This window comes from Camelus dromedarius, chromosome 11 (genome assembly GCF_036321535.1).
Source record: "Camelus dromedarius isolate mCamDro1 chromosome 11, mCamDro1.pat, whole genome shotgun sequence".
In the NCBI taxonomy this organism is placed as follows: Eukaryota; Metazoa; Chordata; class Mammalia; order Artiodactyla; family Camelidae; genus Camelus; species Camelus dromedarius.
The window spans coordinates 39,634,288-39,778,466 of NC_087446.1; the positions used below are offsets into that span (position 1 = coordinate 39,634,288).

A 144,179-nucleotide genomic window follows, 5' to 3' on the forward strand; every position below is an offset into this window, starting at 1 on the left:
ACAATTTCAGGAATTGAGGACTATTATTAGTCCATATTTTAGAAATCGGAGAATAGAAGCACAGACAAATAACCTGAGCAAAGTAGCAGAATCATGATTAAAACCCCTGTCTGGTTACAGCACCTGGACTTAATTCACCATATTGTATTGCCTACTCACATCACCTTGAAACTCAGGTTTAAGCTATACGAGGCTCCAGGAATCTTCAGGGAAAGGGGGAGGGGCATAAGGTATCCCTTAATATCCAGGAGAGGTGCTGCATCTCCTGGTTTCTCTGTCTATATAGTACAATGCCAAGAGTTTTCACTTTTGGCAGGTAAATCTGAGCTCCCTGGAGCAAAGAGCGGTCAAGCTCTTCTTGATTTTTCTTTTTTTAATGAAAAGTGTTATTTTCAGGCTACATGAAACAGTGGATTGTATAAACCAGTATTTCATCCCTTTCTTGATTCTGCGAGAGAGAGGTGTCCTCAGTTTTGTTTATCTTTCTATTTCAAAAAGCAATTCTTTGGGGTTTTTTTGTTTTTAAAGAAAAAGACAAACCCTGTGTTGATCTTGACCAAATGCATTTTGAAAAAAATCAGCACACAGGCAGGGGTGTGGTGAGAGCATCCCCATCCCACACCTTTTTTAGGAACATAACGCTTTTATTGTCCAGCACCTGTGACAGTTTCATGTCTCTTTAAAGGAGATGAGAAGTTTGGAGCATTATGGGCTCTTTCAATGGAAAAGAGGAGTGGGTAGACACATTGGAGGTAAGTGAATATATTAACATGTGGAACTGTGCTGCTGGAACAACCAAGCCCACACCCGGCATGCTCCTCATCACAGTCTGCTTTATTGTTCCTTTAAAAAAAAATCTGGAACATACGTAGCAGAACAAATAAATTACTCTCCATCTCTCAGAAAGTAAGTTCAAAAGTTGTTGAAGCTGCTTAGGAGGCTTCTGGACAGATGCCTCCAAAGAACTGAGCAAAGGGAGTTGGGGGTCACATCTTTCACAAGCATAAAGGCACCAACAGACACATATTGCTCAAATTCTGCCTCTCCTATAATTGGTCCTCCTAAGAAGCAATGGGCGGTGGGACTAGTGGTCTATTCTGGGACTATTAACTAGCACAGAAGCTCTGAAAAGCTAATTAATCTCTTGGCAAATAAATGATTAGGCCCCATGTAAGAATGTGCCCTCAAACCAAGGAAGGAAAGTAGGTCAGGCAGTCAGTGATGACAAATTTTAGCAGTTTTAGATCTAGGAAGTGATTAATGTTGGCTCCTTTACACTTTGATGAAAGATTTGCGATTATTTCCCTCACATTCAATGTGAGTATAAAGGACTGATTTTAAAAGGTGTCCTAAAACAGGTTTTCCCCTCCAAGAACTCATTTTCCTTTGCATATTGTTTGATATCAGAATTTCACATGAGGAGAAATCCACCTACCCTGGTTACAGAGGACTTGATTTAAGATGCTTGATATCCTCAGGCTTTTTCTTTATTATACAAGAGGGATCATATCCCACAGAATGCACACAGCATTGTTTAAACCATAGGGGGGCAACTGTTCCCAAACACAGGCCAAACTGAGAGGCTCTCCTATGGTAGTTCACACAAATCCCAGACAAACCATACTGTGCTCTGAGGTCCTGTGAAAAAAGTTAACTCAGTACGTCTCCCATCTCATGGTAAAAATACATGTTCTTTAAACCTGACTATTCCAGATGAGATAAGGACTCTATGATTCAACTTTGGGTTCTCCTTTATATATATATTTTAAAGCTCCATCTTGTCTATCTTCACCAATCCCCATTTAACTCTACCATTCGAAAAGGCTTTTGCTGGGTGAGCTATGCTACCATTTAGCCTCCATTAGGCTTTGCCCCAAGGTGAAGTAGTTTAAGTTCTTTATTAGTCCCCTCCATAGGTCTAGTACCTACCCTAGAAGTGGGTGAAAAATAGTAATCATTCTGCTCTGCCTATTTATAAGTATCCAGCCCAAGTCCTTACAAAAGTAGGCACTTACTACTTATTTAAAAGGGGAGGGAATACTTCAAGTGGTAGAGTGCATGCTTAGCATGCATAAGGTCATGGGTTCAACCCCCAGTACATCCTCTAAGAATAAGTAAATACTAAATACACCTAATTACCCCCCCCACCAAAATAAATAAGTTAAATAAACTTAAAAAAAAAAAAGATAACTCCCTCCCGTCTCCCTGTCCCAGAAGTTCTCTGCAGCCTATATCCGTATCTATCCTTCCTGCATTCATTCACTCCTCATTTTCTGACCACTCATTTTGGCATTTACTTATTTTATCCTTTAATGATGTATAAGTGCTTAATGTGCTTATGTCTTTCTTGAGTGTAAACTCCTTAAGGATAAGATTCATGTCATCTATCTTCTGGTGTTAGACATATGAATGGTGTATAAGAAATGCCCAGTGTTTTCATTAGACTCTCCTGGCTACAAGAAACAAAGGCTACAATTCCCACAAGTAATGAGGGAGACTACTGAAAGAGAAACCAGACAAAACCAAATAGCCCATAGGAAGAGCAGGACCTGTAGCAGAATCAGGCAATAGGATATCTAGTGTTGTACCACTCTAAGGTACAGCCAGGTAGAACCAAGGTTCAAATTGGTGTACTTACGTTATTTTCCCCAGGCATACAGATTGAGTTCCAATGATTTTAGCAGGAAAGCTGGTTTGAAGCTGATCTGTTAAGTGATATAGAAAGATAATTAAAGTGGGAATGAGAGAACTCTTAAAAGAGAAGACAGGAATAAGAGTGAGAAAAGCAGGGGCAGCTTTCTTGATCACTGAATGCCTACCAGTTCGTTTTAGACTCCCATAAGGTCTGGTTGCACTTAGTGCCCTTGCCTTCAAAGAGATGTCTACACAATCATCCTCCCAATTCCACTTCCTTTTTGACTCTAGTTCAAGTGGGTTTCTCCTTAAAGCAAAATGATCCCTTTCTATAAACCAATTTCTTACTATAAAATGGCTCCTCATTTATACACAATATAGCACCCAAATTATTTCAACCCAATCATGGATTTTATTAAAATCGGTTAATTGTTTGTTTCATAACTGAAGTCCTTCCTTCTGGGAATTATTGGGAAGAAAGAACATCACCTTCAGTGTATACATTGCAGTCTGCACTGTCTCTTCAGACCATGGAGGAGATAGAGGAGGGAATGCAAAAATGAAGACTAAACTGGGCTTGAGAAAATTCTAAGTCATAGGGAGAGATGAGCCAGACAAATTTTTAATGACTGAAATAAGAAAAGGAGACCAAGTTTAGCAACTGAGAGAAAGTATAAGAGACAATCTTTCAACAGTTATAGACTGTTGCAGGTCCAGGTTAGCAGACTTGGAGAGAATTACAAAGCTGGAAATAGAACTAATGCCAAAGATGAACTTTAACTCAGGGCTGAAAAATGGAGGGTGGTGGGGTAGGGTAAGTCAGATGCAGTTTCTTCTTTACAATTCACTGTGGCTGATCAGGAGGAAGAGACGTTAGGGAAGTCTAGTGATATGGAGTCCCTGACTAGAAATACACAAATTAAAGATGACTGTATAAAAAAGATGATAGTACAAATGAACTTATTTACAAAACAGAAACAGCTCACAGACATGGAAAACAAACTTACAGATAGCAAGGAGGAAGGGATAAATTGGGAGTATGGGATTAACAGATGCACACTACCATATATAAAATAGACAACAAGGATTTAGTGCATAGCACAGCATCTATATTCAGTATCTTGTAATAAACTATAATGGAAAAGAATTATATATATATATATACACGTATATATATATATATACGTATATATATATGTGTATATATATATGTATATATATATATATCTGAATCACTCTGAAACTAACACAATATTGCAAATCAACTATACTGCAACTTTTTTTAAAAAAATAAAAATATGAAAATGCAACAGGTTGACCCCTAAAGCCATCCCAGATATGAAATGCCTGACTCCAAAGTTTTACTCCTTCAGGAAAAAGTTACCTTGACAGAGTCCTTAAGAAACTTCAGGAAAACAAAGACAACAGTAGCTACTGATGCTGCAAGAGTTGGTAGATAAACCAACTTGGTTCACTGAGACCCTTCAGTCAGAAAGACAGCTTTCCAGCAGTCTGATGAAGTTTTGTATTTACCCAGGGAATTATGAGAGAGACTGAATCCTCTAAGTGAAACTGGAAGATTTCCAGGTACTATGCAGTTTTCTCCAAGGTCCTCTTAGAATGGGTCTGGAACACTTTAACAGAATGAAGACTGGCTACCACTGCCACCTGAGAAACAGGAAATTAGAAAGTCTTTCTAAAACAAGCCTTCTGGGTGAGGCCCAGGATGAACGTTTGTTTCTGCTAGCCAGACAGAACTTTGTCTACTGTGACAGAGATTACTATAGACTTCTAATAGCAGAATTATAGCATGAATTGTGAAGTTAATCTCAAATTAATACTTCTGTATCTCTGCTAGATCTCTAAATCACATGATAGGGGTTTCAAAATATATTTGCACATTTTAAATCATTCTAGTTTATTCCCTCTCATCTTCATTCTCTTTCCCTAGGTATAAAGCAGAGCAGCCATTTAGGCTCCTAAAGGGCAGCACTTCACGGCAATAACCTAAATTTGAAGTTGCTCAATTTGCTCTTATGTTTTTGCCCAATTGCTCACCACAACTGACCACTGTTAGCTACTTTCTGCTCTCAAATACCTTTACCTCTACAAAACAGTATAGAAACCTCATTTGTGCAATAAACAAATTCCTGGAAAACTGTCAAGAGTTTTTGAAATGCAATTATATTTTCCCACAGTTCTGACAGTTTCAGAGGTGCTTTTATCTTCATCTGTGGTTGATCATCAGCTGACAGTGACTTTCAACTTCAGTTTTAACTTATTCCATTATAGTAGTTCCTCATTTGTTAAAAAAAAATCAATGCATTGTGAACTCTGCTACTCTACAAAAAGGAAAGAACAAGATCTTTCATAATGTGGATTACCCACTCATAATTTATTTTCCTTTTTTTTAGATTTAGAATTTAATATCAAGTGGGCTACTATTACTGTCTTCATATTCCTGATACTGGGTGGCCCCGCCTCTTCCCAACATTTTTTCCATTTCAACATCTTTCTAAGTCAGGCTTATTGAGATATCATTCACATACAATAAAATTGATCTTTTTAGTGTGCAGTTCTATGAGTTTTGAAAGATGCACACATTGTATAACCCACATCACACTCAAGATATTGAACAGTTCCATCATCTCCCAAAATTCCCTTAAGCCCCACTGCAGTCCACCTCTCCCAACTTTCAAACATCGACTGATCTGGTACTTTTTCCCCTATATTTTTGGCTTTTCCAGAATGTCATATAAATGGAAGCTTCAGTATGCAGACTTCTGAGTTTACATCTCTCACTTAAAATAGTACTTCTGAGATTCATTTATGTTGTTGAGTAGATTCCATTGTATATATGTACCCAATTTGCTTATCCATTCACCAATTTAAGGGCACTTAGATTGTTTCCAGTTTGGGCTACTATAAAATGTGTGTCCAGGTTTTTGTGTGAACATGTTTTTATTTTTCTTGGGCAAATATCTAGGAGTGGGATTTCTGGCTCATATGTTAAGTGTATGTTTAATTTTATGAGAAACTGCCAAACCATTTTTCCAAGTGTTTCTATCATTCCACATTCCCACCTGCAATGTCTGAAAGTACTAGTTGCTCCACATCTTTAATAACATTTGGTATTATTTTTATTTTAACCAAGTAATGATACTTCATTGTGCCTCTGATTTGCATTTCCCTAATGACTAATGATACTAAGCATCATTTCTTGTGCTATCCATATATCTTCTATGGTGATTGTTCAATTATGCCAATGTTTAAAAAACTGGTTTGTCTTCTCACTGAGTTGTAGTTCTTTATGCAGTCTGGACACATTTAGCAGATAGCTGTTTTCCAAATATTTTCTCCCAGTCTGTTGCTTGTCCTTTCATTTCTTTTTTAAAAAAATTTTTATTGGAAGATTCTTTATCAATTCTATAGTTTTCTAATTTTCAGAAGTTTCACACACATGATTTCATATAATCCATAACTCCTTTTTAATCCCCTCCTTGCTTTTCCTCTCCCCACTGGTAACCACTAATTTGTTCTCTACATCTGAGTTTGCTTCTTTTGTTTAATTCACTAGTTTGCTGTATTTTTTAGATTCCACAAATAAGCAACATCATACAGTATTTCTTTCTCTGACTTATTTCACTTACCATAATGCCCTCCAAGTCCATCCATGTTGCTGCAAAAGGCAAAATGTTGTTCCTTTTTATGACCAAGTAGTATTCCACTGTGTGTGTATCTATATATGACATCTTCTTTATCCATTCATCTGTTGATGGACACTTAGGTTGCTTCCATATCTTGGCAATTGTAAATAATGCTGCCATTAACATTGGGGAGCTGTCCTTTCATTTTCTTAAGTGTCATCTAAAACAGAAATTTTATAAATTAAAAAAATTTTTTTTCTTTTAGGATTGTACTTTGGGTGTTGTATCTAAGAAATTTTTTTTGTCTAATCAGAGATGACAAAGATTTCTCCTATGTTTTCTCCTCAAAATTTTATAATTTTACACTTAAATTTATGATCTATTTTGAGTTATTCTGCATGTGGTGCAAGGTATGGGTTGACCGGTTGCAGTTATTTTTTCTTGCGAAGTGATGTCCAATTATTCCAGCATCATTTGTTTCTCTTCACTATCTTTTGCTAAGGTTCTGTTTAGCAGAGAATCTCTGCAGAATCTACAAAAAGAAAGGCAACCCCCCCGCTTTGGTGTGACAATCGTATGGCCAGAGATGAGAGCAGTTTCCAATTTATGTGAGTGGCAAGAAATGGCTAAATGGTATGCTTTCCACTCCATAGACATACATAGTATAGGGCAGTCCAGAAAGAACTGTCAATGATTTCTAGCAAAGATAACCTGGAACACACCTGTGGTTGAACAATTTAAGTTTATTACTCATCGCAGCAAGGGAGAACACACATTATGGGGAGCCATGAGGCATCTCAGTAGGACGGTGTTAAAAAGGACTTATATTATAAGATTTGGGTTTGTTGGGTGATCTGGGGGACTTCGCTCTAAATCAAATGCGGTCAGAAAGCAGGGGTAATTCTATAATTGGGTACCTTAATAAATCTTATGCAGAAAGATAGAAGACTAGAATGAGGATCAAGCTGTAATTGGCAAAGAAGTAACAGCCACTCAAATTAGTTTGATATTTTCAGTTTGTGTATTCACTGTTTGCATTTAGTGGCTTAGATAAGGTTCATGCTTTTCCTGGTGTTCAGAGATGATTATGGAGTAGTCTTATTTTTGTCCTGATCCATCATGGTTATGAAACGGCCTTTTCTGATGTTGATGTTCTCTGAAATTGTTTATATTGATCAGAAGACACCAAAGCCTAGCTGTGCCAGGCCAGCTCCTAGCAAAACCAAGACCCACCTGATAGCACTAGACTAGCTACTCAATGCCAGGGACTGTGTTCCTCTTTCTCAGAATTTACTGGTTAAGAACTTAGGCCCTAGAGTCAGAAAAAAAACTGTTTGATTCAAGGGTCTGCTTTTCACTGGTTGTGGGCTCTTGGGTAGACTAACTTCTCTATGCCTCAGTTTCATCATATGACTGTTGGGATAATAACAGTACTTGCCTCGCTGGATTGTTGGAGTACATATCAAAAACTTGTGTCAAATAAACCTTAGTTATCATCATTATATCACAGAAAAGATTAAGGATATTGGGGAAGAGAAAGGAAAACCAAGAATAGTGCAGGTAATTGTGCCAGGAAAGTCAAAGAATAGTAAAAAAAAAAAAAAAAGCGAGGATAGACAAGCAAAATATTTTACATCCAGTGGTAATCTAGATAAAGTTATTGTCCAGCTCATTTCAAAATGCCAGGATCATGCATTACTTTCACAAAAACATGGTGAAAAATAGGCAAATTTGTGTACAAATTTGTACACCAAGTGATTTGTCATTTAAATGAGTTCACAAAGAATACACTGAGAAGAGGGGCTGACAACTCAACAATGAAAACTATTATTTTGCATGTGCTAAGAGAGATAGATTAATGTGGATTGGATCCCTTTCAACTTCAATATACTATCAGCCCATACATAATTTATTTCTTGCTTTCATGTTTCAGGTTTTCAGGTTGCTTCTTTCTGGTCCTTTACTTTTTCAACTACCCTGCATTGTTAAGTATGCAACACCACATTTAACTTCTTTAGTTTTTCAATAACGCAAAAGGTTCTCTGTGTGCAATCAACCACAGGAAAATGAAGCCACTGCAGAGATCGGATAATTGATGTAAGTTGTATTAAGAATTTCTTCCATTAAAAGGAAGTTATTGCCTGAAGGCACTAAAGACTCATTATTTTAAGACATTATACAATCTTTCAAAATAACACCCAGAAATAAAAAGTTTCATTTCCATATTCTAAGAATGGGATTTCACAGAATGGGAATCAAGAACTAAGTAGATAAAGCCTATAAAATAAATAGGGCCTGACTTCTTTGAGGCTCCTCCTACACAAAGGTAACCCATATTAAGATAGCATCTTTCTGTAGAAGCCATTCCATCAAGATATTTATTTCCATTTTCGATCTAGGGGTGGGTGAGCACTGAGTCATAGTATTCATTTTTATAGGTAAGAAAACTGAGGTAATAAGAAAAGAAATGACTAGTGTCAGACCTACAACAAATACATGACTACCTATACTTGCAGCTTCATAAGGTTCTGGTGAGCTCATAACTTCCCCAAAGAGCTCCTCTACGTCTTGGTTGGCTTGAGATCATTTCAACCACTGTTGGGAATTATGGCTTTAGTAACAGTAAAAATGCAAAATCTCCCAGGAATGGCTACAGTTTTTATCAGTCATTTATACCTTAAGGATTAAATTCTCTTGTAGAGTCAAAGAAATGCAAGAGGAAGAAGAATCAGTGTAATCGTGCACTTCATACTCCTGCCTCGCTGTAAAGGTCACATATTAAGTAGATGCTCTGATAACAGGAAAACAGAGTTGGTATCCACCTTTTCACACGCTAGGTAAAACACAACAACCCACAGATCCTGCTAACCATTCAGATCATGTTTTAAAGTGAAAAGATTATTTCTCCTTTAAGTTCTGGAACACTATAATATCTTTATAGTCCCAGAACAATGGTCTAAGTGGATTTGAATCACTGCTCTGATAAACCAATCATTAAGCTGAAACCATAAACCACATTTAGTCCAGTCTATTTAAGATCTGGCTGAAAGTTAGCTTCTGCCACGATGCTTTCCTTGGTTACCACGTCCTTTTCTAAGCGTTGTCAACAGTTATGACTCAGTTGCACCACCCTGATTATTTTGCATTAGAAGAAACATTTATTAAACATACATCAGTGTGTGTATTTTTGTCTTGCTAACCAAATTGTGAAGGAAGATTTCACACTTATACAGGAATTCAGTTTATAAAGCCCTTTCACACCCACCATCTCTTTTGATTCTCTAGGAAAAACCTACCACGGACTTACTTGGTTTTATAGGTGTGGGAAGAGAGGCAAAGAAAAGTTAATTGATACCATTTATCTAGTTCAGTAGCCTTTTCGCAACTTATCCCGTTTAGCCCTGGCAACATCCCCTGAGGCAGATGTCACAACCCTGCCACAACGTCCCTACCCTAAGCTCAGAGTGAGATGCCTCACATCGCACGGGGCTTAGGCCCAGACAATACCCTCTTACCGCTACTCTTTACAACGCCTTCCAGACTGCAAGTAGAGTCATGGCCGAGGCAGGAAGACCTGAGGAGACACCGCGCTCGGCGGGAGGGGGCCAGGGAGGGGCGCGACGTCAGGTTATCTAATTACCAACTCCTTTTTTCACTACTAAACACCCACTCTCTTCAGCAAGTTTCGAGCACCTGGCGAGCCCTCAGTACTGCGGTAAGCTACGACGAACTAGGGGAGTTCTTACTTTCAAGAAGCTCAATTCTAAGGCAGAAGGGATTAATAATAATAATAATAATAATTTAAAAAATGAGCAATGTCTCTCTCGTCACCCCTGTAAAAGCACGTAGAGAGCCCCAGAGTGAAGGGCTGAGAGAAGGCAGCTCGTCACTCCCCTGAGGAGAAGCAAGTAAGGGAATGTCGAGGCCCCGTGCGAAGAGCCGGAGAAACTGGCGACCGTCCCACCTTCCCTAAGGCGAAGGTTCTGAACTTCGAGCGACCGTTACTCGCGGCGAAACGCAGGCTCCGGGAAGCCGCCGGCGTTGATACTCGCGCTGCAGGGCAGCCGCGGCTGCGTTCCCCGGTCTCTGAGCCCCTCTCCGGATCTGATTGGACAGCGGAGGAAAGGGGGCGGGAGGCCCCAGGAGAAGGCGCGCACACCGGCCGACCGGGGGTTCTCGCGGTGGCACCCAGCCGGCGAAGGGGCGGGAGCCGGCCTGGGGAGGTGGGGGGCGGGGGCGTCGCGCGTGCGCACGTCGGGAGGCGACAGGCTAGGGGCTGCTGGGAGGGCTGGGCCGTTCAAGAAACCGGTGGGCGTATGACTGGTGGGCGCGGGAGGGGCCCGGGGTGCGCGTGCGCGGCCCGGGGTGCGCGTGCGCGTCGGAGCGCGAGCCGTGGGAGGAGGCGGGAGCTGAGGAGGCGGTGGAGGGGGCGGGTCGCGTCCGGCGCCACGTCCGCAGCCAGAGGCCGCCGTCGCCAACGGAGTCTTCTGGCTACACAGCTAGAGGAGGCGTCTCCGGAGCCCGCAACTGTCCCGCAGTGTGCCAGCCGCTCAGGCCGTCTCAGCCCTTCTCGGTGCTGCGCGCTCCCTCAGTCCGGCCCCGGTGCCGGCCCCCGACCCCGGCGGTGAGTAAGTCGGGCTGGGAGGGTAGGGGGCGCAGTCCCGGCGTCCTGCCGTCATCTCTGTTCTTTTCCCGTTAGCTGCTCTTCTGCACCTCAGCGCCTCCCTCCTCGGGCCTGGCTGCCCGGAGTCGGGCCTTCTGGGGGACTGAGCGGAAAGGGGGGAGGGGCGGGGCGATATTGCGGGCTGGTGGAGGTTCGCTGGTGGGGTTGTCCCCTTTTATGTATCTCTAACTCTGGCCATGGTTTGAGATTGGGGACCCTCCTTGGAAGCTTCTGCCTGACTCCTGAGCTCCTGAGGTGTCAGGCTCGGGGACAGAGGGTGGGAGGGCTTCAGCAGCCTGAATGAGAAGGATGCGGCAGAGGGGCTGTGTCAGGGCATCCCCGCCCCACTAACTCCTAACCTGTTGATAAACCACTCTCTTGGTTTCAGGCACACAAGGCTTGGTCCCCAGTGGACATTCCCAGTGCTCTTCCCAGGTAGCTCTACCTCAACGCCTAACCTAAACTTAAAAGTGTAGGAATAGAGAGGGGATGGCGGCTCCAGAGGGTGAGTGGGGGCTGCTAGAGCACCCATCAGTGCCATCACTGCCTTCCGAGTCTAAGTAAAAACCGTGCCTGCTATGCTCACGCAGCCTCAAGACTAGTCCCCAAGCTCCCACTTCCGAGCAGATCTCTTCTTAACAGATTGCCTCTTGTGTGTTGGAAGAGAGGAATTCTGGAACCCTATTCTGGGAGTGGGGGTGTGCTCGGTGTACAACGTGGAGGTTGTACAAGAGGGAGGAGGTGCTGAGCTCAGCCCTAGCCAGGGCTCCTCCAGGGTCATTTTCTGCCTCTCCTGCCACGTCACTCCCTCTGCTAAAGAAAAAAAAAAAAAGGACTTGCTCGTGCCCAAAGGGATCAGTGGGGGGAGAAACGGCCGCCGGGAAAGGTTTAGAAACACCTAGAGAAAGAGTAGAGGTTTTTTTTGATTTATTGTGCCCTTGTGAACACTTGTGCTAATTCTAAATGAAAATACTTTATTTACTGTCTCTGATTATTTGCTATATGCTATTGTTTAACCTTTAAAACTTCCAACTGGTGTGGGTGCTCTAAGAAGCTCCCCAGGAATACTGATACCACATCAACAGGTACATATATATGCTTGTATGTGTCCTTGTCTGCTTTTTTAAAGAAAGAGGGTCAGTAAAAAAAGTTATAAAAATTAATTTAAAATGTTATAAAAAAATAAAGAGGGAAGTAACCTTTAATAAACCGATATGCGTCCTATTTTGATTTTTACCACTTTCGTTTCTATAGTCTTTGTTATAACAGATGTACTAGAAACCAAGTTAAGTAAAAATATGCCCATATATAGAGAACATCATTAGAAAAGTTTAAGTAGTTCTTGTGTGTGGTTTTTGTTTTTGTAACTCCAGGAAAATCTTTACCTTTCTTTGTTTTAGTCATTGAGTATTTGCTGTTTTGCTACTTACCGAAGGTATCTTACTGGATTGTGTATAAACACTTTCAGAGTAGGGCCTTTAAATCCCTGTTCAGGCTGAAACCTCAGTGCCTAACAGTGTCTGACACATAAAAGGGACACAAATATGTGTTGAAATAATGAGGTATAATTTAGTGAAAATGGTGTACTGGTTATCTGGTTTGATAGCTTAATGTAATTCTGCTCAATGTCTCATTTAAAGGCAACACTTAGGAATTGCCATTTTAATACCGTCAGTTGTTACTTGTCACTAGATGGTCATTTTAAAGTTTTACTGGCAGAGTACTTTTTCTTTCCTGCCAGATTCAGTGCATTTCTTCTTGATTTAATGGGCTGGGTCCATTTTTAGAAGCAGGATAGTTGGTAATTAGAGAAGCCTACAAACAATAAGCTAGTGTTTTAATATATACTGTTTGTTGGTGTATGTGGGTTAATGCTCTGTATAAATATATTTTTGAAACTCCTTGTGTTTATTTGGCAAAGGAGCTAAACATGGGAGTTTGTTTATAGAATATATATAGAATATGTAGAAGAATTTAGTTAATTCATTTATAGTCTTTTTCTTATAATGAAATTGGCACTTACTGTTTAATAACAAATTTTTAAAGTGGCTTTGAGGGTAAACTGTTGTGCACTGTATTTTGTAGTTAGGCTTTATGTAAGTGTGTTAGTGCTGTTTAACTTCCTTTGGTACACAGAGGGGTGCTGAGCCATAGGCACATTTGAGTACTGCTTTCAGATTTTTTTTTATTAATGAAAACTTTGTATATAAAATGTTACAGATATCCACAATAACACTGACTCATCTGTTTTCCTTTTTTTTTTTTTTAAAAAGGGGAAGGGGTCCATAGAGGCAGTTGTTTACTTATTTCTATTATTGGAAGAAATTACCCTCTAGGGAATAGTGTTATAAATCCTGGCTCAGTATATTTGCCAGCTGCTATATCTATGATACTATTGTACTGGACAACAATTATTTCTCCCTGGCCTAAAATACTTAAAGGAACTGCTGATGAATTGCAGTCTATAGCAAAGAAGTCTTTTACAATTCACAATTTCTTAAAAAAATACTTATGACCAGTTTTAGCTGGTACTGTAATAGTTTGTTCACATCAGGACCAAATGGTAAAACTGATTTATGTCCATAGAATAAGTTAAATTATTTGTCCTGATCTAAAGGCTGTTTTTTGTCTTTACTGCCTTCCTTAAGAAAGTACATTTTTTAATAGAAATTTGTGTGCATTATGAGTTCCCATAGAGCAATTTTTTGGTTTTTGAAAGAAACTAAATTGATAAGTGCTAGAAAAGTATATCCCCACTGGGTTGTAAACTCTGAGTTAGAGTAGTGCTGTGTGTATTTAATCACACTGAAACCTTTAGTGCTTAGCAGGGTGCCTGGCATATAGCAGGGACCCAAATGTATGTTGAACTAATGACTCAGTGAGTTTAGGGCAGATGGTTGCATAGAATTTAATAATATTGTTTAAGGGTAACATTTTTAAATGGTCTTTTTGACAATTTTACTGTCAGTTGTTTGTGTTCACGTGTATACTTAAAAATTTTACTAGTGGATAGTTTACCTCTTCAACTTTTAGGAGTTTAGGGCTGTGTTTGTCTTCACAATTCCCAATTTAAGAGAAAAAAAATGTAGTGATGATAAAGAACAGGATCATAATATAAAAAGTATTTATCCTAATGATAAAGTGATAATATCCATGAAGAGGTAACATCACTAAAAGTTTGGTACATATATGTGTGTAGACATTTATGTGAGTAAAAATTATAGGTTGCATTAGAGATAGTTAAGGATTTTAGCAAAAATACGTTTATAAGGTTACTTGTTGTCTTATCAAATTAGGGATACAGAAAAATATATTCCATATACTTAATAGCTTTTAATACAGCTTTTATTACCCTAGGAGTTCTGTAGGAATTTAAATAATACTTGTTACTAATATGAGTGTTGTACAAGGAAATCAAACATTAAAACATATATATATATATATGTATATATACACACAAAACAAAAATCAATCTCTGTGGCCTCTTAGGGCCTTCTAAGCCAAGTTCGTCTGGTCTAGGTAGCCAGGCTTCTAGCATGACTCTGGATTTTCTATTTTGTCTATTGATAATCCTATTTGTAACTTGCTAACACTAGTAAATGTAACTGAATGTTTCTGTATAATAGTATCAAGATTCCTATATTTCAAACTCCTCTACCAAAAATATTCCTAATTTAAGAGCAGTATAAACTCATAAAGGAGGTGGGAGTGGAGTTGAGCTGGAAGGAGAGAGTTGGTAAATCCAAGAATATATCCTAAAGAAGCTCTAGGCAAGAATGAAATTTCTTGAAAGTCTAGTTATCTTAAAAATTCCCAAGCACTTTTCATTTAGCTTTTTAATTAGTGTATGTTTTAAGACAAAGCTGTTTTAAATTATTGTGTAGTAAAATATATCCATCTTGTCTCTCCTATGGTTCTTGAAGCCCCTACCATACCACTGGCTCTTCTTAAAGAAGTTCATTTGAAGAGCACGATTCTAGCTTAAAGTTTTTTTTTAACGAAAAATTTAGACCATATATTGGTATGCATCTTTTCTTGTGATGCTTAAAGTTAATATGGATACAAATGATATTTTTTATCCCATTTCCACAAATACTGGGTGTCAGCTTACAACCAAAACATGTACTAAAAAATGGTAAGAATATAATTACAATTTTTAGATTGCAAACCAGGGAAAATAGCTCTAAGAGTGGAGGTCTTGAGGAGGTGTGTCAGGAATGGAATGGACAGTGAGTGGAGAAACATAACCATGAATTAAAAAACTCAGTGATGTCATTTTCTTCAAGTCAGCATTTTGTGATTTAAGAACATTGTTTTTTAGGTGATCAACTTGATTTGAGGATAAAAACCTACAATAACTAGGTAGATGAACTGCATCATCTTTCAAAATATCCTTTATGCAAAAAGTAGAGTTACCATTTGATCCAGCAATCCGACTCCTGGGCATATATCCAGAGAGAACTCTAATTTGAAAAGATATATACACCCCACTGTTTATAGCAGCACTGTTTACAATAGCCAAGACATGGAAACAATGTAAATGTCCATTGACAGATGACTGGATAAAGAAGCTATGGTATATTTATACAATGGAATACTACACAGTCACAAAAAGAATAAAATAAGGCCATTTGCAGCAACATGGATGGACCTGGAGATCGTCAATTCTAAGTGAAATAAGCCAGAAAGAGAAAGAAGATACCATATGGTATCACTTATATGTAGAATCTAAAAAGAAAGACACAAATGAACTTATTTTATGAAACAGAAATAGACTCACAGACACAGAAAACAAACTTATGGTTACCAGAGGGGAAAGGAGGTGGGAAGGGATAAATTGGGAGTTTGAGATTGCAGATACTAACTACTATATATGAAATGGAAAACCATTCTCAGGACCTCAGCTCAAACTCAGACTTCATGTTGAGTTTTAGGCCCTTTAAATCCAATTGCCTGCTAACACCTACTGTGGATGCCCTGAAGGCATCTCAGATAGCTCTTCAAAAAACAAGTCCTTTCATTGAACCTATAGTCAACAATGATGTGTACACTTATTTGCTAGAGGGGAGATCTTGTGTTAAGTGTTCTTATCACAATAAAATAAGCATTTTTTAAAGTGTTCACCTTCTCTCAGAAGTGGTTTCTTCTCTACTGTCCCCTGTCTTCATCATCATCTCTAAATTTTACATCTTATATTCTCCTTTTATCTCCCATTAATATCCATTCTACTTCATACAAAAAATTCAAGTATTTGAGTGTCCACCATGTACCAGGCATTGATTAAGGCTGTGGGAATGGAGCAGTGAAGAAAATAGAGCAGGAATAGTTGAAAATGATAGGGAGAGGAGTAGGAGAGTGCTAAATCTATTTAAAGGTGATGAGGGAAGACCTCTGATAAGACATTTGCACAAAGACCTGAAGGAAGTAAGAAAGCAAGCCATGTCCATACATTGAGGAAGAGCCTTCAGGAGAGCATGAGCATGGATGTCCATGTTGCCAGGCTGGAATGAGCAAGAGGCAGAATAGTAGGAGGTTATATCAGGGTGTTAGATGTTGGGCATTCATAAGCAAAGGGAAGGACTCTAGATTTTATTCTGAGCAAAACAGGAAGCAGTTGGAGGGTTTTAAGCGGAGTATGATATGGCTAGACTGAAAGAAGAGCAAAGCTTGGCAAAGCTTGGAGGCTCTTGAAATTTTGTCCTAGTCCAGATGAGAGATTATGATGCCTTAGTCAAAAGTGGTAGCAGTAGAGGTGACGAGAAATAGTTGTATTCTGGATTTATTCAAGCGACAGAATTTACCAGTGATTAGATGGTAATGTAAAAAGGAAAACAAGAGTAATTTCTAGGCTTTAGATCTGAACATTTCTTTAGACAGAAAAAAACTGGCAGAGTTCAGACTGTTATTCCATCTCACTGTACTACTAAAGTAGCTACTTACTGTATTTAATTTCTCTGTACTTCCATCTGATCTTGCTTCAGTAAGCCTCTTAAAGCACAGATCTGACAATGTTACTCGATTGATGGCTCCTTGTTGACTACCTGCAGGAGAATAAAGTCAATTCATACTATTTAGATGAATTTGCATGTCTTTTATGCTATCATAGTACAAAGCAGCTCTAATCTTTTTAAGTGATGGTCTTTTAAGTTGCAAGATAGATGTATGTGGAAAAACTAAGTTTTTTTTTTTAAGGGATTCTGTATTAGGAGGAAAAGGTAAGACTTTTAGTAGGGATTTATGAGATATGTACAGAAGAGCAGTTTTAAAATGTGCAGTTACTATCATGTCTGTTTTTAAACTCCAGCTAAAATATGTAAGGTGTATGTGTGTATATACAATCTCATATTTCTCTATAGGGTATTATAACATCTGTTGATTAGTTGATCAGCCAGGTGATCTCCTGGTATACACATAATGGGATCACAGTGATGAAAAGCTAGACAAAGTGTCTCTCCTTTTGGAATTAAGAGTCAGTGGGGAAGAAAGTAGCTCCAAAATAGTTACTTCTCAGGAAGGGACACACACACACTCCTGGCCATTCTGCCAGGAGTTTCTGCATGTTTTGTTTTGAATTGTTAAATAGTATTCTCATCTTAGAGTTAGGCTAAAATATTTTTAATTTCTGTTTTATATTTCCTGAACAGCAAGGATCTGATGAAGTTATTTGTCCTCAGCCCTACAGTTTATAGTCAAGTTGGGATTCAAACTGAGGCTCTCTGATCCCAGAACTTTAAACACTGTGTGGTGTAATTTCTCATGATCTTACCATGATGATAAATTAAAGAAATATGTGAATGGAAATAAATTTAACTTTCTCTTTTAAGGAAGTTTTAAAATTAAGGCAAATCAATCAAGAACTCCTCAGTAATGCATCAGCTGATATTCTTTCTGGGTTTTTTTTTGGTCTGTTTTTTGTTTTTGTCAGAGATTACATATCTTCACTGTTACTTCTTAAATCTTAAGTGTGTATGGGATGATATGCTAAATTGACAAATCAGACAAGCATAAGATTAGGTGCTCTTGATAAAGTGGTCTGAGTCAGGGTTTTCACTAAAGCAACTAAAAGATGTTTCAGCACTGGACATGTGCTGCTGGGCACTGTGGATGCAGTGAAGTCCCATCTTACACAGGATTTAGGTTTTAAAGGCATTTCAAGCTGAATTACATGAAGTTAAATTATCTTTATTAGCTACTATATATAAAATAGATAAGCTGCTTCTGTGTAGCACAGGGAACTATATTCAATATCTTGTAATAACCTATAATGAAAAAGAATATGAAAATGAATATATATATATATGTATGACTGAAACATTATGCTATACACCAGAAATTGACAACATTGTAGACTGACTATACTTCAATTGCATAAATAAATAAATAAAATTTTAAAAAATTGCTTTTGAAAAATCCCACTTCTCACAACTACTACCTCTACTACTCTCATTTGCCACCAGTGTTTTTTGCCTGAATTATTGAAAGAAGGAAATATGAATGACTTTTTTCTGCTTTTTAAAAGCAATAGGAACCATAAAGGACCTTCCTTTGACAACTTAAAATTAACCACTTAAAATTTGTTCTGAAACACGTTGTAATAGGTATGAACTTTGAAAACATGTTAAGTGTCCTAACAGGTCTTCTCTCTCTCTTCTTGCTCTCCCATTACTTGCTCTCACACAGCCAGAATGACCTTTTAAAAGTGTAAATCAGAACACATCACCCCTCTGGTCAGTGCCTTTCATTGGCTCCCCATCCTCAGAGTTAAAGCTAATTGCCACCCTGGCCTATAAGGGCTTGCGGCATCCAGGCCTCACTCTTTGACCTCCTCTCCTACTACCCTTTGCTGCGGCCCCTGCCACACTTTTCTAGCTATTCTTTCTTACTTAATGGAAAGCTCTTACCTCAGGACATTTGCTCTTACTGTTTTTTCTGCCTTGAGGGCTCTTAACCCAAATATCTTATATCCTTACCTCCTTTGGGATGTCACTACAATGAGGCCTTCACAGACTCTCCTATTTAAAATATCACATCCTCTTCCCCTTCCATCCCTTTTTCTCCATAGCATTTAACACCATCAGACATGCAGTATATTCTTTATATATTTATTTATCTTCCCCAGTAGACAATATGGGATATTCAGGATGGCAGAGCTTTTTCAGTCTGTATTGATCACAGCTATATCCCATGCACCTAAAATATGACCCATAGTAGGTAGTCAGTTAATAATTTGTTAATTAACCAATGTATTAAAGTACTTTGTTAGTTTTCACAATATCCTTTTTTCCTAGCTTTATTGAGATATGATTGATATATAGCATTGTGTAAGTTAAAGGTGTATAATGTGATGGTTTGATACACATATATATTGCAGAATGTTTACCTGAGTAAAGTTAGTTAACACATCCTTCACTTCGTATAATCCTCTTTGTTGTTGTTGTTGTTATGATGAGAACATTTTAAGATCTACTCTTAGCAACTTTCAAGTATATAATACAGTACTGTAAACTGTAGTCACCATGCTGTACATTGGATCCCCAGAACTTACTCCTCTCATAACTGAAAGTTTGTACCCTTTGACCAACATCTCCACTTCCTCTACCCCACACCCCCCAGCCTCATGTAACCACCTTTCTATGAGCTTGGCTTTTTAAGATTCCAAGATTCCACAATAAGTGAGATTGTATAGTATTTGCCTTTCTCTGACTTAATTCACTTAGCATAATGTCTTCAAGTTTCATCTGTATTGTTGCAAATGGCAGGATTTAACAATATCCTTTTAAATCTCTATTGTATATGTACAGACACAATAATTTAGAATTCATGGTTTTATAACTTGGAAATACTTAGCTACTGGGTTCACAACCCTAGTTTTCTGGCCAAGCAGGAAAGCTTTTAGACCAATCTTGGCTTGTTTTAATCTTTCTTTAGTCAACTGAATATAAAAGCAAATATTTTAAGAGAGTAAAGGAGATTGGGAAAAGGAAGTTTAGTTATGTTTTCTTCATCCCAACATAGCTTATATTTTATTTCTTAGTTTTCCTTAATGCTTGTACTTAGAAGTAATCATAATGCGTGTGTGTATGTATGTATATATATGTATATATATATATTTTCATAGTAGAATTCATTGAATTCTTTTGTACCTCTGTTTATTGTAACTTTAAAAATAATAAAAAGCAATCAGAATCCTTCTGTTACTGGTTCAGATTGGTGCTGTCATCTTTGTAGGAGAAAGATGTCATGTTTTTTAGTAATTTTTCATATAGAACATGTTTAAGTCTTGTGAAATAAATTATAGTTAACTAGTATTTTGTAGGAAGAAGTACTTAAATTTTTGTGTGCTAATCCCCACCTTCTAGCTTTCTTTTCAGTTAATTTTCAATTTAAAGTGAAGCAGCAGTAAAAACATAGGAAAGCATGCACCATGCCTGTCACTTTTTGCTTAGTTTGAGATAAGATTTATATTGTCCACTAGTGTAATTAAAAGTATTTCTTAAACACCACAGAGTAGGGAGACAGACAAGATGAAGTAATCTTGTAACAGGTGTTTTAAAATGTTATCTGAATAAAGTTAATTATGTCTTAATTGAGCATATGATAAGAGGTAGTCTCACATGTTGAAGTTAAAATGAAATGTGTGTGTGTTTTAGGAGATCATGAATCAGGCAGATAAAAATCAACAGGAAATCCCATCGTACCTTAGTGATGAACCACCAGAAGGTAAGTGTGCATTTGTGGCACTAAGAATGGAAAAAATATCCTAGTGAATTAAAGTTCTGATTGTTTTTATTAAATGTAAAGTGACATAACCTGTTTACCTTGTCAGTAAATGTGTTCATAAAATAATTGAAGATAAATATTTTTAGCCTTTAATAAGAAAGCCACAGACATTGGTGATTGGGGATACAATTTAACTGTTTTATTGTATGAGGTCTATTTTTCTGCTATTCTTTTAACACAAAGAATATCCTTTCTTTTGTAAAGAGTCAGGTGGGGTGCAGAGGAAAGATGGATGTGGTTTAGTTTTGATGTCATGCATACAAAAACTCAATTCAGAAGGCACTTGAGATTTGTTGTTTAACTCCCATTTTTAATTACGTTATTATGGGTAGCTCTCCCTTTAACATGTGGTCTGAGGGTCTGCTTAATTTATCTTTTAGTTTGAAACCTATGACATTAGTAGTCATTTTACTCTTACCTTTACTTCAGAAATCCTTGAAAACACTAAATGCACACCTGAATGTCCTAACTATAAACAGAAAATGACTGTAGGCATTTTTTATTTGTGGTTTTGGTTCAGAATATTATTAAACTTAATCCAAATAGTGATCTCCTTAGACAGCTGCATATTTGTACAGAACAGTCATAATAGGTAAGAAAGAGAATCAAAATGGAGAACAAGGGGTGAAGTTGCCCACAGACCAGACCGGAGTAGTTAGACAGACTAAGATGTCTCTGCGAAGGGGCTAGGGCTAGAAGTTGTGACTCTGGGTCTTGTATTTTCTTCCCAGTTCTGTTATTACTCACTGTCCAAATTTTTTCCCTATATTTCTTATGTTGGTAGACAAAAATGAAAGTGCTAGGAAAATAAACACAATGAAAAGTTCATACTTAAGCCTAAATAAGAAGATGCAGGTAACTAGCTGCTTAGTTTTAGTTCAGTTTACTTTGGTTTGGTGGAGAAATAGCCTGGAAAATTATCAGCTCAGCTGTTTGCTTTATTTTTTAAGACTAGAATCCTAGAGTTTTAAAAGAAAAGTTAGGATTCAGTGAGAAAGTTAATAGAGACCTGTGAGAAAGAGGTCAGGAAGAGATGAAGGCTGTCCAGGAGCATGATTGTCAAGGAAGAGAATGAGCCTCAGGAATGTCTTTATATGGCAACCTGCTAAACAAAAGTTGTCTGCAGAGTGGATCATTTATATGTTAATTAAGAGTACACTGTAATTAAAGAGATCAACAGCATTAATATTTACCTGATTTGACTAAGAAAAATTAATTAAATGCATGTAAACCAAATTTAGCATAGCAGGCCAATACTAATGAGGTATTCAGCATGAGGTAGTTATCTGTTTTATCCTCAGATCAGGAATTTCCCCCTTTTTCCTAGTGTTACTAACCATGATTACAAAAGAATTACCACTTGTGTAATCCTTTCCATCATAATTTTATAATTAATATACTCACATGCTTATCTGTCTTAAGTCTTTTATTTCAGCTCTTTTAAAATTTATATTAACTATGCTTATTACTCAAATAGTTTCAGTTAAAAAATTGGTTTTATAAATTTAGCCATTGCTATCTCTTTATCAGTGAGCTATTTTGACTAATAAATGAGATTTTCCTCCTTGTGATAGGATGTAAAATCTACAATGAAAAGAAAATCTAACACAAGGTGAATTTGTGCCTTCTGTATTTAAAAAACATTGATTTTCAGAATGTTTTTATCTTTCAAACATTGGTTTCTCAGTGTTACCTTCTCTGATAACCACATTATGCTAGGTTTTAGTAGCTTTGGTGGTCTTACTTGGACCTATATACCCAAGAATTTACCCATCTTTGTGTCAAATTGTACCTTTTCAGGGGTTGTAGCCTGAATTGTATGGTTACCAAGTACTTTTCCATGAAGTTTAAAAAAATAAAAACACCATCACTTATGTGTAGTTGCTGTCTACGTCATTAGATTATGAAGGAGAAAAGATCTGTGTGTGAGCCTGGCAGAAGAAAATTTTTATGAAATCTTCCTGCTAATCAGTTAATGCCTGAGTTTGGGTTTACATGCCAATTTGAATGGCCCTACTAAAAAACAAACAAACCAAAGAGAACAAACTCATGACAAATAAATCTGAATTTTTCCTATTGATGTTACCTTTCCTGGGAGTATTTGAAGAGTTTTTACAAACTACATGCTTAAATCACATACTGCATAAAAATGACTGAGGCAGTGAAAGTATTAACCATAGCTCTAGTTTCTCAACATTACAAAAAAGATTTTATGTAGATAACATGATTTTAAGTGATATTTTTATATATAGCATTAGCTCTTTGCGTTATTAAGCAGCACATAGAATGAAACTCAAATATATTTAAGTTAGTTCTCAAATTTTTTGGTCTCAGGATGCTTTCTACTTTCAAAAATTGAGGACTCTAGGGAGCTTGTGTCTTTGTTGACATCTGCCATTTTAACAATGAAAACAGAAATTAGGTATTTTATTCATGGAAAGAACTGAGTATGCCTATTACATATTAACATGATTAACATTTTTTTGAAAAACAACTATTTTTCAAAACAAAAAATTGTGAACAGGGTGACTGTTTTAAAATGTTTGCAAATGTTTGCAAATCTCTTTAATGTTTGGTGTAATATAAGATTCTCACTGTTGCTTCTGTGTTTAGTCTGTTGTGTTACTGCACATCATTTAGCTTCTGGAAAATTCTGTTGTAGACTGGTGTCAGAATGAAAGTGAAAAGACAAATGACACGTTGGTGTTATTATGAAATCAGTCCTTACCCTGAAATGGTCTTGGGGATACCTAGGGGTTCCAGACCAGACCTTGAGAACTGCTGCTTTAAATGAGGAAGATTGTTTCAGTAATGACTGATTTACTTCTATCAAGGAAATAAAGGCTAAATATTTTAATCTTTTTGTTTTTTCATATACTTTTTAGGATATAAAATAAAGGTTTTTTTAAATAAAGGGTTTTTTTTTATTATTAACAGCAACAAAACTGTAAATCAAGAACACTTAAAATAGGATTCTATTTTATGTAGGTTGTCTAGTCTGTAAAGCATTTATTTTCATAGATACTAAGACTTAGCATCAGACCAGGATATTTTAAAAACGTGTACAACTATACCCTTGAGGGAAGAGTTCTTCATGTCTTGATCAGATTTGTATTTATGGTGTTGACCTTATCAGAACAATCTCCTGATTGTTAGGAAGTCTTAGGTTATTTAATGGTTTGTACTGCTCTTATAAAGACTTTCACTGTCTTATGATATTTTCTCTCATTAGGTTCAATGAAAGATCACCCACAGCAGCAACCAGGCATGCTGTCCCGTGTGACTGGGGGTATCTTCAGTGTTACAAAGGGAGCTGTTGGTGCCACCATTGGTGGTGTGGCTTGGATTGGTGGAAAGAGTCTGGAGGTGACCAAAACAGCTGTTACAACTGTGCCTTCCATGGGAATAGGGCTGGTGAAAGGGGGCGTGTCTGCTGTGGCTGGAGGTGTTACAGCTGTTGGGTCTGCTGTTGTAAACAAAGTGCCCTTAACAGGAAAGAAGAAAGACAAATCTGACTAAAAATACGGAGATACACTTGCTCTCCACAGCATTATGATGCCAGTGGCATTGAATTGCTAAATTATGGACTACAACCAAGTCACCTGTTTTGGACGTTTATCTTCAACTGCTGTGTTGAAAGTATTGATGACTGACTGGTTTTCGTCTAAAAAGAAGAGACCAATACTAGCACAGTGTATGAAGGTTTCTCATACTTAAATTCCAGCTTTTTATCTGGTAAAATGTTACACTTACTCAGTTGTAACTGAAGATACAGTATATTTGAGTATTTACTACATAAGTCTTTCAGTTTAACTAATGTGAAAGTTGAATTTAGTGGATGATCTTTACAGTTCCATATGTATAATGTGCCAGGTAACTCATCTGCCCCTTAAGAAGGGAACCTTGAATTACATAAACTGTACCTTTGATGTGCCTAATAGTTTCAGATGTCTTAGTTTTAATAACCATAGTTGATTAGACCAAGTGGCATTCTTATTTAAGATGGTAAAAGTAGCAGGAAATAGAGAAGTTTAAAAGAAAAGATTCATGGTTTTATGTGTTAACAATCTTTTGTTAGATATGCATTATATTAATTTAATCATTGATGCCTTACAAAAGAAAAGCATCTTTTCTAATACCCTAAATATGTGCAGTTCTTAGTATTATTATACATGGATTCTTTCAAAAGTTGGTTGTGAAATTAGTTTTCCCTCAAGAATCTCAGGAGTAGTGGGGTAAAGGCATTTCTTGCTCTTAGCAGGTTAGATAGTGTTTGTTAACTTTTTGTTAACTGTCAGTAGTTATAACCAAATTGTATGCTTCAACCTGGGTTCATGCTCCATCATTAAGAAACCTCACAGTGCCTAAGTAACATTTCTTTGCTGGTCAGAAGCTGTGTTGGAAGAGTTTCATATTAAGGAGGAACACATAAATAATTTTAAGTTCTTAAGAATTACCTAAAGCATTCAAGATATAAAATGAATTCTTCACACCTGTTTTGTCTCAAGGATAGCTTAAATTATTAGCAGTAATACCCCCTTTAAGAAAACAGTAAAAGCAACCACAAATATGTGGGGGCTGATTTTTAAATTGAATGGAATGGGCTCCATAGATTAGTTTTGAGTGTAAAATATATATAAGTGCTTTCAGTGGTTGACAGGCTTTTAAAATATGTTATCTTACAGACCTTAAAAAGCAGCTGTAAACTTTGTACTATTTTCTAAGTCAACTTTAGGCAAGGAATTGAAATTTTTGGTTATGGATGATAAGTGTCGTGTCTTATTTATGTCTCATCATGTCTCATTCATTCTCAAAGAATATGTCTTAGATGGAATTCATCTTTTTGCTTTTTGTTTCATGTTCAGTTTCATAAAAATTTCAAAAGTGGCATATATATCTGGCATTTGTCTTAACTAAGGGTTATAATCCAAGCCTGAAAAATCTTAGTTTTCCTTATACTTAAGTTTGGAAATTTGCCTCCATTCTGAAGACTTTTTTTTTTTTTTTTAAATGAGCAAGGGGAAGAAAGGAAGTGATGCTCTGGAGTAAGTCAAAATAGCACTCCTGAGAAAAAAGCAGATCAAGCTTAAATGTTTGTTTGCAAACCACTGAGAGTTTTACATTAATAATGTGGATCAACAAATGGATAAGAACAAAACTTAAAAGCTTTCATAAATACCAGAAAGGATTTTAAGCAAATCCACTAAGGTTCTTGAACCTTTGTACCATATACAAAACTGAAAAGTCATCAGGGAGTTAATCAGAAATTAAATGGTCATTTATTTCATCCATTATGATTTAAGTATATTTGTTGGTATATTTTTAAAAAAAAAAAAGCTCTAAAATTAGTGGATGAACACTAAATAATGGTATTTGAGAACTTGTTTCCTGCTATTTGAAAGAAGTTACTGCTTCGTTGCTAGCTTATATTTCTACATTATCTTCTATTGTCATAGGCTCTGCTGTGCTTTGTACCTGAATTTCTAAATATAGACTTTAGTTTACTGTATGCTTGCATATTTATTTTCAACTTTGCTTGTCTTTAAAACTACTTAAGGAAGAATGGTTGTAATTAATTTCTGCTACAGAAAAGCCACCTGGTACATTTTATCTCATCAAGTTTGTTTTAAATTTTAAAGTATAACTTTGTTCAGGAGAGGCTTTTGCAATGCTAGCAGAGAACTTGTACAAATGAATAGTTATAGAGGTTCTTGTTCAAATGAACTTGCCATTTGATATGTACAGCCGTACACTTGAGTCTTTTCCAGTTTATTTTCGTAGACTAGCAATTTGACCTGTTAAACAGTACTAGTTCACTTCAAAAAACTAAGGTTGTTGTACACACCTGGAGGCATCTGTTATTCAGCTTATCTTTTGAGTGGGTATTTGGCACAATAAGGATAAACTTGTGTGACCCACTTGAAAGACTGATCTAATGATGTTGATATTATGAATCCTGTACTTAGTGAGATGTCAGATGAAAATAACTGATGATTGAGTAATTTTTTTTTGTATTAAAAGAATGGGAAAAGAATACACAAACTGTTAATAAAGCACTTTGATCTGCAAAAGATGAGCTGTTTCATGAAGATCTAAGGAAATAAAGGAAATTTTAAAGCAGGGTAGTCTTAAAATTTTAGTTACACAGCAGTTCAGAAAGCACTGTAGCCAGTTTTTAAATTTTTTTGATACAAATGCACAAACATGACAAAACATCTCCAAATATGAATTGTGATGCCAACACAACAATGAAATACAAACATATTTTAAACAACTCTAATAAAGATTAAAAATGCAGATTTCTAGGTTTGACCCATCTTGCTATATCCCTGCATGGTGGGGCCCAGGATTACAGTTTACCAACCTCTGCAGGTAATTCTTGTGCATGCTAAAATTTGGGAACTGATGGAGGCATCATAAAGTAGAGGGCACACTTTCCTCTGTCCTAAGCAGCTGTGGAACCAGCTAAGACATCTTTTTGGCCAGAAATGACTCAAAGGGATGGGAACCATTTGGAGGAAGGCAGAAAACTGATACTCACTTGGCATTTATTTACTCACCCTGCCAGGCACTGCTCATACTTCTCTAATTTAATTAGTATGAGGACTTTATGAAGAAAGTTATCTTTATTTCCTTTTTACAAATATGGAACAAGCTAACTTTCAAAGTTAGCTGAATTTCCCGTATCACTTTTGAATTAGCGTAAGTCACAACCTCTTCAGCTTATGTCCAGAAACAAAGAGGACTATTCAGTAACTAGTCTTTCATTCTGCTGTTGGCATTAGTTGTGTATATGCTTGACTTACCAGGCTCGCTGGATATCTTCTAGGTGATCATATTTACTTTGGCAGCTAATTACATTTTGCCACAGAAGTGAATTTATACATACAATTTTTTAAAGGAAATAATGTAGTTTTGTTATTAGAGCCTTTTTTCACAGAGGAAGTGAAATTTGACTCTAGTGTTTCATGTACATATATCTCCCCCTGCTGTGCTGTTGATTTTGAATATTTAAAATTTTATTTGTAGGGAAATCTGAGTAAGAATGCAAGGATGGAAAAAGGCAGAGGTTCAAGAGCTAAAAAATGGACTAGGATTTGGTCTAAGGAGAAATAAAGTCACTATACAGCATGTTTGACCACTAATGTGGATTTTTTTGTTTAAGTTTTCCAAGTTAGAGTAAGCTACAAATATATTTCTATAACCATAACTGCCTTTATTCTCTATGCCTGGGCCTGAGCACCTAAATTTTGCTGCTGTACTGATGACGCTTTTTAAATTAATGGCCACATAGCACACGTAGCCACTCAACTCTGCCAAACTTTCTTATATACCTTCGTTTGTTCACTTTCCTGCTCCTCAAAACGACTACTTCATATCTCCTCTTCCCAGCCCTTCTGCCATACTCCCCTTCTCCCATTCTGTATCTTTCCTCCTATGTGAAAAGAGGCAACCAGATAGCAACTCTCCTGCCTCTCAGTGCCCACTCTGTCCACCTGCCTGCATCTGATCCCACACTCTGTGGACCAGGACTACTACCTCTGTTCTTATCCAAAGTCAGCCCACCCTCACTTCCGCAAGGAGATTAATCCTACAGTCTTTCCATCTCTCATCCATCCCTCTCACCTTGGGTCACACCCATCAGCATATAAACATTTTGCAGTATTTGCTTTCTTAAAAGAAAAATTACTGACTCTCACAACCTCCATTTCTCTGCTTCCTTTTGCAACAAAATTTATTTAACAGAACTATAATCCCTGCTTCATTCTTATCTCCTATTCTCTCAACCCACTCCAGCTACCTTCTTACCTTTCTCATTCCACCAGAATCACTCGGGATAGGGCCAACCAGTAAGTTCCTTTTTGCCAAATCCACTGGTCACTTCTCTGTATCTTAGTTGACCTCCCCATGGCATTCAATATTATTGAAATGCCGTCTTTTCTTGGCAGAGTTATTCTGATCCCCAGGCTTGGTCATCCACTACTCCAAATCTGTCTTCTTTCTGGGTAATCTCATTTATAGCCATTGACTTAGATACCATAGATATGCAGATAATCCCTGAATATCTATCTCCAGTCCTAATTTCTCACAACTCCAGACTTCACCATCTTCCTGTTTGAAATCTCTGCTCAGGTACTAGTAGGCATCTCAAAATTGATATCTAAAATAGAACTACCAAGGTGACCATATAATGTATAATGTATTCCAAATGGAGACACTTGAGAGTGAAAGACAGTACTGATAATTATGTCAGGACAACAAGCATAAACTAAAACCTGCCCAAGGGTTTCCCATCACACGTAGAATGAGGTCTCTTAGATGGACCTGTGATGCTCACCTTGTGCCACTCTTCCCATCACTTAACTCTGCTCCAACCATACTGGCTGTCATGCTTTCTCTTGGACAGACATTTCTGTGTGACTTTGAGTAAGTGACTTATCCTCTCTGTGCCTGAGTGTCCTCATCTGTTAAAACACTAAACAATGGTACTCAGCTCTTAGGGTTGTATAGCACAGCGTGCCTGGCACTTAGTAGGTGCTGCATAGAGTAGTCTTTCACCTTCCTAACTAAGGAACTGAATCGATTTGGATAGTGAGTGTTACTTACATTTGCTGATTGAATGGATAGAGTGAAGACATGGCCTGTTTTTCATCACTTAAGGCCATGCACAGCGCACAGATGTTTGAGCACCAGAGTCAATTGTTTAGTTATGTATTTGTTACAGTTCAAACTCCACATCTGAAAGTAAGCCACTCTTATCTGGGTAATGTTTATCTTGGAACAAAATTTAGGAATAGAAACTTGAAACCTACTAAAATCATTATCAACTGTCATACACTTTACGTTTTTATATTTTATAGTCAGGTTTGGATTTTCAGAAAGTTTTCTTAAAAGCTGCATTTACTTTGTATAAATTAGATCATTTCCAATATAAGGAATTTTATGGAGTTTTCATAAAAATCCCTACATTTGTAGTTGATACTCACTCTTCTAGCATGTCAGGTAAGAGGTGACTTTTCATGACAATTCATAAGCAGTCCTTTTTCTGTTCACAAGGTTTGAACAAAAGAGAGATCTTAGTAAATCTGGGCTCTGGCACTTGGCAGCTGAGTGGCCTCTCTAAACTTCTGTTTCCTCATCTGTAAAAAGGGATAGCAATGAATGCATGTAAATGTTTCATGAGAGATAAAATAGCTAATTTGAAACAAACGGACCACACAAATAAGCTCTAATTATTCCCTTTGATGGACAATACTTGGTTCTCAAAGATACTCATTTATTCCAACCAGGAGATAAAATCAGCTTTCTCTATAAAAATGTATTAGAAGTTTGGTAATGTTTCACTAAACACTAAGCTGTAGAATTCAGACAGCAGTAGAATGATGTTTTAGAGCTAGTGGTGAGAAAGAAGGGTGGGTCTGCATCCTGGATGAAATGTGCTATATGGATAAAAATGTATCCATACTTTGAATTAAGGGAGTGTACCTGACTGTTTCTTAGAAATTATTCACTTATAAAATATCACATTAGTGTGCCATTTAATAGTAGTTTTTTTTGAAATAGTTCAAGGTCAAAATTACAAAATTTAAAATAAGTGCAATTTATATTTTTAAATACAGCAATTGAGTCAGAGACTATGTACTTAGAGGTAATTTAAACACAATCCTGAAGCTAAGTAGATTCTTAAAATTACTGGTGCCCATAAACTGCCTGAATCACTTAAGTTTTTGCTACTCAGTTTCACTCTGCACTGTTAGAAAAAAGCAACATCAGTGAGCAAGTTATTCTTCAATATTTAATGGTGCCACAGGGTTAAATAATGGCCTTCCTTTTTTGGCCTGAATTTTACCAAAGTTGGCCTCAAACTCTTTTTTTGTTCCATTTAGGTTTGCTAAATGTCCATCCCTTATTCTATAGCCTAAGGAATTCAGTTTCCTTATCCTGTACTGTACTATATGTGGCATTAATTCAAGAACCATTGGTGTCTCTCTTATCTGAGCTATGGAAATTCCTTCTTTTAATAATCCCTGAATTCTCTCTTCCAAAACTGGAACAGAATAATATAAGAGGGCAGGACATTTCAAAATTAACTGCTTCAGGTCATGATCAGTACATTTAAAAGCATTTTTAGAGAAGGAAATACTCTTCTGTATACTTCTTGGGCAAAGCTGAAAAAAAAATCCTTTGAGTTTGGACAGAAGTTGAAGAATTTCAAAGTTTGTAAAACTTTGTTCCTGGAGAAATTCTAGTGTTTCCTTTATAGCTGCAGAAGAATTTAACAAAATAAATGGGTTTTGGCTTAACAATTTCAGTAGCCAAACTTTCATGTTGGCCTCAGAGCCACCTAAATTTAGATAACTCTCTTGAAGAATCTTTATCATTTGCTTATTCTTCTCAATAGGATTATGAAAAATATTAGATGCAGTTGTCAAAAATCTGCTAATGACCACATTTTTGAGCCCCAACTCTTTAAAGAACTGAACATTCAGCCTCTGATTTTCCTGGTCTTTAATAGTAAAGAAAGATTCTGGAAATTGTTCTATTAACCTAACTAACTCTTCCTCGTTTTTGCAAACCAACTGCCAGAGTTCTCTTTGGATGTTAATAGCAGTTGGACTGCAAATAATTGCCTCTGGGCAGCGTTCCAAGATACTGGCTATGGCAGTCTCTTCAGCACCCAGTTGTTGTAAAATATTTGCAATTTCTTCAACATAGGTTTCATCCTCCAGAAGTACCCATCCTTTTAATCTTCGAATTTTCCTGATGTCAACTGACAGTTTATAGAGCTTTTCCACTGTCCTTTCATTTTCCTTGTTTGATTGATTATCAGTTGTATAGGTGAAGGATACTAGAAAAGGTCTGTATTGTGGAGCTGACAGCATCTTTCTGAAAGAACACAGCCTGCAGGGCTGGGATCTCATCAGCAACTTCCACAACATGCCTGCAATCCACTGGCTAATTCCCACCGTCCTGGGATTCAGAATGTACTCATATCTGTAAGAAAGAAAATATAGGTTTTAACATAAAGGGTGTTGACTTTTAGAACACAAACACAAATTTGAGCTATAAGTAGCAAGCATGGAAATAAAACGAATTTAAATTAGACAAGTAAACTACTCATGTGGAGCTGACAGAATAAATAACTGACAAAGTAATGGTAATACGCTGTTTCACATTTTACACTTTATACATTGTCTACTTGAGCTTTGCAACAATCTTGTGAAGTAGTTATTTCCATTTTACAGATAAGTCGCAAGACCACAAAGAGTTCAGACTGACAAACCTTAAATGTTATTATGACACAAATTCCCTTTCTTACAACTCTGATATGTTTCTGTTTAGGAGGCATATATTATTTACACACACAGCTTTTTTTTTTATGTTTTACATTTTCAAGTTGATATTTAGTGGAAGCAAATGCTTTTTAAGGGAGGAATCAAAATCTAATTTCATATTTTAGAGTAAGTATTTTTTGTTTAATAACTATTATCCAAAGTAAAGTCAGTGAATTTATTTAAAATGTGTTAATAAATGTATGCTTGTTTTATGAGAATTATGTGAAAATCCTTTTTATAAATCCAGAATTAAAATAAGTCTTAGCCAGGTAGAATGAGGAATGCCATGTGACTGCCCCAGTGGAGCCATGGGGAATCATGTTAGCTGTGGAATGGTGATCATACTTGTAGTACAGTCTAACCGGCTGTCCCCACTTGACATCCTTAGGCTATCCTGTGCCTGATGCATTGCAGCCTTTGGCACTATTTTCTTGTATCTCTAATAATGAAAACATGCCTAGTTTGTTGTCTTAACTTTTAGTACCTGTGAGTGTTAGGTGTCTCAGTCTGTCACAAAAATGTGTACTAAGCTACAGAAGCATTTCCTTATTATTTTAGGTTTGAAGGAAAGTTAAAAAAAAAAAAAAGCCATTTCCAATCACTGACCCCAATAATGCCCTTGCAATATATATGCCATCTTCAAGCCTGTCCTAATTAATCCAAATAAATGATTACTTTTTCAGGAAAAATAACAAGTAACAATGCTCTCATTTTGGTTTACCATTTCTAATAATAGCTCATTGTTAGTGCCTATGGTATCAAAATACTTGTAGGCATAGCTTCTGTTTTTCTTCCAGTGGTTCAACCAGAAATTTCCTCAGATAATTCCTAACAGGTAAGATGTAATTATTGAAGTTTTTTTTTTTTTAATTTCTAAGAAGGAGGAAGTAGAGTATAATGAAAGGCACAGACAGATAGATCTAGGCAGGAGGCCCATACCCCACTGTTCCTGGGACTCCATAAGCTTGGGCTTCACATCTGTATCAGCTACTGGAAGGAGTGTGGGCTCTGCAGTCAAACTGCCCATGCCCAGCCCTGGCTCTAACATATGGGGTCACCTTGGAAAAGTTACTTAGCCTCAAATTAAATAAACAAGTAAGGATTAGAATAGTGCCTCACAGTAAATGTTCAATAAATATTAATGATAACACCATCTATAAAATGGAGAATAGCAGATAAATCTTACAAGGATACTACGAAGGTTAAAATGCATGTCAAGTACTTTGCAGAGCCTGGTACTTAAAAAGTACTCAGTAAATGGTAGACATTACTCAGAAATATGTGGAGCTAAAAGTCTTGCAGAGATGTGACATTAAACTGTATTTTAGACCGAAGTACGTTATTTACAAAGAGTAACTGAAAACTGTAAAAACTATTTTAAATGCTTTGGTTGTTCAAAATGATAACTGCTTATAAAAGCAATACATGCTCACTACAGAGAATCTGCCAAATTCTGAAAAGTATGAGTAGAGAAAGTCTTTCACAATCCCACCATCTATAGACAACTTCATATTTTGACATATATGTCTAATTTTTTCTATGTTGCTCACTTCACTATAATTTTTTTAGGTACATAAAAGCAAGGCTGCCCTGTACATGAGAGTTTGGTTCTAAACTTAGCCTATAAAGTGAAAATTGCAAAGACTCAGAATTTTCCTTGAAAATCTCTTGAGCAGGCACCATGCTGGATACCAACATACTGTCCTCCCAGTAAGTCCAGTGCAGCCAGGGGTTCCTCCAGGGTAGTAACAGATTCCAGCATTTGGCTAAGCAAATAATAAAGGGTGTTGACTTTTAGAACACAAACACGAATTTGAGCTGTAAGTAGTAAGCATGGAAATAAAAATAGATTTAAAGTAGACAGAAAACTGTCTAAGCACTATACGAAGTAGTTCGCTTAGTGCAGGGGTTACTATACAAAATGACAGATCATTAGGCATTAGAACTACATAGACCATGGCAAGAAGTTCCTGCCCAGTGTGGCTAACGGAAAGGCAGCCTGTCTCCCATTTCCTACTTACTCCAGAGTGAATGATCATGTGCTCAGATGAGTTGTTTGAACAATTAAAGCTGTCTGTCTTGCTCTATCTCACTCTCTGATGAGCAAACACAGTTGATGGCCAGAGTGAAAATCACAAACGTTGTGACGCCTCTGTAATCAATGCACATGATATATACAACACATTTTCTTCTTTTATTATATGCACTGTAAGTATCCAACCTTGGCATCAAAAATTCTCTGAACATTTAAAATGAGTGATACATAGAATGAAAACACTATAATTTTGTAATTCATTCCCTAATATCAAGCATTTGGGTTATTGTAATTTTGGCGATATGCTGAATTACCTATCTACATTTCTTTTTTTCCCTTTAGAATGAATTCCTAGGAGTAGAATTACTGAAAAGGAGATGTGTGAACATTTAAAAAGCTAAGTTGTTAATGTACTATCCAGAAAAACTATTTAGTTGACATTCTCACAGGCAGTATGAGTGATTTTCTCATCAGTTTCAACTTTGATATGTGAAAAATGAATAAACACTAATTTAACTTCATTTTCTTTTATTACCAGTGAGGCTGAACTTTTCTTAGTTATTTTGACAATCTTTATTTCCTTTTGTGAATTAACTATTCCTGCCTCTGCCTTTTTAAACAGCAATCTTTTTTTTTAAAACTGACTTGTACAAAGTCTTTATACATTAAGAAAAACAATCTTCTCACTTTTGAAAGTATTTTCTCCAGTTCATTTGCACTTGTTAATGGTATATTAGCATACCAAAACGACCACTTTTTTCTTTCTGTGGTAAGATATACATAACATAAAGTTTACATTTTAATCACTTTTAAATATAAGACAGCAGCATTAAGTAAATTCACAAAGTTGTACTATAAGCACTACCACTGTCTCCAGAACTTTTTCACCATCCCAAACTTTGTACCCATTAAATGGTAACTCCCCACTCCCTCCTCTCAGCCCCAGGGAACTTCTAATTTCTGTCTCTGTGAATTTGCCTATTCTTGGTACTTCATATAAGTGCAATCATGCAATATTTGTCCTGTTGTATCTGGCTTATTTCACTTAGCATCATGTCTTCAAGGTTCATACATAAGGTAGCATGTGTCAGAACAAACGGTTAATTTTAAGTTGTTAAAGGGTCAGGGAAGTGTCCCTTTATGATTCTTACTGCTTTTATGCATCAGATGATCAGGAAAAAAAATCCATCCATATTTCCTTCTATATTTTTGTTTGAATTTTAAAATTCATTCAAAATTTCTGGCTGTGAGCTGAGAATCTAAACAGATTTTATCAATAGTTCAGCTATCCCCTAAGCACCATTTTTGAACAATCCATTCCTTCCCCATGATTTGTGACACCCCCTTTGTTATATAGTATTAAATGTAGTTTCTATTTCTAGTTAGCCTCCATCCTCACTCCTCTACTATGTCTACAATTCTCTGCATGAGCCAGGAGGCTAACTTCTTTGCTGCATACTTGGCTCCCTCTGCCAGACCATCCTAGGACAGTCTCTGGTCAACTCACTCTTTCACAACCCCCAACAACTATGTCAAATATTCTCAACTCAGACCTCCAGCCTCCCACTCCCATTCTCTCCTTCACTCTCAACCAATACCCTTGCCTTTAACCTGTACAAAGAAAGGAGTGCAACTCCTCACACTAAACGTAAACCTTCTGCTATCTCCCCTTCCCCACAGTTACACTTTCATTATCCAGGAAAACCCCTGCTCCTGTGCTGATCCAGCCTCTCTGGCCTGAGATCTCTGGAGCCCTGCTTGCTCATGTATTCACTCCTTCAGCTGTGTCCTCCTCTCTGAGGTTCCCACCCTTCACCCTTCACTGCCCCTCCGCTATAATCCCATTTTCCTCTTCCTCTCAGTTATTTCTTGCAGCTCCTTCTTTCTCTCCATTTCTTCTCCTCCTATTCATATCACTCTCAAGACAATTTCCATGTGATTAAAGCCAGTAGTTTTAGTTCCTATCTCTTAACATCTGCAGCTTTCAGCAGAGTTGACCGCTTTCTCTCTGAAATCCTCTCATGTGACTTCCAAGACTTCACAATCTCCTACTTCCTACCTGCACTCCTGACCTCCCTCTATCTGTCTCCTCTGCAGGCTCATCTCCAAGGCCTGGTTTTAGACCCGCTCCTCTTCTTACCTTAGAGCGTCTCCCCAGAGGTCCTGTTCTCATCCAGAGCTTCAGTGAATCCACCTGGGCTTCTTTCCAGCTTCTTCTCAAAATGTGACCTCGTCACCTCCCTGAAATAAACCTTTCAGTGGCACTTTAGGCTAAAGACATAGAATTAAAATGCCTTACTGGGGCCTTTAGGCTCTTGCCCCACCCAAATCTCCCGTCCCCATCTGCCTATACAAGCCGCATCTACTTCCTTTCAGCCCCTGGTGCTCCACCTGTTCCCATTACACGGTCTCTGAAGCCTGAGGGCAGTTCCCCATGCCCACAATGCTCCTAACTTCTAGGTCCAAGTGTCACTTTCTCAGGAAAACTTTCCTGCCCTTCACAAATAGATGAGATCTCCTGCCCTACTGTATGTTCTCTTGACACCATGGACTGTTCCTCTGTGCCACTTGTCATAGTTGCAGCTGTTCATGTGTGGTTTCTGTCTCACTGTCCACAAAGGCAGAGACTGTTCACCACCATGTTCCAATGAATTGCTTCCCTACCTTTCACTTGGCTGGCACTGCTGACTCTAAAAGACATTCCTGGGCAGGAGACCTTAATGTGTGCTCTTCCACAGCACTCTGCTCTTTTTTATTTTCCTTTAAAAAATATTTTTAATATTTATTTATTTTATTGAAGTATAGTTTACAATATTGTGTTAGTTTCAGGTGTACAGCAAAGTGATTCAGGTTTTTTTTTTTATTGTAGTAGTCAGTTTACAATGTTGTGTCAATTTCTGATGTACAGCATAATGTTTCAGTCATACTTATACATACATATATTCGTTTTCATATTCTTTTTCATTATAGGTTACTACAAGATATTGAATATAGTTCCCTGTGCTATACAGTATAGACTTTCTGCTTATCTATTTTATATATAGTAGTATTTGCAAATCTCAAACTCCCACACCTTTTCCCGCCAGTAACCATAAGTTTGTTTTCTATGTCTGTGAGTCTATTTCTGTTTTGTAAATAAGTTCATTTGTGTCTTTTAAAAAAAAGGCCACATATGAGTGATATCATATGGTATTTATATACATATTATATAATTTTTTCCATATTATTCTCCATTATAGATTATTACAAGATACTTAATATTGTTCTGTGTCATACAGTACATCCTTATTGCTCTCTTGACCCTACTGTAGCACTTATACTCCTGTAGGTTCTTCATTCAACCAGTTTTTTGGTTTTGTTTGTTTAGCTCATGCTGTGTGTCTCGCATTATAATAGACAATAGCTCTTCTGCTAAAACCTTTCTTCATACCTTTGGATCAGACTCATCAGAGAATCTGATGAGAGCCACAGACTCCCTTTCCAAAAAAAGGACCCATACTCACAACATTTTGCAAGACTTTCACAGTTTTTGTGGGCACCTTCTAGTTTAACTATGAACAACCTGCACTAGATTAAAGCATGTGGAAGGCAGGGTCTGCATACTGTTCTACTTTATCCCCTGTACCAGCAAAGAACTTGGCCCACTGAGGAACAAAGTCAGTATCTGTAAACTGAAACTAAACGAACACCCCAAGTTCACTACAAACTGATGTATGGGTAAAGCTGTGGGCTGCCTGGGCTTAATTCCTGCTCACTAGTTGTGCTATGACTTGAGGTAGTCACTTCACCTCTCTGCCTCAGTTTGAGCACCAGGAAAATGGGTACATTATATCCTGTGTGATGTGAAGATTACATGATTAAAACCATAAATCACAGACTATTCAGAAACTCATTTAGTCAACAAAACAATCCATTTTAAAGATGGGGAAACATATGAAGGTAAAGTAACCTTCCCAAGGTTGATTAGCTAATAAAGGGCAGACCTTGGATTCAAACTCAATAGCTTGGCTCAAGTCCTGCTCTTAGCCCTCTGCTCTACACATACTAATACTCCAGGTAAATGTCTGTTAAATCACAATATGGGCTATTTTCTGATGCTTCATGTTTCTCACATTTTGGGGGCATTAAATCCACTTCTGTAATACGCACAATTTTCATAATACAGTCCTCTCCACAAACACCAGTAGCTCAATTAAGTTCTACTTTTATAACATGTACGATCTGATGACAGTTTCAAATTAACCACAACGTTTGTAAGAAAGGAAAAACGAGGGCCCTAGGGAGAGACTCTTGAGGGGCGACCAAAAGCTGCGCATCCATCATGGCAGGGCCTGCCCTTTCCCAGAGGAACTTCCGACCTGAGGCGCCCTGGCGTCCAGCCAGGCCAGCCAGGCGGGGCCAAGCAGTTGGCCGGGAGTCTGACTTCGCATTGGTCGGTCTCTGGCCCCAGCCTCTTGGCCGCGGCCCGGCCGGTGACGATCACCCCCAGGGCCGCAGATACGGCGCAACTCACCTGTTAGCACCTGCTTTGTACAAGGTGCAGCGAGTCCCGGGTGCCTGGCTCCGTCCTTCCTCCCTCCCGCGGCCGAGGCTCCCCGAAGCCTGCAGTCCTCCCGAGGCCTGGGGAAAGGGGCTAGAGTCCCAAGTCACTGGTGAATTTCCCTCAGCTGCGCCGGTGAGCCCGCAGACACGCAGCCAATCAGGGCGAGGGATACAGGCTACGTGGCCCTCCCGACGCAGCACGGCGGGACGGGGCGGGGCGGAGCAGAGAGGCGGAGTTGGGCCTGCGTGGGAAACAGCTTTCCTGGGAACACTGTCTAGCCAGCAGTTATTGCTTCTGGCATTTTCACACCCTTTTCCTCTCAGTATTTTAGAGAACCTGGAGTTTCAGTCGTTTTGTCCTTTGGGAAAAGATACTAGCCCGTGAGAAAAAAAGGGTGGAAATAACTCAGAAACCGCTATATTTTTAAGCTGTAGCCATTCAGAATTCCCCAAATAATTCGATAGGTAAATAACTAGTGTACAAAAGAAGCGTAGTTTGAAAAATCCCAAAACTTCTTTGGAACAAATGTAGCCTTCCTGCCTCCCTCCTCCCATCCAACAGTCAGCTAGTGTCTGATTCGTCTCCATCCTGCCACCTTCACCTAAATACTCATCTTTTCTGATAAACTGCTAAATGGTTTACATTCTAATTATTACTTGTGATGCCAACCTCATAAACTAATTTCTGCTTAAAGTCAGGCCAATGTCTGTCCCATTATTCTCACAATTATCCATACAAATGAATATGGTGTGACTATTAAGTGCCAAACATGTGAAACAGCCATGAAAAAAACAGAAGTGGACAAGACAAGGTGGGGATAAAGTACATTCCTGTCCTTACGGAGTTTATATTCTAGTTGAGAACAAGGACATTAACAACCAATGACATGATTAATCACAACTAGAGTCAAAATGTTTCCTAGGTCAGGGTGCCCTGACTGGCCAAGCTGTCCTATACTCAAGTGTGAAGTTGGGGTCAGGAAAGCTGTGATTTTCCCAGGCTGGAGGCCTCGCCTTTTGTATATTTGACAGTATATTGTGCACAGTTCTAACGCAGCCTTAACACACTGCACTATAATTCTTCCAGACTGCCCTCTCTCCTTGTGGAGTGAACTCCTTGTGGATACTGATGAATTTTTTATCCTATGAACAATTCTTGGAACACAGTAGGGACTCAGGAAATGCTAACTAAATCTTTGAGTGTAGCCTTAGTACCCAGCTTGTGCTCAATAGGCTTTGTTGAGAGGGACTGACACTTGCACTTTAATTCCACAGAGCAGCAAGAATTCTGACTCCTTTTCTCCAAATCAACTTTGATCTCCAGAATATGCTAGAATTAACTTTGTAGTTAATGTATATGAGGTAGGGGAGTGTTTGTCCAGTAATCCTTCTCCAAGTTACCCTTATACAAAAACCCCATTATCCATGGCTTTATTGCACTCTTCTTCCTGAAATAGAAGGATTTGGGGTCTAGACTAACCAACGTGTATCAGTGCATCTAGGAAAAGGGAATTAAAGTAGAATACAAAAAAGAGAAGGAAGTTAGGAAAGGAAACTTGGGCCTTAGAACTGCATGCTGCAGTCACTGGTCAGGAGGCAGGGAGCAGAGATGTGCACTAGGATGCTGGCAGCTTGTACCAGGGCTCCACATAACTGTATGAGGAATGACGATACATATAACCTTGTGCATTGTAATCTACACTTGAAACTGACCAACTTAGCTATGTGAACTGTCTTAAATGCTACCCAAGTTTTCTCCATCCTAAATATTTAAAGAGTTCTTTTTTGGGACCATATAATCAGAAAAAAACACCCGGAGAAATGGATGTTCAAAGAACCTAGTATTAGGCATGTTATCTAGAAGAAAATTACAAACATATGTTTGAAATTATGGGAAGATCCTGAAGTTTCTAGTACATAAGAGATGATTAAAAATAATACTGTTATCAGTTTTTTACATTCCAAATTTACTAATTTATTTTAAATAAATGTAAAAAACTTAAGAAGTTTGCATAGTTTCATTCAAAAGTATGGTTCCCTCAATTCAGTTTTTCTAGGTTGCCAGCAGTTTTTGGTAACGAGAGTTCAAGAAGTAGCTGCTGACTGAATAAAAGGTCTTAAAAATCGCTCAACCACCTCCAGGGTTTTTAGAACACCAACCCTTTTAGTTAGGGGGAGAACACTGCATTGAAATATGGTACATCTGCTGAGCTGGAGCATGCTGATTGATACCTTTCTCTTTCAGTGATTTTTTTTTTTAAAGTCACAATTTAGACCAAACTGAAAAAAGCTTTTCTAAAAACCATATTAAAAGCTCTCTACATTTAAAAGTAAAATATCAGTGTCTATGCTGAAATATTACTTGTTTTACTAAAATACTGATTTATTCACATTAAAACTGTATCATTTATTCCCCTGAACTGTGATGACAAATTCCAGGTCTATGAATTTCTCAACTCTGTACAGTACAATCAGGTGCAAAGAGTAGGATGTAAAGTACAGGTGTGAAAAACAAAATATTACTCCTTACTAATAGTAGTAAAAGAAGATAAGGCACTTTTTTTCTTTTCATAGTAATGAATTTGTTGATCAGTATTTACACATTATCCAGGATACTTTTAAAAATCCATGTCATCTAAAAATGATTGTTTCTGGATTTCTGACTCAATTTTATCTTGAGTTACCTTTAAATACAATTACCACACTGAACATCTGTCACTAAAGTTAGAAAAACAAAAGCCACTGGTTATAATTCCACATGGTAAGAACTAGCCTACTAGACAACAGTAAAGGGCTAATAATAGTGGTAACAATAATGGCAGCTAACCAGAGCTGCAGCATATAGTTATGCAGACTATGCACTGCACAATCCAGGGAGTTACACAGCAAGACAACACTGTAGCTAACATTTATCAATCATCCTACCACATGCCGGGCACTGTTATGAGTAATTCATACGTAGTATGAAGCAGATACTACTCTCACCCCATTTTATAGACAAGAAAAGAGGCACAAAAGGTTAACCATTTGCCCCAAATCTCAAAGCTAACAAGTGCCAAAGCCAGGCATTTGACTCGAGAGCCCACACTATTAACTGTTATCCCATACTGACTAACTCACAAGTTATAGGCCCAATTACTTGAAAAAAGTATATTTGGTTTTAAATCTTTCTTATAGATAATTTTATTTTTAAGAGTATAAAGTATATGGAAGATAATATTCTTATATGGAATGATTTTGAAAAATATTTTACTAAATATATAATAGCTGTTTCTTCATTCAGAATGGTGACATGTAATTTATAGAATCTGTCTCTAATTTTGTGATCACATCTCACATACCAATGCTCTCCCCCTTATGTGAAACACACAAAAAAAGAAAAAAAAAAAAAGAAAAATACAACCACCAAGTACACAAGATTCCATATATGCATATACTTTAATAACGAAGTCACATTAGCTGTAAATGAACAAAAAGGAGACAAGAACTTAACACACGATACTTCTACAAGTTTGGATCAAAACAGGCATACATGAAGCTTTAAAACATATACTGTCTGTGTTAATAGAGGCTATAACTACCAATTTTGATTACACACATTTTCTCAATCAGTATCATCAAAGAGTGCAAAGTTAGACCAAACAGTGATGTCAAGAAAAATTCTGTCCTAAAATTTTAACAAATTCTTTTAAGAAAGTCTAAAAACCTCCTATTTTCCCACACTGACTTTCAAAATTTTGATTTTTATATCAGAATATCAGTTTGCTACTTTTACCATACATGAAAAATTATCAAAAATATATTGATGGATCTATACTAATTGTGACTATTTATATTTACATTAAGCAAATTCTTTTACCAAGTTCTTTATATACAAATTACCATTTGTCCTATGTCAAATTCATTAAAAAGTTAAAAACCACAGAAATGTTATTAGAAATAATGCATTTCAAAATGTAACTGCTTTCCATCAACAAAGAACATTTTAAAATAATTTAATTGAAAAAGTATTGAACTCCCCACCAATTTCAGCTGCAACAGTATTCCTCCTGAATGTTTTCTGTGATTTAAGGGAAAAAAAAATTGATAAAGCTTGATTGCAAGGAATCAAATGATAAAAATCTGATGACTGTTTACGGATCTTCAAGAAATTTACAGTCTAATAGGCTGGCATTAAAAAACAGCAATAATTTTAAAAATGTAAACAGTTCAAGATAACTGAAGAGACATGTCTTTAAAAACTGGCAAATGTACCGTATGGACACTTTTTATATAAATTTAAATCACAAAATAGTATCCCATATCCCACTGAACTGAATACAGGCATGGCTTTTGGACACTTCCAAAAAGGGCCAGCTCTAAACAAAAGCTTAAACTGTTCCCAAACTGAAAAGAATTTAGATCTTAGAAGTAGCATAATAGGTAAAAGGAATTTATAAACACTTAAAGAGAAGATTTGGATAAAAGTTTATAAACAGATTACATTAATACCACTAAAATAAAAAGTCACTTTAACTGTTTTAGACTCATGGTCACAGAGTATGGAAATGAAAAGGATGGCTTTTTCTGAGAAAAAACTTGAGCACAACATCATAAGCTTTTCAAATCTGAAGATCATAAGTTCAGATGACCATAAAACTGACTACACTACCTCGTCCACTACAGATGCATTTCTCTTGCCTAAGAATTAACTGATTTTGGAACAATCATTGAAAAATTTATGCCTCAGATTCTCTGGTTTGAAAATAGAGATTAGCCCCATTTTGGAAATTACCTTAATTTATGTTGATTACACACTCTGCTAAAGCAGGGAATAAAGCTCTAAAATACTTACCTAATTAGTGCTCTGTCGCTGGACTTTAGAACCAATACTCTGCGTGTCCTCTTCTTGACTAGGACGTTTCCCACTGCTGAGACCAGTGCCCGTGGAGCTTTTTCCTACACATTTTTTAAAAAAATGTATGTTTAAGATAGGGAAGGTGAGAAGAGGAGTATGCTCGAATGCTTCATTCTTACCTTGCTTTAATAGGTGAGCTTGCTGACTATCTCCATGAGCATAATGTAAAATACCACTCCCTTGAGTACAACCTGTTAGTATTTAAAACACAGTAAAATTACTTACAATAAATTCCAAGTAGTATGTATTAAGATCACAAATCCAATTTTCCATATTTGTATTTAAGGTCGTTTATGCTTTTTAGGACTAACCCACAATCCTTCATGTGACCCAAAAATCACATGCCCAAATTAGGAAAACTTAAATTTAGGGTCACAGAAATGTTGACTTTTGAAAGGCAAAATCACTGATAATCATTTTCTAAACATACATTTCTTTACTGGAAGTCAACAATTAGACACTTGACCATGAAGGCAAAACATAGGGCAAAGTGAGATATACATCCTCCCTTCATCTCTTGTCCCCCTTTTCCACCCTCCTCCTCCCTCAGCACCCATCCAAACATATGTCCTTGGAGATAAAGGAATAAGGGCCAGCCACATGAGAGTTAAACAATTCAAATCACACAAGGGGGAGACATAGACAATGTGGCAGTTACCTAGCCCGAGCAATTACATCAACTCTCCTAAAAAGAAAAAAATCATGGGAAAATTGGTTGCTACAGAAAAGTAGGTTCTAGAGAAAACATTATGGAAAAATATGAGGATTCTAGTCACTAGAGCAGCACCTGATGGACCAAGCAAAACAATCAACTTATTTTTATTATAATTTCATACTCATCAAGTTCCTCTGGATAAAGAATTCAGCTTTTCAGGTACTCAAAATTGGGAAAGTAGATGCTCTGCTCAGGGATGAGGATTTCTGGAAAGGGATATCTCCATGATAAACTAATAAACTAGTGTTCCCCACTGATATTTTACTTCATATGATTTAAAAATTTCTAGTCTGTCATTCACAGAATGGTCATCTCTAATTACACTGACTTTCAGGTTTTAGGCTTGTAAGGCTGACGGTCAAATTCTGGACTATGGCAAATTCACCACTGAATGGTGCCACTACTGGTCTTACCATCAGCCAGACTTCTCCTAATGGTGATACTTGTCACTATGCATCATTGTATAACACTATTTAAAACTTCATAGAACATGAATGTACTTAATTCCATTGAATGGTACATTTTAAATGGTTAAAATATTAAGTTTTATGTTATGTATACTTTACAATTAAAAAACTTCAACAAATATATTTTCAATTATATTTATTTGATTTTTGTTGTTTTTTATTTTTCTGAATTTTCTAAATTCTCTATAATGAGTAGTTTTTTTTTTTAATTTTTAGAAAACTTACGACTGTGTAATCATCACCACAATCCAGTTTTAAAACATTTATCACCACCAAAAGATCCCTCCCTCATGTCCATCTGCATCCATTCCCCACTCCTACCTCTAAGCCTACTGATCTACTTTCTCTTTTAAAAACATAACTTTTCTAGATAGTTCATATAAATGGCATCATGCAGCATGTGGTCTTTTGGTTCTTGCTTCTTTAACTTAACATAGGATTTATGAGATTTAATCCTTGTTGCAGCATGTTTTTGCATTCTGTACCTTTCTATGAATTGATATTCCATTGTATGGATATATCAGATTTGACCATCATGAATAAAGCTATTATAAACATTCACATAAGTCTTTGTGTACACATATTTTTTCATTTTGGGGGATAGATACTTAGGAATGGAATTTCTAGGTTACATGTTAAATTTATATTTAGTTTTTAGGAAATTGCTAAAACTGTTTCCCAAAGCAGCTGTACATCCTACCTCTCAGCAATATATGAGGGTTCCAGTTCCTTCACATTCTCCACACACTTGTTACTGCCTTTTTTCATTTTAGCCACTCTAGTGGGTACAGGATTACCAACTTACCCCAGTTTGTCTGGGATGCTTCAAGTGTCAGCACTGAAAGTCCTGTGCCCTGAGAAACTCCTCAACCCCAAGGGATCACTGATAACTGGTCACTCTAAGTGGGTGTGAAGTCCTATCTTTTAAGTCCTATCAATTTGCACTTCGCCAGTGACTAATAATGCTGAATAGGTATTTTATAATAGAAAAGATTTAAACTAAAAATTAAATTAAAACTATTATTGTAGTAAACAGATTGTAGTTTGCGTCATTATAAGAACAAAAATACTTCAAGACATCTGTGTATGTTAGCTTATTCCTTTCCTGAGCACACAAAGTCTATAAAAATGAGTTAGAAAATGCAGTTTGTATTGCAGAGATTAAAAATTCTGCACAATCGTAAAAAACTTAAGAAAAGTCATAAAGAATCTTGCCCTTTGAAATGCCTTGTAAGAATGTAAAATAAAAGCCTACAAACAGGATAAGTGTAGGGCATAAAGGGATATGCTTCAGAAGTATGTAAATCCTTTCAAGCGGAATAGAAAGCTGAGGGGAGAAATACTTAACAGCATATCCTAAGGATCTTTCCATAATCACTCCCATTTCAGTCTACAATGCTCTCTCTGCCTACTTAAATACTAACCACCCTACCATCTTCCAAGAAAAGTTTCCTAGTTCCTTTAGCTCTCACTGATCTCTTCCTTTTTACCTGTTGCATGTGGAAGCAGCATCTTACAGTTGATCACTTTTTTCTTTTTTTTTCTCCCCTTCTACAACCCTACTTAAACTGTAAGCTCTGTGTAGCTTTTATGTCTTCCAGGTCTTTTGAAAGCTTCACAACATCTAGCTACAAAGTGTGTTATAGGCAAATATTCACATGATTAGATAGATTACTCTCAAAATTTATTAATCCTATCATAAAACATCATATGTTTATAAATTTGTGAAGCAAAATTATTCCAACTTAACTTGCTACCATCATTAGTTTTTGCAGATAACTCCAAATAATGAATACAGTTTTGAGTGGACTAAGAAACAGTACGTACCATCATTATCCATTAGGAAGGTATCTGGAGCCTGTTGCTTTCCATCCCTCTGCTACCTGCCTGTTATCTTAGTGCTTCACAGAACTTCTGTACCTCAAACTCATGTGTGGGCAAAAAAGGCAGTCTATGACTTGCACAAGAAATATTATCGAACTTTTGAAATTATACCTTGTTAAGGTTTACTTCAAATTGTAGGAAGCTCTGAGAAAGAACATTTCTAAAGTACACTGCCATCATTAGCAGCTATTCGAATGTGAAACACATTCCAGTAATAATATATTTTATCTTATAAGCACTACATATGGCATTACATCTTCAGGGGAGACCCAGTGATACAAGAAAGAATATGAACTTCAGGACTAGTTAGACTTGGATCTGAATCTTAGCTCAACTACAGACCAACTGTGGATCTTTGTTAAGTTACCTAACCTTTCTAGGCTTATTTCTCCAATCATAAAATGAGAATCCCACCGCCAGCTCTCCAGGTTACTGTAAGAATGTGGCAAAAATCTCCTCACATTGGGCACAGAGTAAGCAGTCAAGATATGAGTGCTTTTGTTTCTCCCTAAGCTAATTCTTGGAGGATAAAGTACATGCCCTCAAAAGTGTGCAAAAATTATTTGAGTTCAGAAAGGTTCAATTTGTCAAAGGTTTTGTTCTTAATATCAATTTTGAACATCTGACTTCACTTAGGATGCTTCCTAATCTTGGCAATTACAAATAATGTCGCTGTTAATAGTGGGGTGTATGTATCTTTTTGAGTTAATTCTCATTTTGTGGTTGGCTTTATTCCTTTGATAATTATGTAAGTTTAAAAAGCTAAAGCTCTAAACATTCTTAGAAACAATGAACAGTACATATGTGTAAATTTAAAATATATGTGCAGTAAAATTTTTTTTAAAAATTAAAAAAAAAAGATCAAGCCATAGAAGAAACTTAAAAGACATATTGAAAGAAGCTAGTCTGAAAAGGCTACAAACTGTACGATTCCAACCAAATGACATTCTGGAACAGGCACAGCTACAAAAACAATAAAAACGTGGTTTCCAGGGGCTTGGGGAGAGGGAGGGAAGGAGGAATGAATAGATGGAGCACAAGAGATTTGTAGGGCAATTAAATTATTCTGTACGATACTATAGTGGTGGCTACATGTCATTATGCATTTGTCAAAACCCATAGAATGTACAACATCAAGAGTAAATCTTAATGTAAACTATGGACTTCGGTTGATAATAAGATGCCCATGTTGGTTCATTGATTGTACCAAATATGCCACACTGATGAGGGATGTTGAGGGTAGGGGAGTATATATGTGTGGGTGGGGAGGGCTATGTGGGAGCTCTGTATTTTTTGCTCAATTCTGCTGTAAACCTGAAACTGCTCTAAAAAACATAAAGTCTATTAAAAAAAATAAGCATTCCTCAAATGCAGCCTTGTTTTAAATCAAATTAATTACCCTTATGCTATTTTTGGTTAGAACCTTTGAAAACCGATACAATGATTCAAATTTCCAATACATACTGACTTCTTAACATTATTAATGTCACGTGTATTAAGAATATATGTGGCAAATAAACATATATCATAAAGAAAGTGATTAAAGATTAGGGTTTGTAAGGAAAAACCCATCTACAAAAGGACTAGAGGCCCTATGCGTGTATATGACAAATCTTTTGGCCATATTCATAGGGTCACTGACCTTCTTAACGAATTACATTATAGCTGATACATATCTAAAGAGAATAAATAATAATGAGCACTCTGAAAATATAATATTTGATTTTCATTTTATCCTTAAAATTTTATTCTCCTCATTCAGTTTGCAAGATCATTACCTTGACCCAAATTCTACTACATGTAATGATGTTTCCCATCTTTAAAATGTCACTAATGGAGCCTGTGTGTGTGTGTGTGTGTGTGTGTGTGTGTGTGTGTACATGTATGCACGTGTACAAGAAACCTATCACACAAATTTTAATGACAGAATTTTTAAAACATATTATGGTGAAGTTCAATAAACAATATATTTGATTATTAATCTCTTTATGTTACTAAGTGCAGAAATTTCCTTTTCACTCACTTCCACTGCTGCTACAACCTGGGATATTTTCTCCAGGAGAATACCCCATGAGGCTTCCATTCCCATTAGGATTAGATGGCACAGATGCAAGAAGACCTAAAGGGAAAAAATTCCCTATTAAGTTATGGTCAAGATCAAATTCAAGGAAAGGCACATTAAACAGCTGTCAAAGAAACAAATCAAAGGCATTTACAGACATACCTAGTCCTCTGTATCGTGAAAGCTGCTGATAGATCTGTTTCATCCTTTCAATATTCAAACGGCTTGCTTCAGCATGGTTCACCATTGGTTTAGGATAATTTACTCCTATCAAGCATTTGGCTACCTTTTGAATACCTTCTGGTGCATTCCAGGGATCATAGATATATTTTGCAGGGAAGCCTCTTAGGACAGGCAAATAACGCCTTTTAGGAGAAGGAAGAAAAATTATTAATAAGATGAGCTATATGCAAATTGTAACAAACTGTTTATTAGCTATAAACGACCACAATCAAATCAATACCATTTAAATGATTTGTTACCCTTCTCCTCATCTCTGCTGCCCATCATGAGTGGGGAATACTTTAAGCATTTCTTAAACATAAAAGGCTCTTCCTGGATTAGCTATTCCAAACTGAATAATAATCACCCTTGATTTACCTGATATAGTCTCCATTGGGATCTGTTCTTCTACCAAAACCAACAGGGCAATAGCAGTGAAAAAACTGTTGGAAAAAGGAACTACAAGACAGCCACATCCAACTTCCAGCATTTATGCTCCAATCTGCATCAAGCAATAATTCTTCAAATACCTTCAGAAGTAACAGTAACCAATTAGTTTGCACACATATAATTCTCAAAGCAAGCATTTTCCAGGTCTCTGTAGCTCAAAAGTCAAGGCAAAGAAGGAGGAGGGTATAGGTCAGTGGTAGACTGCATGTCTAGCATGCACATGATCCCAGGTTCACTCTCCAGTAACTTTGTTAAAAATAAATAAACCTAATTATCCACCCTCCCTTAAAAAAAATAATCAAGACAAAGAAAATCTAGCACAGAACTGTAAAATTAAAAATTCCAAAGTTAGCTTCCTTGTCTATGTTCTATTCTATGATTTATTTCAGGAAAAGAAACAAATTAGTAATATATAGATTTCTGAACAGAATTTACCTTTCTAATCTTTGCAGCATTATTAAGGGTGGAGGGTAAAAATTACTCAAGTCACTGATTTAAAAAGATAAGATGGGATATGAGGAGATTAAGAAATGAAAAAAAAAAAAGCAATAAACACTTTAAAGAAAGCAAAAATGCTACCAAATAAGTCATCAACAAAAACTTAGGAGCCTGGTACATTGGCCTACATAATGGAAGCATCCAAATATAAACAATCTTCAAAAATTCACTAGTATTAGAGAGTTTAAACTTGGGACTCTAATCCAAAAGGAAAGCAGAATTAAATTATTTTTTATAAATTCATTAAATGTATGCTATTCGTCTATGTTGCATACAACTTTGTATTAGAAAATACAGGAGATATAAAAAAAGCTAACCCATAGGATTAGAAATGGCCCTTGGATAGGGGAAATTTATATTTTACCTCTATAATTTTTTTGTTGTTGTTGTTGTTAATGGAGGTACTGGGGAACTGAACCCAGAACCTCATGCCTGCTAAGCATGCACTCTATCACTGTGCTATACCCTCCCCTCAGTTTATGTTTCAGATAGGAGGGTAAAACATATATCTAAGTCCTGTTCTGTATAACCACAAGATGATGTCACAAAATGAAGCATGCTTCACTTTATATAACAGAATTATGACTAAAAAGCTATGGTGTTGAAGTGAAGTGAAATGATTTATATTTTAAAATTTATAATACAAATTCACTATTTCTAATAACCCTTAGGTGAATCCTTTTTGTGATAGAAATGATCAACTATAAATATATATTGATCCAAGAAGTCCACAGTGTTAAATCTTACAGTTCCCTTGATGGTGAGGCTGATTTTGCCATTGAAATGATCGCAGGTTAATCATACCACTTTTCACCATTTCTTCTGTCTGATTAGACTATTCTGCTCCCCTAAAGTGTGCCTGTATTGTGGGAATAAAATACTTTCCTGCTGAAAAATCAGACTATAAATGACTCTAAATAACAGACAACTTTTAGGAATTGTTTTAATAAGGTAGAGTTCTTCAAAATAAGACCATGCTACATTTGTTAAAACACTTACTTTCATTCCTTCTTCCCAACTAATCCACAGGTCACCGCGTGTCAGGAAGCAAGCAACTGCATGTCTGGCTAAATGATGAATCCAACCCTCCTGACGAAGCTGTGTCATGATGGCATCAATCCATGGAAAGCCTGTCCGTCCTTCTGCCCATTTTGCTAAAGCCTCAGGATTCTTATCCCAAGGAATCTGAACACAGATGGGATTCCCTTCCATTTTATCAAAGCGTGGGTTATTTGTTGCTGCTGTATAGAAAAACTCACGCCATAACAGTTGCCCATAAAGGGATAGGGGAGGTGAACTGTTCTTCTTGACCTAAGATTAAAAAACAAAGAAGTATTATCAGCAGTTAAAATAAAAGTATTTTGGAAAATAAGCTCCAGTTCTAGACAATACCTTTTTGTAGAGATCTGTCAGTTTGAAGTAAAATAGTCGACATGACAAACAACCAAATCGGAGATAAGGACTGAGTCCAGTAGGGCTAGCAAGCAGGGAATTTGCATTCATTCGAGGTCTTTCAAAGTTTGCCACCCAAGCCTGAAAACACACAGAGAATATTATGCTACCTAATTGCCTTTTCCATTTTAACAGATTAAAAGAAAAAAATTACATAGTCCTTGGGGAATAAAATCTCATTATTCCAGCCACAAAGGACATGTTTTAATAAAAAACAAGAAAGGATAAAGCTGAGCATTCTTTTGTTTCAGCCAACCTCAGGTAGCACATAATCTTGTGAAATAAATTACCTTCAAATTCCTAACACAGGCTGAGAGCAATTTCAGTCTGTCTTTGACACTGAGATAAAGGTGAAATAGAAGGATTCCATCTTAGCTTCAAAGTTATGGTCATGAGATACCAGCTTACATAGAAAAAATAGAAGAGGTAGTATTGGTAGTAGAGAGGAAATACTCAGATGAGGAGGAGGAAAGGTATTTAAATGAAGAAATAGTTGTTAATTTTCAAACAACTGGGCTTGTGCTATTTTAACCATTTCTCTCAATTCTTCTTTTTCAACAATCTATATTTTTGTCTTAAAAAACGAGTGAAATTATTTTTAAAATGCTAGTTTGGAAATATAAACATGATCTATATTATCATACTTTTCTTTCCAAATGCCTTTCCAAACGTGTAAGTGCTTCAGTCTCTCCACCCGGCCATACTGCTGAGGGTAAGCCATCTGTATCAAAACCTAAAACAAAACAAAACAAAACAAAAGAAAAAAAAGAAAAGAAAAAAATATAATTCTTCTGTAACTAAAATATTTTTCATTTAACCACAATCATTGGGATAAAAATTACTTTGCCAAAAAATCTGACAGTGGCATAAAAATGAAATGACAGCCCTGAGCAGGTCCTCACATATAGATGATATATAACATGGTCTCTATTCTTTAGAATGTACATCTTAAGAGATTAACAGATAGATCATATGTTTATAGAATACACAAATAACGCATAGATTTATCATTTCTTAATTTGAGTTTTCTTTTTTCTCCTTTTTTTTTTCCTTTTAACACAAAACACTTTACATGTCAAAGTAGGAGTGGGATTTTCTGAATGGTTTATTAACTTTTAAGCTCCACATGTATTACTGTTTATACCTACCTAGTTCTTCCAGTGAAGGGACTCCATATTTCTCATCATGGTCATCAGACAGAGGAGTTGTGCACTTTTCTATCACTTCTGAAGTAATTGTCTCTACTGGTATCTCTAGTGGTTCCATTTTGCTGATGAGAGTCTGGAATCTTTTATAAGTAAGAGGTGGCTGTCCACCATTTAGTTCTATGATCCTATTACAAAAATTAGTAAAACACAGTTAGTATAAAAAAAAGGACAATATACTTTGATTGATAAGCTCTAAAAAGGCTTAAAAATCAGAAAATAAAATGAATCACTTAAGATTTCTAGGAGGATGTTAGCTTCTTAGGATCAGGAAACTTGTTAAAATAATTAATAAATCTGATAACTATTCTCTTCATTTTCTAGACATATGCTAGATGTCAAAAATATACAGTATGCAAATATCAGAACTTTTAAGACAAAGGGAATTAAGCACCTATAAATGAAGAAAGAAAAAAACCAGCTAAATAAGCCTAAAGGCAAAAACAAACCAAAAAAATATGGAAATGTGAAAACATATCACAACATAGCTCAAAGAATTTCTTAATATCAATAAAAACTAAACCAGGCCAATACTATATCAAGGAGCAATCAGTAAGTCTCACTAATTAGGATTATATGTTACTGTAGTGATAATCACTTGCTATATTCTACTGTGCTCATGTTTTTGATCAATGTCAGTATATGTCGTATATATTTTACATTGAATTCTAATCACTAACTTTTCAATCAAGTCATATTTAAAAAGAAAGATTAGCCTTGCCAATGGTAGTCCAGATTAGACATGATTTGGGAATAATCAATTATTCTTTTTTTACCATGGCTATTTGCTTATTCGCATTTAGCCTTAATAAAAAATTACCGGTAAAATCCAACTCCATCATTTTATGGATCAGAGGCTGAAGCCCACCAAAAGAGTTAAATTAATTAGTCAAGGTCACATAACTAATAAATAGCAAATCAAGTTTTTCTTAATCCAAATATAGCACATATAATTATGTATCAATTGTACATACAGAAAATAATTACCATAAAAACTATGTTCTCTGCTTTTAGCAATTTTGCTTTGGTGTATACATACATAAACTTTGAGTTTATTTATTTTTTTTAAAGCATTTTATTTATTTATTATTTTATTTTTGTGGGGGTGAGGAAGGTAATTAGGTCTATTTATTTTTAGAGGAGGTACTGGGGATTGAACCCAGGACTTCGTGCATGCTAAGCATGTACTCTGCCACTTAAGCTATACCCTTTCTCTAAACTTTGAGTTTATACATAGGCTCATAATGAAATCTGTCCACTATAATGGTACTGTAATGATACTAATGTGAACACTGCTAATTATTAACAGAAGCAAGATAAAAATCTTAGAAAAACTGTTTTCTAGATGTTACATTTGTACATGATGGATTATATATGGTAAATATTCACATTCAGTCCAATAAACAGTCCAATATTGTGTGTAACACTGAGTTTCCCACTTAAGGCATTTGTTCTTACCCTGTTTTGTCTCCTTGCTATCAGCTCCCTAAAGTTAAGAAATCTGGTAAACTAGAAGACAAGTTTATTATCAAAGGATATATGACTTCTGGCTTAATATCAAGTAAGACCCTTGCCTGAATCAAACCACAATTTTTTGATACACTTGGAAAAGTGGAATAAAATTAGCTAGCTTGTCATGTTACTTATAGAATTAGCTTTATTAACTTGATAACATGTAAAAGTAACTTTAAAAGTAGAATAATTTAAAAAGTACATAAATTTTGAGATTTCAGCACTTGTAAGGACAACAGTATGCCAAAAACTAATGTTAACAAATCTTATATAACAAACCATAAATACTCTAAATTTTGCATATAAAACTTCCTAAATTTAAACTTGACCACAGAATCTTTGTTGGACAAAGCCTCATCAAGGACTGGTATTTCAAGAAATATACTTTAAGAAGTAAGATATTATACCTTTGTTCAGAGGACTATGTAATGTTACATATAATTTGCATATGTACTTAAAATCCAGATAAACTACATACATATACATTAAACAAATAACTTAAGACAATCATATAAAATACACCAAGGCAGTTTATGGCTATGTATCATATAAACTATAAAACTAATATTGCCCAAAAGGCGAGACCACAGTAGGCTGAGTCAGAATAGTCAAAGATAATTTTTTGATACTTTTAATAGTTTTGAAACTGGAATTCTGAGTATTTTATTCTTATGCCTTTAGGTAATTTTGGTGTCTGTCACTGGGTTAAAAAAAATCACAGAAGTTACATACAGTATTAAGAGTTTGACATATATTCATTTAATTCTTCCACAACTCTATTATACATGTATTTATTTCCACTTTACAAACATAAGTCCCACAGTACTTTCTATGTACTTAATACTACTGAACCATACACTTAAAAATGGTTAAGATGACAAATATTATGTGTATTTTACCATTAAAAAATACGTACTTGTCTAGGTCATACAATGTATGTGAAGTTCGTACAATTACTTCTACTCCAGCTTCAGTAGCCAGTTTCTTAATAGCTGCATCTCGTTCCTTTCCAAAGGGCTCAGAATCATACTCAATTGAGAGTTTAGTAATGTTCCATTCCTAAAGTAAAAGAAAGAGGCAAAAATGTACACAAATTTTAATAATTATTTTCTCTGTTACAACAACACAGGCTGGAAAAAAGTGAAAAGCTCAAACTCCACACATCAAATGATTATACATAAATCAAACTTTGACTATGCAGGAAGAAAGTACACAATTTATAAATTCAAAAATATGTAAATAAGAAATTTATACTCACTAGATTTCAGGCATTACGCTAGGCATTAGACAATCCAGTAACATGCTTAAAACCAGCTTCTTACACTAAATGTGTTTGTAGATCACTTCACTTTTTCAAATAATTTACACTTATATTATCTGATCTGCTACTCAAAACAACCCTCAGAGTTTGGCACTTTGGTTGTTGTCTCCATTTTGCAGATAAGGTTATTTTAAAATTTTAGGGATTTGTACAAGTTCAGAGAGAGCCAGAATACCTGAATTTATGTCTGATGATTCTAAGACTTGGTCTGTAATAAACCTTTGACAGTTTACATGGTAAAGCTGCTATGCTGAGGTATTCTGTTTCCAAATGTTTTACTTCTGATTACCAAAAAATGTTAACTGTGGAATATATAAAGATAGTAATAACAATAGCAGCTATTATTGAGTAGCAGGTGCTATATTAGTAAGTCCTGTATACTCCTTTTAATGATTGTCAATGAAGAGACTGTGACTTCAGGGACTTAAGTGATTTCCCAGGGGAGTAGTAAAGTTTTGTTTTTTTTTAATTCTAAAATCTACTCTGATATAACTTATACAGAAAAAAAAAACCACCTGTCATTCAACTATTATCTAACTGATTACATGGTCACACATTGTAATTCTCCAAACCTGTACAGATTAGACAAAGACTATTGCCAATGGTGGTTTTTTAAAATTGCTGTTATAAACCTTGCAGGATACATTTTCATCTTTATGCAAGCATTTTAAACATTTGCGGGCATTTGTTCTATTTTTCCTAGAAATAATTCTTTAAGAACAATTAATAGATAAGATAAATACATTTAAAATTTTGATAGACACTACCAAATGTTCCGCCAGATATACTGTACCAATTTACATTCTCACCAGTAGTACGCCAAAGTGCTTTCTCCCCATACACATGCCAATAGCATGTGTTAGTGATTTTCAAAAACCACTAATACACACACATAGCATACACAGAAAAAAATATCTCATTTAAAATTTCCTCATGTCTTGAAAACTTTGAAGAAGGCATACAAAGCTGTCAATAGCTGTTATCTTTGAAAAGTAGAAGTTATGAATGTAAATAAGATAATTATTTTATACTTTACACACTGTTGCATTGTTCAGATTTGTTAGTATAATAATGTACTGTTTTTGAAATTTAAAAATGAAATTAAAATGAGAATAGGAAAGATTATATCTCTTTGTTTTACAGTGAGAGGCAGTATAGAGTGGTAATTAGAAAATACAGATGTAAAGTCATACTTCCTGTGTTCAAAGACTGGCTCAACTATTTGTGCAAATTTCTAAACCTTCCATGCTCATTTCCTTATCTATAAAAAGGGTAGAAGATAAGTAAAGTGCTTAGAGAGTATCTAGCAAATAGCATACACTATGTAAGTGTTTGCTACAGTAAAATGAAAAAATAAAGTATATTACTGAGTTGCTGAAAGCATTTAAATTGCTTAGGACATAATATACCCTCAATGAATGACAGCTGCTATTATTATTATTAGCCATTTGTATATCTCTTCCTTTGTGAGCTGCAGCTTATGTTTGCTTGGTTTTCTACTGCAGTTAACTGTCTTATGGATTTGTAGGGGCTCTTTATATTTTAATGATAGCAAACTTTCTGTTACATGTTTTTTTTTTTTCTAAACAGTAGTTTGCAATTCAATTCTATGATTTTTTGACAAATAATTTTTTAGTTTTCAGTTGGTAAATGTTAGAACTTAAAGCAAGTCAATAACACCCTCTTCCTTTACTTTTTTGAAAAGGAAAGGGACGTAAGTCAGAAAACTGAAGACACATTACTAGCAAAGCTGATTGGAGAAAACATATTAGGTTTAAGGGCAGGTAAGCTTGCTAATATTTCACCCCTGAATTAAACAGATTTACCTACCCAGTGAAAAGCAGCACCCTCCCTGCAGTGTGGGCTGCTCCTACAAAATTTATCACATAGAAGAGAACAGGATATGTGCTCTCTGCAACTGAAGAGGAGAAAGGTATGATCTGAGTTGTACTTGCTTAACTTCTATTAAACTCACCAATGAGATCATTCACTTCTTCCCTGGGGATAAATTAGTGAACAGCTCTCCATAAGAAAAATGAAAAGCTATGGAGGAGAAAGTTCCCCACACAGTAGATTAATTCATTCATATTCCAATATTTATTATAATTCTTATCATAGGCCAGGTCCTATGCTAGGTCCCTCCCTTCTGGAACTTACTAAGGAAGACTTGCAATACAGAGGTAATAATAAGTAAGTATACAATAATTATTAGAAAAACTAGGAGGTAGCTTACAGTGAAAAAATGTGACAATGAATACATCTGTATGTTCATGGATAACTGAAAAATTGTGCTCTACACTGGAAATTGACACAACATTGTAAAATGACTATAACTCAATTAAAAAAAAAAAAGAAAGAAAACTAGGATGCTATGATAGAGAACAGGAGAGTGAAGGTGAGCTGGTAAGTTAATTATCTACTCTTTTTCTTCCCTAGTTACACTGGCTAGACTTTCAGTAAGTGGTGAAAGTGAATATACTTGCTTTGTTCCCTATCTTAGGTGGAAAGCATTCAGTGTTTCACCATTATGTAGGATATTAGCTATGTCTTTTGTGGACAACCTTTATCAAATTGATTATTTAGCAATTTTCCATTCCTAGTTTGCTTAAAGTTTTTTTAAAATTATAAATGGGTGGTGAATTCTCTCAAATGCTTTTTCCTTCACCTACTGAGACAATCTTAGTATCTTTACCTTTACTCTTATATTAATAGGAAAATTATGTTAATTGACCATTTTAAAATGTTGAACCAACTTTGTATTCCTGAAATAAACATCACTGATCATGTGTAGTATTATTTTAAAATATTGCTGAATTCAATTTTTTAACATACTAAGGATATCTGAGTCTGTGTTTATGGAGGACACCTGGCTACACTTTTTTTTCCCCCTTAAAAGTTCTTCATCAAGTTTTGGTATCAGAGTTATGCTGCTTCATAAACAAGTTGAGAAATCTTCCTAACATTATCCTCTGTTTTCTGAAAGAGTATTCTAAGACTAGTATAATTTCTTTCCTAAATATGTGGTAGAATTCACAAAGTAAGATCATCTTGGGCCCAGGATTTTACTTATGGGGAGGTTTTTTATTACAAATTCAATTTCTTTAAGAAATGGCTAATCAATTTTTCTTTTTTTTTTTTCTTCTGAGAATTTTAGTAAGTTGTACTTTGCAAGAATGTTTTTTCATTTCATCTTAGTTATACAATATATTGTGACATTATGATGTTTACAATATCCTTTCCAATGTTTTTAAAATTTAGAGACTCTTCAGTGTTGTCCCCATTTTTATTCCTGATAAAGGTAATTTGTGTTTTCTCCATTTTGGGCCCTAATCAATATTGCTAAGAGTCTGTCAATTTCATTAATCCTTTAAAAGAACCAGCTTTTGGCTTTGTTGACTGATTTAATCAGGGTTCAGTCAAAAGAAGAGCCACAGTAGTAATCTGAATGGGGAAAATGCAATATAAAGAATCATTAGCAGGTAAAAAGTTGTCAACAATACAAGGAATAAGAGTTAAGGCTATACCATCCAATATGGTTGATAGCCAGTAGCCACAGAAGTGGCTTCTGAGCACTTGAAATGTGGCTAGTTGGAATGGAGATGTGCTGTAAGCATAAAATATACATTAGATTTCAAAGCCTTCATATGAAAAAAGACAAAAATAGCTTAATAATTGTATAATTATTTTATATTGAAAGGATAATATTTTAATATAAGGGTTAAATAAAATATATTTTATTAAAATTATTTTATTTTTTTAGGGGGAGGTAATTAAGTTTATTTTATTTTATTTTTAATAGAGGTACTGGGGATGGAACAAAATACATCTTAAAAATTAACTTCACATTTTTATTTTTTACTTTTTTTAATGTGGCTATTAGAAAATTTAAAATTATACATGTGGCTTCTGTTGGATAGTACTGTTCTATGGAGTCCAAGAGTAGCAATTGCAGAAAGCAGCTACCACCTCTAAATGGAGGGGAAATAAGTAATGAATTAAGAACTGAGAAGAGTTCTGTTTCTTTCCCCTACTGAGATTCACATCTCATTGTATGGGGGGTGCTGCCTCAGGAACACATAACTTTCCCTGTAGGGAAAAAACTTGCCGGAGGGTAAGATCCGGAGCTGGTTCATAGGAACAGATCACTAAATGGCTGAGAAACTTCCAGCAGGACATGGGCTGACTGGAGCTGATCTGTAAAAGTGGTCCACTAGAGAAATTTGTCAGAGGATGTGGATGAGCTGGAGCTTGTCCAGAAGGGTTACTGAGGTAAGTGCTACAGTCTTCCCACATGCTTATCGGCTGTCTAAGGTGCTAGGAAAAAACTATAAAGATACAAGAAAAGAAAGCCCCTTCAATTCTGCTATGACCTTACAAAGAACAACTAGCAATTCCTATTGACAAAACCTAATATCAAGCCAGCCAGCAAAGGAGAAAAGTTTATAGCATCCAGCTTCAGTATAAAACAAAGCAGGGCAAAGAAGGGTGGCTTTGGAGTTGAGACACAATACACTGATTATTTCACATTTATTTTCTCTGCTGTTTGCTTTCTATTTCAGTGATTTCCATTCCTCTCTTTATTACTTCCTTTCTTCTATTTACTACTGGTTTAATTTATTCTTTCTCTGTTTTTTAAGGTAGAAGCTCAGTTCTTTGTTTCTTTTCTAATAGAGTGTTGAATGCTATTAATTTCCCTCTAAGTACTGCTGTAGCTGAATCCCATAAATTTTGATACATTGTGCTTCCATTATCATTCAGTTACAAAGATTTGCTATTCTCTTGCCATTTGTTTTAATTTAACTCTACTGAAGTCAGAATACATTCTGTAAGATTTTAGTCTTTTGAAATTTACTGATACTGGTTTTGTGGCTGAGTGTATGGTCTATCTTGGTGCATGTTTCACGTGCAGTAGAAAAGAATGTGTATCCTGTAGTTCTTGGGTATAGTGTTCTACAAAAATTAGTTACATCAAATTGATTTGGTAGTGTTATGCACATCATCTATATGCTTATTAATTTTTGTATAGTCTAACAATAATTGAGATGTAAAAATCACCAACTATGATTGTGAATTTATCTACTTATCTCTTAACTTTTATCAATTTGAGATTCATGTATTTTTATGCTACTGGTAGATAATACACGTTCATGATGGTTATATCTTTTTGATGTGGGATTTTATTCTTCATCTATGGCAATTTTGTCTTGAATTCTACTTTATTATCTTACTATTTACAAGGTACAGCTTTTTCAATCATCAACCTATTTTTTCACACTGCCACTGGTACTCCATGAAGGCAGTGAAGAAAAGAACTGGAGAGTGGATGTAAACTTGCTCTCTGACTAGGACTTCTTGGGATTCTAATCTGCCATGTCAGCCCACATAAAAACCTTGGTAAAATTTTGTCTGGTTTCTCTTTACTCTTAACTACAGTAGATTCCCTTCTCTTCCTGCTGTGATTTCAGGGATGTTACCATAGGTCCCTTCTCTCCTATGAAAGGCTCATCCCTTTACGGAATTTTATTTATTTATTTATTCAACTCTCTGATAGGTTAAAAACAAACAAACAAAAAAACCGAAAAACCTATGATACTGTGGCATATTTACTTTCTTTTCACTGTTAAGATGGGAATGATGGTCTTTGCAACTTTCTACATCTTAACCAGAGGTAGAAGTTTCTATCTACTCTTTAGCACACATCTTTATTTTAAACAACATGTGGTTAACCTTTGGATTTCAGTAGTTGAACATAACAATAAGATTGCATGTAGTATTAAAATATTTTCATGTGAAAAAATGAATATTCACTTTATAATATTAAGCACTAAGATTTGTAACCTTTTGTGTATCACAATTATTTGTTCAACCATTCAGAAGGCATAAAATGAACCACTAAATGGATGTAAAGTTCTTAAAAGTCATGGGTAATATTGTAAAAATACTTAAGAAACATTACATTTTATATAAAAACAAAGTTATAAATCACAAACTTCTTAAGAGAAAGCATTGAAAGTAGTATAATTACATAAAGGATGTTATCTCACAAAATAACCTAAATATAAAGATGGTAAAGCTCTAAAAATTTCCATCCATACATATATTGCTACCCCTTCCTTTATTCCATAAATCTAGTCTCAGCATTTTAAATATATTTATATATTTAAGATTCCTGAATTTAGTGCAGACTTCTCCCCTGGGCTCTGGACTTGAATGCCTACTCAACAAGTACATGCAGATGTCTAAAAGGCATCTCAAACTTAAAAAAAATGAACTCCTGATTTTTCCCTAAACTTGTTCCTTCTATAATCTTCCTCATCTCACTAAATGGCAATCCATTGTGTCATCTGTCCAGGCTAAAAACACTGGAGTCATCCTTGATTCTTATATACCACATATGAACAAACCCTATAACCTCTTTTTAAACAATATATCCAAATTTCTACCATTTCTCAACACCTCTGCTGCTTCTCTAGTCCTAGTCACCATCATCTTGCTCCTGAACAACTGCCATGGCCTCCTAACTGATCTTTCTGCTTAAGCCTTTATAGCATTTCCATTCTCTCATGTCCATTCTCTACAGTCAGAGTGATTCTTATAAAATGTAAGTGAAATCATGTCACTCCCCTACTCAGAAATCTCCCATAGCATTCCATTTTACTCAGAGTAAAAGCCAGAGTCCTTAACATGGTAAAGTCCTATGATCTGGCTCTTCCAACCTCTCTGATTCCATCTCTTATTTTCACTCACTGTGCTCTGGCCAGAGCACACTGGCCTTCTTGCTGTTCCTGAACAAATCATGGCACACTTCCACATCAGGGTCTTTGTAACTGCTGTTCCCTCTACCTGAGACACTCTTTCCCCATGTTGCAATTATCTTAGCAGATTAAAATAGTTAATTCTCCAAGTCTGCCAGTTAACTAGATAATAATTCTGTTGGTCTCACCTGGGTTCATTCATGAGCCTGTAATCAGCTGGCAGCTTGGCTGCTGGTGGAGGATCTAAATGACCTCTCTCATACATCTCAGACCTTGGTGTTGGCTGTTGGTTGGCCCTCTCTCTCTACATGTGCTCTCCCATAATTTGATATTCTACCCCAGGTTTCCTTACATAGTACAAGGAGCATTCCAAGTGGACCAAGGTAGAGGTTACGAGGTCACTTGAGACCTAGGATTCAGAACTCATTATCTTCTTTGGCACTCAATCAAAACAAGATATAAGGACAACCTAGATTTAAGGGAGTAGGAAAATAAAGTACGTTTTGATGAACAAGCTAAAAAATACTGTGATTCAATATATCATACTCCAGATATCTGCAGGGCTCAGTGATATCAAATGTCTCCTTATCAGTGAGATCTTCCACAATTTCATATAGAGAAACTATTCTTCCCTCACCTAGGGACTTACTATCCCATACTTTATTTTAGCATCTGTCACCATCTGACATTGCATATTTACTTGTTTATTATTGGTCTCCTTCCTAATATAGTGTAAGCTCTGTGAAGGTAGGGATTTTTTCTGTCTGCTTAACCACTATATCCCTAGCACCTTGACCACCACCTTGGATATCATGGGCACTCAATCAATATCTGCTGAATGAATTTTCTTATTCAAACGAGCATGTACCATGAAATAACAAAGTAAGAATCCAAAATAATTCAAAAATCATAAATTAATTTATGCATGGGAAATGTTAGTAGCTTTATATGTTCTTTTTTGATTTATTCTGAGTTTTTTTTTTAACAAAACATGTTATTATGGTTCAGTATATCCATTTATAAAGACATGTCTCCGTTTCTTGAATATAATGAGAATGTTTTAAACCAATACTTTAAACTCTTCATAAAAAGTTTCTACAGGCCATAGAATGTACATGGTGTTAATAGCTCATCAGTCTGGCATCAAATGTAGATGTAAAATTTAACTGTATAATAATAATTTATGTAAGACACCTATGATCAATAGAGTCATTTAAGTTTTGCCTAGGCTAGTGTCTGCTAAGTCCATCATTTCTTCAGTAGAACATGAGAAAAAAGTTAAAAAAAAAGCCATCTTGTTAGCTTATATTGTTAGAATTTAACTGAGAAAAATTCTAAGTAGAAAACACATAAGAAAAAACAAGTTTATCAGACATAAATAAATATGTTTATAAAAGTACTCTGACCCCATTCCTAAATCTACTCATTATAAACAGAATAAAATGAGCAAATGCTACAAGAGAAGATGCATACTAGAGACACATCTGTACTGAAATTACTGTCATCACCCCAATAAACTAAAGGCACTGTTATCAGGTCCAAACCAGTTTTATCTCCAATGTGGAAAACAGAATTACTTACCTATTAAAAATTCTCACTATTTGCCGACTAGAATAATAAACCCAGAGACAACAATGTAAATGAGTCAGTTAGTTACCGACAAAAGAATCTTCCCTCTCAGAGAAACAGGGGGTGTAAAGGTTAGGGGTGGGAAGGAGACCTGCTTATCACTGTGTATACTTTTGGGCTCTTTTTTGAAACACATGCATATAGTTCCTCTAAACAAAAAGTAAAAATAAAAACAATACAATTTTAAAAAAAAGGAATTAACTCCCTCTATGGCTCTAGACATACTAAATATATCTGAAAGTTTTCATAAATGATGTTTTATACAGAGTACTATGTGTAGAAGGAAAAATCAGAATAAAATAATAAGCACTCTATGTGTATGTGCGTGTGTTCAATATCTGTATTTTATGGCCTCTCTGCTCAACTAAAGAGACAGGACATCATGTAAATAAAGAAGATAGTTTGATCCAATGATATGCTATTTTAGGTAGAAGAAAGCTCAAGAGAAAAGGATACAAGAGACTTGCTGACTTAAACTGTTTTTATTTTTCAAAGCAAGTAAATAAATGTCTTGTTATTTTAAAGCAAGTAAAATGGTCTTAGGATTCATTTTACTTATACCACATGGGTTTAGAGATAGGGTTGAGGCAACTATTCACACATACTTTCATACTTATGAGTTGCTGATAAACCATTACCATTGTTTCTGATATACTTTTTACTCAGAGCTCTTCCATACACCTAGATTAAATTCTGACTTTAAGCAGCTACAGTAAGAAGCAAACTTTAATAAAATAAATTTTCACTGGCCACATCTGTTGCATTAGCCAAACCCTAAACATGTCTTTCACACTGATGAAAAAAAGGTCTAGGTAGTGCTGATTTGATTCCTAGCATTGGAGATATTTTCATTCAGGAGAAAGAACTGTTCTCTTCTGCATTAAAGACAGAAACATTGCTATTATAAAAATATGATGCATCAAACAGCTGCAAGAAAAAAGGAGATATACATTAGGAATTCTACTGGTAGTAATTAGGAAGGGACAAATAAAAGACAGCTAGGAAACTCAGTTTTTGGTCTGAGCACTTCAATGAGCTAGTTTTATGATTTTGGCCAACTCATTTAATCTCTCTAGAACTAGTTTTTTTCATTTTAAAAAAGGGGAGGGGATGGGAAATAAGACTAGGAATTGTATTTTTTTTTAAATAAAGTTTTGACTTTTATTATCAGTTCAGACACAAAATATCAAGGTTACTGTGAACAAGTAATTTTGCTGCTCTAAGCTTTATTTTCTTTAATCTCCACAATAAAAAGACTGAACTAAGTGTTCCAGCTCTAACATATTCTAAATACACAGGTCAGGCATACCTTTTTTTATTTTATTTATTTTCATTTTTGATACAATTTTTAAAGGTCATATTTCATTTACAGTTATTACAAAATATTGGTTATAGTCCCCATGTTGTACAATATATCCTTTTAACCTGTCTTACACCTAATAGTTTGTACCTCTCATTCCCCCAACCCCAGCCTCACTGGTAACCACTAGTTTGTTTTCTATATCTGTGAAGACTAGGAGATTCTTAAGACTCTACCAAGTTAAAAAAAATTATAATTTTGTATTGTTGGTAGTATGTGAATTGTTACAACTTTTTGACCCAGAAAGTCTTCTAAGAATTATCTCACAAATGTACTGGCATATGTGAGCAAAGATACGCATATTTAGACAAGGATGGTCACTGACAACATTACTTCTGTTAGCAAAAGACCTCTGGAAAATAACTAAATGTTTAGCAGAAAGCTAGTGAAAGAAATTATATCCTTAAAAAATTAAAAATAGAACTGCCATATGATACAGCAATTCCACTCCTAGGTACTTATCTGAAGAAAATGAAAACACTAATTCAAAAAGATATATGTACCCCAATGTTTGCATCACCATTTACTATTTACAATAGTCAATAAATGGAAGCAATCTAAGTGCCCATCAACAGATGAATAGATAAAGAAGACAGACAGACACATACACACACATACATGCACACACACACATGGACTATTACTCAGCCATAAATAAGAATGAACTCTTGCCACCAGCAACAACATGGATAGACCTGGAAGGTATTATGCTTAGTGAAATAAGTCAGACAAGGAAAAATACTGGATGTTTTCACTTATATGTGGAATCTAAAACACGAAACAAGGAAACAAATATAACAAGACAGAAACAGGATCACAGATACGAAGAACAAACTAATGGTTACCAGAGGGGAGATGGGTAGAGGTAGGGGTGAAACAGATGAAGAAGATTAAGAGGTATAAACTATCTGTTATAAAATAAATAAATCACAGAGATGTAATGTACAGCTCAGGGAATACAGTCAATATTTTATAATAATTTTGTGTGGTGTGTAATCTATAAAATATTCAATCACTATGATATATACCTCAAACTAATATAATATTGTAAGTCCACTACACTAAAAAAAATTATAGCATATCTAAACAATGGAATACTATGATGAATACCATTTAAAAGACTAAGAGTAACAACAATCTTCAAAACATAGTTACATGAATAAAGCATGGCACAGATTGGTATAACATAGCGTGTTCTCCTCTTGGCTTTTAGAAGAGGGGGTGATAACATACACACACACCCAAAATATACATAAACACATATACATATGCATTCTTATTTATGTAAAGAATATTTCTAATAAATACACAAGAAACTGGTAGTAGTTGTTGCTTCCGGGAGGGAAACTAGCAGCTGAAGGTAGAAGAAAAATTATCTTTTCATTGTAAATCATTTTTTTCACCATTTGATTAAATAAAGGAAAAAACCCACAAATTTTTAATTTAAAAACACTTACATTCCCCACATTTAAATTACCTAAAATGCCTAATTTAACAATATATGTCTTCTCTGGCCAAGGATTATTATTTTATGCAAAGATTTTTCAAATTACCTTGAAAAGCCTGGGAAACACATCTGCTGGTTGTCCACGAATCACAAACAGACGAGAATTTAATTTTCGCAGATTGGCATCAAGGTCTTCAAGACACTGAAGCAAAAATCTATAGAGAAGAAAATTTTATTTAAATTCTTCAAAATACATATTTAGAAGATATGAAGTAATGCAAAATCATGTTATTCTAAAAGTTGAAATGTCAGCCCATCATCTTTTTACCTCTTATCAACTTATTATTTCTAATTGATATGTAAATTACTGTTTCCAAAAACCGTACTTATAATTTTCTTAAAAATTACATCACAAGTTTCTCAGTGTTTTAATGAAGTTCCTAAATTAAATCATTAACTTTTCATTAAATAATAATGACTGTTAGCAAAGTTCAATTTCTAAAAATCATATAAACAAATAATAAAATGAATTAATCTCATTGTGTAAACTTGGCAAAATAAATTCAAATTCGCATGAAAAGCCACCTTGAAAAATCCAGAACATTTTCTACTGAAAAAAAAGGGAAACATCAAATTTTAATCACAAGTGAATAATTTAAGAATTTAAGTAGTATTAAGGGATAATGTAATTAAGAGAGAGAAAGCATAAAGACCATTTTCAAGTTTCTAATATAATTAAACAAAAATAAATTGATAATAAATAGATGTTAAATTATGTGGCATTAAACTCTGTGAGTATAGAGAATATCCAATTAATTTTTTTCAAAAAAGGTTTCATGAGGCAGGTGGGGCTACAGATTTTTTTCAATGAAATAATTATTAACAAGGAATACACATGATAGATATATGGGGAAATTCTGGAGTAGCACCAGCAGACTGCTTACTGTGCATTTAATAGTGTGAAAAAATGGAGTGGTCCCCAAAAGCAAATCCAAAGAGATGTCATCCCTGGAAGGTTCAATCTCATTGTTTGCCTCACGTTAATCTTCTCTAACATTTCATTTAGATTCTGTTCTTCTTAGCTGGACACATCTTATTTCCTCTTTACTTTACTTCTTTTATGTTTTTAATCTTAAGGTTAAATATTAATCTTAAATATCTGTCTCCTTTTTCCACAGGTCATGCGTTCTTTCAGAATGATGACTGTGTCTTACTTGTGATGAGGAATGGTTAAGATGAATGGTAAGGAACTTCAGACAATACTACAGAGCTACAATAACCAAAACAGCATGGTATTGGTACAAAAACAGACATATGGATCAATGGAACAGAATACAGAGCTCAGAAATGAACCCACAAAATTTTGGTCAATTAGCCTTTGACAAAGGAGGCAAGAATATACAATGGAATAAAGACAGTCTCTTCAGCAAATGGTGTTGGGAAAACTGGACAGCAGCATGTAAATCTATGAAGTTACAATACTCCCTCACACCATACACAAAAATAAACTCAAAATGGATTAAAGACTTAAACATAAAACAAGACACAAGAAACCTCCTGGAAGAAAACATAGGCAAAACATTATCTCACATACATCTAAGCAATTATCTCCTACGGCAGTCTACCCAAGCAATAGAAATAAAAGCAAAAATAAACAAATGGGACCTAAATAAACTTACAAGCTCTTGCATAGCAAAGGAAACTATAAGCAAAACAAAATGACAAACTACAGAATGGGAGAAAATATTTGCAAAAGATGAAACTGACAAAGGCTTGTTTTCCAGAATATATAAAGAGCTCATATGACTTAATAAGAAAAAAACAAACAACCCAATCCAAAAATGGGCAGAAGACCTAAATAAGCAATTTTCCAAGGAAGACATATGAATGACCAATAGGCACATGAAAAAATGCTCAATATCACTAATTATCAGAGAAATTCAAATCAAAACTATAATGAGGTATCACCACACACCAGTCAGAATGGCCATCATTCAAAAGTCCACAAATGATAAATGCTGGAGAGGCTATGGAGAAAAGGGAACCCTCCTACACTGTTGGTGGGAATGCAGTTTGGTGCACCCATTGTGGAAAACCATACAGAGATTCCTCAAAAGACTAAAATCAGACTTACCATATGACCCAGCAATCCCACTCCTGGGCATGCATCCAGAAGGAACCCTAATTCAAAAAGACACCTGCACACCATAGTTCATAGCAGCACTATTTACAATAGCCAAGACATGGAAACAACCTAAATGTCCATCGACAGATGACTGGATAAAGAAGATGTGGTATATTTACACAATGGAATACTACTCAGCCATAAAACAACAACATAATGCCATTTGCAGCAAGATGGATGTCCCTGGAGAATGTCATTCTAAGTGAAGTAAGTCAGAAAGAGAAAGAAAAATACCATATGATATCACTCATATGTAGAATCTAAAAAAAAAAGAAGATGACAACAAATGAACTTATATATAAAACAGAAACATACTCACAGACATAGAATACAGACATGTGGTTGTCAGGAGGAGGGGGGTGGGAGGGATAGACCAGGAGTCAGAGATTTGTATTTGCTGACAGGTATATATAAAGTAGATAAACAAGTTTATACTGTATAGCACAGGGAAATATATACAATATCTTGTAGTAGCTCACAGCGAAAAAGAATATGAAAATGAATATATGTATATTCATGTATAACTGAAGAATTGTGCTATACACCAGAAATTGACACAACATGTAAACTGACTATAACTCAATTTAAAAAAAGATGAATGGGAAGGTATATTTCAGAATTGCATTGTCCACTATGGTAGTAGCCACCAGGCACATGTAGCCATTTAACTTTAATTAAAATATAAAAATTCAATTCTTTACTCACATTTGCCACATTTCAAGGCCTCTAAACGGCCACATATGTGGCTAGTAGGTAGCCACCATATTGGACAGCACAGGTGAAGAACATTTTCATCATTGCAGAAAGTTCTACTGGACAGCACTGTTCTATAAGGATGTTCCATCTAGATCATTTTGTTCTCCTTACCCATTCTGATGCCATCATTTCACCAAGAGAGTCTTGTTAATTTCTACAATTGTGGTTATTAGTGACATCAGTATACCTAGTCAAGTTTGATATTCTTTGTCCTTTAGGATTCATTATCTCTATGGGCTTGGGGAGTCTCAGTACAATACTCACAAGGATGTTAAAGACATCCCATTATTTCACCTTAGGAAGTCTCACAACTGTTTTTAAACAAATGGGAAACAAACCTCTCTATCCTCACATTTATGTTTCACCACATCTCCTTTCTGTCCTGGTTTGGAGTTACTTCCCTAATACTCCATCCCCATCCTAATCCATTACCGATGTACAAATATTTTGGGAAGAAGATTGTTGTTGTTATAGCAATATAAAAGCAACTGAGTTCTGTAAAATTATCCGTAACTATGAATAACTCATCATGTTTGGTGATAAGTATTTATTGGGAAGCATGTAGTTTCTATACTTGCTTGGTAAGAGTTTTTAGACCCTGTAGTACTCAGATCAAAATTGAAGAAATTGAATGAACTAGCAATTTTTAAGTTTTCTTAAATTTAAACAATACAAAACTTAAATGTCCCGGAAGGATAATCCAAGGCAGAGATAATCCTCAAATCTCTTTTGTGCTATTAGATTCAGTACCTTCTCTATCAGAGCTAAGCAGCAAGAGTTGTCCACATTTTACTTTATTGGAAGAAAAGTTTTTATGTAGTACAAGCAGGTCAATGAAAGACAGTAAGATGGGAAAAGAAAAAAAAAGGCCTGATTAATTTATAAAATGAGCAGGTAAACCTGGATTTGCTAATAATTAGCCCTTTATTTTTCCCTTTCATGTTCACAAGCTTAATAAGCATTCTTAATGCTTCTTAATAAACACCGTATAAACCAAACATTGTACAGTATGATGTGGACTGAAGCAATGAAAAAAGTTTTGTAACCAAAAAATTAATTTTGTTTCCATACTTCATAAAACAAAGGAATAGAAATTGTATTTAAGTATAGGGTCTTTCTCCCAGAGATGTTACTGATGGTGTTTTTCTTTCATAGTATGTTTTTCCTTCATTTACATCACTATAATTTCACATAAAAATTATAGAAGTACAGTGGACTTAAAAAGGTATTTTAGGAGAGATTGTGAAGAAAAGATAAAGAGCAGGATAGAGGAGAACACATGGTGATGTTGTCCTTTGTTATAAGACTTTTTGCCTTAAAACTACTGTATATATTATTTTTATAAAATAAAATTTATTTTGCATGTATCTACTTATGTTATTTGTGCAAGAGAAAATAAGTGGAAGGATACTCACCAAGCTATTAATAATAGCTACCCTTGGAGAGTGGGAGTTTGGGGTGGAAGTAAAGAAGAAAGACACATATGCTTATTTTTAACTTCATAAAAAGGTATAAAATTAGCATATGTTTCATCAAAGTAGAAGAAAACTGAGAAAAACTGTATCTACTGTAAACCTGGTTTAACACATAGTAAACATTTTTCCAAAATAAAAGACATACTTCTATGATATCAATTTTCATGGTTTCGCTGTATTCCATTGCACAGATGTCCCATGATTTAACAATTAAGAGTAACAAATTATTACCCTTCAATCAATCCTGAAAAATTCTAATTTCCTCATCTGTTAAATTAGGATAGTAATAGGTTCTATATCATAGCACTGTTGTGAGAGTTAAATACATTAATAAATGTGAAGTTCTTAGAACAGTGCCTGACCCATAGGAAGTAGGATTATTTATGTGTTATTATTTTTCAGTTCTCTTCTTCCTGCCACTTCTATTCTTGCTACAATAATTCTACTTGTCATCATTTGCTGGTATTATTTGCTGCAATGTCTTAAAATGGATATGCCTACCAACAATCTCTCTCCATTCTAATTCATTTTATACATAATACCAGATCTTCCTGAGACACACTTCCCTGTACAAAGGTCTTCAGAGACTCATTCCCTATAGAATAAATAACAAATTATTTTGTTTAATTAACTTAGGATTCCAGGTTTCTTTCCTACAACTCCTCTTTCCCTCTCACCAAACCAAACTATTTCCCTTTTCCCCACACATTCAATCTCTTGGAATTTGCTCCATGGTCTTCCCTAGGCCTAGAATACCTTTTCCAATTTCTATCTCTTCAAGCGCATATTCTATTAATCGTCAGTCTTCCATCTGAAAGTAATTTCCCCATCCTTTAAACTGTCAAAGGACATAATATACCTCATCCTAGAGAAACTTTCAGATTGTACCTTATACTATAACTATCATATACATATCACCTTCTGATGGATTTCAAATTAAGTACCTGTCTCATTCCTAACTATACAGTTTTCTTTATCTGTGTTTTGGTTTCTATATTTGAAAAATAAATCTCATCATGTGCCTTATACAATTTGTTGAAAAGATCATAAATAGAAGAAAATGACTTATAGAGTTGTCTTGAACATCTGTTGAAAGGATTAGAAACAGTATAAAATCACTAGTGTTGGTAGATATTCATTAAGCAGAAGTTATAATTATTCTCCCTTGGGAATAATTTATAGTTTAAAAAAAGTAACATGTATTTCTATATGTAAATAACTAGGCATGACAAAAGGAGACAATGAATTACTTGGATGCCTACAGTTATATACAGAATCATTCTGAACTCTTAACTTCCCTTGAATGTGACTTTGAACAAAGATTTGATGAAAATCTTTCCCACTGACAAGGCAAATGTGAATATGAATAAATATAAGAAGATACAGTGACCCTGAGTCAACTAATCTCTAAGTATATAATTCTTCCTTGACAGTACCATAAAATAAAATCTCTAGTATCCCAAGTTGAAAGTATCAACTCATTGATAGTAAGATTCTTTTTTTTTTTAGTGCTGAAGGAATAATGTTACTTCAAAGGGTACTGTATAAAGTCTAACCTTTCAGCCTTTACCCTAACCAGGAAGAGATTGAGCTCTGTCAGAGTTCAGATTCAACATGTTCCAGACAACACAACAATTTCAACTTTTCTGTTACAAATGGATGCGCCTCAAAAAAGGAATCCAATATTGAATGGAATGATTTAATATAATACATTGAAATTACATAGGGTACAATTTTTAATTGGAACATATTTTCAGACTCTATCCAATTTGGTATATTCACTGCTTTCTTGAAACCATACTCATTTGAAGGCTCAGCTAATAACGCTATTAACTACATGCAACAGATTGGTTTTTAAATAGGCCAAGTGGTAGTAACACTTACTACATCCCTTTGCGTAACATATTGCCTACATAGAAGAACAGTTCTGGTGTTATTTAATTACAATACTAATTACACCACTTCAAAGTAAAATGAAGAGATGTTAAGTGAGGTAATATACTTCTTTACTTTAAACATTTTAAGGAATTTTTTTACGTTTAGCGATCACTACCTTACTATTAGAAAAAAATTCCAGGCAGTGAGTTTCCTTATATCAGTTCCAAAAGATGATTTCAACATGAATCAACAGAAATAGTTTCTTAAAGTAGGTCATTGCTATAGAAACCAGTGGGAGGTTTGGTATACTCCCCATAACAATGACCTACTTTCCAGGCTGTGCTAGAACAGCTTTATATAACTAGAATTTCTAGTTCTGTCTATAAAATAGTCTAAAAAAGGCAATGGTAAGATACAACATAATCCCATTCCTGCTAAAAACAAGGCATTATGAATTAACATGTATCATATTAAAATAAAGCCATCTGGTTCTGCACTTTAGTTTATAAAATATATCTTATCACATGCTCAACAATGAAAAGTACATGAATATCTAAACCAAAACAATTCATTGCTAATCCTAGAGAACTGATTTAAAGAATATAAATTAAGATCATCAAAATCATATGCAAAATCTCTTCTATTCTCCATTTGAAACAACACAGTTAAATTTTTAAAAGTTAAAATTCTGGATACATTAATTATAATAAAGAAAAAATGGAGAATCTCAGTCATTAACGAGTCTATGGTGTTTTATCAGAAATTCAAAAATTATAAATAGCAATTTGTCTCTATAAATTGAATAAAGTTTACATATGCTTTTTTTATCCAGTTTGTAACAAGTTTTTAGGGCTTTCATCTAACATTATACAAATTATCAGAGTATTTGTGATATAAATTTTCCGTGAATAGTTTAATATTGGATAAGTATTAAATATGTACCTTAAAAGCAAATTTTGTATTTTGCCAGGCTCTGTTGGTGATAAATCAGTAGACCAATATCATGACACAATGTCACTTTTTATAGTGAATATTTTTCACTGCCCTCTTTTAAGTTCTGAAATGAAATTCACAGATAATATAACATATTCACATATACAATTTTAAAGCACTAACGTAATGCTCTAATATAATACATGGAAGAAGTTAAAGGAAAGTCATTTCTATTTTAAAAAGAAGTAATATTTACTTCCAGTAAGTAAATATCTAGCCATGACACAAGTAGACAATGAATTAGTTAGATTCCTACACCTACAAACAGAATCATTTAAAATTCAACAGCTACAAAAACAGAATGATACAGTTGCGTTACTGGTCACTTAAATACCACGAGTGGTATTGCCTTTGGTGACATGACTTTTTATACTATCAAGCAAGACTTATTTAGTGAAGTTCTGGACAAAGTGCAACCTTTCCTTGATTTACATGAATGATAAATGTATTTCAGGAACATTCACTGTATAGTAAAATTGTATGAAAAATACCTAGTGTTTACATACAAAACTGGATTTAGGTTCTAGAGTCAGAAAATCATGAATAAGTTTTTCACTTACATGAAACATCTGGCAAAATATCTGAAAGTTATGTGGGACTCGGGACAACTATTTATTCTGAGAGACTATCCTGAGCATTGCAAGAAGTCTTCCATTCTTGGCCTCTCCTCACTAATTCCACTAGCACCCTCCAATCACTGTGATGACCAAAAATTACCCCACAAATTCCTTAAATACCAACTAAGGAGTGACATTATTCATTATTCACATAATTTTCTTGATCTGAGGGAAACAAGATAAATGATAATGAGATCCCAATATTCAAGGAGCTTAAAATTTAGAAAAGAAACTTGAAAATATACATAATGTATATGAATACAATAGAAATTGTTATGGCAGAATGCAACATTTAAGAGATATATGAATACCATTAATTTGCTATGGAAAATCAAGGGGAGAAATCACCTGTAGGTTTTTTCTTTTTTTGAGATGGGGAGAAATTTAAGCAAAAATTTCAAGGTGATGATAGAAAGAAGCCTTGCTGTATTAATATAATTTTAATAGCTGGAGATAGGAAGGGAGAATTATTGGCTGTAGGACTGTAGCCTCTTTAAAGATTGGACTAGGCCTTGTTCACCACTTTCCTAGACAATGCTTGACATACAGTATAAGTTCAAAACATATTTATCTAATGAGTAACCAAATAAATAAATTAACAAAGGCAGGAGAAAGGGATTTTAAGGACTTGATTCAATAAGTCAATGGAGAATTAAGAAACATGAGAGGGAAAGAACATTCTCTAAATGTCTGTTATACTAGGTACTTTACATACACTATATTCCCAACAACTTTACAAGGTATATCATTTTAAAAATGAATATAAACCTCATCAAGGACATTTTCCAAAGTAACTTAGCTAAGCAATGAAATAAAATTTAATTTGGATATGTCTGACTCTAAACCCATGCTCTTTGCACTATATAATGCTACTTTCCTACAGGATATATGACAATGTAAAATATTTTAAGAAAATTAACTTAACAGGTTTAAGGACATAAAGATGATGAGAATATAGTTTTTGCCTTCATGATGGGGGATGAATATGTATGTCAATTAAGACAGAATACGTTAAATTACACTGAGGTAACAACTCCCAAAGCTCAGCTTCTTAAAATAACTAAAGTATATTTCTAATTCACACTACATACCAAGATCAGCCAAGGTATTTCTGCTTACATTTAATTGGTCAAAGCACATTGGTTACATGGCCAAGCCAAACTTCAAGATGGCAGAGGCATAAACCTTCAGGTGAATAATGGTGAACAATAATAACATCTACCATAATATCTAAACCAATGTTGATATATATGTACCATATAGTGCATTTCTTAATGAAGGGTATATTATGGCAGCATAGAAGAAATTTAACTCTGTGGAGGACGACCAGGGGAAAGGAGACAGGGGAAGGAATGAGGAAGAAAACATTTGAGCAGAGTTTAGAATCAACAGCTGTTGATCACAAGGATAAAGTAGGAAAGGCCAATCAAAGCAGAGAAAACAGTATCCTTAAATCAAGAAATTCAAAAGAATTGCGTGTGTGTGGTGGGGGGAGGACTGGAAGAATGACTACAAAGATGTATTTTCTAATACTAAGATGTATTTTCCCCCGACACAAGTGTTAATTTCAAAATATATTCAAAATCAATGACAAAAGAAACCGACCAACTTCTTTTGCTGACAGTACATTGGATTAAGATACCCCACAGAAATAACTGACAACAAGCTAACAAAAAACAGTAACAAAAGAAAACTTCTAAACATAATTCACTGGACTGCCCCCAAAATAAGAGGTTAATAAGCAGAGTGCTAAAGTCAGCTTTAGCCTCGAGGATTTCTATAGAGCCCTGGAAATCTTGAACATAATCCAGGTTGAGGGGGACAGGACATGGGCCCAAGACTTATCCAAGTGAAGAAACTAATAATAGACCCTCAGTATAAAGTCTGGGCTTCAAAGAGCTCCATCCACAGTTCAAATGTAAACAGGACATAAATCTTAATAGGACAGAACAGAACAGGAAGGAAACTTTCCTGTCTCTACTCAGTCTGGGTTGAAAGAAAACAAAATCTCCCATTCCTGAATAGAAAGAGAAAATACAGTAATTTTACAGTGGAGAAACCTGGCAAACACTACCTTAACCACATGATCAGAGTAAACATCATCAGTGTCAATTGTGATGATATCATGTACATCTTCATATAATGAGAAAAACATTTCATTTCTGTGATATTTTCCACAAAACCCATAACCCCAGTCTAATGATAAGAAAAACATCAGACAAATTCTAAACTGAGAGCCATTCTATAAGATACATGTATAGTACTCTAAATCAAAAAGGTCATAAAAAACAAGGAAAGCCTGAGGAACTGTCACATGACAGAGGAGACTAAGGAGACACATGACTAAATGCAATGAGGTATTTTGGGTGGGATCCCGGAACAGAAAAAAAAAAAATTAGTGGAAATTTGAATATAGTCTGGAGTTTAGCTAGTGCTACAATTTTTCAGTTTTGACAAAAGTATAGAGCTAATGTAAGATGTTAATATTAGGGGAAACTGGGTACAAAGTACACAAGAACTCTGTATTATCTTTATATGTTTTCTATAAATCTAAAATTATTTATTTTATTATAAAATTCTTGTGCATCCTTCTCTATGCATAATCTCAATGCAAATTCATGGATGGAAAGTGGTCCCAAACACCTCAAGCATATCATTACATTTAAAGTGGTCCTGGGTTGGCTGTGATCTGAGATTAAAAAAAAAAAATTACAAATCCTCTCTGGATTCTTAGCTTCAACCCATGCTTCAATTTCTACAGAAAAAGTTCCACCAAAATCAATCATAAAATAAAGAAACAAGAACTTAATCTGAGATGCAGAATGAGAGGCTTGAAAATGACTGAGAATTTTCCAGAATCACTGAAAAATACCAATGCAAGAAACTCATGTATCTCAAGCAGGGTAAGAAAGAGAGGGAGACAGGGCTGGAGATGGGAGGTGGCATGGAGGGGAGGTAATAAAGATAGAAATAAAGAACAGAAAAAAATCGGCAGAGATATAGAGAGGGAGAGATGAAGAAAGAGAAAGGATCCACATCTAGATACATCATGCTGAAACTACACAAAACCGAAGACAAAGACATAATATATAAAGCAGCCAGAGAATACCATAATCAATAAGTAAAGAATATTTTTTCAAGTATACATGGAATATTTATGAAAATTAACCCTGTACTAGGTCATAACACTGTACTCAACAAATTTAAAGGAACTAGTATCAATCATATATTTCGAAATTAAAAAACACTCCTCTAAACAACTTATGGGACAAAGAACATCATAACGGATTTTAGAAAATACCTAGAACTGAATGATAATGAAGAAAATATATCTAAAATGTGCAGAATATAAAACAGAAAAAAAAGTGGTACTAGAAGAAAATATATAGGCTTAAATGTTTACATTAGAAAAAAAGACTTCAAATTGAGTTATGAAAATAGCACAGAGTATCCTAAAAAAAAAAAAAAACCACAAAGAAGGAAATTATTTTCTAGCCAGTGCTGAGCAATGAGGATATTTTGGGACAGTAGACATATCTGGGGACAACTGGCACAAGTACCACAAGACAAAGAGCAAGAGAAAGGCCTACTACAAGAAGCAGAACTATGAGCTGCGAATCCCCACTGCCAACACTAAGACTAGACCCCGCCTCATACACACAGTCCATGTGCAGGGAGAAAAGGAAAAAGTACCATGCCTTGAAGCGGGACGTGGGTAACTTCTCCTGGGGCTCGGAGTATTGCATGTGCAAAATGAGGATTAGATGTTGTCTACAACGCCTCCAACAATAAACTGGTCTGTACCAAGACCCTGGTGAAGAACTGCATCATGCTTATTGACAGCACACCACACAGACAGCAGTAGGAGTGCCGCTATGCACTGCCCCTAGGCTGCAAGAAGGGAGCCAAGCTGACACCTAAAGACAGAGAGAGAGACATTAAACAAAAACTGATCAAAGAAAACTCAAAAGAAATATGCCAAAGTTATCAGTCTTCTGAAGGAACAGTTCTAGCAGGGCAAGCTTCTTGCATGCATTGTTTCAAGATCAGACCAGTGTAGCCAAGCAGATTGGCTTTGTGCTAGAGGGCAAGACACTTGAGTTCTATCTGAGGAAAATCAAGGCTTGGAAAGGCAAATGAATCCTCCGCCCTCCTTTCTTAGCTCAAGTAATAAAGATGTTTATTGTTCTATGAAAACAAAAGAAAAAAGAGAAGAGAGAAAGAAGGAAATGATCAAGAGTAGGAATTAGTGAACATAGAACACAAATACATAATAGAAACAACAAACCCAAAGTTTATTATTCAAAGAGATAATAATATAAACCTCTGACAAGATAAATTAAGGGAAAAAGTGAGAGAAGCCAAAATAAGCACTATTAAGAATAATAAAGGGAATATAATCACAGATGTTGCAGAGGTTAAACAGAAAATAAGATAGCATGAATAATTTTATGCAAATAAATTTGAAATGGATAAATTCCTTACCAAAACTGCCTCAAGAAGAAATTTAAACTTACCAAAACTGACTCAAGAGCAAAAAAAGAAGTTGTTAAAAATCTTAAAAGGAAAACACAAGAGACCAGTCAGCTTTACAGATGAATTCTACCAAACATTCATGGAAGATAGCTTTAATTTTATAGAGGATTCTAACCTCAAACAAAAACAGACAAAAAAGGAAAACACTTCAACTCACTTTATGAGGTTAGGTTTACCTTGACACCAAGAGCTGACGAGAACGGTACAAAAGGAAAATTACAAACCAATCTCAATCATAAGCATACCATATTAGCAAATCAAATCCAGCAATACATTAAAAAATATACATCATGATCAAGCTGGGCTTATCTACAGAATGTTTGTTAGTTTAACGTTAAAAATTGGTTAATGTATTCACTTCATTCATAGAATGAAAGAAAAAAATCATATGACCAAGTGAACATACACAGAAAGAGTAGCTACTAAATTCAATTTACATTTAGCCTCAACAAACTAGGACAAGAAGGTAACTTTCTTAATGTGAAAAAGGGCATCCACAAAAATACAGAAAACATATTTAATGGTAAAATGTTGTCAGGGATGCCTGCTATAACTACTTCTATTCATCCTGGTACTAGTAGGCCTAACCAATGTAGTAATAGAACAAGAGATGAAAGTTATAAGGATGGGAAAGGAAGAAACAAAAGCATGATTATTTACAGATGTATTGATACTATCAATACATAAAAAATACACAGAAAAATTATTAGAATTAATAACAGAGTTTCTTACTACTAATAACAGAATTAATAATAGAGTTTCCATTCAATTTCTGGAATCAGTTTACACCAATACAATCTATGTAACTTAAGCCTCTTCTGATCTCAAAAATCAAACAAAGCTATTTATAATCTAGAACTCTTTTTTCTGTCTAATTTTAGAAACCACTGCATTGTGACTCCATCAGATTAGGCCAAAATCAAGTATAAGATATACTTTTAGGCTTTAAAGGATTTACATACAACTAAATAAAACTTGCCCAACACGTGTTCAAAAGCATGCTTTCTGAGATGTGTGTAATGCTTTTCAGTAGTCTATTAGAAATTTCTCTCCTTCAGAAAAATACTTGTTAAGTGTCAATTATATCTCAATAAAGACAGGAAAAGATTTAATAAAATTTCTATTTTCACCTTCGAAAAGTAAGACTAAAACGGTAAAAAAAAAAAAAGTCTTCTTTTTAAAAAATCTATGACTTAGCACATGTCACATAGGTCTGTTTGAGGTTTGGCTAATGGTCAAGTACTTCCCTATACTGATATTATTGCAAAAAGTGATATTCACATTATGCAATCTATCAATCCATTTATGAATCATAAATTTATTGAGATCTTACTGACATTGTTGTGGGCCCTGGGGTAAAAAGAAAACAAAATTAAGTGCCTGGTGTCATGAAATTTGCATGTTAGATAATGATGATGATGACAACAATAACAGCTACAAACTGTTAGAAAGTGTGTACCAAGCACTAACCACTTTACAGGTGTATATGCAACAACCCTTTGATATAGGTACTTCCCTCATATGCAAATGAGGAACTGAGGCATAGAGAGGCTAAGTATATACCCCCAGGACATAAGAATAAAAAACTCCGAAGACTCCACCAAAAGACTATTATAAATAATAAATGAATACAGTAAAGTTACAGGGTACAAAATCAATATACATAAATCTGTTGCATTTCTATACGCTGACAACAAACTAACAGAAAGAGAAATTAAGAAAACCATTCCATTTACAATCACAAATAAAAGAATAAAATACCTAGGAATCAATTTAACCAATAAAGTGAAAGACATGTACACCTGTCACTTATATAATATTGTACATCAACTATAATTTTTTAAAATGCTATGCAAAGAATGCCAATTATCAAAAAAATTAAAAACCAAATAAACTCAGAGAATAAAAAGATGTGAAGCAAAAGCAGGAATAAATAGTAAAGGAAAAAACCTAATAATAGCACCATCAGTTTAAAGAACTGGTTGTTTGTGAAAAGTAATGGTTAGATAAATCATTGGCTAACTAATTTAAAGCAAAAAAGAAAAAGAAAAACAACTAAATATCTCAGCAGAAATGATAAAAGGGAATATCTGCAAATACAGAGGAAAATAAAAGAATCAAAAATTAAAAAAAAGAAAATGAAAAGCATGTACACTGAAAACTGTAAGACATTGTTGAATGAAATTGAAGAAGACACAAAGAAATGGAAGGATATTCCCTACTCATGGGCTAGAAGAATTAACATTGTTAATACCATACTACCTGAAGATTCAATGCAATGCCCATTAAAATCCCAATGACATTTTTCACAAAACAAAAGATACTAAGATTTATATGGAAACACAAAAGCTCCCAAATAGCGAAAGCAATCCTGAGAAAAAAGAGCAAAACTGGAGATATCATACTCCTTGATCTCAAATTATATTACAAAGCTATAGTAATCAAAATGGCATGGTATTGGCAGAAAAACAGACACATGGATAAATATTAAAGAATTGAGAGCCTAGAAATAAACTCATGAATATACGGACAACTAATTTATAACAAAGGAACCAAGAAAATACGATGGAGAAAGGAAAGTCTCTTCAATAAACAGTGCTGAGAAAACTGGACAGCACCATGCAAAAGAATGAAACTAGACCACTATCTTACACCAAAAATTAACTCAAAATGGATTAAAGACTTTGACAGAAGACGGGAAACCATAAAACTCCTAGAAGAAAACATAGGCAGTATGCTCTTTGCCATCAGTCTTAATCTTTTTGGATATGTTTCCTCAGGTAACAAGACAAAAGCAAAAATAAACAAATGAGACTACATCAAACTAAAAGGCTCCTGCACAGTAAAGGAAACATCCAAACAAACAAACAAAAAAACCCAAACAACAACCTATCAAATGGAAGAAGGAGAAGGTACTTCCCAATCACATATTTGATAAGGGGCTAATATCCAAAATATATAAAGAACTCAAAACAAAACCAAACAATACAATTTAAAAAATGGACAGAGGATCTGAAGAGATACTTTTACAAAGATTACATACAGATGGCTGACAGCAAATGAAAATATGTTCAACATCACTAATTAGGGAAATGCAAATCAAAACCACCATGAAATATCACCTCACATTTGTTAAAATGGCTATTATCAAAAAGACAAGAAATTATAGTGTTGAAGAGGATGTGGAAAAAAGGGAACCCTTGTACACTGTTCATGGGAATGTAAATTGGTATAGCTACTATGGAAAACAGTTTGAAGATTCCTCAAAAAATTAAGAATGGAACTAACATATGATCCAGCTATCCAGTTTCTGGTTATTTATCTGAGGAATATGAAAACACTAATCCAAAAAGATATATTTACTCCTATATTCACTGCAGCATTATTTACAAGAGCCAGGATATAGGAACAACCATTTACAGATGAATGGATGAAGAAGATGTCGTATATATGTAAAATGGAATACTACTCAGCCTTAAAAAGATGAAATCTTGCCATGTGCACAAACATGGATGGACCTTGAGGGTATTGTGCTAGTAAGTGAAATAAGTCAGATACAGAAAGACAAATACCATATGATTTCACTTATGAGGATTATATTTTAAAAAACAAAATAACTGAAAAAACAAAACAAAAACAAACACAGATATAGAGAACAGACTGGTGGTTACCAGAGGGGATAGGGGGTGCAAAATGGGTAAAGGGGGTCAACTGTATGGTGACTGTATTGGTGGTAAGCATGCAGTAGTGTAAACATAAATTGAATTATAATGTACACATGAAATTTATATGTTATAAATCAATGTTACCATAATAATAATAATAATAGTAATAATAATAATAAATATAGGAATTTTTTGAAAGGTTTTGAGTAGAGGTTGATATGACATAACTTTGAAAGTAATCACTTGGGCTTCTGGGCAAAAAATGAGTATCAGGCAAAAGGCAGAAATAGGAAGACCACTCAGGAGGCTATTATACTACTTTAAAGGAGAGATGATGGTAGTATGAATAAGAGTGCTAATAGTGAAAATGATAAGAACAGCTGGAATCTGGGTAGAAGTTCAAGAGGTAATATAGCAAAGAAAGTGGGATTACTAAATCTGGAGTCCAAGCTAGACATGTGGGTGGAAGATATAAAATTGGAAGTCATCAGTACATATATGGTAGTAACAAGACTATATAAAGGAAGAGAAGAACTGATGAAAGAAAAGACCTTCACTTTGAATGAACAGAAGGAATGACAGACAGAAGGACAGAAAGAAGGCTGGGGAGAGAAAAGGAAAAAGAAAAGGATAAAATGAGGTCTGCCTATACAGAAGCAAAGGGAAGATGCATGTATTCCTGGAGGGAAATATGGATAAAGTGACTGAAAGAAGGAAGGGAGGGAGAGAAGACAGTTAAATGGGATAAAGATGCAATGATACATGGGAGAGAAAAGTAAGAACACATGACAGAAAGAAGCAAGAGTATATGGGACAGAAAAGCAAAGACTAATGGAAAGAGATGCAAGAATGAAAAAGGACAGAGTACAGTAAAAAGGTCAAAAAAAGGGAGAGAAGGAGGTAGCATGGAATAATCAAACTAAAATTTGAGAATCCTAAGTTTTATGCAGTTTTCAATAAGAAAAAAGGGTCAATTTTATTCAATTACTAGTAAGAGTTATGAACCAGTCACAGACCTCAAACACATTCCATTAATTTCATAGTTGAAAATAAGAAACATTTCTTTACAGATGCTATATAACTATATCCAACCTATTCTATGCTTAGAGAAAGAAATACAAGAAGAGAAACTAAATGAACCCAAGTATTATTCCATCATTTCTAATTTGGTTAACAGACTCATTTAGATTCACATTAACTTTTACTCTCTTTAGAGACATTTGAGAATTAAGTATTAGTTATCTAAAAAAATGAAGAAGCACACATTCTGAGGTACATTCTTTTATTCATACAATCAACATCCGGGTATCTACTCAGGACAAACAAAAAATCCAGAATTCCAATCCCTGGAGCCTCTAAGTACAACAAGAATAAGATATAAAAATTCATTATTATAATAATTAGTACATTGTATTATTGAAGTCCCCACTGTTGAAGGACATGTAAAAGGAAGACAATTATGCTGAGGAAGATCTCTAAAGTTGTACAAAGATATGACTGATGTGGGTCTTTTAGTATTTATCACAGCACTTTGTGACAGCAGGTTAAGTCAAGTCTTTACCTGAAGTATTTTTAACTTCTGAGGTTAATTTACTAGGTATAAGGCTATGTAACTGATGTCTCCCTAATCCCCAAATCACAAAGGTACTTGAAATCTAAGACTTTTACTATTCCATGTGTATTTTTACAAACCATTGCATTGTCACACTAAGAGAATGGGCCAAAAATCACATTTAACATCAATTTCTAGGCTTCAGAGGATTAAAATGGAACTAAATAAAATCTGTTCAATACACTTACAAAAACAAAAGACAGAGTTACATATACTGGTTTTCTAATATTCCTACCAGTTAATTCTCTTCAAATAATGCTAATTTTACTCTACATATAATTCAACTTTTTCAGAGATTTTCATGGTAGTAGGACTGAGGAGGAAGAAGAGAAGGAGAAGGAGAAGAAGAAGGGGGAGAAGGGGGAGGAGGAGGGTGAAAAGGAACAAGTTTTCATTACAGAAGAATTCCAAGTAATAAATATAGAATGAATGAAAAATATCATGATTAGAATAGCACATAATAACTGCTTCAGGCAAGATCTACTGATGAAAATTGAAATTAATGTCTGAAAATACAAAAAGAAAGAGAGTATTTATATAATCTCAAAGTATCTCTTCCAAAATATTTATTAATTATAAAGGAAAAACAGTAATTTTATAGTGGAGAAATCTGGTAGATACTATCTTAACCACATGATCAAGGATAATATCTTCAGTAATAAGACATACTGATAAACTTTAACCCCTGATATGAGAAGGCCATATCACTTCTGTGGTATTTTTCAAAAATTCAAAACCTCAGTCTAATCATGAGAAAACATCAGATACGTCCAAATTGAGGGACATCCTACAAAATGCCTGACTAGTACTTTTAAAAGTCTCAGGGCCTTGAAAGACAAGGAAAGACTGAGAAAACGTCAACAGCCAGAAGAAATTAAGGAGACATGACAACTAAATGCAATATGGAATCCTGGACTGGACTCTGGGACATAAAAAACATTAGTGGAAAAATCAGCAAAATCCAAATAAAATTTGTAGTTTCATTAACACCATTGTTACCTATGCCAATTTCTTAATTTTGATAACTGTACTATGGTTACATTAGGTGTTAACATTAAGAGATGCTGGGTAAAGGGTGTATGGTAACTATTATTTCTGCAACTCTTCTATAAGCCTAAAATTATTTCAAAATAAAAATAAAACAAAAGAAAATAGATGAATCAGAGAATTGCATCCTGAAATAAACAGGTCTGGGAAGTTTTTTCCCACATGGATATTACTTCCATATCTCTACCAGTAGTAATCACTTGAATACTTCCATCCATGCATTTACTCATTTAACAAATAAACAGTTGTCTACTATGTGCTAGGCACGTATTACAGAGAAAAATAAAGTAGGGAGTGTCAAAATGGTGAAATGGGATTGCTGTTTTATGGGCTGATTAAAGAAGATGACATTAACAAGGTGATACTTAGCCGGGTTCTGAAGGGAGGTAGTAAGCAAAGTGGATTATTTGGGGAAAGGGAACAGCAAGTACAACGGCCTAGAAATTCAATGCCATGTTTGAGGAAAAGCAAGATGGCCAGTATGGTTGTAGTCCAGTGAGGGTCAGGAAGAGGGCAAAAAAATAACATAAGGTGAGAAAATTATGTGGGGTTGCCTTGGCCACTTAAGAACTTTCTTTGGCTTTTATGCCAAAAGAAATGGAAAGCAACTAGAAGGATATGAGCACAGGAGTGACATGAAGGTTTTACAGGGTAATTCTGACTATTGTGTGAAAACTGGGGCTTAGGAGTGGAGATAGAGAAATCAATTATGGCAGTTATCAGGTAACAGATAACGATGCTTCGGTCAGGCTGTAATCAATGAAGGGAATGAGAAGTGACTGGATTCTGGATATATTTTTAAGATATAACCTATAGGTTTACCTGAAAGATTAAATGTGAGGTATGAGAGAAAGAGAGCAGTTGAGGTTGATTCCAAATTCAGACTACATTATAGGATGAAATTTCTATTCACTGAGATGGAAGAACACAAGACAAAGCTTTGGGGATATTGTTGTTTGTTTCAAGAGGTGGAAATAAAGTCTTCAGTTTTAACTTTTGTTCATATACATTATTTCCTTCTTTTCATTTTCAGGGTTTTTTTTTTTTTTTAATACTTTTTTCAACTTCTTGGAAATGAACGCTAAGGTTTCAGATATTTCAGTCTTTCTTACTTTCAATTTTATATATTTAGGGCCAGAAATATCTTCAGCTGTATCCCATAAATTTTGATACATCATTGTCATGATCATTTAGTTCAAAATATTTTCAAATTTCCACTGCAATTTCTTCTTTATTATTTATAATAATGCTTAATTATCAGCATTTGGGAATTTTCTAATTATCTTTCTGTTTTCGATTATGACCTTATTTCATTGTGCTCAGAGAACATATTCTGTTATTTCAATGTTTTGAAATAAAAGTTTTGCTTTATGACCCAGGATACAATTAATTTTCTTCTGCACTTGAAAAGAATATGTATACTATAGGTGTTGGATAAAATGCTTCTTTTTCTTGTCTGTTGGCTGTGATTAGGACTTTCAATACTATGCTACATAAAAGTGGTGAGAGTGGGCACCCTTCTCTTGTTCCTGAATTCAGTGGGAAGGCTTTCAATTTTCCACCCTTGAGTATTATGTTAGCTGTGGGTCTGTCATAAACACCTTTTTTAATGTTGAAATGTGCTCTCTATACCCACTTTGGTAAGCGTTTTTATCATAAATGGGTTTTGAACTTTGTCAAATGCTTTTCCTGTGTCTCTTGAGATAATCATCTGGTTTTTGTCTTTTCTTTTGTTAATATGGTTTATCACGTTGATTGGTTGTGTATGTTAAACCATCCTTGCAATGCTGGAATGAATCCAACCCGATCACGGTGTATGGTTTTCTTTATGTATCAATTCTGTTTGCTAATATCTGTTGAGAATTTTTGTATCTATATTCATCAAAGATATTGGCCTATAATTTTCTTTTTTTGTAGTGTCTGTGTGGTTTTGGTATCAGGGTGATGGTGCCTTCACAGAATAAATATGACAGTTTCTCCTCTTCAGTTTTTTTGGGAGTACTCTGACCAGGCTAGGCATACGTTCTTTGTATTTTTGGTAAAATTCCCCAATGAAGCTGTCTGGTTCTGGACTTTAGTTTGAAGTTTTTTTAAATTATAGATTCTAATTCACTTCTAGTGGTCAACTGTTCAAATTATGTTTCTTTTTGAATCAGTTTTGGCAGATGGTGTATTTCTAGAACCATGTCCATTTCTTCTAGGTTGTCCAATTTGTTGGCGTGTAACTGCTCATAGTAGTCTCATAATTTTTTGTATTTCTGCAGTATCTGCTGTTATTTCTCCTCTTTAATTTCTTACTTTGTTTATTTTGGTTCTCTCTCTTTTCTTCTTGGTAAGCCAGGCCAGAGGTTTGTCAATTTTGTTTATCTTTTCAAAAATAGTTCTTGGTTTCACTGATCTTTTCTATTTTTCAAAATTTCTATTTTATGTATTTCCTCTCTGATCTTTATTATTTCTTTCCTTCTGTTGACTTTGGGCTCTGTTTATTCTTTTTTTTTCCCCCTAATTCTTTTAGGTGGTAGGCTAGGTTGTTTATTTGAAATAGTTCTTGTTTCTTGAGGAAGGCCTGTATCTCTCTAAACCTCCCTCTTAGAACTATTTTTGCTGTATCCCATAGATTTTATAAGGCTGTGTTTTCATTTTTGTTTGTCTTGAGATATTTTCTGATTTCTCTTTGATTTTATTGTTAACCCACTGGTTTTTCAGTAGTGTTGCTTAGTCTCCATGTGTTTATTCTTCTCTCATTTTCCTTCCTGTGGTTGATTTCTAGTTTCATATAACTGTGGTCAGAAAAATACCTGAAATAATTTTTATCGTCTTAAATTTGCTGAGGCTTGTTTTGTGACCCAGTCTGTGATCTATCCTAGACAATTGTCGTTGTGTGCTCGAAAAGGTCATGTATTCTCGGTTTTTGTTTGTTTGCTTGGTTTTGTTGTTGTTGTTGTTGTTGTTGTTGTTGTTGTTTGGATGAAGTATCCTGTATATATAAATTAAGTCCAATTAATCTATTGTGTCATTTAGGACCTCTGTTGCCTGACTGATTTACTGTATAGATGATCTGTCCATTGATGCTAGTGGGGTGTTAAAGTCTCCTACCATTATTGTATAATTGTCAATCTCTTTTTTTATGTCAGTTAGTATTTGTTTTGTATATTCAGGTGCTCCATTATTGGGTGCATACTTGTTAATAAATGCAATATCCTCTTCCTGTATTTATCCCTTTATCATTATATAATATCTTCCTTTGTCATTCTTTATGGCCTTTGTTTTAATAAGTTGTATTTCTCATAAGCAGCTTAGGTTGAATGACATCAAACTGCTAATATTACACTCTTTTTGATCTAAAAAAGTTGAAATTTCATATAGCTCAATCTAGTAGTTGATTTTATTTTTTAATTCAAACAATCTTTGTTAACTGGGGAATGTAGTTCATTTCCAATTAACAGAATTACTAACATAAATGTACTATCTTAAAACTGGTTTCACTTGTTCTATGTCTCTTTTCTTGCCTTCCTTTTAAAGTTAAATATTTTTATTGTATCATTTTCTTCCATTCTTAAATTGTTAGTTATAACTTCTTTTAGTATTCTTTTAGTGGTTACCTCAAAATAAAAACATACATCCCTAACTTCTTTTTTCATCCCTTCTTAATCCAACATAAATTTGTACTTTTATAACAATGTAAAGATCTGGAATATGCTGACTCCATTTAACATACACACTTATATATACAGGTAAAAGATATTACTATTATCTTAAATAGTTAACATACATTCAGCTATATCCACATACTGTAATAAACATTTCTATTGCTTTTCATTATCTTTTTGTGTCTATTTCTATCTAGAATCAGTCTTCTTTTCCCTCACAAACCCTGTTTAGAATAACCTTCATATTTGAGCTACTACTTCTGGATTGTTTTCTTTCCTCTCCTTCTGGGATTTCAATACAAATATGCTAGACCTCTTTGCTGTATCCCAAATGTTTCTCACACTCTTTTCTGTATTTTCCACCCCAATGTCTCTTTGTGCTTTAGAGTCTGGTTGTTCTCTTTTGAACTATATCTCAGTTCACTAATACTCTCTGCAGCTCCATCTAATCTTCTGTTAAATTTAGTCACTGACTTATCAATTTCAGCTATTACATTTTTCACTTCTAATATTCTCATTTGATTATTTTCATAGCTCTCTGACAAAATTCTTTCTTATTCAATTTCTTGAAAATACTAATCACAATTGTTTTAAAGTCCATGATTGATAACTTGAATATATGAATCTCTTATAGGTCTGCTTCTAATTGCTTTTTTTCCCTCTTGGTTTCAGTTACGTCCTTTTAGTATGACTTGTCATTTTCAACTACATGTTAGACACTAGGGTTTTGTTTTTTTTTTTAATTACAGATATCCTCCTTTAGAGATTTAACTTTTGCTTGTGGCAGGCTTTTAAAATACAGGCTGATACCATTAATCAATCAGTGATTGAGCTGATTTAACATGGGACTTCAGTGCTTGAACAGGATGCTTTTTGAAATCCTACTTCTAGGATATTGCCCTTCAATTATCCCACCCCAAAGTTGAGAGTATTTTCCAGGTCCCTTCTTCCTTGGCAGGCTCTGAAATCCATTTTTTCCCCCTTCTAGTCCTATGAGACCACTGAAAATTCTGCCCAGCTTCCTTCTTAGTCACCATTTTAATTTTTAAAATTGACTTCTACACTAAAGAAAAAGCAGCATCAGATGCCAGATTCAATTATGGTTTCCTTTTTTTTCCTACATCTTAGCCCCACCAATTCTTACTGTTTTTGTAGCTCTCCGACAACCTAAAAAGATTTTTCAAAAATATTTTTCAGCTTTTCTAGGTATTTTTAGCAGTTAAGTTGGTCTAAGACAACCTAATCCGTCATTTCCAGAAGGAGAAATGCTCAGGAGCTCAGCTTTACATATTTAGTTTGAGATGTTATTAGATAGCGAAATGGATTTGTTAATTATAAAATGATGTATATAACTCTAGAGTTCAGGAAAGACATACTGATAGATATAAACTTGGTATTCTTTGTATAAACAATATTAATAGTTATGAGACCAGATGTATGGATCGGAGGACTAGATGTATGGATGGAAGGAAAAAGGAGATGTAGAAGGGAAGTACAGAGATGAGAAAAAAGGGGTGGACTAAAGGTGGAGAGAGAGGGAGACACACAGGGAGAGCAAAAGCAAGAAGAGGACATACTTTCTAAAAGAAAATAGGAAGAATGGAAAGAGAAAAAGTTGAAGAAAATGGGAGGATATAGGGGAGATGATGAGGAGGGCTGAGCAGAAAAAAAGTCAAGGGGAATGAGGAAGGTGGGAAAGAATATGGCACACACAAAAAGAAGAGTTGAACAGAGTAAGGAAGAAAGTTTGGCATAAACAATAGAACTTTGTAAGACAGATCTCTGGAAGGATGACACGGATGGAACAACCAGCCTTTGGAAGGACAAACTAACCAATTTTACAGAAAAGAGATGGATGTTTCGATGTCAATTACTAAAGAAGAAGAAAGGAAAGATAACAGAAGAAAGGGCGGGATGGAAGCAAAAGAGAAAGACAGACACTTGGATGAGGAGGTCCAATAAGAGGTCAATATAAGAGCTCTAAAGAAAAAGAGACAAATGGAAGAATGAAAAAAATCCAACTAAAACAGCTACTAATAAGATGTAGCTTCCACTGACAGAGAAAGAGAAAAACATTTCTTAAATTCCAAACAAGACGGTGTGGATCTGTCATGGACCACAAACAAATTCCAATTGCATGTGCCTGCACATCTGAAAATTTTAAAAATGTTCCCTGACCATACAGATGTTACATAATTACATGAAAAAACATATTCTATGCAGAAAGAAAAAACAGCAACAATAGAAGTATACTTAATGAAGTAATTATTTGAACTACATAATCTTATCTAGGTAAAAAGTCATATTTAGGCTTGTATTAACTTTTACTATCTTTTGGTCCACCATGTCCCATACCACTTTTACAATTTTTTATATTAATTATTAGTGATAAAATGTAGAAAAGCATAGCTGAAGCATTTTCATTCATTCTTTACATCAACATTTGGGCATTTTCTTGAGATATAAAAATAAATACAGAATTCCCATCCTTAAGGCCTCCCAAATTTAATAAAAACAAAGTACAAATATAAACTACTATACTAAGTATTAAACTATATTACTAACGTTCATAGCGCTAAGGAAACACAGAGGAGTCAAATCCATCTAGGGAGGGCCATAAAGATTCACAAAGATGATGTTTGATATGGGTCTCTTACTATCACAGCATTTCACTTTGTGACAGCAGTGTAAGATGATCTTTAACCCAAGTATCATATATCTTCTAGAATTGAATTATGCTAGTACAAGTATACGTAGCTTATGCCATCCCCATTTCAAAAATCACATTGAACTATTTGTTATCTAGGCCTCCTAGTAATCTTTGTCTATTTTTAGAGAACCTCAAAACGACAGGCAAAATCAGATAGGAGATCTATTTAGGGACTCTAGGGGACTTATGGAGAATTAAATAAAATCTGCTAAACATTTGTAAAAGGCAAATCGTCATGGAGAACTATATATAATGGTTTTTTATAGTCAGATAGCCTAAAAGAAATTCGTTTTCTGAATATTTATTCAAAAATGCTAAAAATTATACTGATTTTTCTGATCCATGAGCTAAATTACAAACACAATTATCTCAAGTTTGCCAGAAGCTTTCTCCAACGGTAACCAAATAAGTATGCCAGGAAAAAAAAAAAGGGGGGAGGGGGGAGAAAGAGAGAGAAAAGAAGAAATCAAGATGGTCACAGCAGATGAAACATATTATTCTTATATAATTAGGTTTGTGACTTTCCCAAAATGATGATACCTACTCACAATACTGACAGTCCCCTTAACAATGCTATGTAATCATTTATTTATTCAACAAATATTTATTGAGAACCTATTATGCACTAGGGACTATACTAGATTTTAGGGATACAGCTGTGAAGTTTTATAAAAAGATATTCCTACTATTGTGTAGGTTACATTCTAGTGGGGAAGGGATGGTGACAGAAGAATAAAGAAACAAAAAAGAAATCAATCAGATGGTTATAAGAGAATAACACAAAGTTAAAGGGGCATTGGGATTTCAGGGAATAAAAGAACGGAGATTGCTATTTTATATGACTGTCAGGAAATCCTCAGTGATAATGGAACACTTGTTCAGGGACCTGAAGGAAAGTGAGGGAGAAAGCCATGCTGATAGGAAGACATTCTGTGCAGAGGGAACAGCAAATGTACAGTTCCAGATGGAGAACATGCATAATATTTTTAAGAGAATACTCAAGAGGCCAGTACAGCTGCAGCACAGAGAGTGAAAGGCAGAGTTGTAAGACATTATGTTAGAAAGTGGTCAAGTTCCAGTTCAAACAGTATCTTATAAACTGTTGTAAGAATATTGCCTTTTACTTTGAGATCTAAGTCAAAAGAAGATTGATCTTATGATTATGAAGAATCATATTAGGTTGAAGGGGAGGAAAGGCAGAGCCAGGGAAATCTAAAGGAAAGTATTCCAGTATCTTTTGTGATGACTTGAACAGTGACAGAATAAAAGTTCGTGTACCTAATGCACCATGAGGCTGAACAAACTGAAACATCAGAGTTTGGAGTGGAGAAAGGTTTACTGCAAGTCAAGCAAGGAGGATAGGTGGCTCATACTTGGAAAGACCTGAACTCACCAATGGTTTTGGGGGGAAAGGTTTTTATAGGCAAAATTTGAGGTGAGGGCAGCAGGGTGTATGACTTTCTTCTGATTGGTTAGGGCAGTGTTTCAGGAATTTTGTGCTCAACCAGAAGTTACCATCTTCTAGCTGGGTGGGAGGCAGAAGAATTCAAAGATATTGCTATGTAAATTCCTTGAGAAAGAACCAGGACCTTGCCTCAAGGCTGTACTATTGTTTCTTGACTGTTCCTCCCTTGTCTCTGCACAACCAACCTTCCCTGATTAGCAACTGTTTGAATCTGCCCTTTGGAACTCAGGGAAGGTCAGGGAGGCTGAATGAAGCCTATTTCTCACAAACAAGAAATGGGGGACAAGGAAAGGATTTGCACCAGGGTAGATCCCAAAAGGTTCTCCTGTGCTTCAGGACCAAGGTAGTGAATATGAAGGTATGAGTTTGAGTATGTTTTGAAAGCAGAGCCAATATAACTTAATTAACATGCTTAAAGTAAAATATACAAATAAAAGCAAACAAACAAGCAAAAAACAAAAATAAAACAAAATGTTTAGGAAGAAGGAAATGGCATGTTTGAAAAAGAACCAAAGAAAATCTCTCTATATAAAAAATACAAATGAAATAAAACATAATGATACAGTTAAAAGGAGAATTTATGAAATGGAAAGCTGATATAAAGACATTTTACAAAATGAAATACTGAGAGACAAAGAGATGGAAAAAAATGGAGAAGATCTTAAGTATGCAGTGAAAACATCTAACACAGGTACAGAGTTTCAAAAGGAGGAAGGAGAATGAGGTAGGGGCAATACTTGAAAAAGTAAAAGCTGAAAGTTTTTCAGAACTGATGAAAGATACCTACTCTCATCTTCAAGGAGCCTTACAAATTCAAGAAAAATAAATGTAAAGATGGTCACACCTACATTCATCGTTGGAAAAAAAAAGATTATAACAGAGAAAGAGAAAGATTTTAAATTAGACAAAAAGAAACAATATATTATCCTCAAAAAGTAACAGGTAGAAAAAATAATGTCAATCTACATTTACACTACACCCAGTGTAAATAAGTACAAAAAGATAGTATTCTCAGAAAACAAAACTTGAGTTTGCCACTAGTAGTCCTTCATTGTAGATAATTCTAAAAGATATATCTGAGATAAAACAAACGTGATTCCAAGTGGACAATATGAGATGTTAAGAAGAATAAGGAACACAGAAAGTAGTAAATAAACACTAGCCTTATAAAACAACAAAAATAATGTATTTTGGCTTTTTAAAAAGCAAACAAACAAAAACCAGACAATTAGAATACAGAAGTCAGGAGTAGACTTACTGGAGTTTAAAAGTTTAAGTATTTTAAGGTCCTGGTAAGATCCAATACAGGGACAAGGTCACTGATTAACTTTAAACATTGATCAATGTAGTTGCAGTAAGTTTTAGAGTAAACACTAGAAGAATAGTTAAAATAGTGTATTATTCCTAAGGTTGTAGGGGAAAAAATAAAATTTAAAACAATTAATTAAATTTAAAAGGGATGATAAAGAAATAAAACACAAAATAAGACAGCAGACATCAATCCAAAACACATAGGCAACTACAACAAAAGTAATTAGACTTCAATTAAAAAATAAAAACTGTCAGGCCAATTAACCAAAAGTCAAATATACACTGTTTATAAGGTACATCTAAAAACAACGTTCCAGAAAAACTGATATCAAAAGTTTACCATAAAAATATCAAAGAAAGCTGCTGTAGCTATATTAATTACAAACATAATGAACGCTAAGGAAAAATACTACAAAGGCATCATACATAATGATAAACACCTTACCAGAAAAATATAATAAATATATACATATATATTTTATATATACACCCATCATACTTCATAATGATAAAAACTACAAGTATCAATTCATTAGGAAGACATATATCTATTACAATAATCTCAAAACGTATAAAGTAAAAAGTGACAAAACTTCAAAGAGAGACTCATTATTAAATTGGGGGAGACTTTAACACTCTTCTGATAATAACTGAGATAAAAATCAGAACCAAAATGGATAACCTAGAAACGATGGACAAGATTCTGGAAACATACAGTCCACCAAGACTGAATCAAGAAGAAGCTGACCACTTGAACAAACTGATCACTAGAAATGAAATCGAATTAGCAATAAAAAACCTCCATAAAGTCCAGGACCAGACGGCTTCACTGGGGAATTCTACCAAACATACAAAGAACTCATACCAGTCCTTCTCAAACTCTTCCAGAAGATTGAAAAGGAGGGAATACTCCCAAACTCATTCTATGAAGCCACCATAACCCTGATACCAAAACCAGGCAAAGACACTACAAAAAAAGAGAATTACAGACCAATTATCATTGACGAACACAGATGCAAAAATCCTTACCAAAATATTAGAAAATAGAATCCAACAGCACATAGGAAGATTATATATCATGATCAAGTGGGGTTCATCCCAGGGACACAAGGGTGGTTCAACATATGCAAATCAATCAATGTAATACATCACATCAACAAGAGAAAGGACAAAAACCACATGATCATCCCAATAGATGCAGAAAAAACATTTGATACAATTCAATACCCATTTATGATAAAAACTCTCACCAAAGTGGGTATAGAGGGAACATATTTCAACATAATAAAAGCTATATATGACAAACTTATAGCCAGCATAGTGCTCAACGGTGAAAAACTCAAAAGCTTCCCACTAAAATCTGGAACAAGACAAGGCCACCCACTAACACCACTCCTATTCAAATAGTCTTGGAAGTCCTAGCCACAGCAATCAGGCAAGAGAGAGAAATAAAACGGATCCAAATTGGAAACGAGAGGTGAAAGTGTCACTATATGCAGATGACATGATACTATTTATAGAAAACCCTAAAAGGTCCACACAAAAACTACTAGAACTAATTGAAGAACTCAGCAAGGTAGCAGGTTACAAGATTAACATTCAAAAATCAGTTGCATTTCTTTACACTAACAATGAATCAACAGAAAAGAAAGTAAAGAAACAATCCCCTTTAAAATAGCACCCAAAGTAATAAAATACCTAGGAATAAATCTAACCAAGGAGGTGAAAGACTTATACATGGAAAACTATGAACCATTGATGAAGGAAATTAAAGAAGACTTTAAAAAATGGAAAGATATCCCATGCTTCTGGATTGGAAGAATCAATATTGTTAAAATGGTCACATTGCCCAAGGCAATCTACAGATTTAATGCAATCCCTATCAAATTACCCAGGACGTACGTCACAGAACTAGAACAAATCATAATAAAATTCATATGGAACCACAAAAGACCTAGAATTGCCAAAGCATTACTGAAGAAAAAGAAAGAGGCTGGAGGAATAACCCTCCCAGACTTCAGACAATACTACAGAGCTACAGTAATCAAGACAGCATGGTATTGGTACCAAAACAGACATATAGACCAATGGAACAGAATAGAGAGTCCAGAAATGAACCCACAAAATTTTGGTCAATCTTCGACAAAGGAGGCAACAATATACAATGGAATAAAGACAGTCTCTTCAGCAAATGGTGTTGGGAAAACTGGACAGCATGTGAATCAATGAAGCTAGAACACTCCCTTACAACATACACAAAAATCAACTCAAAATGGATTAAAGACTTAAACATAAGACAAGACACAAGAAACATCCTGGAAGAAAACATAGGCAAAACATTATCCTCATATACATCTCAGCAATGTTCTCCTAGGGCAGCCTACCGAAGCAATAGAAATAAAAGCAAGAATAAACAAATGGGACCTAATGAAACTTACAAGCTTCTGCACAGCAAAGGAAACCATAAGTAAAACAAAACGACAACCTACAGAATGGGAGAAAATTTTTGCAAATGAAGCAGACAAAGGCTTGATCTCCAGAATATATAAGCAGCTCATACGACTTAAGAAAAAAACAAACAACCCAATCCAAAAATGGGCAGCAGACCCAAACAAGCAATTCTCCAAGGAACACATACAAATGATCAACAGGCACATGAAAAAATGCTCAATATCACTAATTATCAGAGAAATGCAAATCAAAACTATAATGAGGTATCACCTCACACCAGTCAGAATGGCCATCATTCAAAAGTTCACAAATGACAAATGCTGGAGAGGCTGTGGAGAAAAGGGAACCCTCCTACACTGTTGGTGGGAATGCAGTTTGGTGCAGCCACTGTGGAAAACCGTATGGAGATTCCTCAAAAGACTAGAAATAGACTTACCATATGACCCAGGAATCCTGCTCCTAGGCATATATCCAGAAGGAACCCTACTTCAAAATGACACCTGCAGCCCAATGTTCATAACAGCACTATTTACAAAAGCCAAGACATGGAAACAGCCTAAATGTCCATCAACAGCTGACTAGATAAAGAAGATGTGGTATATTTATACAATGGAATACTATTCATCCATAAAAACGACAACATAACGCTATTTGCAGCAAGATGGATGTCCCTGGAGAATGTCATTCTAAGTGAAGTAAGTCAGAAAGAGAAAGAAAAATACCATATGAGATCGCTCATATGTGGAATCTAAAATAAAAAAAAAAAAATGAACATAAATACAAAACAGAAACAGACTCACAGACATAGAATATAAACTTGTGGTTGCCAAGGGGGCAGGGGGTGGGAAGAGACAGACTGGGATTTCAAAATTTGTAGATACTGACAGGCATATGCAAAATAGATAAACAAGATTATACTATATAGCACAGGGAAATATATACAAGATCTTGTGGTAGCTCACAGCAGGAAAAAAATGTGACAATGAATATATATATGTTCATGTATAACTGAAAAATAGTGCTCTACACTGGAATTTGACACAATATTGCAAGATGAGTATAACTGAATAAAAAAATGAAAAAAAAATCAGACCAAAAATGATTATAAAAGATTTGGACAACACAATAACAACTTTGTCTAAATGAGAAAAAGAAATACTCCATGTAATAACAGTAGCAGACAACTTCTGAAAGAGTAGTAAGAACATGGAACTTTTTTTTAAAAAAACTGACCATATATTGGGACGTTAAAAAAGTCTAACCAAATTTCAAGCAATTAAATAATGCAGAGCATATTCTCTGACACCAATGTATTTAAACTGAAAATTAACACTAAAAAAGATAATTAGAAAAACTTTACATGTTTGGAATATAATAAATGTTACAAATAAATACTACATAAAAGTAATATTAAAGGTATATTTACATACCTAAATGCTTATATTAGGGAAAACAAGCTAAAAATTATTAACCTAAATATGCATCGCAGGAAGCTAGAGTAGGAAAAAGACAGCAGAAGGAAGAAATAAAAGTAACAGGAGACATTAATGAAATTGAAAACAAATCTACAATAGAGAAAGAATATCAATAAGGACAAAAATTGGTTCTCTGAAGATGGTAAAATTAATCAACCTCTGATGAAATTAATCACAACAAAAAGGGAGAATACACAAATAAGCAATATCCAGGATGAAAAGGGTAAAATAAACACAGATGCTACATACATTTGAGTCACACATACAAAAGTAAATTAAGTCGGTCTCAATTTCAAGTAATGGCCTAATTATTTAGATCAACATTCCCATTAAAAACAAATAAAAATATTGGTTAATATTTTTCAAAATCTTCTTAAAGTATCTAAGAGCTGACAAAACAATAAGGAATTAACAAATTAAAAGCTAAGTAGAACACATAATCAGCTTTTGCCCTAAGAGTATTTGCTAATCCCAAAGCATCTGAAGAGCAGTTTTGATCACCTCATGATGCAAGGGGAACAGAAGACAAAGCCCAGGGTCAGCTCAAGACAGAAGGTCCAAAAGAAGACACCTCAAAACATTAAGCCAAAATGACAAAACACTACACACATCCTCAGGGAATGAGTAAACCAGGTATAAAATCCTTCTTCACACCACATTTTGTAGTGAGGTTGCCTTGGCATTCAGTAGCAAAAGAGGGGAGAAAATAAACAAAAAGAAAAGAATCTATAAATTTATGCACTGACCAGCCCTGGGAGAGATTTGCAGCCCAAATTGAAATCATCAGAATGGTCCAAGAAAATTCAAGCCATAAAGTTAAAGTGTCCCTTAAGTAGCACTGACTCTAATGCCACTAAGAAGTAAGTTCAAATTCTCTCTGAAGAAAGATACCCTTATCCTGGGCCTCAGGAACTTTCCGCAAAAATTTTTCAGACAATGAGAATAATCCTCAAAATAGCTAGGGGGTAATAGTGGATGTCAGATGACCTTCAAAGGAACAACAGTTCTCAACAGCAACAGTAGAAACTAGAAGACAGTAGTAAATTTTCAATAAGCTGGAAGAACCAAAAGCAACCAAAAACACAATAACCTAAAACTCTACACTCACGAAAATATCTTTCAAGACTTGAGATAAACATATAGACCTACTATGATAAAAGATGAAAAGGTTTGTCTCTAAGAGATCTCACTAAAGGAAATTCTAAATATGTTTCAGGCAGAAGTAAAATGACTTCAGGTGATGGTCTAGAGTATGCAAGAAAAATACAGAGAAAATAAAATAGTATATATGGGTAAATATAAATGAATTCTGACTTTACAAAATAATTAGGTAATAATGCCTCACAGAATTTTATTTTTTAAAGGACAGAATTAAAACACAGAGCAAAAGTTTAACTATAGAAGGGAGGGGAGTAAATGAGATTTCGGGCTCCCTGTACTATGCAGGAGGAAGGCAAAAGGTACGGATCTACTTCAGAATTTGAAAAATTAAGTATGTATCTTCTTATCTCTTTTTTTTCACTTTAAAAGTCATACAATGTATCCATGGCATTTGATAAAATTTAACCACATATATGAAAATACTCAGAAAACTAGAATATTTTTTAACCTGTTCACACTGATAAAAAGCTACCTAATAAAAACCTGAACACAAAGCATACTCAACAGAGAAATATTAAAATACTCCCTTAAAGTTGGAATGTAACAGGAAAACCTACTATGACCACTTCTGTTCAACACTTCTTAGAGGTCCTAGCTAGTGCAGTAAGACAAACACCAATCAGCCAAACAAACAAATATCAAGTAAATAAATAGAAGATAGAGAAAGTGGAAGGGAAAAAACAAGGCTGTCATTATTCAGATGATATGATATATACATAGAAAATTTGGAAGTCTCTATAGGTAAAAATACCATGTCTAATAGCATTAGAAAACTTGAAGGATCTAGGCATAAATGCAACAAAAATGCAAAAGCTTTTAATGGACAAAAATGTCTTTCAGTAAAATTTTAGCTATAACCAAAATAAATGCAGAAATATACTACAGAATGGATTGAAAGATGCAATGGGGTAAAAATGTCAAATCCTTCTAATTCATATATAGATTTATTACAATGCAATTCTAATAAAAATTCCAGCAGGTGATTTGTGGGACTAGGGAAGAGGAGGGTTGGAGAAGAGACAAGAGGGACTATGTTCTGCTTTTTCTAAAGAGCTTTAACATTTTTTTTGAAAATTTTAAACTATAAGAATATTTAATTTGGGGAAAGATAAACAGAACAAAGAAAAATATTAACAATGAATGAAAATGCACCAAAAATTCAACTGTTGCTTTTAGATGAAGGGATTTAGAGGCTCTCACCTTGACTCAAAAAAATTCCCATTCTTCCCAATCTTTCTTCAGTGAATCCCATTGTTTATCCCCCTATACACTGCTTCTTTTAGCTTTTAAAATTGAAAAACTGAAGTATAACAAGTATACAATAAAGCACACCAATCATGTTACTTTACAGTGAATTATCATGAAACACACAACCTTCATTAATCACTTCTGTGTTGTGAACAGAACATAACCAATACTCTAGAAACTCCTCTTCTTTTCCCAAATCTCAAAGGAGACTACTCTGTCGATTTGTAATTCCATAAATCAGTTCTGCCTGCTTTTAAAGTTTAGTTCATGTACATCACTCGGTATATATATATATTTTTTTCTGGTTCTTTTATTAAACATATTTTTGGGTTTTATCCATGTCACTGTGTATAGCTGCAGTTAGTTCCTTTTTTATGGTATTTCAATACATGAATGTACTACAATTTATCCATTTTACTGTTAATGGGCACTGAGTTGTTTCTAGTTTAGGAATATTTGGGATTCCCAAATGTTGGCATTATTTCTACAAATAATGCTGCTGTGAATATAATGTGCACTCGTCTACACATGTCCGTGACTTTCTACTGAGCATATATACTTAGGAGTGAAAGGGCTGGGCTATTGGTAATGTAAATACTCAACATAGAGTCCTACGGGTTTCCGAACTGTTAACTGTTCACATTCCTCATAGCAGTATATGAAAGTTCCAGCTGTTTCTTATCTTCATCAATATTTTGTACTGCCAAATCTTTTCATTTTAGCAAATCAATCCAGAAGGTATGTAGTAGTGCTTTGCTGTGGTTTTAATTTATATTTTCTAAATATTTAATGTACCTGGGCAACTTTTACCATTTCCACAGACTATTTGGATATCCTCTTTCATGAAATATCTATTCAGGGTCTGTATTTTTCTTAATGACTTAGTTTTTTATACATTCCTGATACAACTCCCTTGTCAGTTATATGTGCTTCAAATATCTCCACCCACTGGTTTCTCATTGGCTTGCCGTTTTACTATCTCATTGCCATTTTTGATGAATAGTTCTTAAATTTTAAAGAAATCCAATTTATCAAATTTTCCATTATAGTTCATCCTTGTGTGTGTGTGTGTGTGCGCACGTGCAAGCATATGTGCATAAGAGAATGCATTCTGTTGAAGAAATCTCTGCCTCCTCTAAACTCATGGAGATTTTTTTTTTACTACATTTTATTCTTTAAAAGCATATTGATTCACCTTCCACATTTGGATCTACAATTGATTTCTGTATTATGGTACAAGGCAGGGATTCAGATTTCTTTCTTCTACGTGGATATCAAGTTACTCCTATTTTAGGGGGAAAAATAATTAGTAATCAGAAGATCTGGGTTCTAATCCCAACTCTAAAATAATATGCAAACCACTCATCTCTTTAATTATGAGATTCCTGATCTAACTCAAATACATATTAGAATTACTGGATTAGGAGCTCTCCAGGTGTTTACAATATGGCAGTGGAAAAAGTTACAGAAGCACTATAATATATTGTAAAAAGTATTGCATAATACTCAGCAATGCTTTTATAGATAAAATCTATAAAATCTGAACTAACTGGACAAGAATGAAAATAGTATAAAGAACAAAAAATGCCAAATGGAAAGAAGTACAAACTTAATTGTCACATAGTGTAAATGATAATTGGTAAATGCCAAGTAGAAAGATTTACAAAGTACCTGTTACACAGTAGGCATAAATGATAACTGGTACATGATGAGCTGGCAAATCGAGAAGCAATACAACACAGGAATTAAAAATGATAAAGTCCTGCCTATCTTAATATGAATAACTGTAATGAGAAAGAAAACTAAGATGGGGGTCGGGGGAGAAAAAATTTCTCTTTCCTTCTCTAAAGTCCAAATTTCAAAAGTGAGAAGTCCACATTTCAAGTCAGAAGACTGGTGTATAATCAAGTAAAACTGCAAAAACAAACAAAAACCTTTAAAGTGTCTGGAACGTTAAAGCTGAAGGTTTTTTTTTCTTTTTTTTTTTTAATGCTAGAGATGACAACATAACCCTTTAAAAAATCATGCTCATGGCAAGAAAATTAACAGAGAGAATTCAAGTCTATACTTAAGATAATAATATTAATAGACAACAGAGACAATGCAGAATGTCCCATTCCACTAGCCCCTGGCAAACACATACACCTGAACAACAAACTTTAAACAGGTATGTACAAACCTAAAGAGAGAACAGAAGTCCGAGAGATAAATCTTGGCAAGAGTAACAGAGCACCAAAGACATAATGAACAAGCTCAAATTGAGAAGATGAGAAAATAGGTCTGACTGTTTTTTCAAAAGGTGTGTATGTGTAGGGAAGATTCTAAAAGTACAAGCTAGTAAGTTTGATTTTTTCACCCCTGGAAAATAATAGAAAAGGTTACTAAACATAAAGTTTAGAGGCACTTAAAAAATAAAGCTTTTTTTAAAACTAAAAACAGAATTGCTGATAAGTTCAAGATAGTAATCTTTTTTCCCTCTCTGACAGGATTATCAGACTGACAGATATATGACAAAGTTAATGATGCTTTTTGTAGACAAGATTGAAAATTCTGAACAGATTAATAAGGTTTTTAACTGTATGAACTGAATTCAATACAGTACTGTTGAATTAGTTAATGTTAACCTGGAGTGAGGATTCTAACATGAAACACTGTGAGGCTTTCTGTCTGTTCTCATGTATCTCTTGATAATTTCATCATTATTTTCAGTTACATAAAAAAGCTAGAAGGATTTTGAATGTAATAACCATGTTTTATATTGACACTATTAACACAGACATGGCCTGGGGCAAGTGGTTTAATCTCACTGGACCTATTTCTCCATCTGATAGACTAAATCAGTGGCTTTCAAACTTTTTGACAGTGATCCGTAGCAAGAAATATGATTGAGAACAATTAATTATGCATGTGTCTGTCTGTGTAACTAAAAGTTTCATAAAATAACTTACATTTACAACATAATGCCACTGATAGTTCCTACTCTGTATCATTATTTTTAATGTCTACTATGACCCACAAAGTTGATTTCATAATCAAAAATGAGACATAAAGTGTGGTTTGAAAAACTGGACTACTGCTTCCAAAGTTACTGATAGCTCTAAAATTTTATAAATACTTCTTTAATTTAGATATTGACATAAAATACATGATACCAAATCAGTAGATGAATATATTTGAGAGAAATAATAACAATGATTTCACAATGATAGAATTCATAATTATAACAAATATATGAATACTGGGTTGAAAACAAGATGAATCTATAGAACTAGGGGTCTACATTTAGGCTCAGAAATGCCCTCAACAAGTAAACAGTCTGTTAGCAAGTAAGATGAAAATGACCTAGAGGCTTTATTAACTATAAGTTTATTGAAATTTCAGTGGGATCTGCCAGTTTAACCAGTCTTGGTCTATAAATAAAATAGATAGTGAGTTTTTAATAAATATGGTGGTATAAATCAATCTTTCAGTAAACTTAATCTTGATCAGAGTTACTAGTTCTAGACCTCATCCTTTTTTATCAGATGTAACATATAAGAACAAAATATTACTAACATTATATGCATTAAAAATATTTAATAAAATTTTACTGACACAGTGCTATGTATTTCCTTTACCCAATTTAATTCTGAAACAATTCTGAGATGGATAGTGAAAAATATACCTCCATAAAAAATATAAAGAAACAATTTCAGAAAAGTTAAATATCCTACTCAGGTCATACATAGTGTTAACATAAATGCTGAAGCCAGGAATTGAACCCAGGTCTGTTGGAATACACATAATGATCTTTTAAGCTTTTAGCAGTGTTTACTAAAATAGCTGCATCCATGGCTTTAATGATTATTCAGCATAAATATATGGACCACTAATTTTAGGTATATTAACAGAAAATTAATTAAAATGTTTAAACATTTTAATTAATAATAGCAATAATGATTTCTTACCACTAAAGGGATGTTACTGTTTGCAATATTTTATCCAGGTCTCTTTACCTTATGTAGTGGCAGGTAAGTACTTTAATAACTCATTGAATTAGTTTAAAATTAATTTTTAAACTAATTCAATGAACCCCCACAAAAGCTGACAGTTGAATGTTTCAGTTTGGGAAATAGTGACAAATGGACTCCTAATCCATTCTTTAGCTACATTTGGAGTTAAAAGTACTTCCTCAAATATGTAAGACTTAATTTAAAAATGTCAAATTAAAAAAAAACCCTGTAGTTATATCTTTTATATTTCTAATAATTATTTTTGCTATTACCATAAAAGAAATCATACAATTCCTCCATACCCTCTGTAAAATATATAGAGGCCATACTGACTGATGATCATGGTTAAATTTAACTTAAGAAAAGCAAGCTATTGCTCTCTTGTACATCTGTTCTTGTTCTAATCAGTTAAAGTTCTAGGCATGTCAACAGTCAATTGTATTATTTAAACCTATTTATGCCAGCTGAATTTCTTACTGTAATCACATAATTCAATTAAATTTTATATAAACTGATTAAATGAGTGTAAAAAAAAGCTGTTTTATTGAAAACTAAATTGAATTCTTTAAAAAGGTTTGATAAAAGGCAAATCACAAAAAAAGCTTCTAATTACCTGCGGATAAGATAGTTATAATAGATTAGAAGAAAAAACTGTACTAAAGGAATTCTGTACTCAAGTTTGCTTCACAAGGGTCTTTAAGTTTTTAATCAACTTCTAAGAAAATGATAAGCAGTATCAGACTATAATTTATGCATTAAAGCCAACATTAAACTCCATCAACAAGTCAGCAGAACAATATTCATTTAGACATTCAGTCCACAAGTGTATATTGAACACCTAACCTGTACCAGGTATTGTTCTATGGCAGCAGTTCTCAAACTTTTTGGCCTCATGACCCTTTATACTCCTAAAATTACTGAGTAACCCCAAAGAGCTTTGTCTTATAGGTATTATCTATCAACATTTATGTGAGAAACTAAAGCTGAAAAAATTTTAAAACACAAGAATACAACAGTACGCATTCCATTAGCTATCATAGCCAATGATGTCATAACTTACCATGTAGCTTCTGGAAAACTCAACTGTACAAATATGAGAGAATGACAGTAAGAAAGTCAAATGACTTAGTATTATTACAAAAGTAGTTTGACCTCAAAGATATCCTGAAAGAGTCTCAGGAACCCATAAGTATCCTTGGACCAGCCACTGAGAACTATTGTTACAGGGCTGAGGAACCAATAATGAATCAATTCCTCTCTTGTATAATTTGGTAAAGGAATAAGACAATAAAGAAATAAATGAATAAATATATGATCTCAGGTAATGGTAAATGCCATGAAAAATAGAACAGGACATGGAGATAGAAAGTGAAAACTGGGGGGTCTAGGGAAGGAATAAGGGCACATTAACTTCACATAGGATGGTGTGAAAACACCTCTAAGAAGAGATACTGAAGGAATGAGCCCTGCTAAAGTCTGAAGAAATAATGTTCAGATAGAGAAACAGAAATGCAAACACCCTGGAAGTCACTGACAGATTTCGAGCGGAGGAATGACCTAATCTGATTAACGTTTTTTAAAATACGACTCTGGCTTCCATATGGAACAAACTCGGAAGGCAGGTATAAAAATGGAAGTAGAGAAGTTATGAGGCTACTGCAGTAGTCCTACAAGAAATGTTGGTGACTTGGGTAGTAAAATAGCAGTGGAAGGATGAGATCTGAATGGATATGGGGGTTATTTTGAAGGAAAAGTCACAATAATTGCTTAAGGGCTAGACATGGGGTTGCGTGGGAAAAAAATGAAATGAAGGAAAGATGACTCCTAGGTTTTGCAGAGCAATGAGGTGAATGTTGCCATAAAGATATAGAGAAACCACGGGAGGTGGGAGAGATGAGGGGCAAAATCAACTTTAAGATGCTTATCTAGAATCTGAGTAAAAATACTGGATATGTAGGTCTGTAACTCAAGACAGAGGTCACAGCAAGAGATGCATTAGGTACTCAAGTACATGACTAGATGAGATCACCTAAAGAGTAAATGTGGATAAAGAAGAGAACCAGAGAACTGAGATCTAGAATTTTATCTTACATTAAAAGCTGTCAAATTAACGTACATTTATGTTTTTTTTATGCTTGCCTTTTTCAAATAACTGCTAGTCCCAGTGATATCAGATAAGAGGGTTTGTTTTCAGTACCTCCTTTTTCATATTGGGACACTGACTCGAGAATCTCCTTCATCAAGAAGTATTCTGTATGTATACGTAAAACTGAATCACTATGCTGTACACCAGAAATTAACACAACATTGTAAACCGACTATACTTCAATTTAAAAAAGTTAAAAAAAAAAGGGTAATTCTGACCAAAAAAAAAAAGCATTCTGGAACTCTCTGGAACTCCTCTCAAACCAATAGCTCACTCCCGACACACAGGCACACTGTCTCTACTTCTAATCCTTCCCTCTCCTCTTCCAGGGTTGTCTCTTCTGTGCTCCTATGATTATCCTTACATATTTTCACAGAGGTCCTATTTAATATTCTATATTCTAACTGTTTGTCCTTTAGTGGTGTGAAACTTTCCTTATAGGAAGGAACCATGACCTTCATCTTTATGCCTTACAAAATGCCCGGCAGGTAACAATCTCTTAATGAACATTTCCTCAATGAATAAAAGGAAGGAGGAGCAACTTAAAGTCAGTCCAATTGCTACTTAGTAGGAAAGCAGGGATTAGCATCTAGGTTTCAGGACAGCCAGGTGTTCTAAACTCACTTCAGTCTGTCATTCAAAGAACTACACATTTGGACTGCATCTTATCTGTTTTATTTTCTATTTATCATCTGGTCTTGACTGTAAGTCTGTTGATCTACACAAAATTCACTTTTCCTCAGCCTATGCATCCATCTTATGTCTTACCTCTCCCATTAAAACCCTCCACCAATCCCTCAATTATCACCCTCTTCCCCTACACCAGCCACACACATATACACTTTCAGCAACACCCTATACAATTTGATTGCACATTGAAGCTGCTTTCTCAAAGTATACCAAAGGCCTTTGTAACAGTTAAAGTGTAATTTTCAAAATGGTAAAATCATGACACTCATAAAAATATGAAATGAATATATAGCAAAGATTACATTTAACTCATTAATGAAAGAAGGAACAGTAAGATGTTAAAACTGGTTCAAATGATGGGAGGGTAATAGCTCAGTGGTAGACTGCATGCTTAGCATGCATGAGGTCCTGGGTTCAATCCCCAGTACCTCCATTAAAAAGAGGGGGAAAAAAAACTGGTTCAGGGAGACTCTGACTTTCAGAGATACATATTCTCCAGTCTATAAAATTCATTTGTATGGCATGAACAGGATTAACTGCACTGGCATGGGCAGGAAACATTTATTCCCATATCAGTTTTCTAGAACTTAACTTTTACCCCTTTTTACAGAGATGTAAAACAGCCTAGTCAATCAAGGACAAAAATGTGTATCTCTAAATCAAAATAATACAATTCCTGGAGGGTCTTCTAGGTTGTGGAGGATCCAATGCCCAGCACTCAAGATATACAGTAATTTCTTCTGCCCATTTCCAAGTCTCTGACAATTTTTCTTGCATAACTGTCAAAACTCATTCCAATCTGCCCTCTTTAGCACAATGAAGGAAAATTCTTATCACTTTTGGTTTTCATGAGACAGCACTCTCCTGGCTCCCCTTCTCCCTGACTGATACTCTACAGTCTCCTTCATCAGTTCCTATCCATCTTAAATATAGTATTCACAAGGTATTGATGGGTCTTATTCTATCCTATATCATCAGTTATTCTTCACTTATTAATTACATAAGAATTACTCCCACATCCAGAGCGCTAATGCCTGTAATCCCAAACCTGAACTTCTATTTTCTCCACTTCCCATTCTGATATCTTAGCAGTACCTCAAATTCATCATGACCTAAACTCACTCTTTCCACCATCTAAATGATTTATCCCTACATTTCCTAACTTAATGTCTAACTGTCAGAGGCATAAAACATGAGAATCTTACATTCTACTCTCTCCCTCACCCTCTTCTATGAAACTGCCTTTTCCAGACAGTCACCTAAACTATCCATTGTACCTCTACAATTACTCTCTTGCATCTTCTCCTTCTTCTGAGGCTTTTCCCTAATTCAAGTCTGTATTATGTTTCAACTTAACTGTTGATAAAGCTTCCTCACTGCTATATTCTTTCCTCTACCATTCACTCAGCTGCCAAAGTTATCTTTCCCGAAACAGGGGTCGAAGTTTTTTCTGACTTGGTCCCACTTTCTGATCTGGGTTCTTACATAATAGGCATCTATTGCTTGAGGGCATCCACTTACCTCCTAATCATTCTTCTTCAGTTACTTCAGTCCAGTCGAGCTGATTCCACCCATGAGGCACACAACTCCAGCTCAGACAACCAGGCTTACAATGACTGATTCAAAATTGGCCGAAATAGAGCCACTGAAGTGCTGTAGACTTTTACTGAGACTTCTGGGGCAAAAGTAGATGCTTTTTACTGTGTAACTGCTATTGTTATTGCTATATTTTACCATCAGAGGACAGCCTATCTGAAAAGCCAACCCAGAATATAATACATTCAAATGGGGAGAGAATCTATATACAGTAGATGCATATCCGGGGATCAGGTGAGAGATCCAAGCTGAAGATACTGATTTGTGAATTCTGGGCATACAGATGGTAACTGACTTTATGAAGAGAGAAGATAGCCTAGGAATAATGTAAAATGAAAAGAGGGTGGCGATCACAGACCTAAGGGGCATTTAAGGGTTAGAGAAGTCAAGGAAGAAACCGATTAAGAAAAAAAGAAGTCAAGAAAGAACACTAACAACTCTGGCACAAAAACAAACATAATAGGGAACCAAAGCAGAGGGAAGAGGAAGAAGGTGTGATCAAATGTGTCAAACACGTTGAAAAGTCTAGGAATGAAAAGTTTTAACGTATCCTTTGGATGAAAACAGTTTTGGTGGAGAAGGTGGGGATGGAACCAAGTTTGATGGGCACAAAGGTGAGTAGAAGATGAAGTCAGTCAGTATTAGACACCCTGTTTAGGAAGTGTGGCTATACAGGAACTGAGAAACAGCTGCAAGTGAAGAACATAGTCAAAGGTAGGTTTTGTTCCTGTTTGTTTTGTTTGTTTACAGAATTTGGTCTTTAGCATGTTTAAACGTTGACTGGAAGCAACTTAAAAAGAGGATGAGGTTAAAGAAATGGTGAGAGAGAATAAATAATAAAAAGTGAGCTTCATGATATATACATATATTAAAACATCATGTCTTATATCTTAAATAAATACAATTTTTGTCAGTTATACCCCAATAAAGCTGGAAAAAAATATGAGCAAAATTTTAAAAAACAGAGAACAGATGAAGATACCAGTTTTGAATAGGGTAAGCAATATCTCTTCCACTGAAATCATATAGTATAAGGAAAGAATGAGTAAGGATGTGGATACATTTATAGATCTGGTTACTGAAAATTAAGATATTCCACATGTGACAGCATCAACTATGTCATATACATGCTGAAGTTTAAATGTTAAAAAAATCTGTTCATCAAAAATTATTTTTCAGAATTATGAGTTTCATATATATGAGCATCTAAGTTAAAGTAATTGTCCCTCTTCTAAATCCTAGACTTACAAAGAAAATTAAAAAGATTATTATCAAATGCCTACTTTGTACAAGACATCACACTAGACATATTGGAGAATACACAGAGGGCTCTTCCTCCAGATATTTGCATAGCTTGTTTTTCTTGTTCTCACATTCTCCATTACACTTATCACTACCTGACATATTATATTTATTTTATTGTGTGTTTTTCCTCCTAGACTAGAAGCTCCTCAAGGGAAGAGACTTTTCTGTTTATTCATTGTTGTATCCTCAGTACCAAGAATGTGCCTGCCATGAATATGAACACGAAATAGTTTTTATTAAATGAAATGGTATCATCTCTTTAGGTAGAAGAGGTATAATCCATTAAATGAGGGAGAAATAAATGAGGACTACATCAATATTTACAAATCACAGAAGTAAATATTAAGTATGATACAAGAATAAATATCCCAAAATGGTATAAGGGTTAACAAAGACTGTTAATCTTCCAGACAAGGTGATAAAGAAAGGTATTATGGAAAAGGTGGCATTTGGACTGGGCTTTAAAGAGGAGAGTACACTTCTTGTTTCTTGGGTTTTTTTTTTACATGTACAATTCAATGGTTTTTAGTATATTCACAAAGTTATGCAACAGTTACCTTCTATAACATCTTCATCACCTGAAAAAGAAACCTCATGATCCTTAGCTATCACCTCTCAACTCCCTCAACCCCCCCCCCCAGCCTAAAAAGTCACTAAAGTCCTTTCCGTCTCTACACATTTACCCATTCTGGACATTTCATATAAAAAGAATCAAATAATATATGGGATTTTTGTGACTGGCTTAATCACTTAGCATATTTTCAAGGTTCATCCATGTTTTAGCAGGTATCAGTACTCCACTCCTTTTTATGATTGAATAATATTCCATTGCATGGATAGACCATATTTTGTTTAGCTATTCATTAGTAGATGGACATTTGGGTTGTTTCCATCTTTTGGTTATTATGAATAACAGTGATTCTATGAACATTCACTTAAAAGTTTTTGTGTGGTATAACTTTAATAAACATTGTGTAGGAGTAATCTAAAAACAAATGACACAAATGAGCTTATTTACAAAACAGAAACAGACTCACAGACATAGAAAACAAATTTATGGCTTACTGGCAGTGGGGAGGGGGTGAGGAGGGATAAATTGGGAGTTCAGGATTTGTAGATTCCAACTACTATATATAAAATAGATAAACAAGCTCCTACTGTATAGCACAGGAAACTATATTCAATACTTTGTAATAGCCTATAATGAAAAAGAATATGAAAAGGAATATAAATATATGTGTACATATATATATAGGTATACAACTGAATGACAATGCTGTACACCAGAAATTAAACACAACATTGTAAACTGACTATACTTCAACTAAAAAAAAAAAAGAAAGAAAGAAGTGAACAATCAACTATACTGCAATAAAATAAGAAGTGAAGGAAGGAACTATAATATTTTAAATCATTCAAACCTAAAAATTACAAATTCAAGATAAAGTATTCACTGGTCTTGAGATCAAATGAGGCAAAGTGACTTTTCATAAAGCTTAATTTACTCAAGTCAAAGGACTGTCCTTTATTTTGCAACAATGTCCTTCAAACTTTTTAATGTTAAAGTATTCTTTTTAAATGAAATGATGGCAAAGCAAAAGGTAGTTTTGTTATATTACTCAGGCAAAATAGATTTTTAAAAATGTAATACCAAGCTAAGTAGTTTGCACATTATTCCATGGTCAATAAGGAAATCAATAGTTGTTTAAATATAAAATTATTGACTCTTGGATATCATTTCATTCAGCAGTAACTGAGTTACTACTATATGAAAAGCACTGAATTTGATGTTACAAGAACAGACTAAATAAAATTCTGCCCTTGCCTTTTTATAACAGTGTTCAGTGGAAGAAAAGTCTTTCTCTATTCATTATTTATATCTTTACTCATTTATTACTTATCAAGTGCAATATGTAGTAGTAAAAAAATCCTTTTTAAAAGGAAAATACGGGATTATTCCTATTGTGCTTATCAGTTTTATTTCACTTATTAGTTAAACCCTAACCTACAGAAACTTATAGTCTAGATTTTATAAATTTATAAACTGCTCTAGGAGAAACCTTCTGCAGGCATTTAATTAGATATTATTTACCTAGGGCTTCTAATTTAGGAGCAAATAGCTAATAAGCACTTACTATTACCACTTACATTTTAAGCATTTTACATCTGATGACTAATTTAATCCTAACAATCTTGTGAAAAGGGAATTATTACTATATTATTGTTAAGATATTAATAGATTAGAATATGTTACATTTATCATTTTTTTCCAGAATCAACACTGATACCAATTCTGCTAATGAAACTGTTTTATATACAGTTGTTGTATCATTTCCATCAGCACACAAAGATACTGTAACTTCTCCCATCTTAAAAAAAGAAAAAAAAATCCCCTCTTGACTATATTCCCCTCCAGGAACTACATCATTTCTCAGATTATTTCTAGAGCAAAACTCTGAAAAGAGCAGTCTACATGAGTTATCTCCCATCTTCTCTCAGCCTCTCTCTTGAGCCATTCCAAATAGGCTTTTGCTTCAGACACTACTCAAATCACTCTAGTCAAGATTACAAATGATCTCAAAATGCTAAATACAATTTTTAATTTTCAGTCCTCATTTCACTTGACCAGCAACTTGACATAAGTTAAACACTCTCTTCTTTACTTGGTTTCTAAGACATCATACTCTTCTGGGTTTTCTTACAAGATGTTCCTTCTCAATCTCCTATGCTGGTTCTTATACAGCTCCCACAACTTGTAAACAGAATTCCCAAGGCTCAGTTCTTGGACCTCCTCTCTTTTCTATCTACATTTACTTTCTTTTTTTTTTAATGGAGGTACTGGGGATTGAACTCAGGACCTTGTGCATCCCAAGCATGCACTCTACCACTGAGCTACACCCACCTCCCAACATTTACTTTTTTAAAGTCCTCATATAGTCTCATGGCTCTACTAGAATGTAGCTTCAACAAGGTAGGGATTTTTTTAAGCTATTTTATTTGTGCTCAATGCCCTGCACCTAAAACAGTGCCTGGCACATAGTAGGTGCATGCCAAATATTTGTTCAATGAATGAATAGATTAATAAATGGCTATAAACTGATGACTCTCTAATTCATATCTACTGCCTGGATCTCTGTCCTGAATTTCAGATATATTCAACTGCCTACCTGCTATTTCCACTTGGATGTGTAACAAAAATCTCAAACTTAACCAAGCTCAAAGGAGAACTCAAATCACCTTCCCAATGGCTTCTGCAACTGACTTCACTTTCTTAGCAAAGTGCAGCTCCATCCTTCTAGATCCTTTAAGTCCCTCAAGTCAAAAAATTTGAAATCATTCCTAATTCCTTCTCTTTCTCTCACACCACATATCCAATCTGTCGATAAATAATGTGGATTCTGCCTTCAAAACATACTCAACATTTGACTATTTCTCACCACATCCATCACGATCACCAAGCCATTATCACCTCTCACCTGGATAAATGCAATAGACTCCTAACTGGTCTTCCTGCTTTTGTCCCCCTCCACCCAACAATTCAGTCTGTTCTCAAAATCACAGCCAGAGAAGTTGTTTTTTTTTTTTAAACTTAAGTCTAATCACATCACTTCTCTGCTCATAATCCTGCAATTATTCCCACGTTTCTCTCAGTAAAAGCCCAAATCTTGACAACTGCCTATGAAGCTCTACTTAGTCTGGCCCTATTACATCTCTGAACTCATCTGCTACCTTTCCTATCACTTATTCTGCTCTGCTTCATATTAGTTTCTTTTGCTGTTCCTTCCAAAGGTTCCACGTATTTCCACCCAAGGACCTTTTCTCTTACTGTTCCTTCTCCCTGGAATGCTTCCCGCAAGATATCTGTAACCCATTACTTGCTTCATCACTTTGTTCAATCGTCACTTTCTCTGAGTTTTCCCTTATCACCATATTTTAAATTGCAACGCCAATCCCACCCCCTTATATTTTCTATCCTCTTTCTCTGTATTTCTGAACATCACTTATCACCACCAAATATTATATTCTTTCTGGGACATGTGCTCGAAAAGGGCAAAAATTTCTGTCCGTTTTGTTCACTACCATATCCCTGGTGTTTAAAGCAGTGGCTGGTATACAGAGAGTGATCAATAATCTATTTGTTTAAAGAATGCTTTCATTTCCACCAGGGGAGCCTAATAATCATCTGGCCTGGCATTTCAGGAAAAGATCATAAAGCTTCTCTAAGACTTCTTTCAGTGCTCTGAATCCTAGAAAGATTATTCTTTGCCTAGAAAGAAAAACTGTGCTTTGCCTAGTCAACCACAAGGAGGAGTTGAGAGGAAAAGCTGAGCAAAGAGAAACCATTTAATATTGTTTCCCTTGCTTTTCCTACGGCGGCCTCAAGGTGGAAGAAAACTGGATCTGGAGGCGACAGTACTGAATGAATGATTTTCTCCATACTATGAGTTTCCTAGACACACACAAACGTAAGCATTAAAAACTGCAATCCTTTCAAATGCCACAAAGAGGCCAAGAAAATCAACCCACGGCTACTGGGGACTGGAAGGGTGTTTTTTAATTCCACCACTAAGAATTCAACATAAATACAGGGGAAAAGTTCCTATTAGCTCAGAGACATGTAACTCACACCCGAAGGCCAAAGTGTTCCAGGTTGCCAGTACTCTCTGGCCAGAGAACTATTAGGTCCGTTCTATTTGATACTTGAAAACCTGCAATAATTAAAACAACATAAGCAAGGCGGTCCCGGGTCTAAATTCTCAGATCTGGCCAATCCCTTGTAAAGTCCTGATTCATTCAACATCGAAATCAATTTCTCACAGGATCCTGACTCACCGCCACCTGTTGATGCCCACATTGGAGGAGCCGGCGAACCAGGGATCGAGGATGTAGACGCAGCGGATGGTGTCGGCGCCCTGAATGCACTCTTTCAGGGCGGGGTTGTCGTGAAGCCGGAGCCCCTTTCGGAACCAGTGCACGGCGTTCACCCCCATCCCGGGGTCGCCACCGAGTTCTTCCGCGGAGAAATTCAGGGCAGGAGGCTGCGGCTCATAACCGACACCTCCGCTTCCAGGAGAATGGTCGCACCCAAGGAGTGAGGAAAGGGCGGCAGAGGGGAGCCAGGAAAAAATGAGTCCAAGGAGGGAACCGGAGACGGAGAGGGCGCTGGAGGCGCAGCTGGAAGATGAATGGAGGTAACCCAGTCAGCGGAGTCCAGGTTTCACGCCTTTTAGGAGCCAGCACCCGCCGCAACCCCCTGGACGAGACGCATAACTTTGAGGGCCTAGGACCCTCGGAGAGCGAGCGAGTTCCACGAGCCCGAGCCGCCACGACGGCCCGAGCCGGTGCGGGCAGCCCCAGGAGGTTCGTCACGGAAACCTCACCCTACCGAGGCGGCCCCTGAGGAGCAAACGGCCCGCCGGAGGCGAGCCACCGACAGGGATGAGAGAGAATTCAGCCACTTGTTGGTCACGCTGCCTCTTGGCCCGGGAAAGAAGAGTAAGGACGACGCACGGAGGCGGTGGTCGCGGCCGCTGGACGGCTGCCGGCTGGTGACCGGTCCCGAGGCTGCCCGGGTGACTCCGCCGCCACCGCCGCGTCAGCGGCCTCGGCCCCGCCCTCGGCTCCTCATTGGAGGGCGCGCTCCCCACGTGACCACCGGCACCTCACGTTTCTGAAGTGTGTTTACTACAGCGGCTCTGACTGGGGAACTGCTCGCGCCTCAGTGGCTTCTAGTGGTGGGCGGCCGCTCCATCTCAAAACTGTCGCTCCTCATCCAGTTGCCGGACTCTCTGCCTCTTCGCCTTTTCCCTGCTGACAGGCCACAGCTGCCTGGAAGCGCCCACGGTAACAGGCCCCATGTGAGGTAAGGCGTAACCCCGCCCTCGGGGTCCGTGAGCGTCCACCATTGGCTGAAGCTCACCGAGACCCGGATGAGCACGGGGATGCGGGGAGCTCGCGAGCGCGCGCTCGGCTGGGGTAGAGGGGGTGTGCGCGTGCGCTCTCGCTGCGTTCCGGAGGGAAGGAGGACGGGGCGGGCTGACTCGAGCGTGCTCGGGGATTCCTTCCGTGGGGTTTGGAGAAGGTCTGAAAGTAGCTTGGTATCTTACCAAGAGTCAGTGGGGAAGCCGGGCGTGGAGTGAGGGCAGGTTGGGGTGGAAAGGGCAGACAGAGTAGGAAGCTTCACGTAGACTTAGAGCCCAAACCATGTGCTTCAATCCAGCTTTGGTTGGAGAACCCAACCCTACTTCAGTGTGTAGAGCTGGCCCTATTATCATTCTTGTGAGTCTTGCGGCGTGGTATCCTTGCACGTGTTCTGGAGAAGAGAGATAATTGGCAGGGCGGGTGCCAGGCATCCCTGGAATTCATACTATCTGTATATCATCAACATGTTGATGCTTAGATGCTCTAGTGCCTTAAACTTAGAGCGGTTTAGCGGGCTCATCATGATGGGGCCTTTGCCTACCTTTCCAGCGACAATGAACTTAAAGCCATGCCATTTCTTAGACATGTGATGGTCGTATGTTCATTCAACTATCACTTACCGAATGAAATGGGCACTGTTCAAAGTGCTGGATATACAGGAGAGAAAGGGACAAATACCTCAGCACTAATGGAGTTCACTCTCTTATCTTTTATACCTGCTGTTTTTTCCTCTATAAAGTGCCCTTCTTTAGAATCTGCTGCTCACTACAACCACCTTTGAGCTACCTGGTATGTTTCTACACATTCAAATGTTTACTGAATGAGTTAGTGAATGAATGAATGCTGTTTATCACCAGTGTGTTTGGCAAAGTTGAAAGGAGGAAGGGTATGTTTGAATTATGTACCTCTAAAATTCATATAACCACTAGTACCTGTGAATGTGACCTTATTTGGAAATAAGGTCATTGCAGATGATCAAGTTAAGATGAGGTCATTAGGGGCCCAAATCCAGTGACTAGTGTCCTTAAAAAAGGAGAAGTTTCGATATAGACACAGACACAGACAGAGAGAAGGCTATGTGAAGATTGAAGTTATGCTGCCACAAACCAAGGAACTGCTCAAAGCTAGGAGAGTGGCCTGAAACAGATCCTTCCCTAGTGTCTTCGGGGGAGAATGGCCCTGCCAACACTTTGATTCCAGACTTCTGGCTTCCAGAACTGTGAGACAATAAATTCCTGTTGTTCTAAGCCGTTCATTTTGTGGTACATTGCTACAGAAGCTCTAGCAAACTAATACAGCAATAATGTAAATGCAGTCATCTAGTAAGCCAGTATGTCTGGATAGTCTTCCCTAACCCTGCTTCTGTTACCATCAGGAGAACATAACAGCCTTTCTTTGATTTCTTAAGAACTTTTAAAATTATACAGTATGTGAAAACCTGTTGTTCACTATAAAGCAGTGAACAGTTATTTTTATCAATGGGGATGAGCCTGGTTAGTTAGCATTTTGAGGATCCCATCACCTATGCAGAGGATGTGGCAAACAGAGCTGTCCCCTCATTTGGATTGCCTCATACTCCAGGGTCTATTGACTTTTTAATATACAATGTTTCATGTTTCATTTTAGGCAGTTTGAGAGTAAGCAGATTGTGTCTAAAGACGTAAGTATTGTTTTCAAGCATCCAAATGAAACAGTGGGAGGTAGAAAGAGAATATTGGTTTGTGTAGAGTTGGCTTATGTTGGCTGATTGTCCATTCAATAAAGATGGATTTTTTTTTAAGAAACAACTGTTTGTGGGTGTGTGTGTAACTTTCATTTACACATAAAAATACTTATAAAAGCATCAGTACTGGCAACTGTGCATTCCTCAAAGACAGAGGGTTTCTATGGCAAATAGATTGTTACTTTTAATATATCTCTGTTTTGAGGGAGGAGTAACCATTGAAGAAAAGCTGTGACTTATTGAGTACCTATTATATGTCAGGTACTTTATATAGGTTGTTATTAATCCTCATAATTTTATGAGGCAGTTTATTATTTAATAATAATTTATGCTCAACTTACAGATGGAGACACTATAGCTCAGAAATACAAATAAGTAGTAAAACCAGGTGAAAAAACCAAGACTGTTTCTGAATCCAAAGCTCTTTCCTTATCATTCCTTATCACATACTATCCCTCACTGACACCACCACTCCCTTTCTTTTTCAGAGTGAGTATTTATGTTTGAAAAAAGAAAGAAGAGATGAGGGCCATTGTCAGGAATCTCTTATGAAATTCTGGCTGGCTTTAACATCCAGGTGGTAGAAAGAGGATGGGACAGTGAGGAAGAGATTAGGTTATATCTCACCTCACCATTAATTAGTTGATGATCTTGAGCTAGTCATCTAGGCTTTCTTGGCCTGCTTAATTCATGTAGAAAATGTGGGGATGAACTAGATTTTTAAATTTTCTTTACTATTTAAAAATCCTTGGGTTCTAAGAGCACAGCCCTGTCAGTCTCAAAAATAATGTGAAGAATCCTGTTAAACGTTCTTTAACTGCCAACAGTGTTAAAAACAAACAAACAAACATTATCTCTTTGATTTCATGAATACCCTTGATAAAAGTGTGTCAGCCTCTGTGTGAAAGCCTGTGTTCTCCCTTGACCCCATCTTACAGAGGTGATTTTTGGCACGTGTTATCAACACACAAATGATGAAGGAGTAGACAGTGTGATCAACTCATTCAGTCTTGATGTGATGTGAATGTTAGGCCAGTAGCCCCTGGCAGAGTGACCCCCAGCACTAGGGTCTTTGGGAGACTGAATTTAAATGTTACAGGATTTTTAAAAATTGAGGTAACATTTATTTATAAAACTATATGTTTCATGTGTACAACATTATAGTTTGACTTCTGTATACACTACAGTGTGATCACCAACCAAAAGTTTAGTTTCTATCCATCACTATACAGTGGGCCTCCTTTACCCATTTTGCCCTCCCCTTTATAATCATTATTTTTTAAAGATAAATTATGACTCTCATATGAATATAAAATGAACACATGTCAAAAAATTAACTTGTTAATTAATGAGGGAAACAACAAGGTATTACAATGGAATAAAAGGAGATTCCAAAGAACAGTTACATACATAGGCCATTAGGAAGGCTAAAAATAAATTTGCTTAATATATGCAAAACACTTCTACAGAGGGATGGGAGGAGGGAAATCAGTTTCATTTTCACAGGACAAAATCCACTTGCATGTTCATGAACAGCATTCATTTGCATTGCTATCGGTTATCTACAATTTACAGAGTTATAAAGTAGTTTAAAGATAATGACAGGCAGAGAATAACTTGAAAGGTGCCCACACAAGAGACCTAGTAATCTTTTTTGCCTATTTCAAAGCATTCATAATTTTTGTCACCTCCTCAGAGAGGTCTTCCCTGCCAGCCCCTTCTTAGTTTCTATTATGGTTCCCTATTTACCTTCATCATAGCATGACTTGTGATCTGTACTTTTTTATGATTTACTTATTTATTATCAGACAATCTATGCCTGTCCCCACCTCATATGCAAGCTCCAGGAGCACAGAGATTTTGGTGTATCATATTCCTCATTATACCATTAGCCACAGTACCTGGTACCCAACAGACTCTCAATCAGTGTTCTTCTACAGACCATGATAGCACCCAGTTGATCACATGAACACTGTACTTCATCCAAATGTCAGTTATCAATTTATTGGGTCTCAGTTCCAAATTCACCTTTCATGCTTCCTCGAAGTAAGGGTTTCTCCTTCACCATGTTAAACATTGTCAGTAGAGGGCGTTGGAGGGAAACTGAAGGCGGGAGGGGCTTCTCCTCCTGGTTCTGGTATGCTGGGTTTCTTTTTTTGTTCTACTCCAATGCTGCCAGAGGCACTTGGGCGAGGAACATATAGTAGGCTCTCTGGCACTCCCTATTCGTGGGTACCACATCCACAGATTCAACCAACTGTGAATCAAAAGGTATTTGAAAAGGATTCCAGAAAGTTCCGAAAAGCAAAACTTGAATTTGCCACTCACTGGCAACTATTTATATATCATTTACATTGCATATACATAGCATTTACATTGTATTGTAAGTAATCCAGAGGTGACTTAAAGTATACAGGAGGATACATGGAGGTTATATGCAAATAATGTGCCACTTTATATAAAGGACTTGAGCATCCGCAGATTTGGGTATCCTTGAGGGGAGCAGAGGCATCTGGGAAACAATCCTCCAGGACACTGAAGGATGATTAGACTGTAGAGTTCACTTCTATCAAGTTTCAGTGGCATCCCTGCTGGTGAATTCCCAGCAAGCAGCTACCCCACCTCAGCCCACCTGAATTCTGGCCAGGTGTTTCCTGTGGCCACTCCCAATCATGGTTGTCTTTCTACCAGCCTTGGTGAGTGCAGACCAGCTCTGGCCCAGGGTGGCCCAGTTGACTTCTTCACCATCTTTCGCCAGTGAGGTCTGAATCTTACCCTAAGAGATGGCACCTGGCACTCTGCCTTCCAAGTTTGTCCTTCCTTTGGTACCCTCCCTCAGTCCCAGGGTATTCTTCATAGTTTCCTTTCTCCCTTTATAATTAATCCCCTGTGGTGATTAATAATTCTTTTTATTAAACGTTTCCTGTTGGATTTGCCATGTGGTTTCTGTCTCCTCATTAGACACTGACTGATGCAGCCCATTAACAACGATGTACTTGTGAATAGTTTTCTCACTTGTTCTTAATCTTTTTTCTGACCAAGTGTATTTTGAAAGTGTAAATAGCTACAAATGTGGCAATATGTTACTGTGACATATTAGCCAACATTTTTTTGCCCCCCAGTGTTTTTTGTCCTGTGACTATCCCTATTCAGGCCTTTGGATGTGAGTCCTCTTGCCTCAGAATGGCAGAAATAGAAGTCCAGGTGGCTCAACATTTTTATTTTAAATTCAAGAGCCTTGATTCAGATGTAAATCAGGAAAGATTTGCTTCTCCCCTTCCCCTTCCCTTAACACTGTATGAAAATTCTCTCAGCTGGGGTGGGATATGAGTGCCATCTGAGGAAAATGAGATAGATAAGTAGATATCTTTTCTAAAATAAGAAGATAGTGTCTCACCTACCCTTATTGGATTAGCACCATATTCCTAGATAAGCTTAGGGTGATCTGAGAGTAGAAGAGACTTGTGCCAACTTTCTATTCGAAATCTGGAGGCTGGTCCTCATGGAATTTCCATTACAATTTTACTGTGGCCTAGCTCAAAAGCCTAGGAGAGATGCCATTGGACAGAGAGGGTCTGGGAAGCCCTGCCAAGTAGGATGCTGGCTAAGAGAACAGCTGAATTTTTCTAGACCCCCCCCCCCCCCCCGCTTCCTTAGAGGGCTGTGAAAGTTAGCTGAAAGAGAAAAACCAGTTAACCAAGGGGTTTCGCCAAAAGGTACAGCATGTGCAGAATGTCACAAGAGGTTGTGACCAAGGACTAGATGGGACATGGGCATCTCAACAGATGCCATCCCAGAGAGATAACAACACCTGAGGACGGGACAGGATCAGACATTCAGCTGATGTGAGTGTTGGCAAGTAAGGAATGACAGTCAGATCTCCTTCCTAAAGATGCACCATTCTCTAAATATCTGGGAACTTAAATGCTACCCTGGAGAGAAGCAGAGGAAAGCAGTTTTTTTTTTAAAGGAATTGATTGAGTTTAAAGTTGGGATGACAGGAAAATCCTGAAATGACCAATAAAACCTGGAATTGACTAGACCAGTTTTCAACCAGTGAGCAGACTTGGACTTTTAAGACAGAAACTACATTTAGCCATAGAAAAATAAAGACAGTTACTTTTGGACTATGATTTGTAGACTAAAAAAATATGGTACTTGCTATAAAATCCAGCCAGTTATTAGAGAAACTCCAGAGAACTTACACAAGCTATCTGGCCCTGGGGTCTGGTCTGCATCCCTCCCCTCCTCACTTTCCCTCTTCCTCTCTCCTTGCTTTTCCTCAAGCAGGCTAAGAATGCTTCAAGGACTTTGCACTTGCTGTTTACTCTGCCTGGAATGTTCTGTCCCAAGATAGTCTCATAGCTCCTTCCTCATTTTATTCAGGTGTCTGCCCCAGTGTCATCTCCTTGGGGTGGCTTTTTCCGTCCACTGTATCTACACTCCTCATCATTCTAAAATTCCATTACCCAGCTTTATTTTTCTTCTATCACTCATCAGTACCTGAATTATAGTATATATTTATCTATTTGGTTACATGTATGTATTCATCAGCTCAGGCTGCTGTAACAAAATACCATAGACCAGGTGGCTTCAACAATAGAGATTTGTTTTCTCAGAATTCTGTACACTGGAATCCAGGATCAGGATACTAGCATGCTTGAGTTCTGGTGATAGCCCTCTTCCTGGCTGCAGATTGTCTTGTTGTGTCCTCACATGGGAGGGGGAGAGAGAGAGAAAGAGGGAACTCTGGTGTCTCTTCTTATAAGGACATTAATTCTACTGGATCAGGGCCCTACACTTATGACCTCACTTAACCTTAATTATTATCAGAAATGCCCTATCTCCAAAGACAGTCATTTGGGGGGGGGGTAAATCTTCATCATATGAATTTGGGGGAGGGAGTTGTACACAATTCAGTCCATAGCAATGTCTCTCCCTACTCTATAGAATAAGCCCCATACTATGGGCTGGAATGTTTGTGTTCCCCTCAAATTCATACATTGAAATCCTAATCCCTCTCATGAATAGGATTAGTGATTTATGAAGGAGGCTCCAAAGAGCTCCCTAGCTCTTCCACCATATGAGGGCACAGTGAGAAGTTAGCAGTCTGCAGCTGGGAAGAGGGCCTTCACCAGAGCCTGACCATGCCGGCATCCTGATCTTGGACTTGAACCCTCTAGAACTGTGAGGGACACATTTTTAAAAACTGAAGTATAGTCAGTTTACAATGTTGTATCAATTTCTAGTGTACAGCATAACATTTCAGTCGTACATATATTGCTTTTCATATTCTTTTCCATCATAGGCTCCTACAAGATGTTGAATATAGTTCCCTGTACTATGCAGTATGAACTTTTGGTTTATCTATTTTATATATAATAGTTAGTTTGATGTTGATAACCTAGTCTGTGGCATTTTATTGGGTAAATGAATGGATAAATACCCAAAATGCTGTTAATAATATCCAAGAACCATTGAGTCAGTGTGTGCTAGACATGGAACTACTGTAGTAGTCATTATGCTGAGAAACTTAGATACATGATTTAATTTTCACAATTGACATCTGAGGTAGATATTACTATTCCCATTTTACAAATGAGAAAACTGGGGCCCAGAGTAGTTAAGGCCTCATAACTTGCCCTCAGAAGTGGAAAAGGCAGGAAGCAAACCCAAAATCTTCCATCTCCATAGGCTGTGGGTTGCCCAGCACACTCCACTACCTTCACTGCACTGGCATTTACATGGTATTTTTAGGTGCAGAACAAGGACTCCCAGGGTATGGGGGGAGGCTGAGTGATTCTGGTTAAGATGAATGTGGGTGAGCTTTTTGTAGAAAGTTGTATTTGCCCTGGGAAAAAAATTAAATAAATGAAGAAAGGATTCCAAAAGAGTAGATGATTGTGCAACATAAGACAATATATCCATTTAGAATGGTCATGTGGTGAAATAAGTATACACAGAAAACAAGTTGTCAAGAATAAATTGAAAACCTAGTGAACAGTGACAGGAACCTGGGGGGTATCTGCTAAAACTGCAACATCAGCATCCACAGGACAGAGGGTGGTGATGGAAAGAAAGGGCAGAAAGAGGCACTGAATTTTTCCACATATTACTCAGAGCTATTGATGTGCTTTTTAAGGGCTCATCTCCATGGTTCTTGAGCACTGAGTGAGGAATAAACCAGCCACTGCTGGGGTTGTTGTGTTGAGATGATGGCACTTACAGAGGAGTCAGGGTAGAAAAGTAGATTTAGGAGTTACTTCATAAGTTAACCAAAGCCAAAAAGGACTGCCAGGAACTCTTTAAAATACTCATAAATAACAGATATTATGAACTCAAGGCAGAAGAAGAAAGAACAATTCTTATGTCCTTAAAGATAGATTTTTAAGTGAAAATAGTTAGCAGGCAAGCCTGAGGCTAGTTAGTAGAGGCGAGGTTCACATGCTAGTGTGGGCAGAGGCATTACGCAACCTGCTACTCCCTGGCGGCAACCTCTCAGAATCCCTGGAAAGCAAAGTTGCCTGGGGCAACAACCTGTTGATGCCACCTAGTGGCTAGTGCAAGAACTACAGGCAGTTTCCACAAGAATCCATTCAGATGTTCAGAAAAATCTCTATTCTGCAAAAAGGCAGAGTGAAAACAAGACTTATGCAAAACACTTGGTTGAGGCAGACCACTTAAAATGTATACAACTTAACCTATAATGAAAAAGAATATGAAAAGGAATATGTTTATATATAAGTATGACTGAAATATTATGATGTACACCAGAAATTGAAGCATTATAAACTGACTATACATTTCAATAAAAAAATTAAACATAAAATGTATGCAACTTTATAACCATGGCAATAACAACAACAAAAAAGCCCAATCCTAATAAAATAATGATACAATTAAAAGTCAAGTTTAAGTTCTAATAAAGAAGTAATTAAATATAGGGCTTTATTTTTAATAAGTTAGCTTGGGGAGGGAGGGTATAGCTCTGGTGGTAGAGTGCATACTTAGCATGAACGAGGTCCTGGGTTCAATCCCCAGTACCTCCATTTTTTAAAAAAAGCAAAACTAATAATAAATAAATAAATAGACCCAGGGACCCCCACCACCACCCCTGCCAATAAACTAAGTGGGAAAAAAAGGTAAAGTTAGCTTGATGTAAAGGTTATAAGAACAGATTGAGGCAATTGATTTATGGAGACAAGAATTCAATAAGCAAAAATCAGATAGAATTCCACCTCTAAGACGGAAGACATGGCTAAATCAAGACAAGAGAAAAACATGGGATGAATCATGGGTATTATATACAGTACTATATTCCTTGGTGGCTTGCTATGTTATGCTGTGTGGGTCTGCATTGCTATTCAGCTGTTGTTACCTAGTGGAACATAGTGGAATAAAACATCAATCTATTAGGTAAAATTTCATGAGTCAATACAACATTTGCCTGTTACTGATATCATTTCTCTATATCACATATAGACTAATTGGCATATCAGAAACACTTGGGGTAGAAGCGCTTGTGCTTGTAAATCACTTTCCCTTCCCCAGCACTCAAGGGGAGCTCCACCTACTGAGCATTCTGCATCCAATCCCCATCCATCCCCCACACCCCACGCCCATGCTCACATTTCCTCCAGTCTTCAAATCTTCATTCCACCTCAGGCAAGCTCTTTATCACTCTTATTTAGCTGATATGAATCTCAGTTCACAAAGCCAGGTGTAGAGAAAAATGATTTTCTACAAATCAACTTGATTTCTCATGTCATGCTCTTACTCTTGCCAAGGTGGCAGGAAATTTATTCCAGCCGTTCTTGGAGCTTTCCCCTCTCTTCCTGGGAGTCATGTAAAGGTTATGTGGCCTCATGCAGTGCCCACATTTGGGAGGGCCTGCAGTCATCTGTCCATATTGGCCTCTGCAGAGATGGCTATTTTCTCTCTCATGTCCTTTCAGATCTGGATGCTATCTATTGATTTTTATGTCTCACTTACAGAATGATGATTTGTTTTTAGCTGCTGGGGTCTACCCAACCCCATCTGGGCAGCCACTTCCCTAGGTCACCACTCTTATCTCTCTGAGGTCTTGCCATCTCCTTGGGGCACTGCCACCAAGAGGCATGTGGGATCCCTGCTCCTCCATCTCTAGAGACATTTCTTCTTAGTCTCTAATAATCTGAATCCCTCTCCTCGCTTCTCTGAGATAACTTTATTCTCTCTTCATATCCTAATCTCCCTATTATCCATTAAGAATCTTATAGTTGGAAGCAACAGAAACTACTGTGCTCAAACTGACTTTAGAGCAAGTACATTGGCTCAAATGACTGAAAATCCAGACATAGGCCTGGTTTCAGGTTGGGACTGATTCAGTCAGTTAAAAAAAATTGAATGAAATAGATTCCTATGTTCCAGGCCCTCTTAGAACTGATGATACAGGGATTAGCAAGTGTTTCCCCTGCCCCTAGTCTAGCTGCCACATGGTACAGAGACAGCTGTCCCTCCCAAGCCCTGCTTAAATTGTGTACTTGTGAGCAAATTAATAATTATTGCTACTTTAAGCCACTAAGTTTTAGAGTGATTTCTTATGCAGCAATGGTAACTGGAATACCACTTGTGGAGCCCCCCCAAATTATAGTATTTATTGATAAATGTAAGATTCATGTTAATGAAACACTTTGATCAAGAATAAGGAAAATACATTTTATAATTAGAAACTAATAGTAACAACAATAATAATGTCTGTACTGATCAACTACCTCTTTCCTCTTAGATCCATATTTGCTTTTATCTGTCCTTCTCTGAATCCCAGTGAACACCTTTCCCACGCTCTTTGCCCTCTGGCTTCCAGATAGGTTTGGCCAGTGGGAGGCATTAGTGAGACAGGAAGGAAGAGGGCAGGACACAGCCATTAAAGGAATGACACAGCAGTTAGCACCAAGATGGTGGAAAATCAACTCCCAGTAGATCCTGAGGCCCAAGATGGCCGGAGACTTGACCTCCAGTGGACCTTGAGCTTCATTATACACAGTGTAATGTACTAGCCTGGTGAATAGCACACCCAAAGACACCATGACAGTTCCAAGGCTAACCATGAAATGTCAAAAAGAGGGCAATGGCCCAGTTCCTGGGATCCCTGCACCTTCCCCAAAGTAGCTGGAATAATTCTCTCACTTGTGAGCATATAAAAACTAGCAACACCTCAAGGCTGTACTCTCTCTTGCCTTCTGAGCCAGCCCACACTCTATGGAGTATGTATCTACTTTTACTTTAAACTGAACACCCAACCCCACACCTCTCAGCCTTCCTCCTGCCTTCTGAAATGACCTGCACTCTGTCTCTGGAGTGTACATCTCTAAATAAAGCTACTTTTACTCAGCTGTGGCCCACACTTGAATTCTTTCCTGCACAAAGCCAAGGACCCTCACTTGGTGGGGCGCGCCCTAGGGATTCAGTGAGACCTGGGACACAACCATCCTCCTTGCACCCCCCACCCCCATTTTTTCCTGTATCATTGATTGGCATTAGATTGGAAAGCAGAGGAGAGGAGAAGCCATGGTTTGTCTCTACTCACTCCCTCCCAGCTGCCGCTATTTCTTGTGACATGATTTCTGTCAGTGGCTGTGATTCCATCATTCTACTACCACTGTCTCTTCCATTTACTCCTTCAGGCTGAAGGAGGGTAGCCCTTGCTCTTGGTGGCCTGGGTCATCTCATTAGACGTTTGGCTTCTTAGCTTTTCCAGCACCAGTTCCCTTTGTTATTTTCCCTTTGTTTGAAAGACTTAGAGTGGTTCCTATTTCCTGGCTGGACCCTGATTCAATTACTAACATTTATTATTATATTCTAGGAATAACCCTATTTGGAAGCTACTATTATAAGCACCTTTTCCCAACTGAGGCAAATGTAGCACAGGGAAATTAAGCTTCCCAACATCACACATTCCTACTCAGCTCTATTAATTTCTACGAGCAATGAAGTACCATCAGATTTTGTTTTTTTTTTAATTTAAGTTAAATAAATACAGAAGTCACTGTTAGGGGACCCAAGAGGGCCTTCTGGGTGCTGGAAATGTTCTATTTGAGCTGAATCTGGCTACATGAGAGAGCTTGCTCACTTTGTGAACTCTCCTTGAGCTAGCCACTGACTTGGGTACTTTTCTGTAGTTTATACTTCAATAAAAATTGCTGTCTACATATGTCAGCTTTGAAATATTCAGAACTCTTTAACTCCTCATTAAACCTGTTTTTCTCCAAGGCTAAATTTCAAGATTCTGATTTCAATTCCAGTCTACACAATAAATAGTTTTTGTGGAACAATTAGTTATATGCCAGACAGGTGCTAGGTGAGGAGAAACACAGCCCTTGCCCTGGTGGGGCCCAGTGGGGCAGACCACATTAAAAAGGTATTACAACCCAGGTGTGGGTCCTTCCCAACAGGAAGTTTGTTAGAAGATGGGAGCTTATAAAGAAAGAAGTTAACCCAAGTGAAATGGAAACTCAGACCTGAATGTTAAAGGGAGGAGAAGGGAGAGGGAGTTAGGCTGCAGAAATGCCGAGGGTAAAGGTCTTGCGTGGATAGTAAGCAGAAGTGAGAGCTGGCTGAGGAGTGGAGAGAGCAGGCAGGGAATGGTAGGAAAGAAGGCTAGAGGCAGAGAGAGATGAAGCAGGCCAGCAAAGACCACATTTCAAGATGAATTTTGTGGTGGAAAAATGTTATCAATGGTTATCAGTGGCTCTCAGATCTGCCTGCAAAGAAGTCCTCAGGAATGAAATCTACATTCAGGGGGTTCCCGTTGGGATATCAGGACATCAGAAATAATCTTTCCAGGCAGCAGTGAGATGAAACCCTATCAATTCCCCCACTACCACCACCACCTCATGTGGGCTGATGTAGGGCAGAAGTTATAGCAAATCAAGGATGGGGCTTAGAAGTGGGGAGGTCAGGAGGTAGGGCATAGAGGTTCTATGCCTTGGGCCTTTATTCCTGGGATGCCTCTCTTCCCAAGCATGTACCTCCTGATGTCCAGTCAGCCCCTTTCCTCCTCCATCACACACACATGTCCAGTCAGCCCCTTTCCTCCTCCATCACACACAGATGTCTCCTCCATCACACATCACACATCTTCCCTTCCCAACCAGGCTCTCTCCCCTTCTCCATCCATTCCTGCTTTAAACAGAATGTAGTCTCAAAGTGTTCCTGGGACTCATTCCTTCCTTGAAGCAAGTATATGTCATCAGTAAGACTTAGAGATTGGACAGATAGTACACAAACATTTGAAATGAGCGCCAATTCAATCAAGCAGTAAAAAGACTAGTTGAATCCAATTAAAACAGTGAAACAGCATGAGGGATAGGGTGGGTTGCAGACTCAAATAGGAGCAAAAAAGTAGACAATGGTGTAATTTACACCCAGAAGGTGGGTTCAGCAAAACCAACCATTTCCCTTGGGAAGATGTGGATGTAAAGTCCCCAGCTGGAATAAGTGACTTACATTTAAAAAGGCTAGTGCATCTATTTTTGGTACTAGAAAAATAACCCTGGAATTCAGATCCTGCCTTGGGCCAAAAATCTTTGGCAAGAGATCAATGCAACTTGCTTGGTATGGGGACATCAACTCATTTTGAGATGCTGTAAGTATTCCCTTAGTTGTAGTGTGTACATGCCTTGGGAAGATTTAGAATTAAATATAGAAAAGCAAAAGATCAAATCCACAATATTAACACTTCTGTATTAAATATAGGAGCAACAATGTGTGTAGTTGCTGCAACCTCCTACCTCCTGGTCACCCTTCCTACAGTCACCAGTCAGGCCACTAAAAAACCCGTGTTCCCAGAAAGCCCCTCTCACTTTGTCACCTCCCTTCTTGAGAACATACAGGCTCCCTATTGCCCATAACACCAAGCCAAACGCATGGCATTCTAAATCTAGAGGGGATTTTTAGGAATTATTTAGTCTGATCCGATTGTTTCACAGATGGGGAAACCGAGGTCCAGGAAGATAAGCGACTTGTCCAGGACAAAACCAAAACTGGCAGTCAAGACCTCTACATGACAAGTACTTAATATTCATCTGGACTTACTTCCCCTACACATAAAAATAGCATAGAGAGGCTGACCACTTACTGTCCCAAGAGCTCTTTGTGGATTATTTATTTAATCTTCCCAACAACCCACGGGAGTGGTACTACTGTTCACCACATTGTACAGATGGGGAACTGAGGTATACAGAAATTAGATACCTTGCCCAAGGTCACCCAGCTAATCCCAGTCCTGACAGCTCTCCTATTATGCTGGCTCCTTACTCTCTCTCTCTTAAGCCCTCCTGCTCATGCACACTTACACCCGACAAGCACACCTGCCAAGTCCTCTCTCACAGTCTTCCCCCAACTTGGACAGCTCCTGCTCCCTCTTTTCCATCTGGATTATGAGAGTGTATCACTCACCTGCTTCATCCTCTCCCAGATAAGCACACGGTCTGCCCTCTGGCCACAGGTGATTGCCCCAGGGATGGGCATCTGAACCAAGGGAAAGTAGTAAATAGTTTGGCCAAGCTATTCTGCTTCTCTTTCATGAGCATTTGAACTAAGGAGGCATAGAAACTGAGTTCCTTAGATGGTGGCAGGAGCTATCTAGTAGTCCCTGGAAGCCACCCTGGGCCATGTGGTATGAGGATGAGCTGGGAGAAGAGAGTGGAGTAGAGCCAAGGCGGGGAGAAGGAGGGTGGGTAGTTACCACGTGTGGCTGTGCACACACACCCTCCAGCCTCACCCCCTCTAACAGCCCAATTGTCCTCAGCACATACCCAGCCCAGGGTCTTCTGAGATCCCATGAGATCTGGCCATATTCTCCCATACCAGTTTCTCTGAGATTCCCGTGTATCTTTCCAGGAAATGCCCTATTTTCACTTCCACTGCTTCAAGTGTATTGGTCCTCATAGCGTAGGAGGCCTGCTCAAGGAATTCTACCCACTCTTCAGAACGAGCTTAGAACCTGACTCCTCCAGGAAGCCTTCCCCTCTCCTGGGTGTGTTGCCTCTCTTTCCCCAGACAGATCATAAACCCTACCACTTCTGTTTCCCTCCCAATAAATACTAACTTTGGGGCCCTCATGTCTAATCTCACTGTCTGAAGCTGGACTATATTGCTGCCATTTTATGCTCTAGCCAATCCGTGCATCCAGCCATCATTTATTGATCCTGGGAACGTGTATTGAGTGTCTTTGTGCCAGGCCCCGGGCTAGACCCTGGGAATGAGTCAGATGAGGTTTTTAGTTCTTTGCCCTCCAGGAGTTCACAGTGCAGGAGGGAAATCCAGATTCCTTTTGCCAGACTGGTCACAACAACACAGCCTCCGATTTCATGATCCCAGCCACACGCGCACACACATATCCACACCCCAGACATGACTAGGAGCCCTGTCACATTGTCACACACACCCAGACACGGGCTCTATCTTGTCTTCTCCTCCCCGTTCCTCCATCCCCTTCCTCACTTCAAGTGCCCACCTGTCTTGGGCCTGAGATCACACTCACAGTGCTCACTGCTCAGGAAGATGCCCTGGAGTTCCCGCTCCACTCTCCCTCCTCTTTGATCATTCTGTGGTACAGGAATTGACACTATAGTCTGAATGTGTGTGTGCCTTTATGCTATTTTAAGACCCCAGCACTTTTCGAAAACCTGGTGGAGACACTGCCAAAGCCGGAGGGCGGGGGAGGGGAGGCTGAGCAACTTGAGCCTGGGGCGACTGGGCGTCTGAGAGCCAGGTTAGCGGAGCCAGCTGCAGAGCCTCGGCTCCAACCTACCCTGTGAACTGCTGGCTGCCCGGCCCGGTCCGGCCCAGCCCGAACCAGGCCTCCAGCTTCTCTAGGCCATGTCCAACCCTCATCCCTCCCCAGGAGTTGCTTAGGAGTTTGCACATCAGGCAGCATGTAAAATTGTTTGTGTTTCTGGAAACACACACGCAGAGAAGCCTTGAAATTCTTCTTGGAACAGGTCCAGGGATTTATTTATGAAATTCCCAGGGGGTGGAAGAGACAGAAGTCTGGACTTTGCAGACTGAGTGCTGTGCCGTCAGCTCATCAACATAACCAGTGGCTCTGGTGTGCACTTCCTAGATGCCCACCACTTGCTGGGGCCAGGCGGGAGGGGAGGGGGTGCAGCTGAGTGTGCACAGGTGCTCCGTCCTCAAGGCAGCAGGGCTGCCCTCCCCACCATCCCCACAAGAGGGAAAAGCAAACATAATATTGACGTATTTTGGCCATGGTCTCCCACCCTCTCCCACCAACCTCCACTTCCTTTCTTTCTGGTTCTCCCTCTCAACTTCTTGCCCACTCCACTGCGGAGTTTGTGCTGTCCTGTGGATGGATGCCTGGGTCCTCTAAAGAAAGGTTAGTTTCTCCACAGGTGAGAAGTTGAGAGCTGTCCGTCCTGTGCCTCACACCCTGGATCATTCTCTTCTGATCCCAGGCAGTTTGGCCAGCTACTGGAGAAAGCAGGGGTGTCCAGGCCTCTTAGGATGGTTTCCAAGTCATCCCCAGGTACAGACGTGCTAGGGGTGCTTCAGAGGGGAACTGGATGGAGGCAGATGGTCAGGCTGATGGAGTCAGGGACAGAGCCTTAGTTTTGCTTCCAGTGGAAAAGTGTGTAGAAGCTTCCTGCTGCAAGACAGGCTTCAGGTCTCTGCCTCTTATCCAGCCCACCATCTGAGAGGGAACTTGGCAGGACCTGAGGTTCTGTTGCTGCAGCTGACTCTGGAGAGATGGGAAGGGGTGGGTCTAAATGTGTCTTTAGTTTTCCAAGTGTGCCTCGCCTTTCAGGAGGAAGTTATAGGATCAATATCTGTGCAACGCCTGATCTTATGCAAATATCGTGATTTTACCTCATGACTTTAGACGTAATCTGCCAGGTGAAAATATGAAATGGTTTGGCAGAACAACAGACAGTTAGACAGAAGACCACTGCACTTTCTGCAGGGATTGTAGGACTTTTAAAAATCAATGGTCACCACGCAGAAAATAATCAAATCAGAGGACAACTCATTAAATATATTAAGTGAAAAATAGACACTGGAGGAACACTGGGGACAGTGTCTTTTAGGGACGACAGAGCCTTCGTTAACTACCCTAAGCAGCCTAGGCTCCAAGCTCGGCGGCTTAGGCTTCCCACTCTGTTTAGGAAAAACATCCCCTAAAGTCCCAGTGGCCTCACAGACTTCCGGAAGTTTCTTCTTCCGTTGGGAAGCCCCAGCCTGGTTACGCAGAGTGAGCTGGGGTGGGGAGGCGTGCCTTCTAGCAGCCTCTCCCAGGTGAGGCGAGCAGGTGTGGGCAGGCTCACTGGCCTGGGAAGCCTGTTGTGAGTAGGCAGGCTCATTCCTGGCTGGGAGGGGGACAGTGTCAGCCTGCCAGGGCCTGTGTGTGTGTGTGCATGTGTGTGCATGTGCGTGTGTGTTGGCACAGTGCTAAAGGCACAGGAACACCTGCCCCCACCCCCTCCACACACCCCCCCCTAAAGCTATACTAAGCAACCATTACCTGCCTCTCAAGGCTTATGGGAAAATGTACCCAGGTGAAGATATATTCATCTGAAGAAGGTCTACTATTTCCTTAGTAGAAGAAAGACCATGGGCTCTGGGTTCAGACAGATCTGAGTTCAAATCCCAGCTCTGCTACTTACTAGCTTTGTAATTCAGAGCCTATCGCTTGGCCTCTCTGAACTTTGGGTTCCTTATCTGTAATATGGGAATAGTAAATTTCATCTTGCAAAAATTTTATGAGGATGGAATGAAATTGTCCCTTATCAATTGCTGAGGGCTGTATACAGGAGAGTTATGATCTCCAAGAGGTCCATAATACAGGCACTGAGGGCAGACTGCCAGTTTTTTTTTTAACATTTTTTTTTATTGAGTTATAGTCATTTTACAATGTTACGTCAAATTCCAGTACAGAGCACAATTTTTCAGTTATACATGAATATACATATATTCATTGTCACTTTTTTTTTTTTTTTTTTTTTTTGCTGTGAGCCAGACTGCCAGTTTTTAACCTTACCATGCTGGTATCCTCACCTGTAAAACAGAAAATAATGGTCCTACCTCACAGGTCTGTCAGAATCAGAGTCAATACAGCAGCACATTTAATGGTGTCTGGCCATAGTAAGTGCTCTAATCATGTCAGGTATTGTTCTGGAGATGGCCTAGCACAGGGTCTGTACTCACACCTCTGTGGTCTTTGTCTCAGGACACAGCCCCATCATGGAGCCCCTGTTCCAGCTTGCCTTGCCTGTGGCTTCTGACTGGCTTTTCTTACCGTAAAATCTGCTTTTTCTTCAAGCTGGTCCTTTCCAGGTGTGCTGTTGTCATGGGAACCTACAGAGGCCGCCTGGGTTTGGAGGAGGAAGAGGCTGTGGATAAAAGCCAAAGAATCCCACCACTGCTCTTGCAGCCATTACAACAGTAGGCTGGCCACCATTCCAGCCACCCCCCACCAGGATAGTTCCAGACAATGGGGGCGCCAGAGGGAAGGGTTTATGGGGGCTCACTCCTGCCCAGCCACACCACTGGCCAGGTGGGTGAAATCCCACAATTCAACACTCTCCACCACCATGTCTCCATCCTCTTGTCAGAAATGGATCCTGGTGCTGAACACCATTGTGTCCTGCTGGAGCTGAACAAATGCCCGGCTTAGAATAGGGATTTATAATTGATATATTACTACCCTTCACCTTCAAGACAAACTACATGACTCCAGGGTAAGTTATCACTGGCCCTACTCTACAGATGAGGAAACTGAGGCTTTAGAACATCTAAGTGAATTGCCTGAGTCCTTTAGCCAGTAAAATGTGGAACCAGCACCTGGAACCCAAGTCTTTTGATCTTTGCCATTGCCCTGAAATGCCTGGGACTCAGGGGGCCTTGCCCTGGACAGTGCAGGCGAGGGAGGGAGGAGGGCCAATAGCTGATCCCCATAACCCAATGTGTACCATCTGTCTTTCCTCTCAGAAGTGATTCTTTTTCTTCTTCTTTCTTTCTTTCTTTTTTTACTTTATTTATTTATTATTTAATTATTTAATTTTTTATTGAAGTCTAGTTGATTTACAATGTTAGTTTCAGGAGGAGGTGATTCTGAGGGGGCAAAAAAACCACTCCCCTCTCCTCCCCCACTAAAATTCCACTCAAAAATTAAGGCAGCCATTTTTCTTTTAAGAATCCTAAACTATTTCTAAACTTGGATCTCATAATTCCATCCCTAGGAATGATCCCAAATACATCCAGTATATCCACATACTTATTGACCCTGTAGTTCCAGTTGTAGGAATTCATCCCAGAAGAATATTGTAATCAGACACCTGCATAGAGATTTGAAGATTAGGAATGTAATCACAGCTTCAGCTGAAATAGTAAAATATCGGTAACAAACGAAGATTCAAAAATCTTCATGTAGGTACACCTATATAAAGGGTTGTAGAAAACTTAATCAAACCAAAAGATTATGATATACAGTTAAAATGGGGAAAAGCAGATTATAAAATATGTAGTATAGTATAATCTAATACTGATTTTTAAATTATCATAAAAAATGGCTGGAAGGATATTTAGCAAAATGTTTATGAGAGGTATCTCTGGGTGGTGAAAAAGAACAGTCTTATCCACAAAGACATACACTGCAGCATGATTTATGATGGAAAAAATACAGGATAATGATATATACATAATACATTGTATTAAATATTATGCAGTCATTAAAATGATTATGAAGTCTGTATAGAAATATTAAATGTTTATGACATAAGTGAAAAATATTGGACACAAAGTAGAATGTGCACCATGATTATAAGTATGTAAATTATGTATGCAATAAAAATATTTGCTTCAGTTTGGTAGGATGAGATTATACACAACTTTTTCCTTTCTTTCAAAATTACTAAAATATTATACTTTACCTGTTCAATTAAAAAAGATATTCATGGGAAGATACAGTACTAAGCATTGGGCCCTCCTTCTGAAACTATTCTAGAGAAATGGATGCAGAGAGTTCTGAATTCCCTTCCTCAGTCCTCACCTCGTTCATCCTTTGACTGTATTGATAATAATATTATTGTAATTATTTCTTGGTGACCTACCATATGTATATGTACCTCATTTCTAACTTTCACGTTAACTCTGTAAGATAGGTAAATTATGTAGGACTTTGTTGATTCTAAATAATAGAAACCCAGTTTAGCTATTTAAGAAAAAACATTTTTGTTCTTCTTTAAGAATGCAGGAGTTTCTCCCAGACTCAGTGCAGCTGGTCTCAGGCAGTGCCTAGAAACAGGATGTCAAAGGTATAAGACCCTTTCTTGGTTCCCAGGCCTTTGCTGAAACCTTTGCTTCCATTGTCTTTGATGCAGGTCAGCCTTCTCTGCATCCCGTCCGCACAGAAACATCTGACTCCTGACAGCCATTAAATCTATGCTCTGTCCAACTGCACAGGAAAGATTCCAGTGTGATGCTCTCTGGGTCCCACTTAGAGGGTCTTTGGTTCCCACTCTGGGCCTAGAGGTAGGAACTGATGGTCCAACTTGGGCTGGGTGTCAACCTCTGGCCCAGTTATCTGTGAAGAGTGGGCTTGATCATGTTGTACAAACATGACTGCCAGGGACCACCTCTGTTCCTATAGAAATAGGGAAGAAAGGGCAATTCCCAGAAAAAAATGTGTGAGAGTGGATAGGTGGAAGAGGGTCAGGTGGTTGAAAAGAAAAATCTACATATGCCAGACACAGTGGGTATTGTTATTCCTCTTTCTACAAATGAGGACAAGGATTCAGAGAGATTAGTCAGTCAACAGGCTCAAGGTAACACAGAGCTTGAAAACAACAGAGCTGGAATTCAAACCCAGGTCTGCCTCTCTCCAAAGTCCACTTCATCACACAACACACATTACTGATGCAAGTAATCAGACCAAGAGTGTCCTAGACAGAGGGAGAGTATTGCAAAGGCCCACAGGCAAAGGGAACTGTGGGTCTAAGGAGCTGAAAGGAAGAAGTCCAGTGTGGCTGGGACACAAAGGTGGAGGAGGGCCATGGAAAGAGACGTAGCCAGAGTTGTGGGCCGGGTCAGGTCCAGCCATAAGGGCCTGCTAATAAAGAGTTTGGACTTTACCCTGAGGGCAGTGACATTCAATGGAGCGCATTGTGGAGTGTCGATTTGTGTTTTAGAGGAACTTCTCCAGCTGCGGTGTGAAGGATAAGCTGGAAGGGCTAGATGGATGCAGGAGAGCAGGGGGATGTTCCACTAACCTAGAGGAGAGATGCTGATAGCTGGGGCCAGGGTGGGGACAGAGACAAGTGGACGGAGTTGGAGTTGGGAGTTGGGAGTTGGATAATTGATAGAATGGACAAGAATTTGTGTTTAATTGATAGGGGGGTAATGATTGGGAGAAAGCGGTCATGATCAAATCTCCTATGTTTGCTTGGATAGTAATACCATTCTCTGAATATCAGAGGCAGAGCAAGGTTTGGGGTGACAGATAACGAGTTCTGTTTTGGACATGATGAATTTGAGAAGTCTGGGAGGCATCCAAGGAGATGTCCGGAAACAGCTGCGTCTTCAGGTCTAGAGCTCAGAATGGAGGTGTGGGCTGGAGACACAGATTTGGAAGTCATCATCAGTGAGCCTTAAAGCCAAGGTGCGATGAGCGCATGCAGGGGGCGTATGTAGGTGGAGAAGAGGACCTGGAACAGAACACTGGGAACACCAGCACTTTCGGGAGAGGTAAAGAAGAGTGGCCATCTAAGATGTTTCAGATGAGCCCCTGGCGAGGGAGGAGAGAGACTGGCAGCGCGGGCAGCATGTGGCGGGAAAGTCAAGAGGTGGGAGTGGTCAGCAGTCAAATGTTGCCAGGTAGTTAAAAAAGGAAGGACTGATAAGGGTGCCCTGGATTTTGCAACAAGGAGGCCAGTGGTAACCTCCAGGAGATCTGTTTCCATGGCAGAGCTAGAAGGTGGTGGGCTGGGGAGTGAGTGGGAGGTGCGGAAGCAGAGACTTCACCAATGAATGTGACCATGAAGGGGAAAGGAGAGAGATTGGGGTAGTTTGAAGGAGGGTGGGGTTGAGTGTTTTGTTTGCAGCAAGTTTACACCCCAGCGGAACAGACACCATAGAGAAGGCCACGTTGAGGATTCATTTCAAAAAGTTAAGGGCCATGAAGTGTGAGGACCTGAAAGGGGGACCTGAGAAGGGAGAGGTTTGGATACAATGAGTTTATAGGTTTGGTGTCTGCAGTTGAGAGCACTCTGGGGCTTCCATTTCCTACACAGAAAAAGGCAAAATCCATTGCAATCTGAGAGTCATAGCCTTCTCATTTACACAACTGTGATAAATCCCTTTTTTGTGTTTTTAACCTCAATACTAGGAGTCAAATTGTCAATTTCAAAAAAAAAATCGAATTTTTATTGAAATACAATAGAAGTGCAAATCCGGTAGAATTGTGGAAGGGCCAGTTTGAATGAATATTAGTTTAAAAAAAGAGAAATAATTTTTATTCATTTTTAGGTACATACGGTAACAGAAAATATTACCTTGTGGTTGGGAAAGAATGATTTGTAATTAGCATAGAAATTGTTTGGAATGTAAATTAGTTTTTCTGAAGTACTTGACTATGCTTAAAAACAGTACTTTCGTATTTTAAGAATTCCCCTTGCGGGGTGAAACCACTTTATATCTATTTTAAGACCTTGTTAAGTCAGCTTAAATGTAGTTCAATTTTTTTTTTTTTCTGGAAAAGATACTGGCTACATCAGAACACAGTTTCTGGCAAAGGTAAGATTGTGCCACTGTGCACCGCACAGCGCTTTCCAAAGGCCATTTCCACCAGAGAGCAGATCTGAGTGCTGAAGATTGTTACTAAGGGAACGGTGGGCGTGAATATAAATTTCATTTCACAAAAGACCTAACCAAAGTATTGATCCAAAGGGAGCAGCCAGTAAGTACAGGATGAGGAGTCTTTTTCTAATTGAAATAAATACATATATACACACGTATCGATACATATATGTGCATACACACGTATATCTGCTATCACAGGCTCTGCCCTTGTCCTGCAAATCTCTCTTTTTTTGCTGCTGCACAGATGAGGAGGCCGCGGACGTCAGAGAGCCAGGGGCTGGGGAGAGGAGTTGCCTTTCTCTGCATTCATTTGAGAAAGGAACAGAGCGAGAGGTATTGACACCAAGCCGGCCTGTAGCTCTGGCGGACTGAAGCTTCGAACACTACCGTGAGGACAGTGCACTCTTATCGGTATGATGATGATGATGATTTATCAAACAACAGTTCTGCCAGGCCCCTTGCCCAACACGATCACGATTCCTCACAACCACCTTCCGTATTACCCGCATTTCAAGGTGAGGAAGCCAAGTGTTCCGTGCTGTTTCATGCCCAGCATCACAAGCTCCTGGGTGGCTAAGTCAGGACCCAAAAGCAGCACTCATCGGTTTTGTTTTCTTCAGCACCCTGCCCCCTGCCCTGTACGGGCCTCAGGTTAATCGTGCTGGTTAACCATGTTATCATCTCTGGCCTGCGCAAGGCAGCAGGACTCTCTTGGGTTTTATTTTCCACCTCTTTCTCCAATCCCCTTTTCAACCTCCATCCACCTTGTTCCCCTCACCCCACAAGCATTCTACCAAGCTTGCTCCTCACCCTTAAGTGCATGCATATCCTTGTTAAGAATGTAGTGTTGTTTTGAATATGTATGAATTCTATTATTATTGTGTGTGTGTATGTGTGTGTTAAGAACACTTCTCCCTTCTTAGCATGTCTTTATACAATACAGTATTGTTAACTAGAAGCTCTATGCTGCACAGCAGATCTCTAGGCCCTGTTCATCTTGCCTAAGTGAAACTTTGTACCCTCTCAGTACTACCACCCCATTTCCACCTCACCCCAGGACTGCTAACCGCCATCTGCTTTCTTCTTCTATGAGCCTGACTATTTTAGATTCCTCACATAAGTGGTATCCTGTAGTATGTGTCCTTCTGCGCCTGGCTTATTTCATTTAACATCACGTCCTCTAGGTTTATCTACGCTGTTGCAAATGTCAGGATTTCCTTCTTTTTAAATATTAACATTAAAATTAATTAATGGCTGGATAATGTTCCTTTGTATGTATATACTAGCTTTTCTTTATCCATTTGTCTGTCGACGGACGTTTAGTTTGCGTCACGTCTTGGCTGTCGTGAAAAGTGCTGCAATGAACACGAAAGTTCAGACGTCTCTTTGGGATCCTGATTTCAATTCCGTTGGGTATATACCCGGAAGTGGGATTGCTGGATCAGATGATGGTTTTATCACGCATTCTAAATTTACATGAAAGGCACTGTGCTATAACCTTCATTCCTTTTTTGCCAGTCAGTTCTACATTTTAAAGGTCTACCCATGTTGCTGTGTGTACATCTGGTTCCTTGCTTCTGATGGATGACATAATACTTTGGAATATTCATCCACATTTTACTTATCCATTCCCCCAGCGATGGACACGGAGTTGGCTCCAGCCCCCTGATACCACACACGCTGCTGTGTTGGACTTTCTCACGCTTGTCCCCTTGTGGACCTGTATGAGAATTTCTCTGAGATATGAACCCAGAAGGGGAGCCACGAGGTCGGATGGCGTCGGCATACCCCCTTTCACTAAGTAACGCTAAAACGGCTACACAAGTTCATGCTTCTACAAGAGCTGAACAAGAGATCCTATTTCCCCACCTCCTTGCTAACACTTGACATTACTCATTTTTCTAATTTTGCCATTTTGGTGGGTGCTAGTTGCTAAGTTATTAAACGTGCATTTGTCTGATCACTAGTGAGTGTGAGCCTTCCATACCTGTTAGTCATTTGAGCTTCTTTTTCTGTGACTGGCTCTCCATGTCTTTTGCCCATTTTAAAAAATTAAGTCTTGTTGACTTCCAGGACTTCCTCATAAATTGTAGATATTATTCTCATATTATAGATGCTCATGCTTAACAGTTTTAGGGATTGCAAATATCTCTTTTGGTCTACCATCTATTTATTCATTTTATTAACTTATTAATGTTAAATTTATTTGTGGTGTATTGTTGAAGCATGAATTGGTATCATCATATCCATATATTTCTTCATTTTATTGTTTGTGTTTTAAGGGTCTTGGTTTTTAAAATATATTTATTTATTTATTTATTTTTTAAAATTTTAATGGAGGTACTGGGGATTGAACCCAGGACTTTGTGCATGCTAAGCTCACACTCTATCACTGAGCTGTACTCTCCCCACCTCAAGGGTCTTGTTTAAGTCTTTCCCCACCCCTCGGTCACAAGGATATTCTCTTACATCTTCTTTTACTAACCTTACAGTTTTCCCTTTCACGTTTTGGTCCTTAAACCATTTGGAGTCCATCTTTGTATATGATGTAAGGTAGAGACCCAACCTTTTCCCCTCAAAATGGTGATCCAGTTTTTCCAACACTATTGAAACAAACCAGCCTTTCATCACTAATATTTAAACAGTTTTATTGAGATGTAATTCAGATAGCATACAGTTTGCCCATTTAAAGTGGCTTTCAGCATACTCACAGAATTGTACAATTATTCTCACAATTAATTTACAACATTCTCATCTCTCCTCCTGAAAAAAAAAGCCCACTATACCCTTTAGCTACTATCTTCACTATTTTTGATGCCACCTTTGGCACATATCAATTCTCAGGTGTGTATGGTTCTGTTTCTGGGCCCTTTATTACGTTCCACCTGTCCATCTGTTGGTGTGTCCAATTGTCAGGTAGTATTCTATTTCTATTACTATGGCTTGTCTTACGTCTTACTGTCTGTGAGGGCAAGTCTCCCCTCTTCACACTTTTCCAAAATTGACTTGGCCAAATTCACATATCCTTTGACCTAGGAATTCCACTTTTTAGAAGTTCTCGTACTGATATACTTGAATGAAACAAAATGATATACATGCAAGTATAGTCACTATGGCATTGTTTATAATAGCCCCAAATGGGAAACAACCAAAACTTCCAAAATGGGGGACTGGTTTAATTACGGTACATTCAAACAGTAGAATATTATGCTGTTGTTGAAGAAGGAGGAGGAGGAGGAGGAAGAGGAAGGAAGGAAGAATCTGAATGCTCTCTATGTGCAGATATGGAAAGATTTCCAAGACATAATCATTAAGTGAAAAAAGTAAGGTGTAGGATAGTGTATGTAATATGCTACTTTTGTATAAAAATGGGGAGAGGCAAGGATCCAGATTCAAATTCACTTATATTCACATAGAGGAACTCTGAAGAGACAGAAACATAAGAAACTAGGACCAGTGATTTCTTTGGGGATCAAGGAACTTGGGCAGATGCTAGACAAGGATGGGAGAGAGATGTTTCAGTGTCTGCCTTTCGACACTTTGGTTTTTGTATCATGTGAATGTATAACCTATTCAAAAAGTAACCTAAAATAGGGGAAAATTGACTTAACTCTTCATGGATTTATATTCTTCCATGTAAAATTTAGAGTAAAGTTCTGAATTACTAAAAAAAAAATCCAACTGGAATCTTTAAAAATTTTTTTTTTTAGTTTAGTGGGGAGGTAATTAGGTTTATTTATTTATTGTTTTAACAGAGGTACTGAGGGTTGAACCCAGGACCTCATGCATGCTAAGCATGGGCTCTACCAGTGAGCTATTACCTGCCCCTGACAACTGGAGTCTGGACTAGGATAAAACCCTTAGCTCTTCACTACTCTGCTCCTTCCCTCAAGTGTCAGAAATGCAATGACAGCTTCAAGGTCTTGAAGCCAGGAGATGGCCCTGGTCAGGTGCTAGCCAAGACTGGAAACAGTTCCAAATTCCAGAGAAAGGCTCCAAGTTGTAGATGGCTGTTGGCTTTCTTTTAAACACGGCCACTTAGAACAATCTATTCTGCCGCTTTATGTTTGCCTAACTGTTTTATTAAGGAATGATCTCTCCGGGGAAGAGGGAACAGGAAGTATGGACTATAAATCTTTAAAACACCTCTGTCCGACTACTTGAAGCCCGAGTGGCGGGCAAAGCCTCCTCACCCACCTGGTGGCAGGTTATCTTAAATGCAGGCCGAGCGCTTAAGAACAGTGCCTTTGTTGAGCTGAGCTTACAAATCCAAACCCAGGATGGGCAATTGGACACGCTTTGCAAACTTGTTTATTTTATTTTTGTAAACAGCAGTCCAGCTTCTTGTCCTGAAGGATCATAGATTTCAAATTAGAGTCAAAATTAATGAGATTTTTTTCCAGTAATGAGCCTGAGATGAAAATGATGGAAAATCCACTAATTATAGACTACGCAGCCACCTCTCCACGACTTGGATCCAGGCCTCTGGGGGGAAGGAGAGGAAGGGAAGAGGGAAGGTCGGAGATGCAACCTGTGCCTGACAGTCCTTCCTTCCTGCTGCCGCTGCCCTTTTCCCTGGACTTGGGGGCCTAGAAGCACCCAGGGCTTCCTGCCTCTGAGCTCCTACCCAACCTCCTTCCCAGGTCAGACCAGGCCCTGCTTCTGAAGGCTCTATAAGGCTAAATTCCTGGAAACTACGAAACAGTGCCCAGAGTGGAGGTGGGGGGCATGTTTTTCGCTCAATTCTGGGAAGCAGGGGGGGAGGAGCGCTATGAGAAGGAAGAAGGGTAGAAAAGGCAGACAAAATGCCCATTATACCCAAGCCCTGTCAATTTCCTTTTTCCATCTCTTTATCAGTGTTTGTTAACTGAACTTCTTATCAACAGGAAATGCCTGCCTAAGGGGACGAGGCAGGTCCAGGGGGACGGGACGCAAGGGCCGGGAATTCTGGGTAGTACTTTGCTGCTGTCCAGCCTGATCATGTGCCCTTATGATTCCCAGGACTCGGCAAGTCTCCCAGGCTCCTGGCCTTGGCAACTGGTGAATCCTTAGGTCTACCTAGTAAGACAGCACAGAAGACAGGCCCTGAGAATGCCCTGGACGGGGCTCCAGCCTAGCCCTCTGTGACCAAGGACAGGTCAGCAAATGGCTCAAGCTATGACATGAGAATCACCCTTGCCCCTGAAATCCAACCCCCACTC

General features: G+C 36.7%; 3 protein-coding genes and 1 pseudogene across 10 annotated transcripts; 2 read left to right on the top strand and 2 right to left on the bottom strand.

The window, feature by feature from the left end:
- The first annotated feature begins 10,675 nt into the window (after positions 1-10,675).
- TMEM263 (transmembrane protein 263) lies at positions 10,676-26,795 on the top strand. The gene is made up of 3 exons (XM_010996463.3): positions 10,676-10,905; positions 20,595-20,664; positions 23,957-26,795. The coding sequence occupies exons 2-3, from the start codon at positions 20,601-20,603 to the stop codon at positions 24,241-24,243; spliced, it is 351 nt and encodes a 116-aa protein (XP_010994765.1). The 5' UTR covers positions 10,676-10,905; positions 20,595-20,600; the 3' UTR covers positions 24,244-26,795.
- On the bottom strand, positions 13,492-38,785 carry MTERF2 (mitochondrial transcription termination factor 2). Of its 7 annotated transcripts, none has more exons than XM_064491687.1 (5): positions 38,609-38,785; positions 36,236-36,336; positions 34,082-34,212; positions 29,712-31,719; positions 13,492-16,985 (listed from the first exon to the last, which is right to left on the bottom strand). In XM_064491687.1, the coding sequence occupies exon 4, from the start codon at positions 31,662-31,664 to the stop codon at positions 30,507-30,509; it is 1,158 nt and encodes a 385-aa protein (XP_064347757.1). In that variant the 5' UTR covers positions 31,665-31,719; positions 34,082-34,212; positions 36,236-36,336; positions 38,609-38,785; the 3' UTR covers positions 13,492-16,985; positions 29,712-30,506. The 7 variants fall into 7 exon arrangements, with proteins under 7 accessions (XP_064347757.1, XP_064347753.1, XP_064347756.1 ...); XM_064491684.1 differs by lacking the exon at positions 34,082-34,212 and having other exon boundaries at positions 13,495-15,672; positions 16,885-16,985; XM_064491683.1 differs by lacking the exon at positions 34,082-34,212.
- A 3,271-nt stretch (positions 38,786-42,056) lies between these two features.
- CRY1 (cryptochrome circadian regulator 1) lies at positions 42,057-116,030 on the bottom strand. 2 transcript variants are annotated; one of them, XM_064491690.1, is made up of 13 exons: positions 115,311-116,030; positions 66,620-66,728; positions 54,918-55,060; positions 52,433-52,617; positions 51,929-52,017; positions 51,225-51,365; positions 50,832-51,143; positions 49,263-49,414; positions 48,825-49,027; positions 48,624-48,719; positions 43,654-43,725; positions 43,472-43,568; positions 42,057-42,697 (listed from the first exon to the last, which is right to left on the bottom strand). In XM_064491690.1, exons 1-13 carry the CDS (start codon positions 115,466-115,468, stop codon positions 42,571-42,573), a joined length of 1,884 nt encoding a protein of 627 aa, XP_064347760.1. In that variant the 5' UTR covers positions 115,469-116,030; the 3' UTR covers positions 42,057-42,570. The 2 variants fall into 2 exon arrangements, with proteins under 2 accessions (XP_064347760.1, XP_010994769.1); XM_010996467.3 differs by having other exon boundaries at positions 42,559-42,697; positions 43,472-43,575; positions 115,311-116,021.
- Positions 77,305-78,557, top strand: LOC105102976 (small ribosomal subunit protein eS8-like; annotated as a pseudogene).
- Positions 116,031-144,179: the final 28,149 nt, after the last annotated feature.

Excerpts from the sequence above, each read along its gene's own strand:
- TMEM263 (XM_010996463.3), top strand. The coding sequence starts at position 20,601 with ATGAATCAGGCAGATAAAAATCAACAGGAAATCCCATCGTACCTTAGT. Across the intron at positions 20,665-23,956 it reads TAGTGATGAACCACCAGAAG|GTTCAATGAAAGATCACCCA; the intron begins GTAAGTGTGCAT and ends TTCTCTCATTAG.
- CRY1 (XM_064491690.1), bottom strand. The coding sequence starts at position 115,468 with ATGGGGGTGAACGCCGTGCACTGGTTCCGAAAGGGGCTCCGGCTTCAC. Across the intron at positions 51,144-51,224 it reads TGACAGATCTCTACAAAAAG|GTCAAGAAGAACAGTTCACC; the intron begins GTATTGTCTAGA and ends TTTTAATCTTAG. Across the intron at positions 43,726-48,623 it reads AGGTTGTAGCAGCAGTGGAA|GTTGTACTCAAGGGAGTGGT; the intron begins GTGAGTGAAAAG and ends AAATACTAACAG.
- MTERF2 (XM_064491688.1), bottom strand. The coding sequence starts at position 31,664 with ATGTTGTGGAAGTTGCTGATGAGATCCCAGCCCTGCAGGCTGTGTTCT.